We start from the raw sequence: 144,179 nt of genomic DNA, 5'->3' as shown, positions 1-144,179 counted from the left end.
TGCGAAGACCGACCGTCATTGGCGCCGCAAGGCGTTGAATTGGGAAGACGGAGGCGAAATCTCCTGCGTCGAACGTGTCGGTGATGTCGGTGATTTTTTCGGCTTCTGTAGAGGCCATGATTTTAAAGCGCACGCGCGTCACCACGGATGAAAGTCCACCGGGATCTCCGAGCCGAAGTATAGCCCCAGACGCGAGGCCCGCCATACAAACGAGCTAAGCGTAGACAGCTGGGATAGTTGGTTGTGAATAGCGTTATGAAACATCGTTCCAGCGCACAAATAAACACGGAAGAGCAAAGAAAAACAACAAGAACGCCGGTGTTTGAAACCGACGTTGTACTCAAGTAGAGAGGGAAATAACATCAGTTCGCCTAACAATATGGAGACGAAACTCCGTAGTAGTATATTCCAAAGAACGCCGTTGCTCTCTACTAAGTGACACTTTTAAAAATGCAGTGCTTCGGCCGTATTAAAAGAGAGGCACTGCATTTCAAGATCAGATCGACAAGATCCTGCAGACGAAGATGACTAAGAATGAGGAGAAGTCGAAGGTAGAGAACGAAATGGTCGAACGTCATTACGAAGGCAACTGACTTAGTGACGTACGCGAAACAATGAAGACAGATAGACGCGTGTTTTTGTGAAATAAAGTCGCCGCACGTCACGCACGACTGAGTCTCTAAACAGCAACGGCAGCAAAGAGCGACGAGATCCACAGCGTAGGACGTTCTCGGCACAAGACAAGTAGAATCAGTGACACGTTTAACAATCAGGTATTAAACGTGACCAACCATAGGGAATTCCGCTAGTGTGTATGACCCTCTTATGCCCCCCCCCCCCCCCCCCCCATGTGCGTGTATCCGGAGCGAGCTTTGGAGAACCACAGGCATTATACATTTTTTATCATTAAAGCCGTGCACTTATCCAGAGAAGAGGAATCAAAATGCGCAGTGCAAAATTTTGTGGCGTTTGTCGTTGTTCCAACTGCTCATGTACAATAGAAGTCCCGCTCAAATTTAAGTTATGCGCAAGTGTCGCGAAATATACAAATCTGAAGGGTCAGCAAGCGAAATAGCGAGGTGGTCAGCGCCCGAGCACCACCTTAAAACCACCTTCTTCATTAAATCGTTCTTCTCAAGTACCCACAATAGTCTGAGAACAGAAAGCATAACGTATTTTAAGATACCGCAACTGGGGTTGGAGTGCTAGGGACCCGCTCACGCGTTGTTTAACCAGTCGACTTGGACTGGAAAGCTGACGTAGGCTGATTTTACATCCAACTCTTTAACGACCCGGTATTTCATATTTAGCCTGAATCAGTTCAGCCTCATTTATAGTATACATACACCAATGCACAATGTTCAGTTAATGTGCGTCGATGTTGCCGATTTCTGACGAGAGAGAGAGAAACGTTTATTAGTGAAACAGTGTCCGGAGCGAGGCCCGGTATCACCCTGAGGTGGGAAGATTCCTTAGTCCAGGAACCCTCTGGCTTCGGCTGCCCTCTTGGCCCTGGCGACGAGTTGTCGTTGGTCTTCCAGGTCCCCGAGGGCGAGCTTGGCCTCCCACGTTTCGAATAGGTGGTCTTCGTTTGTTTGTGGTGGTCGGTTAGCGTCCATTTCCAGCTGCATTTCGCTATCTTCAGAAAATTAAATTTTCAACATTGCCATATATTTAGCTTAGGAGGTCTACCACCGGGACTGCCTTACTTGCTGTTTTCTCCCGACATTCAAAATCAGTAGAAGCCAGAAGAGTACGCGTGCAGCTACTTCAAGCACATTTTCTACAGCGGGAATATTTGCACGTCACTATTTTATTGCGATAGCAATTGTATGGATACTCAAAGCGGATTGCCGCCGTCACCGTCGCCGTGAGGTTCCGTATGACGTCTAACAGCGATTAAATCGTCGCCGCGCACCGTATGCTTTATGTGCGAGTGAAAGCGCGCGAGGGACGCGCGCTTTCACAGGGAGCGAACGCACGGCGGAGAACAAACGCACGTTCTGCGCCGTGCTCCCTGCAGGGCTGCAGAATTAAGCGTCTCTTTGCTCCTTTACAATCACCATATATATACAGCAAACGCGACTTTTTCCGTCGTGCGAAAGCCCATTGGGGGGGGGGGGGGGCGAGAGGGTGGGAGGGGAGGCGACGTTTAGCTGCGGAACCAAATGCGTATTTATATCAAAATAGCAGTGGCCTAGCTCGGCTATGCCAGGATATACGTAGCGTGAGCTAAGTCGGCCACATCGTTCACAACCGGTAGACCTGGTGGCATGGCCGGGTAACGATACACATTGGTAACGCTAAAGAGTGGAATCTTCTGCTTAACGAGAAAGTTCTTGCACGTTGCACAAACCCGCGCCACGGTTTCACCCAACTCTGGCGGCGCCGCTAAACTCAACGTTTCACGCATGGCACTACTTACCGGCGTCAAGTCTTTCATGTGCCACAGTCTTTCACACAAGTCGCACACATATCCAAACGTATTGTTTACCAAGTCCGTCTCGAAGGTCCCAGAGTCGCACTGGCGTTTTCGCTAAGTTTCACCGCATAGTAAGTGAATTAGCGAGCCTTGACGTCATCGACGGCGTCTTGTTACTGCTGCTGATATGGTCGAGCACGTCGCTCAGCCTCCTGGCGACGCCGCTTTGCTAGACGTTCCTCCCTTTGCCCAGGTGTCTCCGCAGCACGTTTAGCCTTCTTCTGTTCCTTCTTCCTACGCTCAACCGGTAATTTCCAGGCAGCTACTTCGGGATCTGATGAGTTAAGCTTCTCCGCTCTTCTGCGCCGCTGAGCAGGACTTTCGCTCTTCTTCTCCATGGCTATAGCACACTGGCAAACACCCAGCGCAAACGCCGAGTGTTTGCGCGGTTGACGTCATACGGAACCTCATGGCGACGGCGACGCCGACGGTATAAATACGCTTTGGAGTGTCCATATAATTGCTATCGCAATAAAACGTTGCCAGGCGAGAAGATGGTAAAGACTGCCGACGCTGCTCGACGAGTGTCCCGTTCTGATCTCGTCCAAAACCTCCGAGCCGTCCCCACAGGCACCGGCAACAGTCACCAACTATCCAAAAACACCCGTGTACTTAGATTTAGGTGCACGTTAAAGAACCCCAGGTGGTCCAAATTTCAGGAGTCCCCCACTACGGCGTGCCTCATAATCAGATCGTGGTTTTGGCACGTAAAACCCCATAATTCGTTCATTCAACAGTCACCAACGCCGCGCACGTTCGGAGCGAACGCGGGCAAAATGCCGACGGCGTCGACAACAGTTCTGCGCGTTGCTGGTGCTGCTGCATGTCCAAGTTTATACAGCTGATAAGACTACTATCCTTACTCCGTATGGCTCTCTAATAATTTGCTATCGAAATCGATGCTCCGGCTTTAGGGTGAAACTGCGAAATTTTTTGTGCGGTTCATTGGTTTTGCGGGTGATGGCGATATTAAAACCATCTGCCAGAAGCACGGTCTAAATTAATTAAGAAGAAAGATTGCTTTCCCCACCTGCGATGTGTGCGTTTGCCGGAAATCTCGCGATGTCCTCGATCTACGATGATCCGAGAAAGAATCACATCTGCAATGCTGACGAAAAGGCTAAATGGCTAGCAAAATGTTACCGAGACTACAAAAAGGCTGACCTTTAATGAAATGTGACGAAAAACTCCATAACTTTAGAGCGACTTTCTTGCTATGTGAACAGCACTTCTTATTTATCTTGAAATGCATCAGTTGTCGATGCGTTACACCTTATGCATGGCGAAAAACAGGGTTCGATAATGGGGCTGGTCGTTGACGTTCTCGTCAGGGTGAACACCACAAAAACAACTTTTGATTCGGAGCCGTGCGCACGATTACTACAAGACGTGTGATCGGGTTCGTTTCTAATCCATCATATATGAAGAGCCCACCAGCTTACGGAAGACTGGCAGGGGAGACTGACACAAGCGTTTTGGTCATGCTCATGACTATCACTTCTACCATCATCCGTTAGTGTTTCCTTCACTTAGTACCCATGTCAGAAGCCATATCGGTGGTTTTTGAGTGTGATTCTTTTTTCGCTCAGTCATTGTCATTTTTTCAGAGTGATGCTCATGACTATGACTTCTACCATCGTCATTTTGTGTTTCCTTCCCTTAGTGCCCACGTCCGAACCCATTTCAGTGGTTTTTGAGTGTTAATATTTCTTTCGTTGAGTCATTGTAATTATAGGCGGCTGTTTCATGCCCTACATGACAAGCATGTCATAAAATTCATGTCATGACCTATCATTTATATTCGTCATACACTGTTGTCATACTATGCCAATTTTGGTACCTACCAAGTTAACGAAACGACCATGAGAGAGAGAAAAGTCATAAGGGAAAGGCAGGGAGGTTAACCAGGCTGAGCCCGGTAGGCTACCCTGCACTGGGGAAGGGGGAGAAGGGATTGAAAGAGGAGAAGGAATAGAGAAGTTCACAGTTCACACCTTGCACATTTACAGTCAAGCGTTCATCGCTAAGTTTCGTCAGAGGCGGTCATGCAGGCTTGTGTACTTCAAAAAGCGCAGCAGCGCCTTTGCAGCCGTGTACATAGAAGACGCACGAGGCCACGGGCTCAAGATCTTCTCCTCCGTAAAATGCCTGTCGTCTAAGTGCCCCAAAGCCGTCCGAAGAGCAATCCTCTCTTCTTTGTATCTAGGGCAGTCACATAAGAGATGCCTGGTGGTTTCCTCAACACCACATGTGCTGCAGTTGGCACTGTCCACCATTCGAATTAGGGATGAATAGGAGTTCGTAAACGAAACTCCTAATCGCAGGCGGCACAGTAAGGTTTCTTCATGTCGTTTAAAACCGGGTAAAAGTCGTAATTGCATCTGTGGGTCCATGGCATATAGGCGCCGGTTGGTAAACTCTGGCGTATGCCATTTCCTTAGAGTCATAGTATGGGCAAGACTGCTGAGGTGCCGCGCTGCATATACCATTGTCAAGAATGGTTTTGACAATGGTATTGGGATTCTTTCATATTCGTGATGTGCTTCACGGGCAGCTTTGTCGGCACATTCATTGCCAGTGATGTTGCAGTGCCCAGGTAGCCACTGAAATACGATGTCGTTGCTCTGACTACCACTTGATGGTAGCGTACTCGTATCTCTGCTACCAGTTGTTCATGTGGGCTGCGGCGCAGAGCTGATAAAAGTGACTGTAGGGATGCCTTTGAGTCACAGAATATAGCCCAATTATTTGGTGATTGTTCGTGCACATAAAGTACTGCGCTACGGAGGGCGGCAAGTTCAGACCCTGTCGATGTTGTGACGTGGCTGATCTTGAACTTGCTGCAGAATGATGCCGACGGAATAACTACCGCACCAGTAGAGCTGGTCAGAGCCGAAGAGCCATCTGTAGAAATGTGAATTCGATCAGAGTAGGAATCATGCAGCATATGTAGAGCAGCTTGATTCAGGGCACAAGTTAGCAAGTCTGTCTTCTTTGTAACTCCTGGAACAGATAGCCGCACTTGTGGCTGCCAGAGACACCACAAAGGACAAGGTGTGCTTGCTGCAGGCGTGAAGTCTGATGGAAGACAAGATCGATAGGAGGTTACCACGCCCGAAAAAGTTGCATGTGGCCTACTTTCCGAGAGAGAAGCAAGGCGTTGAGGCTGTAGTCGGGAAAGGTGTCGAAGATGATTTCGAAGGGTGTCTGTGGCGACATACGTTCTGATGGTATGTTCCCTGGCGATGGCAATTGTTGCAGCTGTTGAGGCGCATCGCGGTAGGCTGTTATGATCGGCTTGGAACTGCACCTGTGAAGTGTGGGAATCAAGCTCGAGCGCCTTTCCCGTGACGAGATAATCCTCTTTCAGCCCCGAGAGAGCGTCTGACCTCTACGGAGCAGACGAAAACAGCGAGCTACCAAGAAGGAAGACCCGAGGGAGAGGAGGTCACCAACTTGACCGCCCGACAGAGGTCTGACACTTCCACAAGTTCCCCGAAGGAGTCATCGGCAGGTTATGCCTGGAATCTGTATCTCTCCAATGTGGGAAGCAAGCCCCAGCGCTTTTCCCGTGACGAGATAATCCCCTTCAGCCCCGAGAGAGCTCTCACCTCTACGGAGCAGACGAAAACGGCGAGCTACCAAGGAGGACCCGAGGGCGAGGAGGTCGTCAACTTGACCACCGGAGAGAGGACTTCCCCGAAGGAAACGCCGGCCACCACGAGGGGATTTAAGGCCGTCCTGGCCCCCGTGTTAATCAGAACCGCTCGAGACTCGGATAGAGTCAAAACCATGTACCAATGAAGTGAATACAATCTTTTCTATTTTTTCATCACGATGCCCGCCTTCATCGTCGTTTCCTGATTCCTGCGGTGACAACCCACCTCACCCGGTCGAGATTATATCAGCTGGTTGGCAGCAATGGGATACTCCACCCTTCGTCCTGGCTTCAGCAGAATGGTGAGCGCTTGACTTTCTTTGAGAATTTGCCAGGTTTTAGCTTGTGTGTTTTCTAAAACGGCGAATTAGTTACTGTACGTGCAGGCTCCTGTTGAAAGCTTCCTCACGTCACAGCAGAGTAAGAAAGTCCTCGTTCGAGATTGACCATGGATTTGGGCAAACGGAAAAAGCCAGAGTTGTTATTACTTTGTGAAGAGCTGGGAATTGAGGTCGGGAAAAGTCAGAGAAAGCCGCAGCTTGTTGAGGCGATTGAGAAGTGCGGGGCTCTTGAGGACGAAATTTTATAAGCATGGGAAGAGATAGAGAAACGAGCTCAGAAAGCTGAGCAAAACGCTGCAGAGGAGAGGGAAAGGCAAAGAGCTGAGAAAGCTGAACAAAACGCTGCAGAGGAGAGGGAAAGGCAAAGAGCTGAGAAAGCTGAACAAAAGGAAGCTGCAGAAAGAAAGGAACGCGAGGAACAGAGAGCTCACGAACTAAAGCTAAAAGAACTAGACGTGCAGCGGGATCTGGCCAGGCAATCAGCAAATAACCTCTCAATAGATGAAAGGCATTCGGGTGAAGCAAGAGTGAAAATAAGGGATCTCATGCCGTCGTACAAGGTTAACGATGACATGGGATTGTTTCTCGTTATTTTTGAACGAACCTGCGAGAGAAACGGGTTGGCACTAGAGAGTTGGCCGCAACAGATTCTGACCGTTCTTCCTGGCGAAGCAACCGAAATAATTGCAAGGCTAACGAAGGACGAGTCAGAAGATTATCAGAAAGTAAAAGCTGCGTTGCTAAGGAAATATCGGCTCTCAGCGGAGGCTTTCCGCCGCCGTTTTCGGGAGGCAGCTAGGACACCGGGCGAGTCTTTTCAAGATTTCACTTACAAACTGAAAGCCAATTTAATTGAGTGGCTAAAAGGGGAAGATGCATTCGGTTGTCACGACAAGGTTGTTGAGCTAATCTGCATGGAGCAGTTCTATGGGTCCTTGAGCGAAGAGATGCGCCTGTGGATTCAAGATAGGTCGGGCGAGAAGGGCTTAGAACGTGCTGCAGTGCTAGCAGATGAATTCGCCGCACGTCGCGAATCCGAGAAAACGCGCGTCAGGCCGTTGACTAAATTCGGCAAAGAGGAAAACGGGCGCCCCTTTCACAAAGAGAAAGCTGGAAGTGAGACCAAAGACATGCAGACAGATAATTTAGGCCAGAATAACAGTGCAGCGAAAGACGAAAGAAAAACAGAAAGGGCGTTTGAGGCTAGAAAACCGGTCGTCTGTTTCCGTTGCCAGGAGCCTGGACACCTTGCGATCGGCTGTCGGAAGCCTAGGATTGTTTTTTCTTTCGTAAATGACGACGGCAACTTGGAGCTCTTAGAACCCTACATTCGCGACCTCGCAGTGAACGGAACGCCATGTAGGGTACTTAGGGACTCGGCTGCGACAATGGACATCGTCCACCCTGCGTATGTGCAACCTGAGGATTTTACCGGGGAACATGCGTGGATCCGGCAGGTAGTTGAGGAGGATAGTGTTTGCTTGCCCATAGCCAGCGTAAAGATCGAGGGGCCGTTCGGACTATTGATGACTGAAGCCGCGGTATCGCAGAATCTGTCCAAACAATACCCCTACTTATTTTCAAATCGCTCGGAAATGCTGCTAAAGAAAAAGGGTCTGAGTTTTGGCGACTATACGGCCCAAGCTCTCCCGCGTCCCCAGGCTCATGAGATCGCGGCGGAGATAAGGCAAGGCAATGAAGAAAGGAAAAGGCCTCATGACATAGGCACTCGGGAAGCGCAGCACATAACTAATGAAAGCGGGGAAAAAGGTGCTAGCGAGGAGGCATTCGGCTCAGAGGGCATACCGCAGCAGAGGCTGGTAGAGGAATTAGAAACTAATTTGGAGCTGTCACATTCGGAGGGCTATTTAGACCATTTGAAGGTTGTTAAAGAAGGAATCGCGGCAGAAGAGAGCAATTACGTCGCGAAGGTAGAAACAGTGGCTATTCCGGAGCACGTTCCTAGCGGAGACAAGGCTTGTTTTAGCAGCCCTAAAAAGGTCAAGGAGGCGCTGAAAACCTCCCTTGTACCTCCGCCTTTGAGCGGGGTTCCGGAATCGTCCAAAGGAGAGGAGACTGATATGGCGGCCAAACAGGGCAGGACCCGGACGATCGAGGATTGCACATGCACATTCGGTGACCGCCTGGCGAGGCAAACATTTTTCAGACAGCGCAAACGAGCGAAGTATTTAGCACAGCGCAAATTCGAGACAGACACACCGCAGCCCGTAAGCGAAGGGAACAGGCCACCACGCAGAACTTCAAAGGGCTCGTTACGGTGGGTGAGAAAACGGAGACGTCGCCAAAGGCGGCTGACAACAGAACAGGGCGCGTCTGCGCGAGTAGGAATGCGGCTGAAAGGTGCAACCTGGATGAGGTACGCGCGCAAGCACAGGGCCAGTCAAAAAGTCAATGAGGGGGACTGCGCCGCGAGAGCGAAGACAAAGGAAGAATGGCGATTCTCCTCGCGTTTACGGCCTCCCTCCCTGAGACGCAAAAGAAAGCTGCGGCCACACGAATTGACAGGTGACGGGAGGGGGCAGTGTGTGTCTGGCACCCTTTATTGCCCATGGCTAGGCCCAATGACTTTCAGATTGCGACCTAGTCGAGTGCGCATTAGGAGGTAGTAATTGTCGAATTGGGCGCCTCCATAAGGTTCCCGTTTGTGAATTTGTAAATAGAGCACGTTGCATTTTTTTTTCATTTGTTAGTTATTAAGACCTTATTTCTTTTAATTTCAAAGGTTCCGCGTTAATCTCGGTGATTCATTGTGATGATTGTTATGCGCGCCAGTTACGCAAATAAAACTGCGAAGCAGGTTTTGCAACGGTGGTGGCTCGTGAACGCGCTGTTTTTGTAGATAGGCATTGACATTGGAGGTTTGTAGAAACAAACCATTTTGGGTAATTCAATGCTTACAGGGTAGGTGCGTTTATCGGCTACCATTGCAGATAGAGTATGGCTTTTGGTTTTCTGGCTTTAAATGCCACTTTATGAATCAGCTTAATTAGGAGTTCAAGCGGTCATCAGAGCGCAGTACATTTTGCCTTAGAAGCGCTGGTACTGGCAGATACTATTGACCCAACGAGTAACTAACTCACTGCGCAGCATTTATCCGTCTGATCATTTTCAATGCACTCTGGGTCTCTCAATAAATGTGGCTTTCCCGGGCAGGAGAAACAAAAACGTTAGGTATTAGGTTAATTGAAATATGCACTTAAGTCTAGTTTTTCCTTTTGTTAATTTTCGGGAAGCTCGAACGAGGGCTGCAGGTTTAATTCTGATAAGGTTTTGTGTGAAGAATGTGTGAACCTGGCAGTTCTCATGGTTAGTTGGGTGCTCTCTGTTTGTTGTGCCTTGGGCTTGGCGTGGTCTATTTCCAGAGGGTGTCACCTGGCCTGCCTTGGAACGAACGGCGAAACAAAGCAGAGGCACAGGGTCTATGGTCTCTTCGAGGTGCTTGGATGCTGCAACCCCTTCGAGATCTCCTGTGGCGGTGGACGGGCTGTTATGATCGGCTTGGAACTGCACCTGTGAAGTGTGGGAATCAAGCTCGAGCGCCTTTCCCGTGACGAGATAATCCTCTTTCATCCCCGAGAGAGCGTCTGACCTCTACGGAGCAGACGAAAACAGCGAGCTACCAAGAAGGAAGACCGAGGGAGAGGAGGTCGCCAACTGACCGCCCGACAGAGGTCTGACACTTCCACAAGTTCCCCGAAGGAGTCATCGGCAGGTTATGCCTGGAATCTGTATCTCTCCAATGTGGGAAGCAAGCCCCAGCGCTTTTCCCGTGACGAGATAATCCCCTTCAGCCCCGAGAGAGCTCTCACCTCTACGGAGCAGACGAAAACGGCGAGCTACCAAGAAGGAGGACCCGAGGGCGAGGAGGTCGTCAACTTGACCACCGGAGAGAGGACTTTCCCGAAGGAAACGCCGGCCACCACGAGGGGATTTAAGGCCGTCCTGGCCCCCGTGTTAATCAGAACCGCTCGAGACTCGGATAGAGTCAAAACCATGTACCAATGAAGTGAATACAATCTTTTCTATTTTTCATCATCATGATGCCCGCCGTCATCGCAGTCTCCTGATTCTTGCGGTGACGACCCACCTCACCCGGTCGAGATTGTATCAAGGCCAAGACAAGTTCGAAGTGCTTGAGCTTGCATGCTCTCAAGCACTCTGAGGTTAGTCCTCCGGGCGCTTGACAACACCGGGGTGCTGTAACGCAAGAAACCCATAAAAAGCGCTTTTGCAGCATAGAACGCACCGACGGTCCCCATGCTTTTCCGGCGATGCCTTTGAAGAGGTGACTGATCGAGAGGAGTCTTTTCCTTAGGTAGGATACATGGGGGCTCCAGGAGAGGTCGCGGTCAACAGTGATCCCTAAAAACCGATGGTTATTTTGTACAAAATAGGCTGGCCATTAATAGACACAGGATATTCGGCCATCTATTTTCGCGTGAAGTCGACTAACGCGCATTTTTTTGTTGAAACGCCGAGACCTTGTCTCTGAAGATAAGTAGACGTCATCGTTGCAGCCTTTTGTAACTTGCGCGAACTTGCTGGCGAGTTACTACGGAAGCCCAGATGCAGATGTCATCTGCGGAAAATGATAGACTGACAGGCTGTGGCAAGGATTCCTCCACCCCAATCAGAGCCAGGTTGAACAAAACTGGGCTCAAAACGCCACCTTGTGGAACCCCACGGTTGGTATAGTGGTCGGTAGTTTGACCATCTTCAGTGACTACAAAGAAGCTCCTTTGGGTCAGGTAGCTACGAATCCACCGAAAAGTACGGCCTCCGATTTCAGTAGCCACGAGTGCGTCAAGAATTGCTTCATGGGAGACATTATCATAAGCAGCCCTCACGTCTAAAAATAGCGCTACCGAGATGCGTTTGGATGATTTTTGTTGTTGAATCGATGACACGAGATCAATGACGTTGTCAACCGACGAACGACCACGTCGAAAACCTGTCATCGCGTCTGGATAAACATTGTAATGTTCAAGAAACCACTCGAGGCACGTGAGGATCATCCTTTCCATCAACTTGCCAACGCAGCTGGCGAGAGCAATACGCCGATAGGACTTCAGTTCAAGGGGAGACTTTCCTTGCTTTAAGATGGGTAGAAGACGGCTACGCTTCCACTCAGGGGGAACAACACCGTCACTCCATGAGACATTGAGATGATGCAGCAGGATATCTCGTGCTACATGATCAAGGTGGCGGAGAGCAGCATATGCTACGTTGTCGGGTCCGGGCGAAGAGGAACGCCTGCAAATGGCTAAAGCAGCCTCCATTTCTTCCATGGAGAAAAGTTCGTCCATTGCCGAAACTTGCATGAGGGGAACTTCGTACAATTCAAGATCCTTTTGTAGCATTCTGTCGCTTGCAATTTCCGCACAAAAGTCTTCTCCAACATCCACTTCTCGATCGCCTTGGTGGAGCGCCAGTGCCTTAAAGGGGTGGCGTTGCTGAGGAGAAGAACGAAGGCCCTGGAGGGTTCGCCATACGCGAGAGAGTGCTTTGCGGGGGTCCAACGAGTTACAGAATGAATGCCATCGTTCGTTGTCTAATTTGTCCATACGACGACGTATTTTCTTCTGCGTGCGCCTTAGAGCACCAAGACGTAGGCAGCTGTTTAATGACCTACATATGACACACATGTCATGATATTCATGTCGTAACCTATCATTTATGTTCGTCATACACTCTTGTCATACTATATATATATATAGGCCAGTTTTGGTAAATACCAAGTTAACGATACGACCATGAGTTCACCAATACGTAGGTGGCTAGATAGATATATATATATATATATATATATATATATATATATATATATATATATAGATAGATAGATAGATAGATAGATAGATACTGTCAGAGTGGTAAATGTTCGCCAAGAAATGATTCGCATTGGCAAGATTGGAGGAGTGAACGCGGCAGTTGCCTTCTCACTTTTCTTCTCGACTGTAATGTGATATGATGTCAGCGTTTACACGCACCACGTAAGACGAGTTAATTAAAAATGTAATTAAATTATTGGGTTTTAAGTGCCAAAACCACGATCTCATTATGAGACACGCCGTTGTGGGGGACTCCGGAATAATTTGGACCACCTGGGGTGCTATGCAGGATGCGCCGAGTTTGGCGAAACTCGGGATCTTCACGAGCTCTGGCGACGCCCCAAGATGAAAGAACTAATGGTAACAAGACAAAGTTTGTCCGTTGGCACGCCTCCAGTTTCATTGGTTTATCTAGATTCACTCTGGGTGGCTATCATCTCTTGGGCGTTGCCATATGGGCGGTCGACAAACTGGGGCTCACGTGATCATACGGTCGGTGCATGGTCGTACCTTCATTCACTTGTCTGTCGTTCCACCGAGTGCATTATAGGCACAAGCATGTTATCAAATAAATGCATTTAGTACGATAATATTAGTCACATTAATGTGGGTTATAAGCATTTTAAAATTTACATATGTGCACTGAACGTGTATTAGACTAATTAGCCGTTTAATACGTTTCGCGTTATACCACGAGGGGACGCTCGCCCTCCTCTTTCTTCCTCTGGATTGGATTGGCGCGGCTCGCTAAGTGCTTGCGCTAGCATTTCTGATCACAGATCGGTGTGCGCTGGTTTTCGCACTAGGCTTTTAAGAGATCGCTCGTTGCTGCTTCTCTTTCCTCTGGATTGAATTGGTGCGGCTCGCTGCCTGCTTTCGCTCCCATTTCTGAGCACAGATTGGTGTGCGCCTGGTTTTCACATTGGGCTTTTAACAGATCTCTCGTTGCTCGCGCTAAAGTAAGGCTGCGAAACGAATGAGCGTCTGCTAGCGCAGTAGTGGTTTGCCACGGGCTTACCGTGTAAGCACTCACGAATGCAGGGAAGCACTCATACAAGGGTCAGAAAACTACGCTTTATTTTCTTTTACTTTGTGATGCACCTTCAGACGGGCTAGCACCGAGCGATGGTTTCGAACAACCGCAGGAAAGAGTCTTTCTACTGGGTTGCCCGAGCGATCCGTGGCTTCTAACAAACGCAAGAAATGATCTTCGCAGCGTACGTGGCGGTTAATTGATTACCACGACATCTATGCCAGGAATTACTCCAGCAGCGGTGCAGTTACCCTGTCACCACCACTGACGAGGTGGCGATTCACATTTTGACAATAAATTTCTATTGTTTTGCGTTTGAACGCTCGTGATGGGGTCCACAAACTTCACGCTGTGGTTGACTGTCTCCCAGTGCAGATAGAGGCTCGCCTCGCTAACATCCACTAAATTTGGAATACAGTTCTATGCGACCCATACCTTACTGCGAATAAAGGCCCCTGCTTGAACATTGGCTGCAATAATGGCTTCGTCTCGTCGGTCGACCTTGAAAAGTCGCAGCACTCCTGTGGTAGCGCCGACCATGCCGAAGACCCATGGTGCACGATCGTTTAACATCGCCGTAATTTTGGCGGCTCGGTGGAACGTTGTCGCCCTTCATCAAGCGGCCTCGGTTGTACTTTCGCTTGCCGCGAAGAAGGCACTCGTGAAATTTCACTATCTTCCCGGGGCCCCCGAGTGGAGGTCGCGCCAGCAGCTCATCCATCATGACCTCATGGTAGTAGTTCTTCCAGTCGGCGATGGCATGCTTCGATAAAGGAAACAAGTAGCTGGCCATCTCCTTCAACAGCCACACATCTACGCTATTGCTCACGTAGTACGTGAGCCAAATCACTTGCCGCCTAAAGAGGTGGAGGTTCGGACGGCCGAGGCGGTCCGTGTTGGCGAAGTAACTTCCTTCGCCTCTCTGCCCGTACAGTGCAGCGGCACCGTGTAACTGCAAAGACTGCTTTCGGCACCTGTTGCATCGGAAGGCAGCCTGGCGTCCATTCTGAGTCTTCCTGTACAATGTGATCGCTACAATGGACCAACCAACCACAGGTTGGCTGGTCCGGTTGGAACCCTAGGTGCTTGCAGGTGCCCCAGTACTCCAATGACGCCGCCGGACCTGGCCTGGCGCTGGGACACGGTGGACGCACGGCGCTTGAAGACGGAGAGAGCCGAAGCGATCGCACGAACTCTTCCTCTGCAACCTAGTCACACCAATCTGTGCTCCGAAAGCATAATTTGCCCACCACGCTGTCTCCGCAGACGAGAGCTTTCGCCTAACTCGCTACACAGCCAGCGCACTGACGTATTGGAAAGGCGAAAATGACGTTGAAACTCTACGTCCGTCATGTAGGTGAACGGGTCCAGACGGTCTATTGACGCTTTCTGTCGCTGGATGCGATGACACAGGCTGCTGCTGCTGCCACTGCCATGTTCCCGAGTTCAACTCGGGGAGGGTTTCGCGATGTACGAGTTTGGCGCGAGTTCGCCTGTCAATCAAAATCATAGATCACGCCCCACGCGAAGCATGTAACTCTTGTGCGCGCACCCACCACAGTCGAGTCACGCCCAACCTATTGTTCGGCAACAGCAACCCGGTGCTGAGCAGAGAGGCATCAACAATCTTGACATGTCTTGACCGCCGAGATAAAAGACGCACAACGCACTGTCATCGGTGATGTACTGAGCGCCCACTATCGCTGGCTTATACATACGGGTATATCTTCTCAGGCTGTGATGGCCCCACAACATGGTTTCATTGCCCGCACTGTGGCGACGTAGCACACAGCAAATAATTATAGGCACGTCACTGTAGCTACTTTCAAGGTGTCGATGCGCTGTGGTGAACGACGATGCTGAGGAGTGCGTAGTGTTTTCCAACGACAACGTATCGCAACTGTCATTTGAGATGACTGATCTGTCATCTCTATCGTCATGTATCGGAGCGGTCGTGTCGCTAACACGGTCAGCATCGCCCGCTTTTCTAGACCCATTACGATGACATTTCTTCATCACAAGCACTGCACACTAAACAGTTGCAACACCTTCCTGCGTTCGAAGTCTCATTTCATAACTGCACACTAGAGCCCTCACATGCCAAAATGCAATTGCTGCGGTGTCGTTACGATATCCATCTGCGATCGCTGTTAGCTCCAGCACAAACAATCGGCAAGCACTTTGGTGTGCACAACACACTCAAAATACTGCGTATATGCGCACAGAGCCACCTTCACTGGGCAAGCAATGAATAGCAATTAATTGTGACTCCCTGGGCAGCTCGCTCTTCACAATGCATCACGGAGGCTTCGCGCACAGAAATAAACATGGTACCGTACAGCCACTTTGCAGCGCCAGCCGTTGCTCTCCTCTCTATGGCTCGTTTTTCGTTGGTAAAGCGGCGGCCTTAATAGCTTCAGTGGAGCGCCTGCGGTGAACAGCCATGCCGCGGCGATGCGCTTCCCTTCCCCTAATAGACGGGGAATGGTCAGATCATTGTCATGACTGACTTTATGCGTCATTATCGCATCGATTTTATCGACAATAGCACTGCAACGCCCCTGGCGACTTGTCACCGTATGAACTCCCTCGTGTGTGCGACCCTCTAGAATGTATCCGCTTGTAAGCTGTCGCCTCACTGTCGCCACTCACGGCAAAAAAGTGCAAAATCTAATAATTCGTTCGATCTCCGTTTGCCATCAGAAATTTATAGCATTCAAAACGAAAAACCGATACGTTAAGAGATAAATTGTTCGTTATTTTATTTGTTGTATTTTAAAGTATTCGATCGAAGGAAAGTGTAGGTGCAAGAATACACAGCATGTGCCCTGTTCGCATTCGACGGAGGATAGAAAGATAATGCCCGAAAGAGGAGACACGCCCTTGAAGCGCCCGAGAAAGGTGTGGCAAGCGGCTCACGGCAAGTGTGCAGATAGACAGCAGGACAGTCACGGTATTGCTAAATTGCGATAATACGTTGATAACAATACGCGGCGCTGGCGCGTTTCGTTGCGCAGCCTTTTGTGCTTGAAACGCCGCGCAGGGTGCGCTCATGTTGTCATACGCGGCTTTATCTCGCCATTTTTTTAGCCCGTTGTTCTTGCGCTTTCCTTGCTATCTCCGTTCACTGACTGCCATCGAGCAAACTCGGGCAAAACTCGTGCGAACGAGAAACTCGGCACATCCTGCATAGCACCCCTGGTGTTCTTTTCGTATTATAACCCTAAGCAATGGCAGCGGCTCAATAAGTGTCGGTGTCCCTTACACAGTCATTTATATCACATTTTGCATTGCCCGCCTTTCAAATCAGTGCTGAAATAAGCCTTGGTGAAGACGACTCCCAACAAAATCCTGCAGAGAAAGGATGTGTCACGTCATGGCAGTCCGGGCGAAGGTCGGAGTTGCAGCGGGGAGTTAAGCTTGTGCAGTCTACTGCATGTTTTTTTTTCTTGTATTCCACTGGGCTAACGAAAATGTGCGTGCCAGATGGTGACGCTGCCTCGAGACGCTTGTCCCAGAAAGTGCAATTGGGACACAGCGTTATTTCCCACGTTACGTTCGAGCCGCCTCATTTGCGTCATCGTTTCCAATGATGCCGCCATAGCCTCTGAAAAATAAAAGTGAATTTCGTAGTCTTTATCAATTGTTTATTGATGATTTTTCATGATTTCAGCGTGTTGGTAACTCCACGCAAGAGAGGACTGTAAACAGTGTAACGCCGCCTTTCAGTCGCAAAAGATGGCGTATTTTTCACGGCCCTCTGTGTCGGTCAACTGACGTGGACCGTTATGGCATACATAACCTTAAACTATAGTGTGATTACTCGTGCCATGCAAAAGCATCAAAGGAAGATGTGCGCTTTCGGAACCGCGAGGCAATATTTAGGGAACAATGAAAATTTGGGCAGGCCACGTGTAGCACACCGTTAGGATGTGAGAACGTTTTGTTGTACGTATGCTGTTGCTGTGTATTGCTGTATAATTTTGAACATAATTGAATGTAATGGCAACAGACATTTTTACCATGATTTTTCGCTGCAATCAACGCTGCTTTAACGTGAAAAAGTGTGCATATGTATATAATCTGTTGTCAAACCTGTCGATTGCGGGGTGGAGACCTTTGTCAAGCTTTATGCCTTTAGTCTCAACTTACCCTCGTTTGAATGGACAAGAAATAAAATTGAAATTCAAAGTTAAAAGCAATACAAATTCAAATTTTGACCACAGGGGGGTCTTTAAACCTGCACCCAAAGGACGATATATATACACGAGCGTATATCACTCTCCCTTCGTCGGAATGCGACAGCCACGGCCACGAGTATAAACCGCGATTTTGTGCCCAGCAAGAACACCACAGCCAATGAGTCACCTTGGTATGTATACCGCCTTATGGCTTCATCGGTGTTCGGGTGAACGGAATTCGAGCTGTTGTTTTAGCGTGTCGCGAGATTGGGCTTAACAAACTGCCACGACTACTCAACCGATGGTAGCACGTTTTCCACAATATTAACGCCATAGCGTTAAGTGCCCCGCGTCGCGGAAAAGCCGGTGTCGGTGTCGGTTTCGGCTTCGGCTTCGGCGTTAAGCATCGACGTCTGGTGGAAATAATCATGCCGAACAACATCATCCCGAACCACCCCCACCACACAGGCCCTCCGCGTGGCGCAAGGCGTTAGTGAACAAAAAATTGAATTTGTCAAAGCAAAATGCGTCAGCAAAATCGTAAAGTACGACTTAACCACAACCTACAAACGTGATAACGTCGGATTGTAATGTGAATATACACGAAAAAAGCGTGATTAGCAGCCAGTGATCTGTGAATGCTATCGCGTTCCACTCTGAAAGGCGGAGCTTAATCGTCCTCCAATTCTGATGGTGTTTCGCTGTACTTTGGTTCTAGGTTACATTGAGGGAGAATAAACTTTATTACAATATCGAGGAGACCAGTCGTGCCTCGAAGGTGGAGCCTTTAGTCCGGGGCACCATAGGTAGCAGCCACCGCCTCGGCACGGTCGACCAGCCATTGCTGGCCAGTCACCGTCGCGCCGGTCAGCCGCTCCTCCCAGGAGGTGAGGGTGGGGTTTGGAACGGGAGGGACGTGTGGAATGTCTTGACAAAGCCAGACCATATGCAGTAGGGTGGGGCGGTCACCGCAGTGCGGGCATTGAGCGGGAATGTTGAAAACCGAGCCTTTCTAAATTTTGATCGGGCTCCATGTCGCTGAATATACGGTGTCGGTGTCGGCGTCAACGGCGTCCAATAACGCTATCGCGCTCCACTCTGAAAGGCGAAGCTTAAGCGTACTCCAAGTATTTTTTTCGCAAACTGGCCTTCAGAAAGGACGGGGAATTGAGCGATATAACCGAAGCATATATTATTATCTTTCTTTCCATTTGCACGAGGATAAATCAATTTTAATTATCAGCCAGCTGCATCACAAGTTTGTATGAAAATGGTGCCATCTGCTTCAATACAAGATAGCGCCACAAAGGTAACCAACACTGTTTCGCCAAACAAAAAAGTCTTTACAGTTCAAGGAAGTATTATTTGATATAATGTGTGTGAGCATTCAGCCATATCTGAGCAGTTGCATTCATAAATCCACATACATCCTTATGAATCTCCACTGATATTGTATGCTTAAAGGCCAAACCACATATGCGCAAAAATGCACGCGACAGCGACGAGCGACGCGACGTAGATCGCCTTCGCGCAAGCTGCCGCTTGCACGGGCAAACCTCATTCAGGCGACTGCTTCAGCGAGCCATGGAGGAAGGAAACAAAACAGGAGAGGCCCTGACGTCACTTTTTTGAAGCCGGAAGTGCAGCCATGTTGGTGTGCCACCTCTCTTTGCGCCTCCAATCAGGGGTTCTGCAGCGAACTTTGAACTTGCATTGTTACGAGCGGCCGGAAGTGTGTGCTGCCGACGCGCGTCAAAACAAAGCTTACGACACTTCTGTAGCAGGTTTAGTGAAGCAGACGCGCTCCTGTGTTTTTCCGTGTCACGTTGAAGAAGACGACGAAGACCCGCGCCGTGATTGCTTGAGTGTATCTATTGCTGGCCGCCACTCACACTCACAGACCCAAAACACAACTTTCAAGCTTACACACCAAACCCCAAAGTCAGCTTTTCTCGCGAACAAAAGGTGCTGCGGGAAAGACACCGGCGGAAAAATCTTATCTCACTTTTCAGAGACCGAGAGCAGCAGCGAAGCTTCAGGAGCGCGGTTGTCATGGCAACGTTGACATTTGGGGTACCCATCCCAGTGCTCCTTTGCGAAAAACAACACGTGACTTCCGCCACACCTTCTCCAATACGCTCGTGCTGGCCAGGGCCTCTCCTGGGGTTTCCTTCCTCCATGAGCGAGCGATCTCCATTGTTGGTGGCATGAGGGCGTCTACTCGTACCAAATGTGGCGCGTTGTCAGCGGTATGCAGTGTAAAATGAGATGTTTTGTTGCACAATAATACATAAAAATTGTTTATCACTGTCCTGCAGTATTTTTTTTATATGCACGTGCATAAACATTACCTTATGTGCTCGCTGTGTGCACGTTGCTGCGAGTCGAAAGCACGTAGAGACATCCGGCAGTACGTCACTGATGTACATCCCGTTCCGGTGTTTTACTATTGGCTGCTTGAGCACAGCACTTCCGGGCGACGGGCGACGGGCGACAGATTTCAAATTTGAAAAACCGAGCGATCGCGCGATTTCGACCTCGCGACACGTCGCGCGAACGGCCCGTTTCGTCGCTCATACCATCGCTTGTTGCTCTCGCGTGCATTTTCGCGCGCATGGGGTTTGGCCTTAACGCACGGCTTCAAAGATAGGGAGCGCGCAGTCCATGGTTATGAACACACACACTCACACACACTGGTTTTCGTTTTCCTCCACTGTAGTTTCGCAACAAAAGCCGGGGAATTATCCGCTCCGTAATTACTCGTACATTTCCGAAAATGGACAGCAAACAATGCTTCACTTGTCGTCTGCACAAAAGTCTGCGTCTGCGACCCTACAATGTGCAACCTTACTGTATAGAGGCCACGGCTGAAACACGTACAATGCGGCTATTTTTAGCCTCGGTGTGGGAAATTGGATTGTTTCGCGAATCTAAAAGCAACGCTAGCAAAGAAAATCATAACGACTCCATAGGAAAATTGCCTATGCTTATTTCTTTTTCCTTCGCGTCTTCTGCTTTGCTTCTTGCGCCGTACCACACGCTGCCGCTGTATCGCATGTTTCGGCATTGCGCCAGGTACGTTCCCTGCAGGTGTTGACGATAACAGCGCGACTATATGGAGCAGTGAAAGAGCGAACATAAACGTTTACGGCAGGTGCGTTCCGCGAGCTATGCGACACAAATGCCTGTTGCGCGCCACCCACCGGATGCGCTCGCTGAAGTCTCTTATCGTTTTCCATGAAGCTTCGTCGTACGCCTCACGTCATCTTGGTGCGATTTACCAAAGGAAACCAATGTGAGATTACTAAATATTAGAAAAGTACCAGCTTCTTTGAATACGCATGCAGTGAGACCCAATGTGCGGAGTTCTGAGTCAACAGGAGGACACCAGCGTCCGTACAAGAATTCAGGTGGTCGCAATTGATAGAAGGCATTATTGGAAATTTTTCTATGTCGCATGGGAGTCTTCTGATACTTTGTACCGAGAACATTTATCGCAGCCTAAGAGCTTGGATATCGATTACTAACGAGAAAGTGGGCCGCGAGCTTTTCCTGGACCTTCTGCGGAACACGTATCATGGAAGGATGATTAGAAGAGCAGTCCTGCATACATGCTGAAGAGAGCCCGCTCCTGCACCTCACTGTAGTGCCGCATGCCTTCATCTTCGAGTTTTGCTTGTCACGTGGTACGCCATGTCGCCTCTTTCTGGACGTTCCGAAGGTTCCAAGACGACGGCGACTCCTCCCCAGGACAGCTGCTGGAGCATTCCGGCGGTGGCTATGTGCGCGTCCTTCCTCCTCTGCATGACGCAGTCCAGCACGGGCTATTTGTACGTGCTGTTCATGGAGAAGTTTCAGGTCAATCGAGAGATGGCTTCCTGGCCGGAGAGCATCATCATGCTCACGCAGAACCTGGGCGGTAAGGAAAAGACAGCTTATGTTTCATTATTGCTCAGCTTTCCGCGACTTATTACCTGAAAGATCTGCTGAATGACTTGAGTCGTGCGTTCGCTCGAATTAACAACACACGCTGGCAAATGTTCGTAACAGTTCTAATTAAAACATGAGCGAGTTGACGAAAACTTGACTGGTGCATGAGGGTAGGTTAAAATATTTGCATCAAATATAGGCTTTTTAGTATCGTGTCACAGCATTTCATCTGAATCGTGGTGACCGCAGCCGCATTACGAATGGGGCGGGAAGCAAAAAAATTCGCGTAAATGCAATTCCGTGCATTTTAAAGTATTGCCTTCGCAGCCATACATTTCCGTGTTCAAAGGCTGCAGTGTAGCCCTGAACTGTCAAAGCCCAACAGTTATCTTATTTTTAAGTAACGCCTAAACTCTCGAGCTACAAATCCCGCGTTCACTCTTCTCTGCACCGTTTAGTTGAGTTTTAATGCTGAAGAATAGCAGCTGCAATAAGTGCATTGTACATTTGATTTGTGTTCCCCGTAGGCAAACAAAAACAATCTGCCCTCTCTTGCATAAGCTGTCGGAGTAACGTAGGGGGCACACGTGTTCCATGCTAGGATGCAAAGAGTACGTTTATTAAAAATAAATCCGACGCGAAATATACTTTTATTTTTTTCATGACTTGTGCACTTTGGTAAAAGAATCAGCTAAGAATCAAGAATATATGTGTTCCCCGGAAAGGCATTCGCTAAGCTTGCGAGGCCAGTCCGAAATGTTTATGCAGTGAGTCAGCAAGAAAATTCGGAGAGATTGTAGCGGCACGGCTATTTCGCTCTTCCCACTCGAAAAGAACAGCTTGATCTCTTGCACGAGCCGGGCTGCTGTAGGACAAGGCCAGGAGGAACAAACTTTTATTTAAACCAGCAGTTTAGCTGGCTGGGCCTAGGCCTCCCACGTGGGGACATCGAGGTCTTGCCTCTTCGCCGCCTCGCAGGCTTGCTGGGTAGCCCAGAGTTGGTCGTCGAGTTGGGAGCTGCGCAGGGCGGCGTGCCATCTCGACGAGAGGGTCACGGTATTATTTGTCGGGTATTGGTTTTTACATTCCCATAGCATGTGGGGAAGCGATGCTGCCTCAGTCTTACAGATCTTGCAAATGTTACTAGGGTAGGTGTCCGGGTAGATCCTGTGGTAACGTGTTAGTGAGGGGTACGTGTTTGTCTGTAACAGGCGAAGGGTGGTTGCCTGTGCTCTGTTTAGCTTGTGATGAGGGATGGGGAAGGTTCTTCTGTTAAGATAGAATGATTTCGTGAGGTCGTTGTAGCTGGTGAGGCGATCGCGTTCCGCGGGTGCACCTGCGCTGTCTCCGGCACGGTTGACAAGGCCTCGTGCTACGGAGTGAGCGACCTCGTTGAGGTTGGTGAGGTGCGGATGTACGTCGCCAAATCTTATGCTTTTACTTTCGGGGCAGCGTCCCCTTGATTGCACTGGCATTTTTTCAATGCCAGTGCAATCGCTCGCTCCGCAATGGAAGCCGTTCGTGCGCCTTAGTTCAGAGAGTTACCGCGATATGACACTACCCAGAGGGCATGACTGCTGGCGTCACGCATGCGTGTGAGCGCGCGCCGCTGTTATTACGAAGGAGATGGCGGTAGACGCTTCACGCGTCTGTCAGGATTACTTCCTCCGACTTCCGCCGTGAAGGCGCCATCGAGAGGGTACTCTCCTCCACGACCGTACAGCAGGCGCGAACGCTAGCCGACGGGGGAGAGTAGGAAATGGTGACCGGAGAGGGTGGTGAACGGTTGGATCGGTCGCATCTGTCTGGCATTGAAAAAATAGAGGAGGCGCTGTTCGCTGTAATTAATTTTTAGTATTTATCGAAATGGCGGTCGACGCCAGACGAACCAAAGGGTCACTGTCAAATTTCTTGTGAAATTAGGCAGGAATGCAGAAATTTATCAAATGTTGCAAAGGGTTCATGGAAGGATGTCCTAAACGAAATAACTGTGTTCCAGTGGCTCCAATGTTTTCGGGAAGGTCGTGACCCAAGGACGACGCAATATTAGGACGCCCCTCCACCTCGCGTGAAGATGAAAACATGAGTCGTGCGTGTTCTCATGGGCTCTGTGACTACGTAATGACTATGAGAATCATAACACAAGCGCTTGATTTGAGATAGTCCGTTTAAGGGTATATGACCAAGAAATAGAAATTAACAATGCGTCTAGATGGTGCTGAAACTACGGTCTCATGAGCAAAATTTCTGATGAACAGATTCTGTACGTTGAATCGAATCAAAAACCTCACATGACAGAAATTAATTCTCGATAAAGGTCGCCACCGGCGACAAAACTTGTATTTGTGGAATCCACAAAGAGCTCCCCAATAAAAATCAGGAAATATAAAACCAAAATTGAAGTCATGTTGATCGTGTTGTTAGACTGCCAGGGAAATGTGCACCACAAAATTGTACTTGAAGAACACACTGTGCAGCTTCCTACTTGGATGTCCTGATGCGTCTGAGAGATCGTGTGTGCCGCGTAACACCAAATTTGTCGAAAAACAGGCGCTGGTAGCTGCACCATAATAATGCCACAGCGCACTCTGCATTCATGATGCATAATGTTTGTGCACGCGATTTCATCACTGTGCGGGAACACCCTCCCTACTCGTCGGATTTGGCCTCCAGCGACCTTTCTTGCTCTTGGTGCTTCGGGGGCGGCATTTCGGGGATCTGATAATTGGAAAGGAAACGACATCGCTGCTGAAGCGCTTAGCAGAAAGGGTCTTCCAAGGGTGGTTCCCGCAATGGAAAAAGAGGAGGAGCCAGTGTTTCGTGCGTAATGCGGGGTATTTGGAAGGTGACCCGTACGATACATCAGACAATTTGTGAAATCAATTTTTTGTAAAGGTACGTACGAGTCCTTTGGCATAGCGTGTTGTGCCTCCTTGTCGCTCCCACAATCACTAATCACGCCGAGCTCAAGCTGCAACAAGCACTAGTACTGAATCGAATGAAGCCGTTTTTCTTTAAAAAAAATGAAGCTGGCTTCAGTCATGAAGGCGCACTCTCACTTACGACTCACAGAGGTAGCGCGATTCTTTGGCTCGTGAAACGACAGTCGTAAAGGGTCAATCTTGTTGGAAAGCGACATTTCGGCCTGGCCGTTGGCTGACTGCAGAATTATCTAGTTCTGTGGCTGGAGGTGAAGAGCTGCCGAACCACTCAGCGGCACATTAGAAAAGCACCTCGCAATAACTTCGAAAAGTACTGTTTGTGGGATATAATGCTGCAAGGACGCTCAAATCTCCTGTGTATTTTATTCTGTCTTCGCTATAAGAACATATAACGGTTGCATTTGCTTTGTTTTCGCATAGAATTATCGACGAGGTTTCCTTATTCCCCCGTCGCTCAATGAATCCCTGGTCATCTTTGAAAGATGAAAGTTCCCGTAAATTACGCTGGGCGTAACTGTATCTCACACGTCGCGCTACCTTGTGCCAGCATTGGTAGTCGCGCCCCGCTCAGTGTTTGTTAGTCGCGACCGATCGCACGACCACTGCCAGTCGTCTCTATAAATACAAGTTCAGCCTTATGCCGTTTCGTGGCAGTTATAACGGGAGCGGATCTAGAAGTTGTTTGTTAATGCTGCCTCTGACAGAGGCCGCGCGTTACCTGAGCCTGGAAATCACGACTGATTTAGCTGTACTCAAACTGCTGGGGTGCATGTCCCTTTAAACTTTTGAACTAGCGCTGCTCAGTCATAAATCTCCAGCATACCATCCTAGCTGATGATGTCCGTTGCAAGTCCCTCAACAAATAAATTAAGCAAGCCGGTCAAGCTCTATCGAAGCTTAGAAAGATCACTTGTATTTTATGTATTAATGAGCCACGTGGTTTGTGTCATATAAGCTATCTGCGGCCGATATTTGGGTCACAGAAGCTGAAAAGCCTGCAAATTTTCCGATTGCGTTCCGCGCAGCTCCATTGACTCAGTGTATGATTGCATGCGAGGGCCGTTGAAGCTGCCTGTGTAGCAGCGTACTACTGCGCCGCTGGGTACGTAGACAATTATCAGTTCGAGGGTCTTTTAAGTTTCCATCTAACAACAGTCTTACTTCTTTTTAATAGAGCTAAAGTTACCAACAGCCCTGTCGTCACAGAAATTTTCTCAAAAACAATTGCGTAAAAGAATGTAGTCAAGAGTTTAACGGAGCACCGTCTGGCCAGGTAAAATCATAGTGCAGTAACAGCAGATCTTGTCATTGACAAATAAACGTGAAATGTAAGTTCGCTGCCTGCATCTCGTTCCGAAAACAGAAAATTATTGTTTCTTGTTTTCTGGGCAAGGTTTCCCTACGGGCACCGAAATGTCAATTTCACCATTTGTTAGTCGGTGAGAAGATATATAATTGCTATACGATCACACAAACTTCGAGTGCTGTTCATTATAAAAAATTATAAAGAAACAATTTCGGTTGCTATCCAATAATGCGTTTAGCATGCTTGGAGAGGTGCTTATTTGTGGCCCTATGTTGAACTATGAATTGAGGGTGGTGCTTCCCTTTCCAGCCAACCGGTACTTCGAGCGCCATTCCTCAAGTGTTCGGAACCCCGTGCAGCGTCTGTGACAACCTTTGCTAGTAGACTCTGCGACCAGAGGCGCAGTCTCCCAAATGACAACTATTGTCATTTTCGCTCAGTCATGGTCATGACTATGACTTCTACCATTATCCTTTAGTGTTTCCTTCACTTAGTACCTACGTCCAAACCCATTCCAGTGGTTTTTGAGTGTTAATCGTTTTCCTCTGAGTCATTGTAATTTCTGATGAGTCATGCTCATGACTATATGACTTCTACCAGCATCCTTTAGGGTTTCATTCACTTTGTAGCCTTGTACCAACCCATTTCAGTGGTTTTTGAGTGTTTGTCCTTTTCACTGGGTCATTGTCATGACCTACATAACACGCATGTCATGACCTATCACTTACGTTTGTCATACACTCCTGTCGTACTATGCCAATTTTGGTACCTACCAAGTTAGCGAAACGACCATGTGAGCGCTAAGAAGTAGGTGGCTGTTTCATGACCGACATGACGCCCATGTCATGACATTCGTGTCATGACATATGATTTATGTTCGTCATATACTCTTGTCATAGTATGCCAATTTTGGTACATACCAAGTTAACGAAGCGACCATGAGAGCACAAAGACGTAGGCGGCTGGATAGATAGATAGATAGATAGATAGATAGATAGATAGATAGATAGATAGATAGATACTCTCAAAGTGGCAACTGTTCGCCAAGAAATGCTTCGCATTTAAAATGGTATAGCATAAAGTTCTAAATAAACACTTATAGCCTTGACTGCTAGTTGGATGCTCAGCGCTGTCCCAACAATTGCGACGGGGGTGAAAAAATTCTGAGCCCTTCCACTATGTGAAGATGGAAGACCAGCGAAGTTGTTGGTTTAGTTTAATTATATTTAATTTTTTTAATTAGGTTGTTATGTTAAATGGTTGAAAAGACACAACACATAACTTCGTTGCGTCGCCGCGCGTCGTATGCTGTATGTGCGAGGGAAAGCGAGATTAGGCGATTATATTCACACCACCTTGCACCATAGGCCGCAGCACGATGGGCCGCTGCGCGTTCGGCCTCTCGTCGCTTTCGCATCCATTCGCATCCATTCGCGCTGTTGAGCGCGCCGGCGCCCCTTGAAGGAGCGCTCTCCCTCTTCGGAGCGAGCGACATGGGTCTTCCCCATACCCAGTCCAAGGGGCAACTATGACTTCGCTAATGAAATGGCTATGTCTAGAGAGATTGAGACACAGCTACTGGTTGGTAGACTTTCGTTTTATCACTGACTTTTCTACACGCATCGTCATAGACTAGCATTTGGGCAACAGCGTTCATCGCTTTGGCGCATTGTTTTTGTCTCTTTGGGTCCCACGTGTGACAAGGGTAGTTCATTGGCGCGTTACAGGTCCCTGAGCACACAGGGGTATGTGCCATTAAGCTTGGACCCTTTCAGCACTATCACCAGGATCGGCCCACATGTCAGGGGTGCATGCCACTGCGCTTGGACCCTTTCTGCACGACCACCAGGATCGGCCCATTTCTTTCGAATTGTTCTACGCGTCGTTTTGTCCGCGGACGCGATCCGCCAGAGCCTAGCCATTATACATCTTCGTTGTAATAATGTGTCCCTCACTATCGTAACCTGAGCTTATGCAGTGGACATAAAACAAAATGCTTCAAGTGTCCACTCCTCATCATCATGTGCACTGAGCAAGAGTTCAAGCCGCGCGACTTCGCTGCTCTCGGTTTCAAAGGAAGAATTGTGCTATGATACGAAAGAGTGGTATAAAATAAAGGAGAGAGAGAGAGAAAAAGACGTTTATAAATTAAAAAAAATTAAAATTGTACATGTATGAAAAGGCAACCCCAGTGGTTTTTCCTGTGAGGTGCCTAGACCAGGTTAATGGTTTTGCTTCTTATAAGGTAGATGAACAAGGTAAGGAAGCTGTACTAGGTCTGTGCAATTGCTGCCTAAGGGAGTAAACATTAACCAGCTCAGCTGTTTCTCCAGCCTTGCTCAACTTGGTGCAACCTGCGCAATTTTAACAGCTAAGCTGTTTAAGCCATCCGTAATTTGTGGTTCGTATTCAGAAACTATCATCATCAGTTATGAAGAAATAAATAATACAAAATGAACTTTCTTCCCTAGGCGGGATTAGCACCCGCGTACCCACGGTCTCTAGGCAAGCCTCGTAACCACTATGCTAACCGCCACGCTTGCAGAACATGCATTTATGCGAACCATGTGATTGCGTTCGAGCGTCGTCGTGTTCGTCCACAGCTGGCGCGCTCGCACGCGATCGTGCCAATGCTCTGCGAGGTGAAGAAGAGGTTTTGCGCGCTATGCTCTGGAGAGAGATAAAGAAAATGGAATGAGAGAGAGAGAGAGAGAAAGAGAGAGACGCATTCACGGAGCGGGTCTGCTGGAACACGTTGTCGGCATTGCAACATGGTGGAACGCGGTGTAGGGGCTGCAAGCTGCGCTATGCAACGCGCAGTGACGGCCGTAAGTCCGAGAGAGAGAGAGAGAGAGATACGCACTCACGGAGCGGAGCGGGTCTGCTCGAACGCGTTGTCGGCATTGCAACGCCGTGGAACGCGGTGTCGCCATTTCGGCCAGCTTCGGTGTGTCTTGAGCTTTGCGCGGCCTAGTGCAAACTTTCGCCTTTTTTCTTACTTTAAAGTATTTAAGGAGAGGTTGGTGCCTATGTGTGGCGCTGGCTACTCCTCTCCTCTTACATGATTGTTGTCGTCGGAAAGTTGTCAACAGTCACAAAACTGGACTAATAAACACATGGAAGAACATTCACGTACTAAGTCTTAGTACTGCAATATAAATAAAAGTTAGCGCAACGGAAGAGTTCACATAGCATAAATACTCACAAAACCGAAGAGTTCACAAGCAACACATGAGTTCACACAGCACAAATGTTCACAGAACCAAGATATTCACACAGAAGATGTTGGGCACTTCGAATCAGGTCCCTCTTGAATGCCGCACTCTAAATACAACAGTCTTGTACGCAGGCACTAATGCTAGATGAATACGAAAGCACAATAAACATGTAATCAAGAGCGCCTGTTAATAATAACAATGCCAGTAATAACTGTTATCTGACTTAGTATTTTTGTGATATTTTTGTTTCCTCAAAACATTCTACAAAGGCGTACGTGTGCAGCGATGTTCAGAAAATTTTCTGTTTGCCATGGACCCAAAAATTTTTCCTAAGGGTTGTGGCTGTCCATCCAAGCCATGCAGTTTTTCCGAAAGCCTCTTACGGGGAGCATAATGTTTTTACAGTGTAAAAGAAGGTGTTAGATCTTCTTCAACCTCTTCACATGAGCATAAAGCACAGTTAGTTTTTCTTATCCTCTACAGGAAGCTCTTAGTGTAGGCAGTGCCTAGCCGAAGCCTATGAACTGTAGTTTCAACACATCGGATAATTTTAAACGGAATATTGACTTCTGTTCCACAATCAATATTATATAATTGAGAGTTCAGCACATCATTTATGAACCAAGTTTCCTTGGACAATCTACCCTATAGATTGTACAATAAACATCGCGCTAGGGGAAATAGTGATAATTCATTCTCTTGATGCGCTGCACGTGCCATGTGATCACGCCTTCTCTAGCGTAGAAAGAAGTCGACTGTCATGTATTCTACCGGTCGTGTGGAACAAGCGAAGTAGGCACTGTGATGACGACGTGTAGAAGAGCGTGTTGGGCCCCTATATCAGTGTAAGTTGTAATCTTAAATGGCAGACGGCAGAAATATTTAGTCTTATGTCGCTACCGCTGCCCGTAAGGGTTCGACGCGGACGTCGTACGTCTTGGCAGTTCCAATGAAAACTTGTACGGTTTTCATAGCAGTTTCGCTATTCTCTCGTTAAAAAATAGTCGAATGCGCTGATATATGCTCTATCCAGCATAAATCGCCGGTTAAAAGAGAGAAATAATCGCCCAACTCTGACTCCCAACCAACATCGGCTTCGGGTCCTCGACGTCCGAATCGATCGCAATGCCACAACGCGTGAACCTGCAAGGAAATAAAACAACAGGTCGAAAGGGCGCTGTACATGTCAAGGTAAACATTTCGCCGCCACCTGTGCTCTCTGGCAAGGGCCTTGCTCCGCGCTCGCCGAAGGGCACACTAGTGCGTTCCCTCATATGTGGAATCCAGGACAATGTCACTCCCATGCAACAGGTGTTCCTGTGCATCTATAAAACAGGAGCATGATACGCTGACTTTACATGAAGAAAAAATTAGTGAAAAGCGACACAAATGGTGCGCATAGGGATTCTGAATCTGCCGCTGTTTTAACAGCAGAGCTGTTTAAGCTCTTCGTTGCGCCGCGTAGCATAGACAAGAAATGCGGGCCGATCCTGGAGGTAGTGGAGAAAGGGTCCAAGCGCAATGGCACATACCCCTGTGAAATAGCGAAGCTGTTTAAGCTCGAGGATTGTCCATCGAATGTACGCCGCAAATCCTCCGCCTCACGATTACGTCACCATGCGTCACCTAGCAACGCTTCGCCCCAGCTGCGCCGACCACGACGAGCATCGCCACAGCTGCGTGAGCCGTGATATTATCACGTGCGCCGCATCGCTTCGCCTTAGCTTTGCCGAGCCTTGACGTCACCACGCCGTGCGGAGTGGTTGCCGCGACTGCGCAGACGCGGAGCTAAGCCGTGACGTCACTGCGCCGCCGCACGGGATATATCAGCTTCGCGTAGCCGCCGCGGCGACACAAAAGCCCCGCCGTCTCCACGCCGAGCACATCGCCGGCAAGATGGGGTGGCTGAAAAAGCGTCACTCCCGAAGAAGACGAAGCGTAGCGCGAAAGCCGCCGCGCCGCTACTTGAGAGCGCGTGAGACGACTTCGGTCGGATCCCGAGTATCGCGCCACCGAAGCGGCGGCGAAACGTCGGCCATTCGCAGAAGACCCGGAGTTACGAGCCCGCGGAACCGAGAAAAAGCTTTTCAGCGTCCAGATACTTTAATGACAGAGTGTTCGTTGCTCCTAGGGCTATCGATGATTCCGGGGGTGATCTTGCGTAAAAAGTGGCCGAATCTCGAAGCACAACCGAGATAAAGCTAGGTAGGGTCGCCAGCTTCGCTGTTTGCCCAGTCTTCGCGCCACTAATATGAAGCTGCCCCTAATTTTGGTAGGAGTGGATAAGACGGAACACGCGCGCGCGCGCGCGTGTGTGTGTGTTAGTGTGTGCGTGTGTATAGCTCGAGTAGTGCATTAACGCACGTTTTTATGCCATCGTCTGCAGGCATAAAAAAGGCACGGAGGCACTTGAGTCTCCTTACCTGCATTAAATGCGAACGCATTCTGGGCGTGCCGACTATATCGACGTCCATGTCACGTGACAATGTCACATGACTTTATCACTTGGTCTGTGACCTTGCAACTGAAAACCCTTGTTCACGTGACTACGTGAAATGGAGTGATGTCTTGGCCATGTGCTCGAATTGGGCCAATCAATTTTGGGAGTTGGCCAGGTCGGTTTTGAACATGGGTCAACTGAATTTTCGAATTGGCCAAAGCAAATGTTTTGGGTGTGGGCAACGGCGTCCGTCCGACGCCGTGGCTGTTCACCTTGGGATTTAGCAGTGCGAGCAGCAGCAGGTCCAGCGCCGGGAACGTGACGTCATCAGTTGGTCGCGTGTTTTTTTTTTTTTTTCCGTGGGATGTTAACGCCCGATGCTTGCCTGATTTTCCACCTTTGGGGACATAGAGGCATTCGCCGTATAACCGATCAGGGCTCACCAGGGCTATTTTTCTGTTTTTAGAACACAGCTGTTAGGTGCCTGTTCTTGCATTGCGCGTCGGCGTCGCACCTCGGCGTAAACGAGCGAACGAGCACAGCGAAGGATGAAAGAGGTAATGCGGAGCGCAGCGGGGGATGAAGGACGGCGATAGCGAAGATAGCACGAAGAGGAAGGTGGAGGAGGAGGTACAGCGAAAGTGTGAGAAGAAAAGCGTAGTACCGCGCAAAACAGGCTCTGCGGCGACGGCCGCAACGAGATGGCGCCAGAGTAGCGCGCCGTCGTTTGCTCACCGATGACATGCGGCGAGTGCGTCATGGTCGGACAGTCTGTCGGCGGCGCCTGCTGTGAATCGTACCCTCGCGTCCCCAACGCGCTGACTCTCTCGATCTCCCTATTAGCGAGTCAGTCGCGCCACACTTCGCTCCGTTTGCGTTGTGCCGCACGAGAAACATTGTCCGCTCCAGCCAATATATCGCGAAATGAAAACACGTATAGAGGTGCGCTGAAATTTCTCATTAGCGAGTACCGTAATCGCCGGTAATTTTTTTTCCTTTGAAAACCATTCTTGTCTTTTCCTACGCAGGATTCGTGGTCACGGTGCTCCACAGTAGACTCCCCATCTTCTACGTGACGCTCCTGTCGGCTTCTCTCTGCAGCGCTGGGCTCGTCGGCGCCGCATTCGCACCAGACATGAAATGGATGAGCGTCATGCTCGGAGGAATTTACGGTAAGTGTGGTCCAAAATTACTTTGATGATTTCCTCTCTTATTGGCTATACCGAAAATGCGGAGAAATGACTCGATATGTACTATTTTTAGTGTTTTCCAGTCTGACCTTTTTAATTGACATGAAAATTTATTACTGTCACTCTCTGTGACGTTGAATAAGACGGTGGCATAATTGGTAGTCGTGAAACTAAGTAATTATTAGTTATTACCTGTCGCTTATCCTTCCATGCGGGCTTGTTGGACCTTACTACGCATTTCTGCGAGTGACGTCAAAAAGTTTCGAGAGGTAAAATACATCGGAAAGTCTTGTAGCTTGCTGTACGCGACTGGCCAACCCTGGTTTGGCAAGATTTGAGAAGGGTTGACGTGAAACACGAGCAATACACCTTTTTATAAATTCGAGTGGCAGAACAAAACGGTATTAGAGGCTTATTGCCTCTTGCCTCAAATACCAAGCAAGCATTGCTTGAAGAGAAATTCAACTCAAGGCCTAGAAACCTAATGTGTTGTTATGCAAAGAGATCATGGGTAGTTTCTAAATCACCAAGGCATGCGATAAATAGCAAGAGTATGGGAATTGAACGTGATACTACAACAGTGAATAAATACTCAAGAGTCATTAACAGTTTCTGACTTGTTACTACTTACTTACTATACCACGCAAGAAAAAACGATTTGTTAGCAACGTTTTAGTATTCCACTGCTGGAAGCAGCCATCAATATTTTGATTGTTTATAACTGCAATGACGTCCAGCGCATAACAGTGTCAGTGTTACGTCAAGCCTAGCTAAGAATCCTCCTAAAAGACAGTTGCTATCTTGTAAAAAATGTTTTTTGCATACGTCGATTTCCTCACTATATTCAATGAAGTCAATAATGCTAAGAATAAATAAGCTTCGAATATTCTCTGATGGATAACTTTGCATGTTACAGGCACAGGCTCTGGAGCATCGATCATTTCTTTCACCGTGTTCACAATGTTGTACTTTGACAAGTACAGAGCTACAGCTACGTCCTGCAAGTACATCGGCTGGGCCGCATCAGGATTAGCTGGGCCCCTGGTTTTTTCGGCTACAGCCGCAAATTACGGCTTGGGAGGAAGTTTGCTTGTCGGTGCAGCAATCGCACTGAATGCCCTGCCACTAGAGATGTTCCTCCGCTATCCTCGCCCTGTCGTATTTAGATTCTTCCGGTGCACTATGCGCAACCAACCGGCCAAAGACGGCGTAACCAGAAATGTTAAGACAGGCAACAGCAAGGATGCCCAGGGATCTCCGAAAGATTTCAAGACCTCACCGTCAGTTTATGCTGTGCCGATGTGTGAAGTGAACTTGAATTTGCAGGCACGAAATGGAGCATTTAGTGAGACGTGCTGTGACGAAAAAGAGTGCAGTGACGCGAAGTGCGAAAAACTGACTTCCCAAGCACCACGCCAGCTGTTCGACACAATCAGCCGCCGGCGAATGTCTGCCAGCAATAGCCAATCTCACAAAGGGAACAGCCGGCGAGAATCAGCATGCGTTTCTTACGGAACGCAGCCATCTACCATATTGAAGTCGGTGCCTTCTGATTCAAGTAAGAGCATTCTGGAACAAATGGCTCTGTTCCGTCAGCTTGCTTTCTATGTATTGCTCATCGTGTACGCCTTCTGCGATTGTGCAATATCGATGCACACCACCACGATTGTGGACTACGGCCGTGACAAGGGATCTCCGCTAGAGAAGGCGAAGTTAGTGGTCACGTACAATGCAGCGGGTCAGTTTGCCGGAAGGACGCTTTTGCCGTTCGCCTCGGACAACGTGGCTCACAGCCGGTGTCCGCTGGCCGTTTTGTGCTTCGTCGGCGCCGGCACCTGGCTGCTGCTTATGCCGGTGGTGCAGTCCTTGCCTGCCTTCATGGCTCTCAACGTGGTACTCGGAGTGTGCCAGGGTTTTGTGACCTGTATCCGGTGCGTCTTGGTCAACGACTACTGTGGAGTCGAGCGGCTGCCTACCTTCTTCGGGATTCTCGGACTAACGCTGGTTCCGCTGTCGTTCAGTGGACCAACTATCATAGGTGAGTAACAGAGCTCAATGCAAAGGCTTCTAGTTTTTTGATATTCATTAGCCCAATTATTGTAACCAGCAGGCTCAAACTCGCAGTAAGTATGTCAACTATATGAGCACAGTTTTCGAACGTGCCTTGATTCTCCAAGCTGCGAAAGACTTATTCCAACTTTAAGAATGCTTCTCCAAGCAGACACGCCCAACCCATTTGCTGAGCTATAGCTGCCGTCTCCTTTCGAAAAGAGACAGGAAAGAGTTCTTTAGAAAGATTGAGATATTTGCCGGCTTGCATAGGCAGCTTACATGCTACTCGGCTCAGGGAAGGGTAAGCTCCTACAACAGGGAAAAAAGAGCAAAAGATAGTAAAAGAATATGTGAGTGAAGCTAAGACCGCTATTTACAATGAGATCACCGATGTTGGCAGCGGACACAATTACCTTTTTGTAGTTGGTGTCTTGAAAAAGTCAGACATATATGCTCCCAGAAAAGAAGGACTATTCGAACCACAATCCAGAGCAAATTCACCACCAGCGTATAGCTCAAAGCAGTGGCGTTCGCGGGGGGGGGGGGGGGGGGGGGGGGGGGCGTTCTGTGCTAGTCCGCTTACAGCACAGAACTGTGTTAGTTTTGAGGAGGGGTGTTCCCGGTGTGCCACCCCCTGGCTACGTCACTGGCTCAAAGGGACACTAAAACGAACGATTATTTGACCTGTATTAGTAAATTACCCTTGTTCAATACCAACAAGAGCACTCTTATCGTGCAATGAAACTTTGTAATCAAGAAAAGATGCAAAAACGGAAGAGAGGTATCGACACCACCTTGAAGTTCCGCGCTACCTCAGCAGCGGCGTCGTGAATGTTAACAGCGCCGTCTAGTTCATATTTATTAGGTAAAAATGACACTACATTGTATTCTAAAAGGCTGACGGACTCAACTTTCTCTTTCAAGAACCTTTAGTGAGCCACAGTGGTTCAAACGCGAGAAAATACTTTCGCATCTGTGAAGCCGCACTGATTAACCAGCAGTGAGGTTTCCGGGCAACATTTAAAACTTTGACCTTCATTTTTGACGTCTAATAACCAACGTATTACTCTTAAATGAGCTAATATAAAGTTGCAAAGTAATTATTGGCCAGTCGGCACAGATTTAGAGTTTCTCTGCAATGTCCCTTTAACATGCATACGTCACACAAACAATTGTCCAACTTGCGCCTTCTACTTTAAATTAGTCGAGTTCCCTTGCTTATTACAATAAAATCTCAACGACGTAAATATCGTTTCTTGGAGAAAGGCGCGTAGAGCTAAAAAAACAGATGCGGGTGGCATTCGTGTAACCCGTGCACAACAATCAGCGTAAGCTGCACGAGACCGCAACGATGGCTGCTAGAAAATTTTATGCATGCGTTCATTTCATTCCTTAGATACAACAAGGCAGGGAATCTATTTTCTGCTTTTTTAAGGGCTGTATGTCGGAACCATGAGTTCTGCGTAACATGGCGCTTTTCACTGGAGCTACCGCGAGCCGATAAATTGCCACACAAGGAGCCCTGTCAGTGCTACCACGCTACATAGTGCACACTCATCGTTATTAGCAAGTTTAATTTTCGTGTGAAAAGCAGGCTATCGGGTGGACCTGTTTCACAAGAGATGCAAAGGTGTCATTTCGTCTATTGTTAATATCTTTGGCAACAGCCTGCAGATCAGAACTATATGAGATCTTGTCATTATGTTCTGTAGTTTTCTCTATTTGAGTCATCTTCGTTTATCGTATTGTCTATCATGTCATTTTCTTTTTGTATTTCTAATTAATCCCTTTCCTGGACACACCAATCTGTTATACCACTGCACAATTGCCATGTAGGTTATTATTATATGTAGAATCAATTACCATTGTGACTGCAGACGAAGCAAACGGCCCCCGATGACGTCTACAGTTTCCCATTTCACGTGCATCTTGTAGACAAAGTTCAATTCGAAGAAGCAAGTTGCTTCACTGTGAAGGTTTATCTGAAATAAGACAGGCCTCAAAGGGGGGGGGGGGGGGGGTGTCTATACTGTGGCTTGTTGCCGTTGGTGCCAAAGCCCCTACTCTACCTACGCCCTGTACAAATAATGTAGCCTTTGTAAGGAATCCAACCCTTAGGAAAAAAACTTGTAACACAAAGGTATTAACAGCGTGGAAAGTATGCGTACAATGCAATACGGTGAAGACCGTGTGTGATTCCACATGCCGCACGCCTACCACACGCCTGTTAGCTAATCGATAATCCGTTCGAATCGGGTTTGTTAAAAACTGAACCATGTTACTGGTGACTTTAGAAGTTTCGCGTGTAATTAACCTTAGTTCATCATCTATGTTTTTTTGCATGATTGTAGGTGTCTTCTATGCCTTATCGGCCTTTCTGTGAGGATTCTTGGCTTATATGTAAAGGCCACTTGTTTCGCAACAGCTGCGTTTAAGTAACACTTGCATTCATCCCTCGTTTCTCTCAATGACGTGCCCATTTCGTGCCACAGGCAAAATATAGCAGGTAGGATTAAGAAATAATATGTATATTTAGTTAAAAAAGACGCGTATGCCCTATATGATCAAACGAGGTTATAGATACGGGTGAGAAGAAGCAATTTTTTAATGCATTAGAGCTGGAGTGTCTAAGTGAAAAAAAAAAGTATGCGCGTGAAGTGTGGGGAGCCGGTCACGTGGTAGAGGTAGAGAGGGGATGAGATAGTTTAGAAGAGCGCGTATGTGTGCACGTGCATGTGTTAGTTGTGTTCACTGCGTTATTCTGTTATATTGTACAAAAGACAAAACATAAAGGTACACACATGTGTGCACACTTTCGACTGTTTATTATTCGCGAGCGCACGTCAAATATATTCAGAATAGGGGGAATGAAAGTGAATAAAAACATTAAATGAAAGACGAAAGTGCAAGTCATTTGCGCATATATTTTTTCACAATGACACGTATGCCTTGATCTAATGCTCGTGTATGAACTTTTAAATCTGTTTCTCCCAGCACCGCAGGAGGTGTCTGAACGTGGTTTCCTGAGTCTTATTTTAGCATAAATAAGCTTCCAATATTTCACATGCTTCTTTAGAGCTGATAAAGTTTTTCACATGCTAAAAAAGACTCGGGAAACCAGGCTAGCACATCTTCTGTGACGCGGGGAGAAACAGCGTTTGAATTCACAGGCGTAGATCAAGCCATACTTGTCATTGTGAAATCGGATGTGCGTAAATGACACATTTTCGACTTACATTTCTTGTTTTCTATTCACTTTGAGAACGTAATATTTAAAACTTTACCAAGGAGAGGAAAGGAAAAAACTGAACGAGCAGAAATCAGTGAACAAACTCACCAGTGCGAATGTTCCGGATTGTGTGCGCGCGGTATTAGACAAGGGACCAAAGTTTGCGGTTTAGCCACAGCCAAAGCCTGCAGAACTGGAGAAAATGATATATAATATAGCAAAAAGTGGGCCAGGTAACGAGAACGAAGTTTGCATCTCTGAAGGCATTGCGTGCGCAAATATTGGCATTGTAAAAAATGACGAAACGACATCGCACCAGCTGTTAAATTTGTAAAAAAATAACACTTAAGACTGCTGATGTCGGACGAAACCGGCACATTCATCATATTTGATAATGTAGATTACGCGAGGAAAGCCCAAGAAGCAATCAATAAAAATATTCCAGAACTACACCAGCCTGACCAAAAAAGACTTGTAGCAACAAATAAAATGCCGAGCGACAATGAAGAAGTAGTCCACTTCATCAGCAGAGCACAACCAGTCCAGTGCCTTTCCACAGATGTCAAAAGAACGTTTTTACAATGATTCACAAGAAGCAGCCCTGGAAGATGTTGAAGAATCCATCGATACCTATGGGGCAGTGAAGTTCCAAAATCGCAGTGGATTGAGTGTCGATTCCTCTTTGAATCTGCTGAGACTATGCCTTGAATCGCTGTTCGTTATGTTTCAGGAACCAGTGTTTCTACGGAAACGCGGGATTTGTACAGGGTAATGTTTAGTTTCATTACTGTGCGACATATGTCTAGCTAAAGGGGGGCAGGATCTTGCAGGAAGAACTGCATAGCTTTCTAGCTCTCAGATGTTTCCGTTACCCTGATGATTTTCTAATTTGTTTTCCATACGACCAGTCCGCAGAAGTTGTTGAAACAGCAAGCGTGGAAATGTTCACACGTGCACACCAGGGGCTGCAGGCTTTACGGTCTAAATGCTAGTTAATGGTAACCTCAAATCTTCAGACATGAAGTGGACATTCAGTCCAGCTCATACATGTTGGGAGTACTAAACGCGGAGTAAAAAAAAGTCATTCCCTTACGATTCAGGGCATGACAAGTTAGTTAAAAGATTAACTGCCACATCAAGCTCGAACAAAGCCTTCAGAAAATCATGTGACCATAGTATCAATAACAGCATGCAGTGGCAGGTCACGAAGCTTAAGGACAGTGGTTACCCAACCAAACATATAACGTCCATAGCCGAAAAAGTTTTGAGAGGTTTACGTAACAAAAGGCGTTTACGCGATCCCTCCCTCGCTGCTGATGTCTCCTCATAACTGCGGCCGAAATTTTATTGTCTACTTCGTGTCATACGTCAGACGTCCCCTGTCAGCTATGTTATCGAGCCAATCGAGTCATTTACAGATCAACCGCACCGCGGCTGCAAAGCCGTTCACGCCGAGCAACTGAAGCTGCTGTAAGAAGCGCCAGTATCATCCTTTCCCTTGATCACCAGGGTTGTTCCTTTTTCGCCGGAGAGTGATTGTATTGACAAAGATGGGTTCCTGCAAAGATGTGAAATAATACGACGACTTCAGATTTTGATGCTCGTGTTCGGCCGATTTAAACACTGACCGCATATACAACTGCCGCGGCGTTGTTTTTTTTTTATTCACCTTCTCAAGCGGCATTTACGTCTGTCTACACTGGAGCTAACAGTATATGTCCACAAATATATCGACCCAGCAGTAGGCAGGGCGAAACCGTGTGGGATAGGCAATGTAAACTTCGCGTTTGAAATAATGAAATAGGCACAAAGATCTGCCATTCTTCGATGGCGTTGAGTGACGGACGTGGAGGGGCTGTCGAAGCGGCATGTTGCACTTTCGACATCACTTGCATGCACGCACTGACAAAGCGCGCCAACGGGCACGGTAGAGTTAAAAAAAAAGGATGCGCGTGGGCAGTAGGCAGGTCTCAAACCCAGGCGCGCCACTCGCAGCCACGCAGTTATGCCTTGTTTGGGCGCCACTCTCGTGGTCTCTAGACGTTTACTCTCGACAGTACCTCGCCGATCTCCGCTGTACTCCACGGCGTGAAGGGCTCCGTCAGGCACTTCAGCTATTGTGTTAAGCCGCATGCTGCTGCATATATCTGTCAGCTGCGAGTCTCAAAATGTACAAGGAATAGCAATTTAATTGATTTGTACAAATGAATAATTTTTGAACTAATTCACGAATTGTTATATATTTATTAATACATCGCAGATCTTTCCAAAGTAGTTATCCAGGTTAAAGGAAATAGTGTAGGCTCGATCACACCACATTCGTCTCTTACTACTGGCTCTAGCTTCGCTGTCCTTCGATTCTTATTTTGTAATATTTATTTCTTTACCTACTTTCCTCGAGAGTGTTAAAAATATAATTATTGTATGGCTCATCGCATGTCCTTTTTCGCACCATTGCGCTGTTTACAATGGCGGTTAAGGACAGTCTTTCATCAAACGTGGAAGCTATTGCTGCTGTGTTTTTGCTGCGAGAATAGAGCTTTATCTAGCCTTTCTAAAATGTTGTTTTTGGGGGGCAAAAAAAAGAGAGCGTGTTTATAAGGACTTTGTACTAAGTTTCCTCTTTGTTTGGTCATTTACTGCCACCAACCTGTTTCTGACGCACCTCCGCAAGTGAAATATTATACAACGCACAAGAGAGATAACTCCAAATGTCCATCACCTCATGTGGGAATGTGAAGGACTCAAAACCTTCCCGGATGTGTACCTGCCTAAGGAGGTGTCATCTTTTGAAGCTTGAGTCTGACCACGGGTTAACGTCAAAGAGACACTTAACTCACCATGGACGTTCGCGTGTAAGGCTACCATAGTGAACCATAATTAGCTCCCATCCCCATTACCAACTTCCTCAAGTACACCTAGGGCGTTCATTTAAATAAATTATTCTGCCTCTCTTTTTGACACAGGTTTCTTCCGCGACACCCTCGGCTCGTACGATAACTTCTACCGGATGCTGGGAGCAGTGAATATTTGCATCGCGGCCCTGCTGTTCGTTCTCGTGTGGCGCGACAAGATGCGGAGAAAATCTTCTGACTTGCCTAGGGCAGCCATGGGTCGCTGAACTTCGCTGGTACAGATTACTGACAAAACGTCTTTAATGTGTCGGCATTCTTAAGGTTCTTCACGAACTTTCCGGTGGCTAACTATCTACCTATCTATGTATGTGTCTAACCATTTGCTGGCCTACCTGGGTCATTGGGTAGTCCATGGTCAAATGGGTAGCGCATCGATCTGCTGTGCTAAGGTTAGAGGGTTAAAAACCAACCAACGGACCAACTTGGGTCACTGAGTATGCTGCAGTGTGTATTGACCCTTTTCGCGGCGATTCCGTGGGCGCTGCCATGTTTGATCACGTGGTGACGCGTCCATTGCTTGCCTCAACTGCCTCCGTTGCCTCCTTGTTTGCAATGGAAGTGTATGACGCCGGCGCGGCTAAGAAAACCTCTGTTTTGGGAGATATCGTAAACGGTGACTGGGTGAACGACACGAAGCTTTGATCACAGCTTCAGAGGACCTGCAAAAGCGCTTTCGGAGCTGATTAACCTATGTCGAAACGGCGCAAGCAGCGTGTATTGTGCTTGTTCTAAAAGCGGGGCTAAATATGTATTTCAAGCTATCCAAACATTCCGCTCATGAATTGAATCAGGATTAGTGTGTTTTGCTCTTTGTACTTTATTTTTCAAATATTTTAAAGCAGCGGCTTGTCAGTTTCTGACACAGTGAAGTTTCTTGGTGCGGCCACTATCTGATTATTTTCTGCCTAATCGCTCGCGGGTGCACTGAGTTCCGAGATTTGTTCTTGCTGCGCAAAGGCTTGAATCGTAGCTGTTCTGAACATTGCAATACCCTGTAGAAAATGCGTATTATCGCGAGTAACTCGCTTACTGTTGTGGACCGTCACGAAACATTCTACTTCGACCATTCGTGCGCTATTGATGTAGTATCGTCAATTATTGTGCGTATATAGTGCGCATATATTCAAGTGAGCGCCCATTCACTTGGCGAAAAAGTGAATGTAAGTTTCCGTGCTGGTTGGGGTATATATGCGTAAATGCTGTGCGCGAAACCTACTATGACAGGAGGCGGCGCTACTCCCGTTATCATTGTTTAAAGAGCAGTACTCACTCTTGCCGACGTACCGGGGCGGAAGCCCTTTCTTTGAAGGTTAGCAATACAACGCAGGCGGATGAGCAAATTTGTGTATCCTCGAGGAGATCCGTACATCTCGAAGTGCCGGAAATACGTACGGACAATTGCAGCAGCGGTCCGCGAACTTGGCCCCACATATTCATTACATTCCTTAATATGCCAGTCACTATTTTTGCAGCCAACTAGTGTATACGTCTTCAATACACAGGATTCAAACCAGAGTGAATACAGCCCAGTGCATTAGCGAAAACTCAGTAGCATTTGCGACAGCTGATCGCACAGACGCAAGGTAGAAGCTGTAATGGTTTCGTATTCGTTCGCGGTCGCTGAGGAGAGGTATGGCGCGCCGCCGTAAGCGCCATCTCGTTTCTCTAAAACAAACTGCTCCTCTAAAAGGGTCAATAAGCGCGGCCACTGTTAATTCACGGCGCGCGTGGCCGCACGCCTGGGCCCACCAAGCGGGCGCCGCGCGAAGCATAGGTGGATAGCAAAATGACGATGTCGTCAGCTAGCGACTTCCGGTTCGCGGGTTAGCGCTTCTGTTGCTTCGTTCAGCCTTGTCAGCAGTTTCTATACAGTGCGATTTCCCGCTGTTCGAGAAGAACACACGCTTCAGCAACGTGATTATGGTTGGCTGCTCAGCATTAGGGTGCGCGAACTCTTCCGTGAAAGGAAAAAAAAGTGTTTCGTTTTCCATGGAATGAAGCGCACAAACGTAAATGGGCAGTTGCCGTCAAACGAGCGACCGTGAACGGCGAGCTGTGGGTACCGAACGTAGGTGCCAGAATATGTGAAGATCATTTCGCCACAGGCAAGTGTTTTGGCGAATAATTTCGTCTACTGACGTTCTAGTACAAATACCCCCTTTTTAACAATCAGGTAAATACACACAGGTGCACCCAGCAAGGATCCTCAGCACATTGATTATGTGCCGTCCTCATAACAGTACAAAGAAAAGGCAACTGAGGCTGCACGAAAGAGCGAGGAGAGGTAACGTCAAAATAATTCGTGCACTTTTGAGATACTTAAATCAGTGCTTTCTCTCTGCAGTTATACACGACATGCGCTTCTTGACAAAAAACGGGAGACTGAGAAGGCACAGCAGCCGACGACATGGCGTGCGCTGTGCACCGCTGCAGACAAAACAGCGGACGAAGCGATTGACTGTACCGTTTGTTATGGGAAGCGTTACTAACAGCCACTGATTAGGTTGACTTACCACTTATTAAAAACTACTTCTAAGTTAACGAACGTTTATATCCGCTCAACAAACGATTGCGCTTGATAAACGTTATGACTATTTGACGCGAGACAAGCACGTTAGGGCATGAAATGCCTGCCACATAAAAATACACGAGTCTAGCGACAAGCGACGCGATCGAGATGGCTGTCGCGTTCACACGTCGCCTACAAGTCGTACCGCATGCGAGTGACGAGACGAGAGCGACGACTTTGAGCTACGTCTCCCCGGTGTTGCCGCGTCTCCCCGGTATGAAGGCAGCAAATACTCGCCGAAACTGGCGTTACGCGTACTTTATTAATTTAAGTTGATGTGTTTTAGTGTAAAGAGTAGCATTGATATTTCTAAAGGTCTTGCACTACGTTATTATCTTTACACGTATCAAAATCTAGTCGTTTGCTCGTTCCGTGCGACAATCGGTAGTACTTGACTGATGTATATCCAGTTCCGACTTCGCGCTATTGGCTAGTCGCTCATAGCATTTCCGAGTGACGAATTCTATATTTCCAGAACCGATCGAGCGATCGAGCGACAATAACAAGCGAACTGTTCGCGCGACGGCCCGTTTCGTCGCTCGTCGCCGTCGCGCACAAAATTGCTCTCATGCGGTTTGGGCTTAACGGCGCGAACATAAGTACGAAGGAGCGATAGCTCACACCTAGTTTTGGAACTTCCCAGCGGTGGTTATATCGTGGTTTTTCACCAAAGTTCCGCAGTATATAAAAGACAAAGCGCGTGAAGCATGGGCATGAAGTGACGGCGGCATAGACGGCGTCGTGGTCTCGAACCGGAAGTTGTAGCAGAATACGCCGTGCCCCACAATCCCTTGCGACAACCGAGATTTTGCTATCCACCTATTGCGGCGCAAGCGCAATCAACGCCAGAAGGCCGTTTCACATGGTGCGATATTGCAGTGCGATTTTCGCACCGGAAGTGAGATTTCCGTCGCATGCGACGAAAATCGCAGTCGCAGGGCCGATTCTGCGATTTTCGGCTGCGAACGACCGGTTGGTCGCAACCGAAAACCCAACCGGTTGGTCGCAGTGTCGCAACGTCGCAGCAATCGCTGCGATTTTCCGTCGAAATTGCGCCGAGAGGTATTTCGCGGTCTGTTTTGGAAAATGGCGGCGGTCGCTCAATGCAACGTTCATAGACACTTTTTTGTCTATAAGTATTGGCTCAACAAGCCTCGAACAATGCAGCTAATTGAGTGGACCCTTGGATTGCGCAATCGGTACGTAACATAAGCACCGGCACGCGAACAGTGCAGATAAAAATCGTAGGTCAGATTCGGTTCTGTGATTTCTATGCGTTTGTTGACACGCTACGTTGCTAATATGGCGACGCTGTTTTTTACGTTGGCTTCGGGTGCTGATAGTACGTACTTCTGCGTGATTTTCCGTTATTCACACGCACTGCGAGTTGGTAAATACTACAGGTGTCCCTCACGGGAAGGCATGGCCTTCGGATGTGGTCCCAATTTTCTAGTTCTGGAGACAACAACTCGCGATATACGAAAACGCCAGTTTTATCGCGGTATGCTGCTTTTACGGACGGAACAATTTAAAGAATATGCAACTACGTACAAATGCTATGGTCAATAGGTCACGCTATACACGCGACCACTTAGTTGCAGTCGGTTGGTTGGGGCTTTCATGCGCATTTTCCCCAATGAATTATCGAATTTCATGGTTCTGTTACTTCCGCTGCGAGACGCAAAGCGAACGTGCAAACTGCATATCGTAATGAATGTTCTACAATAGCATATTTAACGCTTTGACTGGGAATAAACAGTATTGCCAAAGTGTTTTCGAAGCAATATTTAAACAGTTTTTTTTTCTCATTTTTCTGATGCATAATTTTTCTCCTGAATAAAAAAAAACCAATAAACCTTCAGTGTGTTGCAGACTTTGTATCCTTACTGCATCTGTATTAACCCTCACATTCAAAGGTCATTGCACATTTCACTTACTTGAGTGCGTCGAATTACTTTTGTTTATGCTGGTTGTAACATATCGCAGTACTCTAAGAAACTACTTAGCCATAAACATCCTTGCCTTTTCTTGCTTCTCTGTCTCTACTTCCTGTAAAACACATGCAATAAAGCGAAAAGCAGACAGACATCTGGTTTTTATAAGTCGTAGATAACACATTAAACAAAAGCAGATCAAAATTGTGCAGTGAAGTCAGCCGGTTGCATTCCTTCGTGTGAACGATAGTATCTTTTCAAGTGTAGGTGGGTCTTGCATGTCCACAGCTCATAAAGTGTGCACACTCATCACGAGGCGTAGTTATTGCCCATCAAGATGGAGGCAATGTTGCGAATGAGTCTGCACTTACATGTATTACTGCATAAACTCGTATAACCATATCCCATCATTACTCAGTCGAGCTTGCTCAGAGTCATATTCACCAAAATTCTACTTATCCGAGCTTGCTCTGACTCATATTCACCAAAATTATACTCGGCCGAGCTTGATCTCACTAATATTCACAAAGATTCTACTCAGCGAAGCTTGCACCGAGTCATATTCACCAAATATCTACTTAGCCAAGCTTGCTCTGACTTATATTAATCAAAATTCTACTCAGGTGAGCTTGCACTGAGTCATATTCACCAAAAATCTACTTGCCGAGCTTGCTTTGACTCATATTCAATAAAATTATACTCGGATGAGCTTTCACTGACTACCACATGACAATACTCACAAAAGTTTACTCAACTGAGCTTGCTCTTACTCATATTCACCAAAGTTCTACTCAGTCAGGCTCAAACGAACTCAGACTCATGGTTAGTTCGAAGTCTTAGTGAGCCGACGTTTGAGTGAGTTCACCGTGCTATGTATACATTACATTATGTGACCTGTGCGGTAAATAAGCAAACATTGCCTATGAGTACGTGTTGCATCGGGTGAAATAACAACTGTAAACACTGCAGTTAGTTTTCTAGAATTTAACTGACCGTTGCGTGAAAGCTTCGCCTCATGTCGATTCAAGCAAGTGCATTGGATCTGCATCATATTTTTTGCGAATCCTGCTGACTGTCCTGGCCATTACTGGGTGGCCACATTTTGTACATTCCAACACAAAGTTGAATGAATCACTGTAGTGCAATGTATTAAAAAAAAGATGCATCACTGCACGTATAACAATCAGAACATGATACAAACACATGCACAATGATGCACACAAATGATAAATACATAAACAGATGGAATCAGCTAGCCACCACCTATTGAAAAAAAAAAGCACAGGACTACGTATAACCATTCTCCTTGCCAGGTACATGGGCTATAGGAGAACCACACGTGCAACCTAGCAGTTACCTCGAGGTAGCAGCTATGGACGCTTTTGCATTCGCAGCTGGCAACTCAACCACTCAAGTATGTTCACTGTGCACTTGTACTTAGGGACACTTTTTATTGTCTATATCTCAAAAATTTAATGTGGCTCCTCAAAATTTTGAGAATGTTTGGATTCTGAGGCTTGCAAAGGTAAATATTTTTATTCCATTTTCGTTCAAGGTGAAGGCTCATACAAAAGATTAGAGATATTGTCAGAGCCCCTCACTTTCTCTCAGAGCATAAGTAGTCTGTTATTGAGATTGTAGCAGCTTTTCAACAGCAAGAAAGGGAATCAGCTTCCCTTGTTTTCAGCATTGGGTTAATGCAGGCAATTCAGGGAGGCATAAAGTTTTGCTAATACAATCGGTTCAGGAATACCAGATTAGACTGTACCTTGACGCTTTCCTTGCACGTTCTTATTTTGGTCAAATAACCTACTTTGAAATGGCTCCAGTTAGCATGCTCTAACATTGGTCTAATATAGGTAAAGTACATGACAAGCTTAACAGACTGGGATGCTGGCTTTCATTTCCAGGAAAGGAACCATAGTGCCTGCTCTAGTTGCGTATGTTTTGGTTATCTGGGATTTTCAGCCTCTTTTAAGATAATGTGCTCAAGCAGGTAGAAGCACATGTATGCTATTAGCGGATAGTTTCGATAGCTTCTTACTTTACACTTGCCACTATGAATACAAAATTTTATCGTTCGATTTTGTTATTAAACAAACAAACGTACTCCTAAAAAGGTATTTTAATGTTAGCCGTGGGGCTACGCGGCTGCGCTACGTACTGCGGCATATTAACTTAAGCTTCTTGATACAGATTCACAGCACACTAACAGCTCAAGAAACAGGACGAGAAAATAGACGACGCCAATGTCTGTCAGAATGATACGATACTACGTACACAAGTGACTGCAGCTCCTAAAAAATGTGGTGTCGGCTTTTACGCCTTTCGAAATATTCAGAGAGCACTTGTATGAATAATTACAGCACACGCGCCGAGATGGGCGAACCAGGCTGGCGCTAAGATAAACGTTCACAACACAAATTCCATTGCACTGTGAGCTTCAGCTCTAAACACAGCTTTATTCAGAAACGAGGTCAAGCAACCCTGAGAGCCGTCGGACGTTTTGCGAGAGAAGAGCGGGGAGCCGGAGTTTTTTCAGCCTCAGACAATGAACGCAGTTTGTAATTCTGCCAATTCAAAGTTTTCCACCCTTTCTGCCCGCTTCCTCCGCTTACACATGGCGCAGTCGACATCCGCAACCTGCCACAGCCACTTCGCCCACCGAGTAAGCCGCCGTGCCCTCGACTGAGCGCTGTTGAACGCCAAACCATTCCTAAGCCTACCCAGCCCGGCGTGTCAACAACAATGTCGTTCATCAACTGGCGTGTTGCCACCGCATAAGACCTCGCCACTTTGAATGCACAGTTGATTAAAACTGAGCTGCAACGCGGGAACCTCTCTACGACCGGCAACAAGGAGGAACTAATCGACCGACTTTTGGTTGATACCGCGAAAGACCCACCGCCAAACCACGATCCAGTGCCATGCGTTCCCGCAATTTCAACGTCGTTCCCGATCATGCCAGTGCCTACGACGTCATTCCCAGCCATGCCAACCTTCACGTCAGACCCCGCAGAGAACATGCAGCGCATGGCAGCTTTTCTTCACCAGAACATGGCCATTATGATGACCACGATAGCAAGTCAAGCGAACCCAGTGCACGTGACAACGCTACCAGACCTCTCAGCTTCGCTGCCTACCTTCAACGGAAGTAGCACCCCTAGTTTCAAGCACTGGATAGAAGAGCTCGAGCGCATTCAACAACTTGCACGATGGGAAGACCCAACTCTCCTCGCCATTGCGCAAGGAAAGCTACGTGGAGTCGCAGCAGACTGGCATGCCTCAACAGGGCGACAGCTTACCACATGGACCATCTGGAAGGCCGGACTCCAAGAACAATTCGGCGAGCAACTTTCCATGATACAGTGGCAACAGAAGGTCACAGCACACACACAAAAAGCCGCAGAGAGCCTGCAGCAGTACACCTTTGCAAAGCTCAACATCATGTCACGTTGTCCAGTTCCCAGTACTGACAAGGAACGCATCGAATACCTCGTTCAAGGCATTCGTGACGACCAGGTAGCCACATCCATCGCCGTTCAGCGACCTCGTACCGTGGACGACTTCCTCAGCATTGTATTCGAAGTTGATAGAGCATTGGACCACGCCTGCCTGATCCGATCTCCACAGCCAGCAGAGCAATTCGCAAGACAGCCGGGACGCCCCCAGCTCCAGAGTGCTACTGCCAGAACTGACAGTACTGTGAACTCCTCGCAGACTGCTCGACCATCTACGTTCCAGCACACCACACGCATGACACAGCCTCCTCGTACTAACAGCCTACCACCTGCGGACCAAGAGTCGAGGTACGAAGCCATTTCAGCTAAGTATGGTGCCCCAGCATACAGAAGAGGACAAGACTTCAAAGATGCGGTGAGCTACAACTGTCAAGAGAAGGGTCACCTAGCAAGTAAAGGTACTACACCAAAGCAACCTTCTGGTTACAACAAGCCGACATTCTCCAAAGCACTAACAGCCTGTGTTGGCCGTGTCGATGACACCCTGTATGGATCCAAGTTCAGATGTGCCGTTGCTACTGCTCACATCAAAGGACCGGGAGAGATCAGTGCTTTCCCAGACAGCGGTTAAAACGTACCAATCTTGCAGCAAGCTTAGCATCAAACCTCAACATCCAACCCTGCACTAAGCCACCTTTGCTTGTCGTCGGCGGAAGCTCCTTCATGCCGGAAGGATCTGTCTTTTTGAGGATCATTATTGGACCTCTATCCGCAGTTGTCGAAGCAGCCATCCTTGAATGGAACGCCCTTCCCTTCATTCTAGAAGAGGATTGGTTTTACGCACCTAAGCCGGAGCTCCACTTCAAACCTCCGAAGCTACCTGTGATCTGCCAGCCATCTACCAATGTTGTCGTGCACTGCAAAGAGGAACTATTGCCAAGAATGTAAATGCAGTAATTTTAACAACATCTGCATTGTGACGTTTTGATCCCTCGCAGCCCACGGCAGAGCCACTTCAATTCGAGTACGAGCTAGACGAGAATGAACCGTTGTGGAGCCAGCTCAACAAGGCGGCCCTAGTTCAACTGGAAACAACATGCCCCACAAGCCCACTCCAGACAAGCTCTTCCAGCCCGTCACCTTTCAGACCCACTTGCTAACGTCCCTGACGATCGCCTGACTGACATCTGCCTCGGAGCTCAGCTCCATCTCGAAGAAGAAGCAGCCGTAAAGCGCATTGTACAACGTCATGCAGGTCTTTTCAGCACAAGCCCCGAAGACATCGGTCTCTATGAAGGCATCGAACACGAGATCAAGCTGGTGCCTGACGCCAAGCTCTACAGTCGACAGCCGTACCGTTACACAGCCAGTGATAGACAATTTCTCGAGCGTCAGACAGCGACTCTGCTTGAGAGTGACATCATCCAACCATCCTATGGCTCATTGGGCTTTGCAGCAGTGGTAGTGACGCAAAACGACAAAAAGAGGCTATGCGTGAATTATATACCTCTGAACCATATGACAGTGAATGTCCTGCAGCCACTTCCCCGGGCTGACGACATTTTTGATGACCTAGCTGGCAGCTCCCTGTTTGCGGTCTTGGATTTGTGCTGTGAATACTGGTAAATCAGAGTGAAATAGGAAGACCAGGAGAAAACCACCTTCATCACACACAGTGGGACATACATGTGGACACGTATGCCCTTTGAACTCAGGAATGCTTCTTCAACATTTCAACGTGCCATGCAGCTCGTCCTGCAAGACCTTGAACCTCCTATAAGGTTGGGCATCAGGATCTACTTGGAGGACATCCTCGTGTTTGCGTCCACCTTTGAAAACTTCGCGCCCGGCGTCACGTAGTTCAGAAACTGCATCGGCTTTGCCGCTGAACGATCAGTGCCAAGTCAGACAGCCCAGAATGCCCACCCATCTACAAGACTATGACCTGTCAATGCAAGAGTAGCTTTTCTTTTCCAAGTGGACTTGGACTTCTAGGTGGGGTGGGATATGAGCTTCAGCTCTAAACATAGCTTTATTCAGAAACGAGGTCAAGCAACCCTGAGAGCCGTCAGACGTTTTGCGAGAGAAGAGCGGGGAGCTGGAGTTTTTTCAGCCTCAGACAATGAACGCAGTTTGTAATTCTGCCAATTCAAAGTTTTCCACTCTTTCTGCCCGCTTCCTCCGCTCACAGCACGTTCAGTAATTACACACAGATCATTTGAGGCTTCCTTCAGGGGCAGACGTGAGCTTTTGGGTGGGTGCTTGCTGCTAAGTTTGGTGCAAGGATATTGCTAGGAGCAGGAACCGCTTATGCGCAATCACGATCAATACACACACATCCGTTTTTCAGAAGCTGACGTTAAGCACGGGTAGCGCGAGGGCCTCTGCGTTGACATGACGACTTCGCTGCAGCCGAATTCCGAATACTGCATATGCGATGACAACCGCTATAGGGGCGTGTTGATATGTCCTCTTGTAATTCGTTTAACCGCAGGAAGAACGACACAGGCATAAAACACACACGAGACAGCACACAGCGCTGAACGTCCACCTGCGAAGAGCTGTTTAAGTCCGCCATTTCTCCTCGTATTGAACTTCACAAACCGCTGTTGCGCATTCCAAAACAAATCAAACTTTGAAGCGTTTTTAACTTACAAAACGCACGTATTACTTGGTCCTAATAGAGAGAAGTCAATTATATTATAACGTGCATGTCTTTTTCATTACATTAAAGGAATTTATGCGGCATGTGCGACAAAATCTGGCAGCAAGCAACCCTGGGCGTGTTGCATTGTTGATATCGCACCATGTGAAACGCCCGTTGCGAATTTCGCATCTGCGGAAATCGCAGCTGGGAAAATCGCACTGAAAAATCGCACCATGTGAAACAGCCTAGAAGCGGTGTTAGCTGCGCGTCGTCTGCTACGGCAATGATTGCGCTTGCGGCGCAATACTTCGCGCGGCGCCCGCTTGGTGGTCCGAGGAGCGCGGCCACGCGCGCCGTGAAACCTCTAAGAGTGACCGCGCCTTTACATATGTGCCGATCTTCAATGATCTTCAATGAGCTTTTTCGCGACGACATGGGTCACCGTAGATGCGGGGCTGGGTAGGTACCGCTGTTCAGTGAAACTCCGTTGTATTATATGGACACTTCAACCGGATTTCTGCCGTCGGCGTCGCCGTCGTCATCGCCGTCGCCGTCGCCGTGAGGTTCCGTATAGATTCCAAGGGCAATAAAATCGTCGCGCGCGCCGTATGCGCGAGCGAAAGCGCGCGGGGGACGCGTGCTATCACGGAGGGCGAACGCTCGGCGCAAAGCAAACGCGAAAGACCGTGGGGGTATGGGAGGGGGGAGGCGGGGCGGCGCTGTGCTCCGGCACCAAAGGCGTATCTTGCCACTGAATCTCCCATGCGAAAGCAAGAAACGGGACGAGGGGGGGGAGGGGGGGAGGGGGGGCAGCTTCTCCTCTTCCAACAACTTCTTCTCTACCCGGCGGTCGCCCGCACCGTCTCTTATCTCCACACTGCTCTGACCTTTGTATGCCCTGCGCATTCGCCGCTCAGTTTCCGTTGAAGCAATAGACCGCGCGAACCTGCGCTTGCTGCCAGCGTTTTGACAGTCGTTGGCTGCGGTCATTCAGTGTGATCTATTCATGTTTGCTTGTGTGCGCTGACACCACGATTGTTAATTCAGTTAGTAAGCCAATGTGTGCAAGTTTATGCAGCCGATAAAACTACTATCCCTACTTCGAATAGCTCTCTACTAATTTGCTATCGCAATCGATGCTTTGCCTTTCGGTCGATTACTGCGACATTTTTTTATTCAAGTACCCTAAAAGCCCGAAAGGCATTACATAGGGGGGACACAACCATGAATAAAACACGGTAGCAAACCTAACATACCCAACTAAGCATAAAAACTAACTAAACAATGCAGCAAGATAGTGTTGCAACATAACTAATGTGACATATGATCATTAAATGTTGAAATATTAATTAAAACAGCAATTACAAACACTTCAGACATAATTTACAAATGCGTCGTAACCAGATTTACCTGCAGTGCCGCAACCAAAAACACAACTACAAAAAAAGAAAACCTTAAACAATACAGCGACAATGACGTATTGCAATCGATCTGCGATTTGTCAGGAAGATGATAAAACTTTTGCAAGTATTATTAACCGACACAGCTTATAGGTTGAAAAAGCGTTTCAGACTGCTCACAAATCCGTTATGATCAGTAATAGCTGCGATGCTAGCCGGAAGCTGATTACACTGACGGATGAAAAGAAGTAGCGGTGAGTGACAAAAGAGATTAGTTCGTAGCGGTGAGTGAAAAAACAGATTAGTTCGTGCGAAGATAGGTGATGATCAAATCGTGAGGACACACGATGAGCTGGTCTGTTGTGAAGGGTATCGTGTGATGACTGATTGTGGTAAAGCTTGTGAAAACATGACAGACGCGATACCAGTCTACGTTTTTCCAGAAGAGATAGCTTAATTGAAGATTTTATTTTGGTTATGCTTGATGTTCCCAGGTAGTTTTTTATGATGAATCGAGCAGCTTTATTCTGTAGAGACTCCAGTTTCTTTATGAGGTAGGCCTGATGCGAGTTCCAAATTAGGGATGCGTATTCGATTTTGGAGCGTACCAAAGTAGTGTAAGCAAGATGCTTAGTGGTGGGGTTAGCTAAACGCAAGTTGCGCCGAACGAAGCCAAGTGTCTTGGATGATTCGCTAACTATATGACTTCTATATGAATGTTCCATGACAAATATGATTGCAATTGGACGCCGAAATACTTTATAGAGCATGCTGAGGATATAGCCAAATTGTTTAATGTTTATTTGCATAACACATGGTTAACTTTTGCCGCAAATATGATGGCTTTGGTTTCATTGACGTTACTTTCCATTTGCCATTCCTTACGCCATTTACTGAGCTTGTCTAAATCAGATTATAAGTAGCAAGTATCTGTAGGGTTAGTATTTTGACTATAAATCACCCAATCATCAGAAAATAGTCTTACTGTGGAACACAGAGCACTACTCATATCGTTAATATTGTGGGCATTTCTCAGTCACTTCTTCGTTGGCTGCACATGTTCATCTTCAGATCGGCTTCTTCGTCTTCATCGCTTGTGGGGACTCCTCATGAGATTAATCTGTGCCTTGAGTATGATTGGTCCGCTGCGTCTTCGGGGCGTAATAAAGGTCCTGTTAACGTTACGTCACAATATAAACCAATAATATAAACTTTGAGGCCAACTTGGGTCAGTGGGTATGTGCCAGTAGGTGTGTGTGCCAGTATGTATCTGAGTAGTACGCCAGTAGTATAGTAGTAGGCAAGTGCCAATAGGGGTCCTCAACGTGCACCTAAATCTACGCACACGAGCGGTTATTTTCTTTTGATTTCGCCCCCTCATCGCAAAACAACGCCGGGAACATCAATCCCGGCCGCGGCTGCCAGAATAGAATCCCCAACCTCTCCTTCCGCAGCGCCATGTCATAGCCACTGAGCTACGGTAGCGAGTAGTTGGCCTGTTCATACCGGCCCTATTGCCATTCACTACCCCGTCGGGGAGGCATGCGCGATTCAAGCCTCCCCCCCCCCCTCTCTGACTTCACAGCCGCCACCCGTCGATGAGCGATCGCACACCTAGCGGCAGCTGGTGTCCTTAAGCCCAACTTCAGCGAGAGCTTTATGACTAGTAAAAAAGTGTCGAAATGGCAGTGGTTATAATGATCGATTATATTCTCATTCCAAAATATAGGGAGAATGCGCGTACGCTGCAGCCTATACTCTAAATGCGCGCACTATTTAGGCGCTAAGCGGTTCGGCGCTAGATATTGGGATATATACCTGTAATACCACGCGCGAAGCGTCTTGAACGAACTCAGAAGGAAGGAAAAGGTGCCCAAATTTACGTAGGTTGGCAGCAAGAACGTCATTGCTCTTGAGCGGGTTCTTACCACTGCTCAAGATATATCGCCGACGGCTACGATGCTTCCTAATGCGAAATTTGATTGATTTCATTTCCCGATATAGTGGCTGGCGCAGACAATCTGTCTCGTGCGGCACGCTGAAACGGAGCGAAGTGTGTGGCGCGAATGCCTCGCTAATCGGGAGATCGCGAGAGGCAGCGCGTGGGTGACGCGTGGGTGCCATTCACAGTAGCTGCCCCAGATAGACATCTGCTCATGCAGCGCTTTGTTTCCATACAAACGACGTGCGCTACTTTGGCGCCACCTTGTAGCAATTGTCACAGCAAAGCCGGTTTTGGGCGGCACGACGCAATTCTTCTCACGCTTTCGCCAACCGTCTTCCTCGGCTTTCTGCCTTATGGTTCCCCTGCACCCTCCTCCTGCGCTGTCCTCCTCGCGCTCTTTTCGCTATCGCCATCTTTCATCTGCCGCGGCGCTCCTCGTTCGCTTTCATCCCTCGCTGTGTTCGTTCGCTCTGTTACGAGTGACAACGTCGACGCCGACGCTCGCCACCGGATTGGTGCCTAACAGCTGTGCTCTAAAAAAAAAGGTTGCTTCATTGACTTGCTCTACGAGTTTACAAAACTACACTGTAGAAAAAATTTCTTCAGTTTACGGTGAAAGTTGAAGGTAAAACGTTGCCGGACACTTTTCCGTAAATGAAAAACAGCGTTTCCGTCAAACGGATAGTCTGTAAATTTTTTTTCGTTGAATGCAAAACGGAGAGTTCCGTCAAATGGAAAACTGTGATTTCCGTCGAATGGAAAACGGAGAGTTCCGTCGAATGGAAAACGGTGATTTCCGTCGAATGAAAAATGGTTATTTCCGTAATTGTGATCACGGAATTGTCTGTATTTTCCAAATACAAAATGGTGAGCTCCGTAGAACGGAAATTCTGTAAATTGAGCACCGTACTTTCCTAATTAAAAACGGACAGACCGTAGTGAGGAAAGGTATGCACATAAAACACACAAAAAGGACAGAAAGCAAGACAGAAACACCTTTTTTTTGTTCTTCTTGTGTCCATGTCTTCTATGCTTGCGTGCCTGTACCATGAATCCGTATGAACTTGTTCAGCTTTATCTTGCTTCTTATCAACAGGTGCAAAATTTGTTTTGTAAATGATGATGCGGGTGTATATCACCAGCAAATGAGAAGATTGTTTGTTTTATTGAAATAAGTTATACCAAGTTGTACATTACAACATGGCTAACTCACATCAGATATAGCTTGAAATGGGGCAGAAATCAATGCACATAAGTGGACATACACCACACTGAACATGCTGTGTGTGCACGTTTCCTCCTTGTGTAACTGTCTTCTACACCGCTTCATCTTCGTGTCAGTGTTGCCATGTTGCATTTGAGTTCTGTACATGACGTGTACAAAGCATACATACAAATTCGTGCCCAAAAAGCAACAAGCCACCTGAATCTGAACGAAACTGCGTGTTTATTGTGCTTTACTGAAAATAACTTGCAAGATAAGACACTAGAAATGGGCTGACTAGAAGGATTGGTTGAGAATCGGAATGATTGGTTGCTTGCAGATGCCTCCTGCCTTTGCCTGAAAAGGAAAAAAAAACAATCAATTAAGACTCTTTATTAGTAGTAAAATCTCGTTACAAGAGACACTCGGTTATGAGAGACATTTCAAAATGATTTGGTTGGTTTTCCTATGTTAGCCATGTTAACAACATTGCATACAAGAGACATGGTTACAAGAGACACTCGGTTACTAAGGACAACTTTTTTTATGTACCTAGAGCAAATTCTTCACTATTTATAAGAGACACAACCCAGACACGCTCACGTAATGCGGCTAACGTCGTACTAACCGGTATGCGCTGCAATTTTAACTCCCTTGGCTCTATTTTGTTTCGTTCCGCAGCCGGCTGTCATTCCTCACATGGTTGAGACTACCAATTTCACTGAATTTTCTGCCATTATGCTTCTATAATCGTCGCGCTCCCACACCGACTCTGTGACAGAGTACCATTGAGTTGGATTTCTGTCACAGCGTATACAGTGCTGGTCGCTTTGTGTGCCGGCAATCAAACTCCGGAGCCATAGCCATGTTTCCATGAGACAGCTCTGTTCGCATCAAAGATGAGTTTAAACACACTTTGGTGCTCATGTATAATAAAGTGGTCTAGTCCGACTCCTCAGTGTTTTTAGAATTTTGGTTACAAGAGACCTTGGTTACAAGAGACATGTTTCCCGAGTCCCTTGGGTGCCTCTTGTAACAAGGTTTACTGCACCACCATCATCACCGTTTTTAGTTAGATACCTCAACAATAAATGATTTCCAAGTCACAAATGTAACTACCAGTGCTCTAAAAAATGTGATACTCTGCCTTGTTGGTATATGTTCCTAGCCTTATAACATGAAAAACTTCAGATGAAATCTACCCAAGTTATTTGTTGGCTCACTTGGAACAGGCAAAACTCTCACGTGCACATTGACAGTCAGAGATTACATTTTATGCATGTAGGTAGAGCTACCACGACCCCCACCATACTGCGGACCATGGCTTTCAACTTTCACTGCTCTAATAGAAAACCTTGCAGATTCCACTGTTTTCCCAAAACAATGAAGCACTCTTAAAACGAGCTCAAACCACTCATGTTCTACAAATCCGATGCAAAACAACCAAGCCAGAGGTACTGTCCAGATGACCAGCTTATAAATTAGCAACAATATGAAGAAAGCATGCCTTGCAATACAACATGTGTGCCTTTCAGCCTCTTTCAGATTTGGTTGGTTTTTGTCATGAAAGTATCAATGTGCAATATACTTTTTACTTAAGCAACGATAATTGAAAGTTATGGTCGTCAGTGCGTCAACATACTATCTCCACCCCCTTAAAAAGATATAATTATAGACACACCACCCAAGGTCAATCCACGTAAGTCGCTGTGTTCCCCCAAAAATTTGCCGTTTTGTCAGTCTGTGCTTTTCGAAGTAACCTGTAGCACTTTCGCGACGTAAATGAACCTGCAACAAGTACACATGGACCCCATATGTGGCAGCTACAGGCAGTACCGTTTATTCTGTCCATTCCTTGACTGGCAACCCCAGAACCAAACAAATAATGCAACATGTCGTTCCAGACAGCATTACTTGGGTGACGTGCTTAATTTGGGAATTCCGCCTCTCCTAAAGAAATTTTAAAGTAAAGCTCAAACTAAAGCAATGTCCAAATATGAGCGCTTCTTGTGGATTTTGAGAGTCAACGAGGGCAGAGCTATTTGCCCAAATGTCTGCGACTTCAATGGCAACAGGATGGCCAAATTCCGTGCTGTTAATAGATGCAGAGAAAAACACACTGAACTTAAAACATGTGCAATGATGTGTTTTCAAAGTTTTACTTTATATCGTAGCAGGGATACTCCGTGGTAATTAGTTGGAATTCATGCTATTTGCCTGCAGTCTGTGCCAAAATATTCTTAGAGCCATAGCCACAACACTTTTTCTTTGGGATTAATCAAAATACGGATTTGGCAGAATCCAGAAAAAAATGCTTCCAACTGATCAGGTGCTTCTATATTTTATTTTCAAAGACAATTCTTTTTCTGGCGAAACTAACAATGAGGGTAGCTATAGGGGCTTGTTTGTATGGCATTTTTTATTTTATTGCAGCGCAAGGCTGAACAACAGGTACAACAGAAAGGCACATTTGACATGCACACAGTGTTAACTTCCAACATCAGATTTATTTCCTGTTCTCGTCACTATATATACCCTCAAAACGTCAAAGAACACGTGTGAAGGCACGGTAAACATGAACTAAAGAAAACCAGGAACCACACGCATGCAGTTTTTTTAGCCACACAGATTGACACATGTACACGTTTAACGTGAACAAAGATAATCAAGCTCTTTTGAGGATAATGAAATTGAAGGCTTACTGATGCATGCGTCACCAAATGTTGATATGTTTCGAGTGTCTATAGTTCAGCGCATTATCTTGCACCTGCTTCTATTCATGATGACTGCTTTTTTGAATCTAGGTTTGCACTTATCTTTGGCAATGAAGGGCAAGAAAACCGTCAGCAGCCAGGGTATTTAATTTGTTATTGTGTTCTCATAGCCTGTCATTTATACATCTAACAGTTTGGCCAATGTAGGACCCTCCACACTCAAGAGGAATGCGGTATACAACACACGCGATATAATCAATGAATTTGCTTTTATGTTCCTTCTCGCATGCAGTATCCAAAATTCTTTCTGGCCTTGACTTCCCACACAGGCTCATTAATTTAGTAGGCGTCGAAAAAACAACATTGATGTCACTCCTTCCAGCAATCTTTAATCTGTGGGAGAAACTATGTATGTAGGGCATGGCAGCAATCTTTTTCTTTATATCGGTACTTGTACCATATACCTGCTCAGAACCTTTTTGCTGTGCCTTTTTAAGCAGTCTGCTGCGACTGACATGAGCACGTGGCTCGGGTAAACAAAGCCGCTTAAACGTGAGACTTGCCGTTCGAAGCAATCGTGCATTAGGTGCAGGATAGCCATGTGACGGGAAGTTTGGATTCCTTCACATTAATTTTGTGCTCACCGATAACAAAACCTGCTGGGGTTAAGAACCTAGGGCAAGTAAGCCACTTTTACCATTTCATTCCGTGCATACAAAACTTGAAGAGGGGGAATCATGAAGGTGTGTTTCAGTGAAGCGCTCAAGAAGCCATGCCGGCACCTAATGCACAATAGCTTCAGATGGCAAGTCTCACGTTTAAGCGGCGCTGGTTACCTGAGCCAAGTGAAAAAAGGTTCCGATCAAGTGAATGGTACAAACACCGACATAAAGAAAAGAAAGGTTGCTGTCATCCCCTACATACATAGTTTCTCCCACAGAATAAAGATTGTTGGAAGGTCTGATATCAACATAGTTTTTTCAGCTCCTAATAAATTGGAGAGCCTGTGTAGGAAGACAAAGCCAGAAAGAATTGCGGATACTGCATGCGAAAATGAACATAAAAACAAATTCATTGATTGCATCACGTGTGTTTTATACGACATTCCTTTGAGTGTGGACGGTCCTACATTGGTCAAACTGGTAGATGTATAAATCACAGGCTACGAGAACACAATAACAAAGTAAATACCTGGCTGCTGATGGTTTTCTTTCCCTTCATTGCCAAAGATGCAAGCGCAAACCTAGATAAAAAAAACAGTTATCATGAGTAGAAGCAGGTGGAAGATGATGCGATCTTTGTTCGCGTTAAACGTCTACATGTCTGTCAATCTATGTGGCTAAAAAACTGCATGCGTGTGGTTCCCGTTTTTTTTAGTTCATGTTTACCGAGCTTTTACACGTGTTGTATGACGTTTTCAGGGTATATAATGATGAGAACTGGAAACGAATCTGTTGTTGAACGTTAACGCTGGCTGTGCGTCAAATTTGCCTTTCTGTTGTCCTTGTCGTTCAGCTTGCGCTACAACAAAATAGAAGATATCATTGATTTCATTGTCATCAGGCTCGGGCACAAAATAAAATTTGTTCACCAAAATTAAGTGGTCACCAGGCATGTCTAGTTGAATTTATCTGAACATGCTCTACTGTCGGTGGTGAAGATGTTGCCAGTTTAAAGGGCTGCAAGAAGGCACTAGTTATGTTTTCTAGGGCAAGAAGGCAACAGAGTATGTTACCTAAGGAAAGTAGTCACAGGAATCCTGGATGAGTAGAAGAAAATTTAGAAAATAATAATTGGTTGGAACATATATGTCACACACTTCTGAGTCACCAAGCGCTTGTGTTTGTCTCCCTTTCTTGTGCCTGTGTATTTTTATTGCACTAAGTTACTTCTTCATTTATGCACTATGATGATGAACTTGTTTTGGAAAACTTCAAATGGGTACCTGACGTTTGACTCCCTTTTGCATGCAAGTAAACATTATGAACTTGTCGCTGTGAACAGTCATCTCCATTTGCTGTACACTTGTGATATAGGGTTAACAGTATTTGAAGGTTTGTGCATTAAGGCAGGAGAGCAGCACTTGCTGGATGGCTCATCAATTAATTTGCAGAAAAATGCAGCAGTGTGCAACGATTGCATCACTAATGACCTTGAAAATCTTGTTAGTTATTCATTTGTAAACACCTGTTAAACAGCCTGCTGACTAAAGGTCTGAACACGTTATACAGAATTATAGCAGGTACTACTACACGAAAGAAAACCTGTAATAGAACCTACCAAATACTGTATCAGTGTAGTGGCAGGTCAAATGGATCCTCAATGCTTGTGTACTTCCTGGGAGAAGGAAAGAAATGTTAAGCTTACACTGACAGCACCAAACCACACAAACGTAACTGCCACAGGACATGAGGAGTTGTAACTAGATAGTCAACCTGCTTAACCATCTCATAGACATTCAACGACAGAATGTACCTTCATGGAGCCTCTAATCTATGAAATTCATGCGGTAATACAAACATGCTAGCAGACAGAATCAAAATTGCATGCATGGAAATTCTCAGGAAAACTATATTTCCTAGCTACCACAGTCCACTCCTTGTGAAGTACAAGTGACGGTCTAAGCTACAATCAGAAGGTGGAAAATTCGGGATCCTTTCTAGTAAACAACTAACCATATCTCTACCGGTACTCAGCAATACAAAGGTGAATCACAAGTACTATACTGATAAAGAAAAGTTCAGAACTGCTGCTAAGTGAGTGCTATAAATAAATGATTTCGAATTTATCTTCATGTAAGACTAGGCGTGTTAACTTTCTTTACATTACATGAAAGACTGGTCAGAAAAATATTGCATTCAGTCAATATTGTGATTTGCAAAACAGTAGTAAGAGGTTAAGGTTGGAGACCCTCAGGTGGTATGTTGCGATGTTTCGAGAAATTGTTTCAAGGAGCCTCTTTCCTTAACCCTTTCACATGCCAATTAGTTGTGTTGATTGAAAACTTAGATTCACCGCATTTCTTACATCTTCATATTCATAAAATGCTTACAGAAGTACAATAGATTAGGAGTTTTCAGTTCTTTAGTGAGTTTGTCAAGTTTATGAAATGTGCACTCCATGCAAAAACTCAGTGCAAGTACATCAGATTTGCAAACATCAACTATTTCATGTCTACCAGGCTTGAATAGCACCTATCCAGCCATTCGAAAATTATGACTGGTGCAACACACTGTGAAAAACGATGAAAGAAGTGACATACATACAATTACATACACCAAGCAAAGTACCCAACCATCTACCTTTATACTTCCTTTACTAAAACAATTTGCCTGTGTAATTCAAACATGCAGCACTATTTCAATTAGAAGAGTTTGAAGATGTACGGGACACATTTTAAATATCCTTACTTTAATCAATGCCATTGCTATTAATGCACTATCTTGGTGTATTGAATTGTGTGCATAGCGTCGGAAAGGATTAATCATATTCATGTAATATTTACTGAAACTCAAGGCATAATACTCATATTTGTTTACAGTTTTGTGATGAGACAACACGACAGATGCGGGAGTTAAAAAAGCATCTTTATAAAATTCTGTAGAAAGCAAGTTGAAGCAAGTTTCTACAACCTCTCGCAATACCGAGCTATTTCCCATGAGTGTTCTAACAGTTCCTTGTAACATGATGCACTGTTTTCACAGACATAGCTTGAATCTTTGTATCTCAAGTTTTGGAAGCAACTTATGAATTGCTATAACAAGCAGATTTGAAGCCCCTACCCAGACTGCACAGCCACTTTAACACCACGTGTAATGAATTATGTCATCCATATGGCACAGTTTCCGATTATATTCCCAAGCATGAATCTTATAATTGCAAGTTATGTAAGAGTGTACCTATGCGATTACTTGGGGACAGCACGAAAAGACGGGAGAAGGCTAGACAACATGAATGCAGGCAAAGAATTTTGTTTACAGACAAACATATATATACTAGGCTTGTTGTCCTGCGTAGTTGCAGCTGCTGGATAGCAGGATAATGTAAACAACCACCGCACAGTTGAACTGCTGTTCTGCCTTTTGCTACACTTTGCGTCAAGGCTCGGTCCGAGTCACCCTTTTCGCACAATGTACCCAGATTGCTCGACGTGAAAAATAAAAGGAAAGTTCCAGCTTTCCCAACAGTTTCTTTGACACTATGACTGACCTTGTGAATATGATATAACAGTGGCCACCACACTTTAAGGAAATGTTAGACATTGGTTCAGAAGCTCTCCTCCACTTGGTGATGCCTCGATTTTTTGAGGACGCCTTTTGGTGTTCCTGTGATGAGCTTCACAGCGAAAGAGTGTGCCGATGCGGAAGGCAGAATACCCTCCTCCAAACAATGGGCATAGCTCCAGCATACATAACACTAACCAAAGAAAACCCTGCGGTCCAGAAATGGAAGATCACTGTCTAGTGGTAGTTTTTCCCTGTACGTGAACTCATCTAGCACTGCAGAGAAGACAGGAAGAAAATCACTCTACCCATTTGGTAGCCTTACTTCACCTAATATAGAGGAGAAAGTTGCCAATGAAGCAAAATAACTTTACTACACTGGTGCCCACAATAGCTAGTGTTTTACGGTTACCTGACAGTGTTTTTGTCTGTGAGAAGTTGCCAAGCAAGGCTACTCAAGAAGTTCAGCCATTTTTTAATGTCTCCTCCACAGTGCCAGGTGTGCTCATGGAAGTAAAACTGCTAGAAGGCAAGCTCCAATATCTGGCTTGAAGGTTTTCTGTGGTGAGCATCGTGCTGGATCTATGCCCCACACTCAAAAGTGTCTTGGCCTTTCCTATTAGCGCACTTGAACACTGAAGCGTGTTGTTGCTACAGGAACACAAGGGCACTACCACGAAGTGGAGGGGAGCTTCAAGACCCAAGTATGGTTGCTTTTAACAGTGTGTTCGCACTGCCTTTCGCCATGCGTTGCCAAGAAGCATTTAATGGAGCTGAACATAGGTGAAGTCTTCAGTCGGAGTACTTCAAGGAAGCCAAGGCCTATCACTGCTATACAATACAAAGGAAGCTGTCAATTCAAGCAAATTGCTAGGGTGAGTTGGAACTACCTTTTTATTTTCAGGGCCAACAAACTGGTCAGGTACGAAAATGTCAACCGGACCAGGTCAAGACGAGAAGTTTGCATCAAGAAGTATGTGCTGGAGATCATAGGAAGTGCAGTTGGTGCTGTTTACAACATCCTACTGCCCTGCAGCAGCAATTATGTAGGACAAACAGGACGACGACACAAGGACTATCTTAGGAAACACGCACAGACCCTCGACACAAGATGGGGAAGCAACGTAGCTATTGATGCTGCTTTGTGCAGTTGTATATCAAGTTTTGAGCAATGAAGAATCCTCATGGCACATGTTCAAAACATACAAAACTGCCAGAATAGCCCCCACAGTGTATACACTAGTGTGTATACACTTAATCTTCTAGACAAATTAAGGTATTTCAGATGAACTGCTAGAGCGTTCTGAACTGGGCTGGTTGGTTCATGTATAGGAAGGAACTGAATGGTGCCATAGACAGGATAAAGGGAATGTGTTGCTGTGCCCTTCACCTTCACTTCATTCTGGCAGTAGTGCTGTTCATTCCCTTCAAAATATTCATATATTTTGGTCATCTGACCACGTGACACAGCTGTGTGCTAAAGCTATATTTTACCTTGTTATGATACCTTCCAATGTCACACGCAAATCCGTCGAGGCATCTTCACCTATTATAGTAAGCTGAGCAGTGGCTAACAGTGAGCTTAACTGTGGCTACACTTAGTTACCATGGAGCCCATGCATGACAGTGTTAGAGGTCAGTATGCAGGTGTTTTTGCATACTCATAGAGGCAAACTAAACGAAGAATTTTTATTGGTGCATGTTTTATCTGTTGCCTCATATCCCGAAATCTGGTGCTATTAGCGTTTTTTGAACACAACTCATGTGCAACCGAGACAAGTATGAAACAATCCCACTTTCAAGTCGACGTCCTCATGCTGAACCAATTGGTTGCCCCAGGAAGAACAAAACATCATTTATCTTTTGGATGCATCTGCAACAATTATTATACTTGTATAGGCATTGTCATTCAACCAACATTTGCAATCAATGTCCATTAGGACTGCATATGCATGACTGATATACGATAGAAAGGCACAGCTTACTCGAACAAATAGCACAATGCAAGATTGCTTTGCCACTGGTGTTGCAAGCAGGCCCCCATGACTGAGAAACTGAATGCAAGGCGGCACACAGACATCCTTCACTGGTGCAACAGCTGCAAATGAAATACTGATATCGGTTACTTTCTGACCGGTCATCCAAAGCAAAGCACAAACATCTGTATATACAATTACACTATTGCATATAAGCTCGTCACTCAGTTACTGTTATTGCAGTGAGATAGCTCACAGCATTTTATAAAGTGCTAATGGCCTCGTTTAACTTTTTGCAAAAAGAACTTTATGAAGCACTTTCTATTAGAAAAATGAGCTGACAAAAATTTTGCCCTGCATAACTTACAACACATGCACGCATTTTAGAATTATTGCAGTGATGCGTGTAAGCTGAAAATTAGGCTATGCAACTCGAGACAGTAAGTGTGAACCTCCCTTCAACATCAGTGTTGACATATAGTTTGGTTTGTTTTTACACTTGTTAGGAATATATATAACTTTGGAACGTCCATAATGCACGTTTGGCCACCACTATTCTATGTCAAGGTTAAGTTAAAAATTACTTTTCGCGTGCATTTGTTTTACAATTACGGCCGCATATGGGCAGAACTTAAGCGGCAATCCTCCCTCCCAGAATACGTGATATGCTGACGTACGGCGTCAGAACGTTAATCGTCAGCCTGGTAGCTGTAAAAAAAAAAACGAATACAGATTGCCAGGTAGAAAATAATCTGTTTCCTTTGCAATGACTCTTAACGGGTATCACGCGGACAACTTTCAATTGCGATCGTGCACGATTGCTCGGGCTCTACTACAAACGAAAGGGCACCGTGTGACACCCGTGTTCCCTACCACTGCAGGTGGCACAAGGTTATGGCAGTAAGCACGCTCCACCGTCATTTGATTGTAATGAAGGGGCATGCACATCGAACATGCTCAATGAGGTCTTCATACATGAGCAATCTTCCAATCTCGGGCGTGAACACTGCGATTATGCACGCCCAGCCAAGGCACTGCGTCCGAAGCTTATAATAATGGCTAAAAATTTCACTGTGATGCAATGCGTCACCGAATATTGGTAACATAACGTTGCACCGCGTCGAGAGAGATACTAAGGGGTACAACGCCTTCACTTAATTTTGGAACGCCGAGCACACAGCACAACACAGTACTAACTGGAATGCTAACGTCCGTAAACCAGCGGCCACATTAGACGACAAAGGAGCTACTAGAGGCGTCAACGCCGCTAATATTGCCTACACGTCTCAGTTGTAGTGAGTATGCATTCAACACAACAAATGAAACACCCCTTTATCACAGACTCGCAATGTCGCTTTGTCAATCCTCATGGCCAAGGAACCTCGTTAAAAGCGTGCTCACACAACACAATTGAGCCCATCACCGGCCATCGCGGAGCATTTCGCACGCGCGACGTGCACCAACAACGAAAAAAGGACACTTAAACCACTTACTTGTGTAACAATCCAGCGCCGATTCCTCCCTATTTAGTGTGAAATCACAAATGCGACAGGAACACCACCTCCACCATCCGCCATTAGCGAGTACTCGTACAGTTGTTTGTGCTGGAGGAATCCAACGCAGCGTGTAGGCGCGACGAAGGGGTGGTAAGCAGCGCCACCGCTCAAACCCTACCTGCTTCTTTTTGTGTGTTTACTATGCTCGCACGCGAATAATGTTCAAACAGCGTTATCTATGGTGATATATGTAACTGGCAGTGAGAGTAGACAGTGTCTTTTCGTTATATTCTTTGCGTGTTCATTTTTCACTAGTAACATGTTCAGTTGCCCTCCTCATGAAATTACGGACGGCTCTCCGTATTTCAAAAACGGAGCTCACGTCCGTCTTTTTTACGTAGAATCCCGCCGTTTTTCATAAACGGAACTCACGTCCGTCTTTTTTACGTAGAATCCCGCCGTTTTTCATAAAACAGAATGGTCTACGTAAATTTTACATAGGTTTTTGCTGTAAAATTACGGAAATTTTTTACAGTGTAATGATATCATCTACAAATATAAAATCCCTTTATCCATGCATGAAACTAAGTCTAAGGTCCCACCCAAGAACGAAATAACGGACACCGACAACACAATTGAAAGTTGTAAATGAACACGAACGATGTTTCGACTCCCGACCTTGTTCACAATCATTGCGGACAACGCTACAAGATTGTGAACCCTTGTTAACAAACTAACCGACAAAGCAACACCGTTTGCATCGTCTTCTCGCATCCCGAAAAAAAAAAAACGCTTTAGAGTTGTAGCGCCCACCGACGCTGCTAAGCGCGAACGCTAAGGTCAGCGCTCTCGGCCGGCGCCTTGGGGCCGGCTGCGACTGACGAGAAAAATAAAGTGGGGCGGCGCAAGCACGGCACGCGCTAGTCCGTTCTGAAAGCCTGCAGAGCTGGTCCTCTTGTTCTGGCGCTCCGCTGCGACCCCTCGGTTCCCGACAGTGGTGACTCCGGCCTAAGAGATGACCGACCCCAGCAACATCCCGCCCTCAGGTAACCTTCCGCCTGACGCTACCGCGCGCCCACGGGACGTCGCAGCTCTACAGCTCCGCCTGCCCACGTTCTGGCGCCACAACCCGCAGGTTTGGTTCGCCCAGGTCGAAGCCACCTTCGATCTGCACCACATCACCTCGGAGACTTCGCGGTTTCGCCACTTACTTTGCAACCTGTCTCCTGAGGTGGCTCAGGAAGTGGCGGACGTTATCGCTGCACCTTTGAGTGATTCCCCATACCAGCAACTGAAGCAGAGCATTTTAGAACGTACCACGGCGTCTGAGAGCGCGCGCATCCAGCAGCTGCTTACCTCCGAGGACCTTGGAGATCGCCGCCCTTCCCAGCTGCTCAACAGCATGCGACAGATCCTGCGCACAAGCATCTTCGACTCGAACAGTGCGCTGTTGAGGGAGCTCTTCCTGCAGCGCTTACCACAGTCCACCCGCCTTGTCTTGGCCGCTACAGAGGACTTGACCCTCGACCGCCTCGCCCAGCTCGCTGATCGAATCCACGACGCGACTTCTCCTTCAGTCGCCGCCCTCTCTTCAACGCCACAGTCCTCAACCATGGCCCGCTTAGAGTCCCGGATCGACCAGCTCGCCGTTTCTATCGACGCCCTTCGGACGTCCTCCCATGACGAGCGCGGCTCCACCTCATGTCCCAGCCGCCGTCCTTCTTCCCCGACCAGTCGCCGCTCGCGCAGTCCTCGACGCTCGCCTATGTGCTGGTACCATCGCACTTTCCAGCACCGCGCCCGTCAGTGCAAGTCCCCATGCGAATGGTCGGGAAACGCACCGCGAGATCACTGACGGCGGCATGTGACCTCGCCTTACAACCCGGCCGCCTTTTCATAGCCATGGATCGCATTTCCGGCCTGCAGTTCCTTGTAGACACGGGTGCCGAGGTCAGTGTACTGCCGTCCTCCAAGCGTGACCGCGCTTATAAGTCACCTGGACCTACACTCCGCGCGGCAAACTCCACTTCCATCGCCACGTATGGTCTGCGGTCCCTCACTCTCGACCTAGGCCTGCGGCGCACATTCCGGTGGGTCTTCATCGTAGCCGACGTCCATCAGCCTATTCTCGGTTCCGACTTCCTGACTCATTTCGACCTTGACGTCAGCATGCGCCACCATCGCCTGATTGACAGCAAGACGCGCCCCTCGATCCCTGGCGTTCTGTCGGCTGTCGCTCCCACCGGCATCCGCACGCTGATCCCAACATGCCCGTATGCTCGTATCCTCGAAGACTTCCCTGAGGTGACAAGGCCCTGCGATTTAAATCAGCCTCCCAAGCACAGCGTCACCCACCACATTGTTACGCGTGGTCCACCTGTCGCAGCCCGTCCGCTCCGCCTCTTCGGTGAGCGTCTGGACATTGCTAAACGGGAATTCGAGCACATGCTCCAGCTAGGTATTATTCGCCCGTCGTCCACCAGTTGGGCCTCCCCGCTTCATCTGGTGCCCAAGAAAGAACCGTTTGACTGGCGTCCGTGCGGTGACTACCGGGCGCTAACGCTCACACGGTCCATGATAGCTACCCCCTTCCACACATCCAAGATTTTACAGGCCATTTGGAGGGATGCAAACTCTTTAGTAAGGTGGACCTTGTCAAGGCCTATCACCAAATCCCCGTTGAGCCGGCCGATATCCCGAAGACAGCCATTAGTACACCCTTCGGCCTGTTTGAGTATGTGCGCATGCCCTTTGGGTTACGCAACGCAGCTCAAACGTTCCAACGATTCATTGCCGAGGTAACGCGCGGCCTCCCGACTGTATTTGCCTACATGGACGACATCCTCGTCGCGAGTCCCAATCCACAAGATCATGAGCGTCACCTCCGGGAACTCTTTCAACGCCTTCAACAACTTGGCCTGGTTGTCAACCCCCAGAAATGCGTATTTGGATCTTCCGAGCTCGAGTTTCTGGGCCACCACATCTCGGAGCTGGGAATTCGTCCGTTGCCCTCTCACGTCCAGGCCGTGAAAGACTTCCCAGCACCCACTACCCTACGCCAGCTGCGTGAGTTCCTCGGCCTAGTGAATTTATCCCGACGTTTCATTCCGCACTGCGCTGAGCTTCTACACCCACTGACTAACCTTCTTCGCATGACCAAGGGCTCCTCATCTGCGATTTCCTGGTCTCCCGAAGCTGACGCTGCTTTCAGGGCTGCTAAACAAGCCGTTGCCGATGCGGTACTTCTCGTACACCCGAGAACTAACGTGCCAACCCGCATCATGGTGGATGCTTCCAAGTGTGGCCATCGGCGCTGTTATCCAGCAGAAAATCAACTCCGAGTGGCGCCCACTGGGTTTCTTCTCTCGGAAGCTCCAACCTGCCGAGACTCGCTCAGCGTTTTTGGCCGCGAGCTGCTCGCCATCTACTCCACCATCCAGCACTTTCGGCACTTCTTGGAGGGCCAGCCATTTTATATTCTAACCGATCATAAGCCTCTGGTGTATGTCTTCCGTACAAACTCTTCCAAGTACGTCGCACGTGAAGTTCGTCAACTGGCCTATATATCGGAGTTCACCACGGATATCCGGCACATCAAAGGCACCGACAACGAGGCAGCTGACGCACTTTCACGCATCACCTCCCTCGGCACTTCTACATCGACTGTGGATTGGGAGGTTCTAGCTAGCTCGTGCGCAGATGGAAGACCCAGAGCTGCAAGCGCTGCGTGACCATCCCCGTTCCCTCCGTCTACAACTCGTTCCTCACCCGTTTGTGCCTGGCTCCCTCTGGTGCGACATGTCAGCGGCTACACCTCGCCCCTTCATTCCGACTGCCTTCCGTCGTGCGGTGTTCCAATCACTTCATGACATCTGCCATCCCAGCGTCCGAGCCACGCAGCGCCTTGTTACACAGCGGTATGTCTGGCCAAGCATCAACACCGATGTTCGCCAGTGGGCCCGCTCGTGCCTCGCATGCCAGACCGCCAAAGTGACCCGCCACACGAAGACTCCCACACAGTCGTTCTTGCCCCCTGGCTGCCGTTTTGACCACGTCCATCTTGATTTGGTGGGACCACTTCCTCACTCTCACGACTGTCGCTACATTCTCACAATGATCGACCGCTTCACCCGTTGGCCCGAAGCCGTGCCCATTCCGGACATCATTGCGGAAACGGTCGCCAAAGCCTTCGTTTCAGCATGGGTTTCCCGCTTCGGCTGCCCCAGCATCGTGACAACTGATCGCGGCCGGCAATTTGACTGCACACTTTTCACTTCACTCAACCGCCTGCTTGGCACTAAGCACTGCCGTACCACTGCATATCATCCCTGTGCCAACGGCATGGTTGAGCGGCTCCATCGCCAGCTCAAGGCTGCACTCACTGCGTGCCTGGATCGAGAGCACTGGGTCGACCACCTTCCTATGGTGCTTCTCGGCCTACGTACCGTCCTTCGTCGCGACCTTGGCTGTTCAGCGGCCGAACTCGTCTACGGTGCACCCCTGCGGCTTCCTGGAGACTTGTTCGTTTCTTCGGCCCCCTCGCCCCAGCCGCTACAGTACCTCCAACTCCTACAGGACTGCATTCAGCACCTGCGCCCCGTACCACCTCGGTCATCGGACCACAGCATCTTTGTGCACCCGGACCTTGAGTCCTCGTCCCACGCCTTCCTCCGACGAGACGTTATCAAGGCGCCGCTTACACCCTCCTACGACGGACCATACCGTGTCCTCCACAAGACGCAGAAGTCCGCCACCCTCCTATTGAATGGCCGCGAAGAAGTCGTTTCGCTGGACCGCCTCAAACCAGCCTACGTCGAAGCGCCTCCCAAGGAGCTCCCCGTGGATGTCGCTGGCGCATTCGTCGATATGCTCGACACCAAGACAGCCCCATCTCTGCCTCGTCGACGAGTACATTTCGTCGTTCCGTCTAGGCGGGGGGCCCTGTAGCGCCCACCGACGCTGCTAAGCGCGAACGCTAAGGTCAGCGCTCTCGGCCGGCGCCTTGGGGCCGGCTGCGACTGACGAGAAAAATAAAGTGGGGCAGCGCGTGCCAGCGGCGCAAGCACGGCACGCGCTAGTCCGTTCTGAAAGCCTGCTGAGCTGGTCCTCTTGTTCTGGCGCTCCGCTGCGACCCCTCGGTTCCCGACAGAGTGTTACTGCGTGCTAAAAATGTTTGTAACGGGTCGCAATAATGGTAACCCCAATATATATAAAAATTCGTTCTTTATTTCTTTACAGCGTACTTTAGAAATACAAAAGGGCAGATTAGGTAACGAAGAAAGCACTCCTCGTCATCTTCAACTGTCCAGTCATCCCTGGCCCAAGATCGCGTGCATGACAGGTCAGCGAAGCAGATGAAAGAAAGCGCACCGCACATGGAATCTAATCCTACTCAGAAATATTCATTGTGTTACATATCTTTTTATAGCCAAAAATTTGCTTTGCACTTACGCGCGATGGTTGCCATGGCTTCCATGGCAACTATGGCTACCCATGGCTACCATGGCTACCCATGGTAACCATGGCTACCATGGCAATCATGGCTTCCATGGCTACCCATGGCTACGCCATGGTTACCAGCCATGGTCTTTACAGAAACAGGCACAGCTTCGCCGGCTTTTATCTAGGCATCGCCTCGACTTCGTTGCCGTGCAGGAGACGAAGATTGAGAGTGCTGACGAAACAGAAAGGGCCTTGCGACCTTTTCTGTCTCAGTATAATGTCTGCGTTTCACACGCCCTTCGTTTATCCGCAGGCTGCTTCCTGTTTCTGAAAAAGAGCCTACTTTGTTCAGCATTTAGTTACCATGTGGACGCTGGAGGTCGATACATATACTGCGATTTTGTGTTGCAGGGTGGGCCATGGGCAATAGTTAACCTCTACGCATTTAATGACGCTGCCAAACGGATTCTTTTATTTGATACTGTGTCTCATCTACTGGACTGTGAACGCTGCATTGTGTTAATGGGAGATTTCAATTGTGTGTGTGATCCGAGTGATCGAAGACTGATTAACATTCCGCGAGACAGGAGTGGTGAAGTTTTGTCTAACGTGATAGAGAATGCAGGGTTCATAGATATAGGAGCGTCGGGACAGGGTTCTTGCTCTTATACACGAATTGAAGGTCACTCTTAAGCCCGCCTTGATCGAATTTATGTATCTTCATCACTCCTCTCCCGAGGACTGTGTTGTAGTACTATCCCAGTTTCGTTATCTGATCATTGTATGGTTATCGCAAAAATTGGTGAGATATCGGTAACCAATTTCCGACCACAGGGGGCACTCTGGAAACTTAACTCTTAGCTCCTAGATGATCAGGAATTTATCAATCGTGTGCGTATGGCCCTAACAACTTGTTTTTCTACAGACTTGCCATTATTTGCTGCTTGGGAACTCTTTAAGCAAGAGGTTCGCACAGTGGCTATAGAAATTGGGTCGGTGAAATCATTTTATAGAAAGAATGAAGAAAAAATGCTTCTCAAGAGCCTAAGTAGCATTTACGAAATGGAATGCGAAATGCCAGGCACTTACATAGAAGATATGGAAAATATTAAATGTGAGTTACCAAAGTATGTCGCACTGCGTTACCGAGGTGCGCGAGTTCGATCTCGAAACAGCCGTGCTTTGCACTCTGTACAGCCAACACGTCAAGCTTTACTTGATGAGCGACGTCACGGTATTTCAAAAGTAAATTCGGAAATCTACTCCAAAGGTAGTCTTGTAAGAAATACGAATGACATAATTTCACAATTTGTAAGTTACTACAGTGCTTTGTTTAGTGCACCTCCCGAAGATCATGATGCAAAAGTCTTAGAGAGTTTTGTGTCTCTAGTAAAACCTTTACAGAATGAGGCGTGTGCATTCATCAGTGGTACTGTTACCATTCAAGAAATTGAGCTAGCTATTGATGAGCTGCCTTTATCGAAAACCCCCGGCCCTGATGGACTTTCAAGCGAATTTTACAAAGCGTTCAAAGGGATTATCAGTTCCATATTATTGGATATATTTAGTACAAGTTTAGAGGTGGACGCCATTCCACAATCTTTTTGCAAAAACCACACAGTTTCAATCCCAAAAAGCTCAGATAAGGAAAAACTGCGTTCTGTTGAAAGCTACAGACCAATCGCGTTGTCAAACGTTGATTATAAAATCTTTGCAAAAGTTTTATCTAATAGATTACAATTTGCGATGTCGATTCTCATTGGTTCCCATCAGACGTGCGGATTTAGAGGTCGATCAATTCAGACCAACATACATGTCGCCCGTACACTTCTTGAGTACTGTTACGGTTCCACTGAGCAGCTTGCAATGCTCCAAGTAGACCTTGCTAAAGCTTTTCATCAAGTCAGTCATTCCTATTTATTTTCTCTTCTGGAACACGCCAATGTTGGCTCCATTGTGCTTAAAGGCGTTAGGCTTTGCTACGCCCATTGTTCTACTCGTTTAGTTATTAATGGCCATCTACCCAAACCCGTTGCTATCTGCTCTTCGGTAAAACAAGGATGCCCGATGTTCCCACTACTATTCGCCCTTTACCTGGAACCACTATGCTTAAGTGTAATTCAGTCAAGTTCCATCCATGGCTTCAACATACTGGGTAATGAGGTTAAGGTGTTAGCTTACGCAGATGATCTAGCGTTTTTCTGCACAGATAAGCACAGTGTCGAAAAGGTTGTAGCTAGAATAGAGAAATTTAGCAGCGTATCAGGAGCACAAATGAACTCCTCGAAAAGCTTAGGCTTATGGTTCGGCTCCTGGTGTTATAAGCCAGAACAGTTTGCAGGCATTAAGTGAACTCATGTTCCGCCAACGCATCTTGGCGTGTCACTAGACGTATATAAATTAAGCGCGCACTATTGGAGAGAACGGGTTTCAGCCTTGCAAAGTTACGCTCAGACATTCGTTCCATACCGACTTTCTATTTTCGGAAGGGCTGAAGCCTGCAATAAGTTTTGAGCAACTAAAATTTACTACGTATTGCAAGTTATTCACTGTGCCAGGCTCTACATCCAACGCTTTCACCGAATTTTTGCTACTTTCATTTGGTCCTCCACTTTTGAGCCCACGAGGCGAGACAATGTTTTTAGACCAGTTAGTGACGGTGGGCTCGGCTTAGTGCATCTTTACGTGCGGCAAATAGCGTCTCGTTTCTTCTTTTTTCGCGATACTTCGCATCCTATAATTCGGTCATTCATGCAGGTCACACTTGTTGATGCTTTACCTGATTTAGTTGTTTCTTCAAATTTTTCTTCGCCTTTATGCTTGTTGGGGTTCATGCAGGAGGTTTATTTGGCGGTTCGTTTCCTGACAGTTCGGTTTTCCACTGAATACTTGTACTCCGTGTCGCGTAAAAGGTTATACAAAGATTTACTGTCCATGCTTTTTCCGCCTCCATTTTACCGATCACTATACATTGAATGGCCAGGCCACGATGTACTAAAGCGAGTTCGTAAAATGTATATATCCCCATGCAGCAAAACATTCTTTTACAAACTTCATAGTGAAACTTTACCGGTAAAAACATGGCTACAGAAAAAGGGTATATTTATGACTGCTGGTAATTGTCGTCTTTGTGATGTGCCAGAGACAATTGAACACTGTTTTATTGGCTGCAAAGATGCCATTCTATTTTGGGACATCCTCCAACGAACTCTAAAAAAAGACTGTGAAATCAACCCCCCTACAGTGCGATATCTGCTGCCGACCCCTGATGACAGTGTACCTTTCGACGTGTTGATTTAATGTCGACCGGGTGAGGTGGGTCGCCACCGCAAGAATCAGGAGACGACGATGAAGGCGGGCATCGTGATGATGAAAAATAGAAACGATTGTATTCACTTCATTGGTACATGGTTTTGACTCTATCCGAGTCTCGAGCAGTTCTCTTAACACGGGGGTCAGGACGGCCTTTAATAACCCCTCGTGGTCTTGTGGTAGCCGATGTCTCCTTCGGGAAACTTGTGGAAGTGTCAGTCCTCTGTCAGGTGGTCAAGTTGACGACCTCCTCCCCCTCGGGTCCTCTCCTTTGGTAGCTCGCCTTTTGCGTCTGCTCAGGTCGTAGAGGTGTGACGCTTTCTCGGCGATGAAGGTGATTATCTCGTCACTTGAAAGGCGCTCGGGCTTGTTTCCCACATTTGAGAGGTACAGTTTCCAGGAAGATCATAACCGCCTCTTGGGGATGAAGATAATTGCCCCGACACGGGAACGTGCGCGGGTTTGGTTTCCCACAACTGAGATGCAGAGTTCCAAGCCGATCATAACAGTGTTCTTTCTCATGGGAATGCACAGTCTGTGGAAGACGCGAATGATGGACCGCAACGCCGAACCGGTTGTACCCACAAGAGTAAATTTCATCCAGATGACTGTGCACGTAAAGCATGTTTATGATGGACTTGATGTTCAACCGGACTGTTACCCCATTTTGGTGAGGTGCTTAGCCTTACCACCCTTTTAAAGCGGAACAGTGCCTCTTCTGTTTTTCTGTGTGTGACTCATTGTACCCACCATTCTATGACTATGCACAATTAGTGAATGTTTTATTGGATGACATGTTAATGTATTAAATACCATGAAAGAAAAAAAGCCACGGTTGCTCAGAGGCTATGGCGTTGGGCTGCTGAGCACGGGGTAGTGGGATCGAATCCCGGCCCCCGCGGCCGTATTTCGATGGGGGCGAAATGCGAAAACACCAGTTTACTTAGATATAGGTGCACATTAAAGTACCCCAGGTGGTCCAAATTTCTGGAGTCCCCTACTACGGCGTGCCTCATAATCAGATCGTGGTTATGGCACGCAAAACTCCATATTTTTTTTTGCTTTGTACTTGCAAACCATACGTTTAAACGTATGGTTAATGATACATTTAAAATAATTATGATAATATTGCAATTGCATCATTATTATTATTTTCTTTAGCGAGCCAGATAATATGCATAATCACCTATTGGCGATGCCGCCGATGTCACCCAGAAATATGCACGAGCAGGAGGACTTACGTGCGCAGCTCAAAAGTCAGAACTGCTTATAGTAAAAAAACTCCAAAGGAAACATCACCTACCACCTGACATCACGGTGACTATAGAGGGTGAACCTGTAAATAAGGTTAACAAATTACGCTTACTAGGACTCCACGTTCAAGCCAATGCGAAAGCGACATATACCCTGACGCTACTGAAAAAACAGATTAATCAAGTAGTGCACTTGATCCGGCGGGTCACGAACCCCCGCCACGGCCTAAAGGAATCCGACGTCATGTACAGCATACACGCTTTAATTGTAAGCCACAAGCGTACCCCGGCCTGGCGTTCGGCTTCCTTCAGGGGTGATACGCTTGGGAAAGGAGCCTGCGCCCTGAATTCCCGTCGAAACCAACGTGAGCACGGAAATAAAGTGGTGTCTGGGCCGCTCCCATGGCGGTCATTTCCCATGTGGCGCCCCAAGCACCTATTGAGGTGGGGGCACCTTCGGGTTGAGGTCAAACACGCCTTTCCAAGCGTTGAGGTCCCATAATGGCCGAGCACCAGGCCGGGGGCGCGCTTGTACCTATTTTACCGGTAGGTACCCGGCGGCAGCACTTGCCTCCCACAGCTGCGGCGGATGCTCGTCTACAAGGCCGTCTGTGGTTGGACAAGAGGCGCCCAGAGACAACAGCTGAAATCTCTATTGGGCCCTCTTTCGAGATGTGGACCCCCACGACAGCCGAGCACCAGGCCAGGGGACTTCTCTACCCATTAGAAAAACCGGTGGGTTCCCGGCGGCATCGGGATTTGAACTCGGTACCTCCCGCATACGAGGCGGATGCTCTACCGCTAGGCCAACCGCAGCGATGGCCTAGCGGTAGAGCATCCGCCTCGTATGCGGGAGGTACCGAGTTCAAATCCCGGTGCCGCCGGGAACCCACTGGTTTTTCTCATGGGTAGAGATGTCCCCTGGCCTGGTGCTCGGCCATTATGGGACCTGAACGCTTGGAAAGGGGTGTTTGACCTCAACCCGAAGGTGCCCCCACCTCAGTAGGTGCTTGGGGCGCCACATGGGAAATGACCGCCATGGGAGCGGCCCAGACACCACTTGATTTCCGTGCTCACGTTGGTTTCGACGGGAATTCAGGGCGCAGGCTCCTTTCCCAAGCGTATCACCCCTGAAGGAAGCCGAACGCCAGGCCGGGGTACGCTTGTACCCTTTTGAACCAGTGGGTGCCCGGCGGCGGTCACGCACCTTACCACCGACTCACCCAAAACCAAACAAACCAGCTAATACACTCATACGAACAGCGGTGAAAACGGCGACCGGCCTTCCTATCTACACCTCAACAGCCAGACTATTACAGCTTGGTTTGCATAACATCATGGTCGAATTAATCGAAGCCCAGAAAGTCGGTCAGATCGAACGACTGAAACGTACATCGACAGGAAGGCACGTGCTCAGACAATTACGTTACCCAACATCAGAGTTTGCCCCATGAGAGCCCCTGTCATCAGCCCCAAAAATCAAAGAAATCATTACAGTGGCCCCCATACATCGGAATATGCACCCCGAACACCATAAAGGCAGGCGCGCTGCACGTGCAATGACACTGCACCGAGCATACGGTAACGACCTCAACACCTTCTATACAGACGCCGCGTGCTACCCCGACATTACAGCCAAAGTGGTAGCGGTGGCCGACTGGAGGGGCGAAGCACTATTATCAGCCACAATACGCACTGACAACTGCACGGAAGCCGAAGAATGTGCCATAGCCCTCGCCATCAGCGCTCCACCCCCAGATAAGATCATACATATTCTTACAGATTCCCAGCAAGCATGTCGAAACTACGCACAAGGACGGATTTCACCGATCGCTCATAAAATTCTACACAAGAAGCAAAAAAAAAAATGGCCGCGTATTTGCGTGCTTCGCTGCAAATGTCGTCGAAAGACGATAGTCTTCTGCCGGCCGTACTACATGAGTGCCGGTCTGATCCTGGTCTGGCCTGTTGCCTCCGGGTGCGCCTCGACTCACGATCTCGCGCTAGCCGCTCGGCTCGTTGCTCGGACGTTTCCTGGGCACGCTTGAGACGACGAGCGTCGGCACGCCGGCGCTTCTCCGCTGCAATTTGGTCGTCGGTCTTTTCCCTGCGTTGTCTGGGCATGTCTTGTAGAGTGGGTTGTATTTCATCAAGCAGCCATTTATGTTTTGCCCTGCCTCAGACAGCGCTTCCTTTATGCTGAATCGGCCGCATCTGGCTGGCATTGATAAAATTGAGGAGGCGGAATCGGCCGCATCTGGCTGGCATTGATAAAATTGAGGAGGCGCTGCGTGAGACATGGACGCCATCTGGCAATACATCGGGAAACATGAGCTTGTGCAGAGGGTTTCCTTCCTCCATGGCAGAGGGCGCTCGTCGGCGCGCAGTCGGGGAAAGACGAGCTTGTGCAGAGGGTTCCCTCCCTTCGTGGCAGACGTCGTTCGTCGGCGCGCATAGCATGGCATTTTCAGCGCAGCTTAAGTAACTGGGGTCTTTAGAGTTACGTATCTATGTATTTTCTATTAAAGGAACACACCTCTTAATACTTACCTAGTGATGTTGCGCCTCAGATATGCGTAATATTTACTTTTTGATCGATAACGTTCACAAGTATGAACAGCCGTACCAGTTTAAGTAGTGTGGGCGGTAAGCAAGTGGCCCAACTTTGGCCGGGTGGCTGAATCGGTTGACAGACAGACAAACAGACAGACAGACAGACAGACAGACAGACAGACAGACAGACAGACCAAATTTTCAGCGTTCAAGTTCCCGAAGAAAGACTATCGTCTTTAATATTCCACTAGTTCACCTAGTCTGGACACCTGGGCATGCGTCTCTCCCTGGCAATGAGCGCGTTCATGCGACAGCCCGAGGCCTAACCCTCCAGGCACCGGTGGAAGACCAGTCCAACCCAGACAAGGTGAAAACGATACCGCTTACATACACGCATATACTACAACACCACAGACTAACCCCATAGAACATTCCCTCCACCACACGTGAAGCTAAATCGTGCAGATGCAGCCGTTTGGCGCCAGCTCCAAACTAATACGTTCTCCAGCCTTGCTCTCCGCCACACTTTTTACCCTAGCCAGTACCCCGACAAATGTCCTATCTGTGGTGGTCACCTAAACCTCTACCATTCTACGTGGGAATGCTCCAAACCACCCGGCTTACCTAGAATACCCAACCCCTCCCCATCCCAGTGGGAAGCCGCTCTTTCCAACACAGCCTTCGACGACCAGCGATACCTGATCGACCGGGCCAGCCGGATAGCAGCAGCAAATGGGGCCCTGGACTGAGGGCTCCACCCTCTGGGACTTCGTTTCAAAACATCAAATAAAGTTTTCTACTAGTACTACTACTCTCACAGCACGAAGCCTCGGAGCGTCGTGAACAACGCAATATGATATAAATTGCCTAGAAGTTGCTCAGTTGTATGTAGGACGCCGTAATGGGAGAAGCGTGACTAATTTTGATCAGCTGCGGCTTTTTAACGGGCATACAAGGCACAATACCCGAGTGTTTGGCAGGTACTACTTTTTGAGTCGCACCTAGAAAAGCACGCGTACAAAATGGTTAGCAGTGCTTACCCACTTTACCCCGAGCATTTCTTTTTATGTTCTAATACGGTAGTAAAGTTCGTATCTTCGGGGGTGTACATCAAAGCAACGTAAGTAAAACAGTGCGCATTCCCTCTCTGTACTGTAACTGATGCGTGTAATAATGTGCTTCGTGCACCGCGACCAATGTAACACTTTAAAGGGTCGCATGCGCTGCAGTCGGTGATGGCTCAATGTAAATGGCGTTTAGGAATTAACCATAATGTGTATGCACAACAAACCAGGAGGAGGAACAGAATTAAACAAAATTGAGGCACATTATACACACCAACAGAGACACCACCTATGCTTTCCCCAGGGTCCTTCAATAGAAAGTATTGAAGGACCCTGCTTTCACATTCCCCTCCCTCATCGGCATAACGTGCGGGATGTAAGATCAGGGACGTTTAGGACAGTTCGTGAATCGCGGTGGCCATGGCTAAACATAATACTAAAAGGAAAACGGCATTTTGTTTTTTTTTCGGCTGGAAAAAGATGTACAACAGATCTGAATAATTCACTTAGTATTAATCAGAATAATTCACTTAGTCTTAAGTGTTACATTGGTCGCACTGCACAAAGTACATCGTTACACGCATCAGTTACATCAGTTACAGTACAGAGAGGGAATGCGCACTGTTTTACTTACGTTGCTTTGATGTACACCCCCGAAGATACGAACATTACTTCCGTATTAGAAAAGAAAAAAAAAATGTCACAGTTTCGCCCGAAAGGCGAAGCATCAATTGCGATAGAGAGCTATTCGGAGTAGGGATAGTAGTTTTATCGGCTGCATAAACTTGGACACATTTGGACTAAATGAATTAACAAGCGTGGTGTCAGCGCGCACAAGCAAACATGAATAGATCACACCGAATGACCGCAGACAACGACTGTGAAAACGCTGGCAGCAAGCGCAGCCGCCGCAGCGGGCGAATCATTCGCGCGGTCAATCCCTTCAACGGAAACAGAGCGGCGAATGCACAGGGCATACAAAGATCAGATGCGTGTGGAGATAAGAGACGGTGCGTGCGACCGCCAGCGCCGGGCAAAGTGCAGAGGAGTTGTGCTGAGGAGCAGTTGTTGGCAGAGGAGAAGCTGCCCCCCCCCCCCCCCCCGCCCTCTTGCGCTGACTTCCCGCTTTGTTGTTTTCGCGTTGTTTTCGGCGACGGTGACGGCGACACCGACGGCATAAATTCGGTTGACGTGCCCATATAATTGCTATCGCAATAAAAGAAATGCTCGGGGTAAATCGGGGGAGCATTGCTATAAATTTTGTACGCGTGCTTTTCTAGGTGCGAATCAAAAAGTAGTGCTCTCAAAAATAATTGTTAGGAATGTAGGGAGAACTATCAATAATTGACTTCATAACACGGTCTATTCTGGCGTGTGTGTGTGTGTGTGTGTGTGTGTGTGTGTGTGTGTGTGTGTGTGTGTGTGTGTGTGTGTGTGTGTGTGTGTGTGTGTGTGTGTGTGTGTGCGTGTGTGCGTGTGTGCGTGTGTGTGTGCGTGTGTGTGTGTGTGCGTGTGCGTGTGCGTGTGCGTGTGCGTGTGCGTGTGTGTGTGTGTGTGTGTGTGTGTGTGTGTGTGTGTGTGTGTTTGTGACGTACTGCGCGAAGCCTTCTTTTCGCACGTGTCGGCAGCGCACCGGATGCTATCGATGGTGCTGATAGTACAACTGCCTCGACCGCTGCGAAAGGGGTCGTACAGCTGCTCGGGAAATGCACAAACAGCTGCGCGGGAAATGCACCAGCAAAGCTACGAGTGCGCTTCCTGCTATTAAGTGGATGGATAAACAGACACTGATGCTCTCGCCAGTCTCTTATCGTGCGCTATGAAACTTCCGTGTCGGCCTTACGTCATTTTCCTGCACTTCATGAAGACAGCCATGTCATATTGCTAAGTGTTTAGAATTGAGAAGTTTCACTATGCAACAAGGCCCGCGCCGTGCAAAGTTCTGAGTCAACAAGACGACACCACCATCAGTACAGCACTGGATCTCAGGCGATGGCTTGATATGATGTATTACTGAAAATCCTCAATGTCCCATTGGACTTCGCCGATACCTCGAAGCGAAAAGCTTTACGGCTGCCTACCACCTCGTACCTCGCATCATAAAGTGAGTGCCGGACGTCACAGTTTGATGGATTTTCCCCAGTGTACGTATCGTTGACGGAAGACCAGGGGAGCAGTCTTATCTCTCAGAAGCGCAGTCTGTCTCCGCTCCTTGTTACAGCATCGCATGCATTGATCTTCCTCGTCACTACTGCAAGCCGGTGGCACTTCGCTATGCCGCCTATTTCTGGACGTTCAAGAGGCCCCGAAACGATGACGACACCTCCCCAGGACAGCTGCTGGGGTATACCAGTGGTGGCTATGTTTGCGACATTCCTCCTTTGTATGACACAGTCCAGCACGGGCTACTTGTACGTGCTCTTCATGGAAACATTTCAGGTCAATCGCGAGATGGCTTCCTGGCCAGAGAGCATCATCTTGCTCACACAGCACCTCGGTGGTAAGGGAAGAAATCTTTTCTTGTGTTGCTCCTTGCTTAGAAGCCACTGTTTTCTTGATAAGAACGCCGGGAGACGTGTCTCGTGCTTTCACTCAAATTAACGGCTGACTAAGAAAGAAGACTTGTTACAGGTGCTGTATATTGAATATGTGCGAAGTAATAGACAGTTTTAGAACAGAGTTCGTCGCTATATGTACAGTCGCGATCAAAAGTTTGGGGACCACGGCACCACCAAAATATTAAAATATATTCAAGCGCAGCTTCGCGGCGTGAAATTGGTGTAGTACATTGTATTGGTCAAACACGCGCGCGTACACGTGCGCTCCTGATTTCAGCCGGAATGCCCAGGCTGCGAAACAAAAATTAAAAATCGTGGCACCTTTGGTCCCCAAACATTTGATCGCGACTTTACGTTAAACGCAAGCACCTTGTCAGGGCCTTACGGTGTGCGCCCACCTTCAATACTTTCTTAAACACACGGAAACGTAAAGGTAGGAAAGACAACAGAATACAGTGCACCATCTGGTGCCTCGTGCCAAACATATGCAAAGATGAATAATTAGGCGCCAGCCTGTTGTTTCTATGCCAGCGCGTGTCGTTAGGCCTACGGACGCACGAATTGCCAAATTACCCACTTTAAATATAAAAGATCCGGCATGCAGCACTGGAGCAAGCGCCCTCGCCAACCTGTGTCTCAGGGCCAGTTTGGCCATCCAGCAGACCGCTCGTTGCTGCCGGGGTGTTTCTACCGGCTGCTCGATGCCTCCAGTAAGCCTCGCCGCAATATATATATATATATATATATATATATATATATATATATATATTGGTATGTGGAAGTCACATATAAAGATGCATTTGCACGATTTGCAAGGGAGACAACCATGCACAAACAAGATGGCTGTCGAGACTGAGTCCACCTTTACACGTCAAATCGTCTTATTTGGTCTGGCGCCGCTCTTGGCTGCGCCGTAACATAACCCCCACCTGTAAAGGCGCCGTCTCGGCGCTGACTAGAAGGCACGATAACCCGCGCCAAAGTAAGGCTACAGCCGGGACACATGTACAGCGTCAGTGGTTACCGATCATCACGCCCTTTAAACTCGCGTTCAGTAAATGAAAAATTCCTCTCGGTGGGTAACAGGAGGCGGCTGGCCTATGCAGTTGCGCACTCTTCGTTACGCTGCCATTGAACGAGTACAGCCCCAATTCCATGGCCACTGGCATCCGTGGGAAGTCAAGTGGAAGACGATGGATCATAATGAGTCAGTAATGGGGGAGCCGTTAGCAAGCCTACGAGGGCGGTGAAGGCTTTGGTCTGAGCAAGGCCTCATGGGAAAGCAACGTACTTCTTAAGTAAGTCGGTGAGTGGGCGAGCGGTGTTGGCGAAATTCTTGATGAAACGACGGAAGTAGGAGCATAGTCCAACAAATCTTCTTACGCCTGCAGTAGAAGACGGACCAGGAAAGTTCTGGACAGCGCGAAACTTGTCAGGGTCGGATCGAACGCCTGCAGCACAGTACAGCACAGCAGTACGTCTGCGGTGGGACATAGCACATACACGCCGTAAAGAACAGATGTAAACGACATTACAGTGACGTACGTAGTGGCTTGAGGCGACAGGAGGACGTCCTCGGGAGAGCATAACCCTGGTGTGTCACTGGCGGACTATAACAGCCGTGGGGCAGCTCAAGTTGATGACACTAGACGCGCAGTCAAAGAGGGCTGAATGGGACGATAAAAAGTCTAAGCCGAGTATAACGTCGTAGGGACATTGTTCCAAAACGGTAAACAATACAGTGGTTAGGCGCCCCGCGATGCCAATGCGAGCAGTGCACATACCCAGCACGGTAGGCGTTCCTCCGTCGGCGACGCTGAGGGTGCGTGATGCAGCGGGTGTGCGATCTTTGTTCAGGCGTCGGCGCAATTGGCCGCTCATCGCGGATATGTGTGCGCCAGTGTCAATGAGTGCTGGGACACTGACGCCATCGACTACAACGTCCATCTAGTTCTGTTTGGTCGGCAAATTGATCAGGGGGTATTGCGGTCGAGTCGTCAATGCAGCGTCACCTCCGGGAGCTACATCGCTTAGTTTTCAAGAGACCGGCGTCGAGGCTGCATCAGGGACGGTGGACGACGAGTCTGCGGCGATGGGGACGATGGTCGACGTGCTGTTGGCGAACGGGACTGGTGACGTCGGAATGACGATGAGGGACTGTTCCAAGGGCACAAGCGTCAATGTTTGGCTGTTCCGGTTGAAATTGCGGCTGGTAACGACGCTGGCTTTGTGCGGGGCGATAACTGGCGAATGGCGGTCGTCGAGGGAAGGAACCAGTGTGGTTATTACAATGGCAAGCAATGTGGCCGATACGCTGGCAGGAAAAACATACAGTGAGAGAGACGATACATAAACAAGATGGCTGTCCTGATCGAGTCCACATTTACACGTCAAATCGTCTTCTGACTGCCGTCACCCTTGGTTGCTCCGTAACAGTATAGACGAGGTCGCAGAATACCCCTGTGACCTCGTTCGTCCCTACTACTATGAACAATTGGTGAAGGTGCAGGGTACCCCACCAGTCATGAAACTTGGTCGTAACACTTTGGCCTCAGTGCTCATGATTGCCGGAAAACCCATCTCCACTCCCAGAAACCTCGTGGCCTTCTGTCCCGTGCTCTGCTTTATCACGGCAGCGGGGTTCGCCATTTTAGCGAAAGAAAACCAAATGACGTGCAGTATAAGCTCACCTCCTACGAAAGAATGAACATCCGCAACAAATGGAACAATTCTATCAAGCTAAACAGCGTCATTTTCAATCCCAGTGATGTTTGAAGTGCGAAGAGTCATCAGATGAGGGAAGAGTCATCAAAGATGAGGGAAAGGGTTTGCACGGGGTTTCGGAAGCTGCTACTTGTACATCCTTGCTACTGATTCTTGTACCAGTGGATCACGCAGAATTATGGCAAAATTCATAAAACGTTAATTTGTACGTGGTCTTCACCATTGGTCGGTCATCTATGCTAATAAGGTGTGCAATATGACGATTACTTCTTACGAACACTTTTAGCTAAGAACATTTTCTTCCACCTTCCCGAGTATTTCTTCCATTCTTCGTGGTTCAATTCCGAAATGTATTATTCGTATTGCCTGAGTTATTGGACGCAAGTGAGCAAGGATGCGCGGTAACTCTTAAACTGAGACAACTAAATTAGCTCTGGCAGTGCAGTAAAGCGATTATTTCTGAGCACTGTCATCTGCGGGCGTAAAAACACACGATCAGGGCTCTTCTTTCTTTTATTGCGATAGCAATTATATGGACACTTCAAGCTGATTTCTGCCGTCGTCGTCGCTGTCGTCGTCGCCGTCGCCGTGAGGTTCCATATAAAGTCCAAGGGCGATAAAATCGATGCCGCGCGCCGTATACTGTGTGTACGAGTGGAAGCGCGCGAGGGAGGCGTGCTTTCACGGAGAACGAACGCATGGCGGAGAGCAAACGGGACGTCTTCTGCCGCGCGAAAGGCTGTGGGAGGATGAAAGGGAGGGGGGCGACATTGTGCTGCGGTACCAACTGCGTATCCTGCGACTGGGCGCAAGGGGAACTAGCGAATCAAGCTCGCACGCGAAAGGAGGAAAGCGGGAAGGCATCGCGGGAGACAGAGGGTGCGGCTTCTACTCTGCCAGCAACAGCCTACTTGTACATTGCGCGGCTGCGGGTGGTCGCGCGCACCGTGTCTTGAAAGCGATCTGCACACGGCTCCTACCTTTGTATGCGCGGTGCTTTTGCCACTCAGTTTCCGTTGAACGATAGACCGCACGAACTTTCGCTGGCTGCTGCAGCCGCGCTTCCTAACGCCAGCGTTTTGACAGCGGTTACCTGCGGTCATCGAGTGTGATCTATTCATGTTTGTTTGTGCACGCTGACACCATGCTTGTTAATTCAGTTAGTAAGTGAATGTGTACAAGTTTACACAGCCGATAAAACTACTATCCTTACTCCATGTAGCTCTCTACTAATTTGCTGTCGCAATTGATGCTTCGCCTTTCGGGCGAAACTGCGACTTTTTTGCAAACCGTTGTGGTCTTTGCCTCAGGATTTGTGGTCACTGTGCTCCACAGCAGACTCCCCATCTTCTACGTGACACTCACGTCGGCTTCCCTCTGCTGCGCTGGCCTCCTGGGCGCCGCATTCGCACCAGACATGAAATGGATGAGCGTCACGCTCGGCGCAATCTACGGTGAGTAGGATCCAGAATTCCCCCCCCCCCCCCTTTCTCCCGTCCCCAACTTGTCTTATAGCTTACAGAACACCAAAAAGTACGACGTGAAATAAGTGCTAATCTCACTGCCTGTCTACGTTTTTTGTGTGTGTGTGTGTGTTCACTTTACCCAAGTACGTAGAGGCTTGATATGAGAGACGGATAGAATGGGGGGGGGGGGGGGAGCTTTGGACGAGTCGAAAGGGTTTCATGAAATACATATAAATTCTTGACTTTTATGTGCCAAAACGATGGTAGGATTATGGCGTGATGGCTACGGTAGGTGGCGTCACGACGACGGTGGTATGACACAGCAGGGCCGGTATTTTGTAGCGTTGCCTTTAATGTCATAATTGCTTTTCGCGCTTATCGCGCTTTGTCAGTGGTCGGAGCGACGGTCCGCTCGCATTATCCACGGGATCAGCCGGCCGTGAGCGGTGGATGATAAGCCTAGAGTATAATAAGTCATAATGCCTTGCTACAAAATCGCGGCCCTGGAATGATGGTGATGTAACGACCATGATGGCATTACGACGGCGGTATGACAACGATGCAATGACGACGATGGCATGACAACGGCGGCATAATCACGATTGAATGCTGACAGCCTGTTACGATGCAAAAACGGAAGAAATGACGTCATGGACCGACGAAGGTGGTATGAGAACGACAGCGTGACGACAGTGGGATGACAGTTGCGAAATAATGACGATGGCATAACGACTAGAGCGTTACGGCAATAGCATGAGGGCAATGGGATGACGACGAGTGTATGGCGATGACTGTATGACGACAATGACGTGACAACGATGGCGGACATGACGGCAATCGGATGATGAAACTGGACAGACGACGATGGAACGAACGCCGACGACAGCATCACGAAGATGGTATCGCAATGACGGCGACTGCATGACGACCACATAATGATGGCGATGGCATGAACACGGTAGCTTAGTCACGATTAAATGACGACAGCGATGATTTCGATGGAACGGCGAATAAGGAATGACGTCGATAAAACGATGAAGCCGGTCTGAGGAGGCCGGCATGACGATTACGAGATGACGTTTTTCAAGTGATCACTATGGTATAACGACGACAGCGGGACGACAACGGCTTGAGGACAATGGCATGGACGAAAGGTGCACGATGAAGCTAAAATAGCGACGATTGAACGGCCACGACGGTATTACGGCCCAAGCTAGTAGGGAACTTAGGTCACTGGGCCTGCATAAAAGGCTAGATAGATGGACTCAAAGTGCCTGAAGTAGGTAAAGAATGTCAATCGCGTATAAAAATTAAGGTTCGGCATTTACAGCGCAAGCGAACATGCAATAATGTTATATCTGCGTTAGCGTTCTTGTGTTGTCTATAACCGTGTTGCAGGCTATTAGAAGTCCTCGTCGATAATGAATGATCAATATATGCTCTTTTCACAATGTCTCTGAAGATTATCTGTCTTATCAAGAATGATGTAGCCCAGCCAGCTCTCCTAATCTGACATCTTACGCTTTCGGACTTCGCCATTCGCACGCATTCTACATCGACAGCTGTAAATGCAGACTTGAGCATTCCGTAAGGTATGTGCGCAGCTACCCTATAATGTTAGAGCAGCGATGAGGTGGAAAAGTGCAATACACAGAGATCTTTTTGTCAGAATGCCACGTAACGACGCGAAACCTCGTTAGTGCAGAACAGATCGCTGCGAGGAAATCAAGGAAGGCTGAAGCATAGACGGATGGCTGAGCCGTAATAATTGCGAACGAGAAGGCTAAACATTCAGCTGCACAACGCATGCACGAGGGAGCACCAGAAGTCAAGAGGATAAGCGATGTAATGAAGGTTGAATATAAGTCAGGCAGACAGGTATGTCGCATAGCTCTCGCTGCATATAAAATGCGATCACCAAGCGTTCACCAAGAGGTATTGTTTGAAAGCAAAGCTTTGTTTGCCTGTTCCTCCCACTTTTTGGGTGCTGGTTGCCGCTATCTTGCACGATTGGCCAGTACCGGATACACTTCCAGCCGGCACCAGATATAGAGCAAAATGAGGCAGCTCGGGGTGGCAGGTGATCTATATACGGAATCGCGAAAGCGAGCCCCTGCAAAAAGCACGCCGTCCTCATGATGCCGTCATTGTCCTGCAGCGTCATCTTCATTTTATCGCATTCATTCAATTGTGATAATTTTTTCCGCTGTCATAACATCATGATTGGTTCACCCTGTTCACTCCTTTGTCGTCATTGCCTTGTCATTTCGCCCTCATCACACCATCGTTGTCGCACCGTCGTGTTCATTTCGTCGTTGTCACTATGTCAGCTTTTTGCTCGAACAAAAAAATACACCACCAACTACTGCAATCAGCCACTTCATTCCGTCATCGTCATTCTATCACCATTGTTTCGTCATCGTCATGACGTGAGGATCATACAGTCGTCGTCCTTCCATAGTCATCCTACCCTCGTCGTCATGCCCTCGTTGTTATACAGTCGCCATGCCTTCGGGGTTATACTGTCGTTCTAACATTCTAACAACATAATTCTGCCATGGTCATTTCATCTTCGTCATCCATTCTCGTCAAGCCGCCGTTGTCACGCCGTCATCGTCATACAGTCATCGTCATGGCTGCGTCGTCACCTCATTGCCTTCATTGCGTCGTCATCATTCCAGCATTGTCACCCTAGTGCCGTCATGCCGTGGTCATCCCACCGTCCGAGTGATACCGCCGTCACCTTGATTTCCAGCATCGTTATTCCATTGTCGTCACGCCATCTTAGTCGTATCCGCCATCATCGTTCGAGCGTCGTCATTTTTTTTCCGTCATGTCATCATCGTCATGCGTGGTATCGCCGGGTTATAGAGCGACTTGTTTATTCTGAGTCAGGCGTTTCCCGGGTAAAAATCTGCCCAACTTAGTCGCGGTCTCCAAGACGTTTTTGTCGAGCGAGGAAGAAAGGGCGCACCGGGAGCCTTTCCTGCTCTCTGGTTCTTGCGAGCCGGCGAGGCGCTTCTTGAAGGCGTTGCCGTCGCGTGCTGCGGAACAATTTGGAGATGGCTTAGCTCGTTCTCCGAAAAATGTACAGCATTTCAGTTTATATAAGGTCGTCGGGCAACCGTTGTGCAGCCTTTCTGTTCAGCAGTTATTACAGCATGCGGAATTTTCGCTCGGCAGCACAAACATGGGACGTGCATCGTCAGCCGCTTTGTGTGTACGTGTTGTCATCGTATCTGTTTTGGCTGTATCCGTTTTCACTCGACGAAGTGTAAACTGCAATACGACCATGCATGGTCGTGCCGAATGTTCGGGATCTGTCGTGAAGAAGAAGCATGGGCTAATTATTATTATTATTTGGTATGTACGCATATACACAGACGGGCGCGAAGGAAATAGGGAGGGAGCAAGCTGACAACTGCCACCGAGAGGGGCACAACGCCTGCCTACTCTTCAGGAGGAGGGAATAGATGAAATGGAAATGTGAGGACAGAAAAAATGAAATAAAGAAATGACGGAGACACAGACAGAACATAGCAAAAACACAAGTAATGTCTATAAACGGGAGGCCAAGTCAGTATCCTTCAGAAATGCTAGCAGGGCTCGATGGGCCTGGTCATGGGCTAATGCTTCAATAAAACCAGGCGTGGGACATCGTGCTGCATGCTCGAGCAATGCGCTATATAGAGGAAACAGGTATATATATATAAGCCAGCAATGTACCATTGCTTCGGATGTTCGCGCAGTACGCTGCCGGCAGCTCGATAAGTATACGATTCACACTGCACAGTATGCTGTTATTACTACCCAAAAGGTATTTTATTCGGTGGGCGGAAACCACGTTCAACAAATGCAAAGTATCTACAGATAACAATTTGAATGCTGATCAGTTAAGAGAGCGAAAAGAAAGAGAGAAGGCAGCGATGTTAACCAGAAAAGTGTCTTGTTGACTACCCCACAGTGAGGAAATGAAAGAGGAGAGTGTATAGAAGGGAGAGAGAGAGATAAAAAAGCGGTGAAAGGTGTGCACATGCATGGACAGCACTACGCAGTCAAACGCACTCGCACGCCAGTCGTTTTCAGAAAGCGCCAAAGTGCCGTCACTGCCTTCTGGGCTGAAGGTCGGTGGGGATTGTTTTCTATTATATAGTATCTGTTCGCTCAGGCGATGATCATCTGGCCGCCTGAAATGTGTGTCCCTTGCCGAAGTGAACAACAGAACTTATTCCGTAGCAGAACGGTACGGCATAGTCGCTTATGTTCTTTATTTCCTCATTGCAGCTAACCCACAGCTTAGAACTACAGTGAGAATGTTTCAGTAAGGTCACACTCGTGTAGCGAATACTTAGAAATACACAGTTGAACTCCGAGCCACACTCTAGTCTCAAAAACGCGCGCACACATCGCGCTGAGTGCTCCGTCCGCCACAAAGCCAGCAGACATTCCGGCCATGTCGACTTACACCACTTCAGTGCGTCTGGCAGCACCGTTTCCCGCATAAAAGGCACCACATCATACCACGTAGACCTCGCGAACGCGAAAACTAACACTAAACAGTGCCGCCGAGTGTATAGCTGGCATACAGCACGGAGCACTGGTCCAAGACAAGCGTGCCCACTGTTCATAGATGGTGACACTGCCTATGGAATGTGCCCGCACTCGTGAAAAAAATATATGTACTTGCATACGATCGCTAAACAAGAACAGCTTTGCAAACACCACTTAGAGAGACAGAAAGGTCTTTTTTTTTATTTAAACGTCAGGTTTGCTACATACCTGCATGGGAAAGACAGGGGGTAGCGAAGAATAGGGATGAAAAGAGAAGAAAGAAATAGAGAGAGCACACTCAGTAGAGAATACACATCACGTTTCGCGCACAAAGTTCTGATGTATAACACTACAGACATTTAACATCAAGTTGTCAGTCACTCAGTAGAGAATACACATTCACAATTTCTGCAGATACCTATGAATTTTCAGTCTGATGTATAAACACTACAGACGATCGCCAAGACAGTACATCACAATTTCTGCAGATAACTTATGCAGATTTTCACCTTATATGTCGACTTGAGATAGTGCAACAAGGCTTTCGTGGCTTATATAGATGTATGCTGTGCCATCGACGCATACGGCCATGGTCCAATTCTTCATTTCAGAAAGACAAGCGCACACCGCGACACAACCTGCGCTGTCAAACGTTGAGCACCGAGGAGGGATCCGATACTTGACCAACTCATCTGCAGTGCACTGCGACATACGGTGCTCGGTGAACCCGCTCAGCTATGCAGATATCGCACTCGACAGCGCCGCGAATATCACCGTATATTTTCTTATTTGTGTGAAATTATTGTGAGCATATGGTAAAGTGGCAACAACGGTAACAGAATATTTCAGGTGCTGCCTGTCGGTAGTTCGTTGCGAAGCGCCGTGAGCTTCGAGCTACGAAGGTAAGGGGAGAAGGCCTAGCGACGATGTCGGCGACCCCGAGCGATCAGTGGTGGTGATCAAGGCTGCCGGCGATAGGACACAGCGACCGCTCTTCTGTCGTTGACTGACCAAGTCGCTGTACGGCTGCCGCAGAAATTCAGGACTCATCCTCTGCCGTCGCGAGCATAACAGCCATCGAACGGCGGCCCGCGAACGACAAACGGCGCGCGGCAAGCTACCGTGGACGCGCCTGTACACCGCGAGCCGGCTCGGACACGTACGGCTTCGTTTACGCACGCTGCCGCATAACAGCCGCTTTTTCATTTCGGTGCGAAATTAGGCAAGAACATTTTCGAGCAATCTCATCAGTATGTAATTTGCAAACGCTAGCGGTCGTTTTGTGAAGCGCCATCCATCCGCAACTGCTTAGAAGCGAGAGCTGTTAGAGAGGCTTAAGTCATCGACGCGTCCATGCTAATTAGTGGTCGCTAGTTGAAACGCGTGTTTATATATTGCGGTTTTATATTAACAGGTACGTGTGCTGTTAACGTGCCTATTAGCTCACTCTATTGTTACAAGTATTATGTTGAGATTTAATGCTTAATTTCGTTGACAAGAGGCGCTCCTACTGGCACCGACTAGTGGTGAAAACTTCATGGGTATATATAGAGCAACGCAGATGTCGTTAGTGTGCACTACAAGCAGTGTGTGTATGTTGGTTTAGTTGTATGTGGAGTATGTGATGATTGAGGTGCCATGATGTGTGATTCAGTTGTTCGTAGGAGTATTGAGGTGCCATGACGTGATTTCCGTTGTCTCGCACTAAAAAAAAAGGGGGACAAAAAATAGGCTCGAAAAAAAAGAGAAAATTTTTTTGCTTTTTTTGTTTTTGAGCGCCATCTATCGGTTTATGCAGTAACTACTGTGTTTAGTGATCTAAGCCTTTTCTGAAATGTGGTAATCAAGAATGCACCACAAATGCAGTAATCATGCATGGAATGGGACGCACGTAAGCAGGCTGGATGGGTGAGCGGAAGAATAGAAAGAAACAATGATAAAGAGGTGCATCTTTGGTGACTTTATCAGCAGCAGAGTAAGTGTCCTACGCGATAAAGGCAGGTAGCTTTAGTAAACATTAGCGGTTAATGCGAAAAAAAAATCTTGATGAGATTAAGTGGGTCACAGTTTCAAGAAGCCAACCTAATGAGTCAAATATGGAAATAAATGTTTGGGGCTCTGCGCTGTTTGTATTGGCAAAGCCAGGGACTCGGCATGCGCTTCAAATGGACCTTGAGTGAGCTTATCCACGTTCGTCTGATATCATTGTCCCTTGTCTCTGTAAGCTGGGCACTAAAGTAAGATGTGCGATTCAGACTCCACGGCGCCGCCGTTTCGCAACCTGGTCTTGCAGTCTGGCCATTGCAAAAGACTATAATTGTGCACGCAATTTTTTTCTCAAAGCCGATGATAGAGAATTTTGAGATGCCGCGGTAGACATTATGGCGCTGTATACCACGTGTTCCAGCTAACGTTAGCCAAGCTAGCTGTTCAACCCCCGAGCAGCTGCGACCAACCGGCTGGTCACAAGTCGCAGCGATTGGTGAGATGTTTTGGACACTCCCATAAAGTAAAAAAGAAAAAAAGGAAGCATCGGTAAAATTGCACGGAAAGCTATTTCGCGGTTTGTTTTTGTTGAGAAGGTCGTTGGCAAATGTCTGCCATTTAACAAATACGGAAAACTTCAACAAAACAGAGGGGAGCCGTGGATTGCGAAAGCGGCATGTACCATCGGCACCGACACGCGAACAAGTCAGATAAAAAGTCGTAGGTAAGATTCGGTTCTGTGATTTCAATGCATTTGTTGACACGATACACTGCTAATCAAGCGACTTTTATTCCTTCATGTTGGCTTCGGGAACTGTTAGTGCGTACTTTTGCGTGCCTTTCGGTTATTTACACGCGCTCCGAGTTGTAAATACTACGAGGTGTCCCTCACGAGAAGACATGGCCTTCGGATGTCGTACCAATTTTCTGGCGTGTTGTGTACATGCTACTCGCGATATACCAAAACGCCACAGTTTTAGCGCGGTATGCTTTTACGACGGAGCAATTCAAAGAATGCGCAACTACGGCCACATTCCTTTTGGAGGAGATGTGACATGACAGCATAGTACCCGACGTTTCAACGGCGCGCTATGCGCCCCGCCATTCTCGCAGTCTGTTGTATCGGCTTTCACACGCAGTTTTCCCGGTGAATTAAGAGCTTCATTGCAAGAGAGAGAAGAAGGAGAACGCAAACTTTATTATCAAATCAATCAGATTTGAGTCCGGCGTCTGGGCACCCGCCGCCACCGCGGTTCCGGAAGAGACCTTGTCTCGAAGCGGCTTCCTCGGCTCGCTGGATGGCCCAGAGTTGTGTACTGTCAGCTTCGAGCTGAGCAGTGCGGTCTTCCAACGCGAGCGGAGGCTGACGGTGGAAGAGACGGAGGTGTCGGCACTGCTCGAATCGTTTGTTATGTCCTGACATTCCCACAACATGTGATGGAGTGTGGTAACCTCGCCACAGGATGTGCATCTGTTTGTAGTGTACATGTCTGGATACATGGCGTGCATGACTCTGGGGTTTATGTAAGAATCGGGTTGTAATTGCCTGTAGTGTACTGCTTGCGCCCTGTCTAACCTAGCGTGAGGGAATGGGTATACGCGTCTCTGTAACAGGTAGTGTGTCGTGATGTCGTGGAACCTGGTCAAATGATCCTCCCACGCCCAGACGTTTGCTGTACCCCGCGGGGGCTCTTCCTCCGATGATCCTCGGTGAGTGAGGCCTCGAGCAACGCGGTGAGCCGCTTCGTTGGGGGTGCTTAGTCCAGTGTGTGCCGGGATCCATAGCAAGTGCCTTCGGTTGTCGACGTCGGCCCCTCCCTGGTATATGGGACGTCGCTTGAGTATGCGGGCGCATACCGCCTCTTGCGATATGCGCCCATTTGCAACATTGCGAATTGCCGTTTGCGAATCGCAGATCACGTATGTAGCCTTGGTTTGTGTGAGGGCCAGTGCTATGGCTGCTTCCTCTGCCGCTTCGGCATATGCCGTGTTCACGGTGACGCTCGTGAGGTGGTTACCTCGGTGGCTAGTAACAGCCGCCACGAAACTCTTCCTGTCTCGATAATCGGCTGCGTCGGTGAAGTACTGCCTCTTTGTCGTTGGAGTAACCTTGGTTCATGTGTTGCGCCCTGGCTTTACGTCTCCCCATGTGTTGTTGGGGGTAAATGTCGCGAGGCAATGGGGGAACGTATAGTTGCTCGCGTATGGTTCTTGGAATTTCCACTTTGATGCCGTGCAGCGAGTGGTATGTGATGCCGAGCTTTTCGAGCACGTGCCTGCCCGGGCGGGTCTTGGATAGGCGCTCGAGTTGGGACACTTGTTGCGCCTCCACGAGTGCCTCGAGCGTGTTGTGCGAGCGTAGTTCTAGGAGCTTGGTGGTGGTCACTCCGGGTGCAAGTCCCAACGGACATTTGTACGCCTTGCGTATGAGGGCGTTGAGCTTGTTTCTTTCCGCAACCGTCCAGTTGTGAAACGCTGCCGTGTACGTTATTTGAGAAATGACGAAGGCTTGTATCAGTCGTATGACTTTGCCTTCGCGCATGCCCGCGTGTTAGTTGGTGATGCGTCGGATGAGCTGCATAGTGCTGGTGGCGTTTGCCGTTATCTTGTGAAGTGCTTCACCATTGCCACCCTTGTGTTCAATCATCATTCCTAGTACCCCGGATCTTGTCTACCATGGGGATGGGTAGGCCGTTTGATGCCGTTAGTTGGATCTCTTCCTTTTCCGGGGGGGGGGGGGGGGGGGGCGTGTAGCCTTTAGGTGGGCGCCCATTTCTCACCGGTCTATATAGCGACGTATTTTTTGGCCGAGCAGGCGAGTCCCGTGCCCACCAGGTAGTTTTCCACGCACTGGATGGCCTGCTGTAAACGTTGCTCGATCGCTCCGTCGCTGCCCGTTGCCGTCCAGAAAGTAGTATCATCCGCGTATAGCGTGTGGTGATCCCGCCAACACCAAAATGCATGTGTGTGATCTTAGTGTTGGCGGGATCTATCAGGTACCACGTGCCACGCGTGGTGAGATCTGCCACGTGCCACGCGTGGTGAGTTGACTGTCCATCTCCGCGCATTTCTCTTCCCATTGTTGTTGTTGCAGGGTAAGCGCGTGCTTTTATATTTCTTTGTTGAGCTGCGCTATCCGTTTACGCAGTCTCCATATTGTGTCTTTGTTGTTGCCATCGGTGGTGCAGGTGGGTTTTGGCTTTCCACATGTGCAGTAACCGGGAGTCTATTGTACCGAGCCCAGCTTTCGACGGGATCGTTTGCGTCACGCGCTCGATGTCCCGCCGCAGTTGATCGGTCCATTGGTTTATGTCTTTGATGTCTGCCACCTGTTGCTTGTCACGATGTTTGCGTAGTTGATTCCAGTTGGTGATCTTCATTTGGCGACCGGTATTGTGTTCCTGCGGGCCGTCTTCTGCCGTTATGCAAATGATGTAGTGATTGCTTCCCAATTCTTGCTTGGTGTTTGTCAAAGTGACTGCGTGTGTTGCACGTAAAAGTAAGGTCCGGCATCGTGTCGGTGCTGACGCTGTTGCCCTGCCTTGTTGGTGCCGCGGGGTCGGTGACGAGCTCGAGTCCGCCGTATTGCGCCGTTGCCCACAGATGCGTGCCTTTGGGCTGATCGTGCTTGTAACCCCATGCCGTGTGCACCGATCTGGGACTGCTGTAGACGTTTAGTACGAAGATGCTGTTGCGCGTCTTGCGTGGTGGAATTAGTTCTACGAGGATGTTTTCCATGTCTCTGACTTTAGTGTCGTGTTCGATAGCTGCGTGCGCTCGCTTGACCAGCGTGGTGACGTTTGGTTCCTCCGCCTTGCCTGTTGTAGACTGGTACCCCGTGAGTTTGGCGGGGCCGCTCGTTTCTTGCAATATGATGACATCTGGGCGTTCGGGGATAGTTTTCAGGTAGTGTTGCAAGAGAGAGAGAAATAATATTTATTAGTACCAAAGGAACTAAAGCCCAAGTTCGGGCCTCCTGGTAGGCCGATGCCACCTGACTCATTGCAAGATTTTATTACTTCTGCTGCGACACACGATTGCTTAAGCTCGCAAAGTGAACGTGCAAACTATATGTCGCAATGAATTTTCTACAATAGCATATTTAACGCTTTCAATGGGGATAAAAAGCATCGTCAATTTGCTTTCACGATCACCATTTGGTCACCAATCACGATCACCATTTGGACAGTTTCATCGCTTTTTTTCAACTTGTACAAGGCACAGATTTCAGTGGCCTCCGTGTACGCAAAAAACTATCAGAATCAGCACTGGCTCGAGCGTCGTCGTCTCCTTCCGTAGGTGGCTCGTCGGCGCCACTCGGTTTTCGCGCGGGCTTGTGCTCGGCACTCGCTCGTGCCACTGCTCCCGCGTTCGTCGTCGTCATCTGCTTCGACAGCTGGCTGCGTCACCGCTAATCATTCCAGCGTAGAATTTCACTTCTCTTCTGTCGTCTTAATGGGGAGGCCGTGTTTACGGGAATATGAGCCATTCATTGTTTTACGCAACGGACAGTTTTTTTTTTCTTTGAGCAATTTAATTTCGAAGAATCGCAAGCGGCAATGGCGGTCGAACGCTGCTAACCACGTCGCCGAGCAAACATGAGATATCTAACGCAATCACAACAGCGGACTGCGGGCGCACCTTAAGTGACGTCGTTCCATCCGTCGCAGCCGTCGCATCATGGTTAGTTTAGGAGCAGCCAGGACAAGCTTCGCTTACCCCCATTTTCCAGTAAGGGAGTTTGTTTATTGCGATAGCGATTATATGGACACTCCAAGCGGATTTTTGCCGTCGGCGTCGTCGTCGCCGTGAAGTTCTGTATAAAGTCTAACGGCAATGAAATCGTCACCGCGCGCCGTATGCTGTATGTGCAAGTGAAAGCGCGCGAGGGCCGCGCGCTTTCACGGGGAGCGAGCGCACGGCGGAGAGCAAAGGCGACTTCTTCCGTCGCGCGAAAGTTCGTGGGGAACAGGAGGTAGGAAGGTGAGGTGACGTTTAGCTGCGGCACCAAATACGTATTTATATAAAAAAAGTTGTCGCAGTTTCACCTGAAAGGCGAAGCATCAATTGCGATAGCAAATTTGTAGAGAGCTATACGGAGTAATGATATTAGCTTTATAAGCTGTATAAACTTGGACATGCAGCAGCACCGGCAGCACGCAGAACTGTTGTCGACGCCGTCGGCGTTTTGCCCGCGTTCGCTCAAAATGCGTGCGGCGTTGGTGACTGTTGCCGGAGCCTCTGATATAAATAGGCACTTGGTGCCGCAGCTAAACGTCGCCTCCCTTCCCTCCCCCTCCCCCCCTCCCCCACGGCCTCTCGCGCGTTGGAAGAAGGCGCGTTTGCTCTACATATATGGTGATTGTAAAGGAGGAAAGAGACGCCTACTTCAGCAGCCCTTCAGCGACCACGGCACAGAACGCGCGTTTGTTCTCCGCCGTGCGTTCACTACCCGTGAAAGCGCGCGCCCCTCGCGCCCTTTCACTCGCACATACAGCGTTCGGCGCGCGCTGAGCCGTGCTCCCTCAAGGGCTGCAGAAGATAGCGCCAACCTTTCCCTTTCCCTCAAGAACCACTTACCGGCGACGATTTCATCTCCATTGACGTCATACGGAACCTCACGGCGACGGCGACGGCGACGGCGACGCCGACGGCAGAAATCTGCTTTTGAGTGTCCATATAATTGCTATCGCAATAAAATTGTTACAGTTTCACCCTAAAGGCGAAGCATCAATTGCGATAGCAAATTCGTAGAGAGCTATACGAAGCAAGGATAGTAGTTTTGTCAGCTGTGTAAACTTGCAAATGCAGCAGCACCAGCAACACGCAGAACTGTTGTCGACATCGTCGGAGTTTTGACCGCGTTCGCACCGAACGCGCGTGGCGTTGGTGACTTTTGCCGGTGCCTTTGGGGGCGGCTCGGAAGTTTTCGACGAGATCAGAACGGGACACTAGTCGAGCAGCCTCGGAAGTCTTTACCACCTTCTCGCCTCGCAACGTTTTTACATAAATAGGCATTTGATGCCGCAGCTAAACTTCGCCTGCCCTCGCTCCCTCCAGTCCCCCCACGGCCTTTCGCACGACGGAAGAAGTCGCGTTTGCTCTATATGTATTTCCGCTGAACTATTACGTCATATTATGGGATGTAAAGGAGGAAAGAGATCCTTAAATATGCAGCCCTTCAGGGAGCACGGTGCAGAACACGCGTTTGCTCTCCGCCGTGCGTTGGCTCCCCGTGAAAGCGCGCGTCCCTCGTGCGCTTTCACTCGCATATACTATAGTGCCTAAATATACGTAAGTTTATTCTAGGCACTGTACATATGGATCATATGGCGCGCGGCGACGATTTTGTCGCCGCTGACGTCATACGGAACCTCACGGTGACGGCGACGCCGACGGCAGAAATCCGCTTTGAAGTGTCCATATAATTGCTATCGCAATAAAACGTTGCGAAGCGAGATGGTAGTAAAGACTTCCGACACTGCTCGACGAGTGTCCCGTTTTGATCTCGTCGAAAACCTCCGAGTCGCCGCCAGAGGCACCGGCCAGAGTCACCAACGCCGCGAGCGTTTGGTGCGAACGCGGGCAAAACGCCGATGGCGTCGACAACAGTTCTGCGCGTTGCTGATGCCGCTACATGTCCAAGTTTACACAGCTCATAAAACTACCATCCTCACCCCGTATAGCTCTCTACTAATTTGCTATCGCAATTCATGCTTCGCCTTTCGAGAGAAACTGCGACATTTTTATATACATCATTTTTTTCCGTGGACAGAAACTAATAAACCTTCCATATGTTCCATACTTAGTATACTTTCTGCACACGTATACTTTCCATACTTTCTGCACATGTATTACCCCTCACATTAAAAGGTAATTGCATATTGTACATACTTAAGTGCATCAAATTCTTTTGTTTATGCTGGTCGCAACATCTCGCCATATTCTAAGCAACTACGTCAACGTAAGCATCACACCTCTCCGTGCTCTCTATCTACCACCTGTAAAGTACATGCAACAATGTGGAAGGCAGGCAAACACCTTGTTTTTATAAATAGTAGATAACACATTAAACATAAGCAGATCAAAATCGTGCAGTGAAGTCAGCCAATTGCATCCCTTCCTGCGAATCATTGCATCCTTTCAATTGCATGCGGACGATTTTTGCACGCCCACCACTAATCAAGTGTACTCGTACAGACGTGTCACGAAGCATAAGCCATGACCAACAAGACTGAAGCAAGGTTGCTTGAGTTTGCAATTACATGTATTGCTGCATAAACTGATAATCATATCCAGTCATTACTGCTTTCATAACTAAAGTATCGTGCAACTTGCAAGATATACAAAAACAGCATAACATTTGTGTATCTGAATCTTCTTTTTGTTTGATTTGTAAGGTGAAGCTGCTTACTGATTTATTCCACGATGTGATTTAAACGCATGTGTGTGAAGGCTTCCCAAAATTATCTCAGCCTGCTTTCGCGTAGACTCAGACTCTGCGAAAGTTCTACTCAGGTGAGCTCACTCGGACTCGGGCTCAGCCAACATTCTACTCAGCCGAACTTGCTCCGACTCGGACAAAATTCTAACCAGTCGGACTTGCTCAGACTCGTAATCACCAAAATTCTACTCAGCCATGACTCACACGAACTCAGCCTCATTGGTCGGTCCCAGTCTGAGTAAGTTGATTCTTCAGTGAGCTCACCGACCTATGTTTACAATACACAGCATTAAATTTGTGACCTGTGAGGTACTTAAGCAGACATTGTACAGGAGTCGGTGTTGCATCGGATGAAAATGAGGAAAATTGTACACATTGCAGTTTTATGAAATTTAATTGACTTCCATGAAAGCTTCGTCTCATATAGATTACAAGTGCATTGAATCTGCATGTGATGCCAGTTCGGGTTATGTAATGCCCGGCTACATTTGAACGTATGATGGACGCTATCCTTCACGGTTTTAAGTGGTCAATCTACCTGTTCAACCACGATGATGTTATTGTCTTTTCACCAACTTTTGCCACGAACCTCGAGTGTCTTTCGACAATTCTTTCCGGTTTTCCGCAAGGCTGGGCTTCTGCTCAATTCATCAAAATGCCACTTCGGCCGCCAGCAACTTACTTTGCTCGGACACCTCGTCGATTCTTCCAGTGTCCGCCCCGATCCTGAGAAAATTGGCGCCGTCAAAGAATTTCACCGTGTCGACCTGTGCCAACGACGTTCGAAGCTTTGTGGGCCTCTGCTCATACTTCTGCCGGGACGTACGCAATTTCACTTAACGTTGTGCGTCCTATCACAGAACTTCTCAAGAAAGATGCCGGTTTTGTCTGGGGTCCGGAGCAAGCTATTGCTTACGCTGAGCTTACCATGCGGCTCACTTCACCACCAGTTCTAGCCCATTTTGACGTGACCGCTCCAACGGAAGTTTGAACCGATGCCAGCGGTTATGGAATTGGCACTGTTTTAGCTCAGCGCCAGCAAGGTTGCGACCATGTTATTGCGTACGCTAGCCGTCTTCTGTCCCAAGCGAAGCGTAATTACTCCATTACTGAACGCGAGCGCCTTGCCCTCGTTTAGGCAATCGGTAAATTTCACCATACTTTTCCCGCTCTGAGGCGACAGTCTTGTGCCGCCTCTGGCTCGGGGTGGCATTTACAAAGGCCTACTCATTACGCATTGGAATTGGGGATACGCCCATGTGCGACTCTTGTGGAACTACAGAAACAATTGAACATGTCTTATGTCTCTGTCCCCAGTTCGACGTCGAGCGTGGAGCTCTCCGGACAGTATTGAACCGGCTGGACTCTCGACCATTTTCTGAAATGAAGATCCTTGGACCATGGCCGTATGCGTCGATGGCACAGAAAGCCACGAAAGCCTTGTTGCACTATCTCAAGTCGACAGGTCTTGGCGACCGTCTGTAGACTTCGTGCGAAGTTTCTTTGTGCGCGAAACTGTGCTCTCTCTATTTCTTTCTCTCTCTTTTCATCCCTATACCCCCTTTCCCCAGTGCAGGGTAGCAAACCGGACGTGCGTCGGGTTAACCTCCCTGCCTTTCCTCTCTTCTATTTCTCTCTCTCTTCACCCTACTTGTACGGCCGGCCGTTCACAGTTATCACCGAACATCGTGCTTTATGCTGGCTTTTATCCCTAAAGGATCCTACTGGACGTCTCAGTCGGTGGGCGCTACGACTCTAAAATTACTCATACACCGTTGTGCATAAGAGCGGCCGATTGCATGAAGATGCAGATTGCTTGTCGCGCCATCCAGTAGACACAGCGGTGCTTCCCGACAGCTGCGAGTATACCTGCGTCCTGCGTGCTGTGGCTTACTGCGTTTCAGAACATCGGAGATGAGCAACACCGTGACCCCTACTTGCGAGACGTCATTCCTCGGCTGACTTCAGAGACACCTTCCCCTTCTCTGCGTATGTTTGGGCTGCAGGATGGCGTCTTGTACTGCTACAACATGCTCCCTGACGGTCCTGAAGTGCTCTTGGTTATTCCTACACAAATGCGTCAAACTGTCCTCACACGTCTACATGACATGATGTGCCAACCGCGGGTCACCTCGAAGCCTCTAGGACGTATGACCCTGTTCGACATCGTTTCTTTCTGCCCGGTATTTACCGTTCAGTCTGCCGTTACGTCGCTTCCCGTGAAAAGTGCCAGTGCCATAGAAAACCAGCCGTACTCCTAACTGGCCGCCTTCAACCCTTGACGTCCCATCGGAGCCATTCTTTAGGGTTGGTCTTGACCTTCTTGGCCCCTTCCCGCTATCTACCTGCGGAAATAAGTGGATAGCAGTCGCCACCGACTACACGACCGCGTACGCGATCACTCGGGCGCTTCCAACCAGCTGTGCAACCGACGTCGCCGACGTCTTGCTCGAAGACATTATACTTCACCACGGCGCTCCTCGACAGCTCCTCACAGACCGGGGCCGCTATTCCATTTAGAAGGTTGTCCAGGACCTTTTGCACTCCTGCGCCACAAAGGACAAGTTGACAACGGCGTACTACCCCCAGACTAACGGCCTCACAGAGCGTCTTAATAGAACTATCAAAGACATGCTTGTTATGTATGTTTCCGCCGACCATCATGACTGGGACGCCGCTCTGCCCTTCGTAACATTTGCTTATAATTCCTCCCGACATGACTCTGCTGGTTTTTCTCCGTTTTACCTCTTGTAAGGAAGAAATCCCACTCTGCCAATTGACACGCTCCTTCCCGCCGTTCTCGACTCGTCGTCAGAATACGGCCGTGACGCCATCTTCAGAGCTGTAGAGGCACGCCAGTTTGCACGCCTGCGCCTTACCGCTTCGCAGTACAAGCAACGACTCTTCTATGATGACCGCCACCGCGATGCCCCTTCAACCCTGGTGATCGGGTCCTTTTTTGGACACCGTCACGACGAGTTGGCCTTTGCGAAAAGTGGATTTCGCCTTACTCTGGCCCGTACCGGGTGTTGCGCCGAGTGACCGAGGTACATATGAAATCACGCCCCTCGATTCCACCACGTCTCGACCTTCCACCGATGTTGTACACGTCACCCGCCTCAAGCGATACAACTCGGACGATCTAGCCAGCACCGCGACGGTGTCTTCGCCGCCTGGGGTCATGTTACCAAGCGCTGCTTGAGACAAAGCTGAGGAAGACGACGACGCTCTCTGATGTCGCACGGATTGGTTTTGCCATCTTGTATGTTTTGTATGCCAGTGGCCGCATTGTAAATATCATCCCTGTAAATATATTTTAAACCTCTTTCCTCGTAACAATATTTTTTTGCAGATTTGTACCACCGTTTGTACATTTCAACACAAAGTTCAATAAATGACTGTGCTACAATATGTTTTGAAAACGCTCTTTCATCACTGCTACTACAACATTCAGAACGTGATACAAGCACAAGCGCATAACAAGATGCATATGAATGCTAAATACATGTACACACGGAATCGCACTTCAACCGAGTTGGCCACCGGCTCTCCCACAAAATAAAATGCCTGTGGTTTAGCTCTGGTTAAACCTAGTCGAGTAGCGATAGCTACAGACCCCCGGCTGCGCTTAGGCTTCGCTTGCAGTTAGACATGTTTCGGCACGCTCCTCTTGAGTCTCTTCAGCGCGCCGTCTCCTCTTCCCTTCATTTATACGGCGATCCCTGGCCTCCTTCAGGCTGGCCGACTACTCACCCTCCATACTGCGGCCTCAACTATGGCTGCGGCGACGCGAGCTCTCCACTGCGGAGCGCGGGGTGTGACGTCATACACAGGGCGCCCAACGGCAGGGGGCTTTAGGAGCGGTTAGGGTGCCTCGATGCCAGCGCCGCCGTTCAGGGTGGTGCCATCCTTTGACCGCCCCCGCACCGCCGCTTTCTCGCTGCGACGCCATCTTGAGTCACAGCGAGCGGTTGCGAGTGCTTGGTGCCGGTGCTTAGTTCGAGACACAGTGCGCGCGGATGCTTCGCTGACGCTTCTACTTGCTGGACAGTGTTCAGCCGCATGAATGACAAGCTTGTCAAGTGCATCGAGTCGACATGACGGGCTGTTGTGTTCCCAAGTGCACCGGATCGACGCGTAAAGGGCTTCGTTGTTTACGCTTCCCCCGGGACCCAGAGCGAAGGAAGAGATGGGAAGCCCAAGTAAGCGGTATCACTGGAAGGCAACGGATAGCTCCTACATTTGCGAGGTAAGTGTCAAGAAAGTTTAGACTATCGCACCGTGTTTTTCATTTAAATAAAAAGTATTCTCTGATCCTCGCTCACGTACCTACGTTCGCTCACGAACTAAGCACTGCACCGATGCTGTCTGAGTAGCCTATGGTTTGCGAGCGCGCGTCGCATAGGCTTTTGCCGTTTTGATCGGCACAGTCTATGCGAGTAGTACCCTTATTTTAAGGACTGACGAAAATGCTTCGCCGCGAAATGGTCTTACATTAGCTACAAATCGTCATGTAAACCACCTATTTTACTTTTTCACGGGAAGCACACATCGTGTGTCTCATGTTTCTTTTTTTTTTCCTCAGTTTTTTTTTTCGCTACTGGTTATTTGGGACTAAAGAACGCAGTGCTTCTTCTGGGGAGAGCGGCTGTTGTGTAGGTGGCAAGCGAAGCATTGTGATTTTCTCGGATTTCTCAGCAGGTATCTTGCGGATTTCAGGTTGTTACGTTATATAGCTGATTTTTTTAGACGAATATATTTGTAACGTGGTGCTCGTAAGCGGATGGTCATTCGTGCTCATTCCCGATCATAGTGGGTACTGTGACGGTCTTTAAATGCCTGTGCACGGTATGCCCAAGTGTAGTAGAGTTAAGGGACATCATGGGACCAAAATGTTTCGGCGCTTGCTGGCATGGTGTCTGTTGTAGCCTGTGCATTTCTTCGAAACCTGTGAAGCGAGGTAATACAGCATTACTTTTGCGAAAATTTATTTTTAAGCACTATAATGGGTTCTCTGCTATTTGCAAGGCAACTTTTCATATCAATAATCACTTTTGTTGTTTTACTTGTACTTAGAAACACTTTGAAGAGGACTAGTACGAGGGAAATCGACAGGATGGGCGCCGTCTGTTAAAGTCAACAGCCTTACATCATCATGGACTATATTTTCGAAGTGAAAAACATTGCTAATCTGTATTTGATTGTCTTAGTTTCATTTACGGTTTTTGTACGCGATATGTATGCAGTGTTGTTTATTTTTTCAATGTAGTTATCAGTGTTCTAATGGTTATTTATAAAATGTTCTGTACTCGCCATCGATGTGTTTGGCTGATGCGACGTATTTGATGGTAGCTGATGTATTCTGGCTGGATATCTTGATTAATATTACCCGCGGTTGCGTTTTCTTGTTTGTATTTTTGTTTTCGATTGATATTGTGTGTAATAAGGTTGATGTACTCACTTGAAGTCCCCCCATGTAATAAATAAATTTAAAAAAAACTTTCCCTATCCCGCATTGTGTGTGTCGAGCCTACCTTGCGAATTTTTTTTTATCTTGTCTTTCAACACAACCTTCAGGCGCCACACAGTACATATAATTTTTTATGTACATATCTCTTTCATGATTGACTGTTCTAGACATTACTAAGTAAATGTATTTTGTGCATCGTTTGGTTTCTTCTGTGTACTACGCAAGATTGACACAGACAAGTTACGTTACATGTTTCTCTACAGCACTAACTAAACCTTATTTTCACATCGCAGTTATTTTTACACCAGGTTAATCCTGTCAGCACACAGTTTTGTGGGCAAGATTAGCAAAATTGCGCGTAGATATCGTCAAATAATTGCAACGAACGCGAAGAGCACGCGCAACGCAAGGGAAACTAACCGCCGTGCGCGAGTGGCTGGCTACGGTAAAGGAGGCGTGACGTGTAAACCAAAATACAACAGCGAAAAAGAAAAACTTCCACACACAGGGGGTCGCAAACCTTATATACCAAGCATCGAAGCGCAAAAACAAAAAGAAATAGTGCGTATTTCAAACATACACACGGCATATTAAATGTGATTGAATTAGGCAACTTGGGGCATGTTCCCGGCGCCATACATTTACGTCTTCGACCTTCGACGAGTTAACGGCTATTGGTTGTAAAGATGTGCAGATGGGATACCGATAAAAAAAATCCTCATCAAGGCAAAGCACTTGGAAGCGCGCCGCGAGTAACACTTTATGAACGCAAGCGTAGCTGAGTCCGAGCTCGTGTGATTCAATATGGCGGCGCCAGCGGGGTTGTCTCCACCCTGAACGGCGGCGCTGGCCTCGAGGCACCCTAGGAGCGGTTAAAATCCCTATACAGGGTGTTTCACTTTAGCTGCACCAAAATTTTAAAAATTGCCTGTGGCAGATAGCACAATTGTAATCCTTGATCTAAACTAATCGATGAGGCGGCCATTACTTCCACGAGAAATAAAAATGCCGAATTGAGTAATTAACATAATTACGCTAATTAACTTTTTAATTATTTGTTTTACGGCACATCTTTCAATCTACGAATTATAGCCGCTGAGTTCGCAAGGCGTATCCACTTGGAACGAATTCTCGGGACTGAACCAGTTTCGAGATATTAATTTTCAAAGTGTCCGACGAAATACATGGGAGTTCCAGTTAACTTTGTGCTTCAATGCATAAAACAGCGCTTTCCTCAAAAAGTTAACTGGAACGCCCATACATTTCGTCGGACACTTTAAAAATTAATATCTCGAAACTGGTTCAGTCCCGAGAATTCGTTCCAAGTGGATACGCCTTGCGAACTCAGCGGCTATAATTCGTAGATTGAAAGCTGTGCCGTAAAACAAATAATTAAAAAGTTAATTAGCGTAATTATGTTAATTACTCAATTAGGCGTTTTGATTTCTCGTGGAAGTAATGGCCGCCTCATCGATTAGTTTAGATCAAGGATTACAATTGTGCTATCTGCCACAGGCAATGTTTAAAAATTTGGTGCAGCTAAAATGAAACACCCGGTATAGTAAAAGTACCGCCATCTACTGTTTCCTCCGCCGTCTCCTCTCCGAAAGCGCTTGTTTTTTTCTTTACTTTTTGCTCGCGAAAGCAAGTCGATGGTGGCGCCCCTAAAAAGTCCTCGTTGAAGCTTTCAGGCCGGGCGCGCGCCGCGGCTGCCGCCGGCGACTGCGGCTGCGCAGAGTGACTTTCAACATGGCTCTGAGGCGAAAAAAAATATGTATAAATAAGCGAAAGCGCGCACTATTATCGTCCAATCGGAGATAGAGGAGAGAGAGAGAAGCGGCGTTGATCAAAGGATGGCGGTACTTTTCCTTTATAGAGACTTGACCAACGACAGGAGCGGTGGTCGCACGGCGACCGCGACGAGCCGAGTTTCTGGGGAATCGAGGGCCCTGGTGTGACGTCACAGTACGGCCATGGCTCAAAGTGGGGCGACGGCGAAGAGGCGAAAACCTGGCGTAATGTAGCTATCGCTACAAAAAAAAAAAAAAAAAAAAGCACAGGCCGACACTGCAGCGAGACCATGCATTGTGATGCCGCTTGCCGGGTCCATGGTCTATAGGAGAAACATACGTGCAGCCTACCAGTCACCGTGAGGTAGCTGCTAAGGACATGGGCGCAGTGCGCAGCCAGCCACTCGTGTTGTGCAGTTGCAATAACGACGGGTACAAATAAAGTCATATTCACTTCTTTAGCTGCACATGTAGGGAGCGCGAAGTACCGTAACAAACTCCTCCACCGCGACACTCACTGACGCGGTTTGTCATTGATATGGGCAGATATGCAAGGACGAACTGCTAGGGTAACGTCTTGTTCATTCTCAGTGTAAGGCTAGTTGTGTTGATTGTTTTGAATTATATATCTGTTGAGTCACGACGCTGTCATGCAAACAAAGATAACTTGCTGAATGTAGTGCTGGCATCGACACATTGCTGAGAAAGAGCGCGCTCCTCTAAATTGGTGCGTTAGCGGATGGTTCTCTCTCCTATTAATATTTGGAAGGCATTAAAATATTTGCGCCATTAGTACAATGGGCAAGTGGCAGCTATCGAACTCCATACAACTCGTACCATCACTACGCAGTAATACTTTGTCAAAGCGGGACACGTGTTTTTTTAACAATAATACCACGTCATAGTACACAATTTATGTGTTATTTATTATACCAGATCAGCTAGTTGTATAGATGTCAAGTTAACTTCTATTGTTCATGCTGTAACCAGTGCCGTCCTGTGTTTCAGCTTTATCCAATGCCATACCATTGAAACCAGTGGCTATCCTAGCGTATCACCGCATAATGCAGTGTGGACAGCTCCCAGTATGATCGCCGCCAGCGTCCACTCAGCGCATCAGAATTTTGCACCTGAGCTGCCAGTGCTCCCAGTAAAAAGCAGTACGCCGGAAGATGCTGAAATACACTTCCCAGTGTTCCCCGTAGGGGCCAGTGCGCTGGAAGGCATTAGAACACACTGGCGTTTCCAATAAGAGGGCTATTCTTGTACAAAACGTTGTAGTTGTTTGACGATTGGGACCAGCTTCTGTGTATTCAGCGAGCACACAGCGCTTCGCCAGAGCTGGAGCCTCACTTTTAGTGAAAAACACTTTTATGAATCTTGAACGATCGGGACCTTACGAGCTACCTAATTCGCCTTTTCATTACATGCAATGCCGCAGTGTCATGGAAGCCAGTGAAACGCAACCACATTGTCAGCGTTAGATGCCAAGTGGTGTAGGTACGCTATGTCATGGACCAAAATACAACTGCTTGATCTTGTGCTTTTCGTGCAAAGGCATTGCAGTGCTGCTTTGGGTCTGTGGTAAGTGTCGGTTGTTGTTAAAGTTGCCGTAGTGCGTATTACATCGCCTCTTTCATCGCATTGTCGCTCAGCTTATGTTGATCGCTTCGCTCTTTCTAAACGCCATGAAAACGGCAGGCATGTAGAAGAAATGAGAAGACCTTAGGAAGAGCTATGCTACCTGAACAAGCAACCCCATGTAACACAAACATTAGGTTGGAGGTCGTACCATATCCTGTGTTTCTTTGCTTGTACCTAATGTGTGTGGCGCCTTCTATAAATGAATCGCTATCGACCTGCCCTATTTTCAATCCTAATAAGTTTGATTGCCATTCCACTCCCTGAAGAATTTCATTTTTTATGTTTATGCTTCAAAATAATCACTCGACATCCAATTTTGTACCTTAACTTACCGAATGCAACATAGCATAGTAAGTGTCAGTCATCTTCGAAGCCGCTGCGTGCGCTTTCCGCAACGTTAGCGAGAGGTTCCCCGTCGTGCGCATATTTTTAAGTACATTTTCATGCTATATAGGTGAATGAACGTGCCTGCGGAACACAACCAACGCGCGCGCTTGTAAACAGAGTAGTCACGGCAGTAGCAGCAGCACTAGTCTGAACTGGAGGAAAAAGAAGAATAGTACCGTTAGCGTCAATAGTAGCAGAACTGTAATTACAGTATTCGCAATTATAATAATCCGGCAGATGTACGTTCGCGTTGTCATGTTTAAAGACATTATTCTATGCCAGTACTACGGGACACGTTGATGCGAATGCTTCGAAAAAACAGCTGTGCCAACTAATTGCTAAAAAATGTATTTGGTACGTAATGCAATCACCCTTTAGGTATTTTGAAGAGTGCTGTTCTTGTTGCGAATAATTCAGTCTAGGATCATTAACTTTGCATTTTGCAGGTACAGGCACGGGAGCATCTATTATTTCTTTCACCGTGTACACGATGTTGTACTTCGACAAGTACAGAGCCACAGCCACCGCCGCCAAGTACATCGGCATGGCCGCATCGGGAATAGTTGGGCCCCTGGTGTTTTCGGCCGCCGCATCATATTACGGCTTGGGAGGAAGCTTGCTTCTCGGCGCAGCAATAGCTATGAATGCCTTGCCACTCGAGATCTTTCTTCGCCTGCCACGTCCTCTCATATTTAGGTTTCAAGGGTGCATTATGCGGAACCTATTGGTCACAGACAACGAAACCAGAAATGTTATGAAAGAAAGCAGGAAGGATGTAGGTGGAACTCAGAAAGATTCAAACAGTGCAAGGCCAGCTTATACAACACAACAGTGCGGAGCGAATTTAATTGTACCGGCCCGAAATATAGATCTTACTGAGGCGTTCTGTGACCGCAAAATCTGTAGCGATGGGAAGCCTTTCCAAGTGCTACCGCTACAACTCGCCAAAATCTCTGCCGGCAATAGCCAATCTCATAAATGCGGATCAAAATGTCATTACCACGACGCGCGCGTTTCTTACGGAACGCAGACAACTGCCATCTCGAAGTCAGTGCCTTCTGATTCAAGTAAGAGCATCTTGGAACAACTGGCTCTGTTCCGTCAGCTTGGCTTCTATGTACTGCTCGTCGTTTATGTCCTCTGCGATTGGGCAGTCTCGATGTACGCAACCACGATTGTGGACTACGGCCGTGACAAGGGATCTCCCCTCGAGAAGGCGAAGTTAGCGCTCAGCTACAATGCAGCGGGTCAGTTCGCCGGAAGAACGCTTTTGCCGTTCGCCTCGGACAACGTGGCTCACAGCCGGTGTCCGCTGACCGTTTTGTGCTTCGTCGGCGCTGGTACCTGGTTGGTGCTTATGCCGGTGGTGCACTCCTTGCCTGCCTTCGTGACGTTAAACGTGGTGCTGGGAGTGTGCCAGGGTTTTGTGACCTGTATCCGAAGCGTCTTGGTCAACGACTACTGTGGAGTCGAGCGGCTGCCTACGTTCTTCGGCATTCTCGGACTGGTGCTGGTGCCGCTGTCGTTCAGCGGTCCAACAATCATAGGTGAGTGGCAGAGCACAATGCAAATATTTCCAGACTCCTCATTTACTGTGAACAGCCCTCTCATACTCGCAACCGCAGTAGCGGCTATGGAGTCCTGTTGCTGAGCACGAAGTCACGTGCTCATCTTCCGGCTGTGGCGGACGCTTTTTGATTAGAACTAAATGCAAAAAAAGAAGAATGCTGGCGTATGTAGAATTGTGTGTTCATTAAAAAACGTCGGGTGGTCATGCTTAAACCGAAGCCCACCATTACGGTGTCCCTCATAGTCCCGGAGTTGACTCGGGGCGTTAAATCCATAAATCAACTACCACGTCAGAGCTGCCCTAAATATTTACTGTGCGCGGTAATTCCAGAGCATTGCCGTGTAAGGTGTTCAGCCATAGCCACATGAAGGCCACTTTATGCGCTCTCATCATTAGCCGCAGACAGACAGACAACGAACGCAAGTTTTCTTTTCTTCTAAAGCATCGGCGACCGGGCGTTCTTTCGCCACAGGTGCAAAAGTGTTGCTTGTTTTCATGTGAATGTTTTAAGCATGAAATGCTTTTAGCTCCCATTGTCGGCGACCTTCAAGTGACCTTCAGCCAAAAGCCACAGCCAACATCAGCGCATTGTGGTGAGAACAAGACGAGATCATGCGGGAAACCAGTGAAAAGTTAGGAAAATGCGGTCTCTGGCCCCCAACCCTTTGTACAAGACCACATTATACATACGCTAGATACTTCCCAAATAACTTACAAAAATATTGCTACCGATTGCTTCCTAATGTTCGTTCACAATATCACTGAAGTTGTAACTTATAGTACGCTGAAGCGTTATTTGTAATTTCCAATAGCGACAGTTCAAAGGCAGATAGAGAGGTTGTCTGTGCTCTTTTGAACGCCCGAAGGCCGTGAGTCATGAGTGGCCCGCGACAAGAAGAAATACTTAGCGACAGACGCTGAGCGCACTGCACTGTTAGAAGAAGAAAAGCGGTTGAAGGGGCCGGCACCGCAGGCAGAAAAAGACGACATATGGTGTATAGTCCTTTCATGTTTACATCTACTCTAGATTACGGGAAAGCCAGCATTTTTCGGCAAGCGTTTATGCATTATCCTAACGGCAGCAGACGACGATTTATAAATATTGTCCGCGTTCTTTGTGTGTTCTCTGTTTTGGGGTTCACTCATGCTATCACCTCATCATTTCTCTTTTTCTGCCGATACAATCCCTTGCAATGTTAGGTTAACCAGCGTACGCACTAAAGAACTGTCATTTACACTATCATGTTGAACCCTAAATTCAACAACGTTCATTGCATAGTTCAAGCAGGCAGTGTGCGATGCCGTCTACAATTTGACAATTTCATGAGCATTCTTAGAAGAAAGTTGCATGTAAGTGACTCGTTAGGTGAAAAATTAAGGGATGTAGTACCGACCCGAATTTGTTGTGTATGCTGTTGACGTCTGAGTTTTGTGCTGAGGCACTTACCTGTGTTCTGTACAAAGCCTCGTGTGGCGCGAAAAAAATAACATAGTTATGAGAAGCAAAGCGTGAACGCAAGTGTTTTTCAGCTATCGCTTACTGCGGGAGCACGCAGAATTTTTAAGGCAACAACCCTCACTAAATAGCGAAAAACGCTAAGGTAGAAACTGCATGAGAAAAAGGTACGTGTATAAAATTCGGCGAATCCCACAAGGATGTTACGCCAACCTTCTAGGTATCGGAACTGATCCTTTATGATCAGTGCTGATGAATTCTGATCACTGCCGCAGGTGATTGAACAGCTTTTGCGTATCGTTCGCCATAGTTCCGACTTCTATTGTTTTAAGGCAGCTTGTACCTCTGTGTTTTGATTTTACTGTGAGGATTCGTTGTCTCTATAAGAGAGCAGCTTTCTCCGCAATACATTTTAATTGAAAGCAGTTCTTGTGTTCTTATGTCTCTTTTGCGCGCTGCAGATATATTAAGTATATTTACATGTCGGTAAGTAAACCGCATATTGATGAATAACTAGACTAGGCATGGGTACAAAAAATTAAACGTTAAACCTTTCTTGCGAGGCTCAACTGTTGCACCACCGGCACCATTGCAGGCCATTAAAACAATCGTTCCATTGCCTCAGGATACACTCCCGGATGGTGTTGCAATACTGGAGTACTATTCTCAGAGAGCATGGAAGGCGGGTATCGCTTCACCTTAGCTATGTACCGCCAACAAGCCCCACAGGAAGTGCTCTCTGAGCACTCGTCCAGAGCAGCAGTGTTTCGGCGATATGCTGTGGCGTTACTTTATCGAAAGACTGATGCTGTGACAGCGTCGCCATGAGAGGAATATTTGCCTGCGATCAACGACAGACATAGCTGAACTGATAACGAGACATAACTGCAGCTGTAACAACGGGAAGCACGGGACATTACCACAATATCACCGCGCATTGTTAGAGACAAAATATGCCTTGCAGCACGGCTTCGAAGCTTCATCGGCTGCTTCGCTGATATGAGATGCTTTGCAGGGGTCACTTCCGTATGTCACTGCAGCGGCTTATGACTTTCTCCGAATATTCTAAACGCCGAATCGGGCCGAATACGCCGTATGCTCGTCCAATGAGTCATCAAATTTTGAGGAAATAGAGCTATCCCGCGCCCAACGCCTTACGATCTTTCTACCAACTCTTGCTCATAACTTATTTTTTTTACATACCTGTGCCTCTCGTTGATTACAAGACAAGTAGAAGTTAATGTAGCTCTTGCCATGCCCTTGTTTGGCGCCTTAGCATTGCTCGGATAGGAACGGGACGACAGTGTTTTGTCAAAGGTGGTACTAACCTCTCGTGTTTGTTTTTCCTCCGGGAATGCGGCCCTGTTGAGTATTTCCTAGTGATGCTTATTTGTAAGTAGACGAGCGCCTTTTGCGTTATTATTTGTATACAGTTTGCTCGCTTTCTTTTTTTATTTAGTGTCGCAACTGCGTTTTCGATGCAGGTTTCTTCCGCGACACCCTGGGATCGTACGACAACTTCTACCGGATGCTGGGAGCAGTGAATATTTTCATTGCGGTTCTGATGTTCGTTCTCGTGTGGCGTGACAAGATGCGGAGAAAATCGCTGCGACCTACCTACAGCAGCAACGGGACACGGAAACCAATTAGGTTGTAAAGATAACTGACAAAATGTTTATTCTCCACAGAAGACCTATAGACATTTTGTGGGAAGTATACAGACTTTTTTTTGGACACCCTGTACACTGCTGGTCGTAATATTTTTTCTTCGATCATGTCTTCGAGCTTTCCACAAGTAAACCGCTGACATTTATATGTGAAGCGCAGCAGGCCAATCGAAATAGATTTTTTGGAAAATATTGTCTTTAGATTGTGGCTGTTCTTGACGTCTCTGTGACAGCGTATGCACTTTATATACATAGGAAAGGCAAGTATATAGGAATGAAATGTTATGTACAAGAACTGTGCAGGAAATTTACAGACTATCTGGAATAAATATTTTAAGTATCCCGCGGCAAAATAAAACACAGTGCTAACAAGAACACGCTTGCAAGTAGTACCTGCACTTCTGTGCATGCTGGAATGGGCAGAGTGAGTGAATCGGTAACAATAAAGTAGAAGGAAAATCAGGCCAAGCAGAACTACCCAGAACTGTATAACAACTGACAACATATGAGCGTGAAACGAGAAAAGAAGCATCGCAGGATGAATAATCACTTTAAGTTCGAGGCTTGCTTTACAGTTAAGGCAACGATCTGCACAAAGACAAAATGCGTTACGAGAACGCGTAAGAGTCATCTGCTTGTAAAGGGTGCCTATATCGATGCAATCTGCCACGTTTGTGAATAAGAGTACTAAACAAACAAATTAAGAATGTAGGCAACAAGCAGTGCTCCGCCGGCGTTAATCCCAAACCATAACCTGCAAACACAGCACGCCAGCTGCTCATTTGTTCCAATAGTTTTCGCATTCCTTCGCAGACATCAACACACTATATAAAGGTGAACTCCCTTCTACAATAGAAGTGTTCGATTCTAATTTCTATTTAGGAATAGGCTGCACTTGAAAAAAAAAACCCCGTAATTTCTTATTGGCTCCTATACTGTAAAGTTGTGAAATCAATGAAACGTTGGCTGGCATTGTACACTGAGTGCCTGATACTTTTTATTGCATTCGAAATTACTTTGAGCTCTTATTCTCTGCATCTCTGCAAGAAAGTGAAACGTGAGCGGCGATACTGTAACATATTTTATTTGCTTTGAATGTGAGTGCCTTGCCCCACTTCATTCGTATTCTACGTAAAAATAAATCCGGCTTCCTAAGTTAAATAAAGCACCCCAGAGAGGACATCCTTTATAAACGATTCTAAAGTTGAACTTTGGCATAGAATTGTTTTTGACCATTTGATTAAAGGAACAAGAGCAGAAATCGCTTTGTGTCTAAACAACGACTAATGTGTTCTTAATCAGTTCTTGTTCACGGCAAATCAAACCTGAAAGCTGACAACTGTTTTGTACGCTAGAAAAAAAAGTGAAACGTATATGTTCCACTATCCACCTAGATCATTTCTATCGAAGAGGGCACTGCATGGCCTAAGTGCCCGCTTATACTTTCTCAGGGCTGCCTGTCAGATAATCAGAAGCAGCCCGTGCACACTAGTTCACTATGTAGTGAACGTCATCCGCGGGTGAAGAGCAATGAGACCGTGAGTGATGAGTTCCAAATGAAGACTAAACTTTATTATTCTCTCGCGGGACAGGGGGCGCGTCCGCCAACAGACTTGACTGTCAGATGCATAACACGGTGTCACAGAGTGGCGCTACAAACTAGCCATTTAAACTCGCGCCAGTTATAGCGGCACGTAGATGGCGTTCACTACAACTATAAAGCAGCATGTGCATATTTTGCTTGTTTTCGTTAAATTTATTGTGCCCCCCTTTGTACGAGCACTGTATTTAAGGGCTTCCCAGTATGCAAACAGTTCTTTGAAAACCATTGTGCGCACTTCACACATTTAGCGCTGCGATACGCGTGTGCGGCAAATAGATGGATAATCTATTACTGGTGCGTGTGGGTGCAACTTATTGAGATGCCCAAATGCACCAAAATCATAAAAGCGCACAGCGGTCATGAGCACATATCCAAGAATTTTCAAATAACGAATGTGGAGGAAAATGGGCTAGAGCTTTTCCTCTGTTTACTCTATAATACAGAGCTGCGCCGCGTACACGGCCCGTCGACAAGTCTACACTTCTACGGTGTGCTGTTGCTGCAATCAGAGTATGGCCGTGTGATAAGAAAATTGACAATTTTGTCGCCAAAAACATACACTACGCGAACTGTTGACAGTGTCAGAGACGTTAAAATAAAAAAGTATCACATTTCTACCATAATCAATGCAACCTTTGTCCCCCTCACTGCCGCCGCGCTCTCTCCGACTCCAGACACGCCGCGCGTGTCTTACTGTGCTGGCATATTCGTTAATTGAAAATTCTTGGATATGTCTTCATGACGGCTGTGTGCTTTTATGATTTTGGTGAATTTGGGCAGCACCGTAAGGGCGGCGCAATGAATGCTATAGCAACATCTTAGAACAGACTCGCCGCTGTAGTGGTAGTATGAAGTAAACGTATACAAGCTAAATTAAAACGAGCTGTTGTGCTAGGGTTCCTCTGTTTGAATCCTGTCATAGGACAATTTCTTATATGTTTACTAATTAAAGCCAACGCCTTCCTTAGTGGCTTTATCATCACTTTTCTGTATCGCGAATGTTTCAAACCACTTTCCTTTCTTGGGCCGATCCTTGAGGTAGTGCACATCCGCGCCAATAAAATTACATCGTTTTCAGGTTTGAGCTCTGTTAGTGTTGCGCACTTTTAATATCTATGTGTGAGAAGATTTAGGATAAAAAAAGGCATGTGCTGTTCGGTGTTTTGTTTCATTACATTTGTTTGTGGGCTGCCAGTTTGAAAATTCTGAGGAGTAATATTGTTACCGCGCAACCAAGAGTGGCGACAAAGTGAGAAGACAACGATTTGGCGTGTCGAGGTGTAATCGGTCACGACAGACATCTTGTTTGTATATCGTTGCCTTTCTAGTAAATAGCGTAAATCCATCCTTATATGTGACTTCCGCAACGTAACAAATTGGTGGAGGTGCTGGGTGCCCACGAGAAACAACAACGGAGCTCCGCAGTGGTCGTCACTTCGGACAGGACGACATGATGGATGAATTAGGACCCGAAATGGCACGGCCTACATCAACGCCTACAACGCCGGCTGTTGTCCTGGCTCAGCCGCGGGATCCGGAACATTCTGCCGCACCGGCCACCTCGACGTGGAAGACTGGATCGCCACGTATGAGCGTGTAAGTGCCCACAACAAATGGGATCCGACGATTATGGTAGCTAACCTGATGTTCTACCTACAAGGTACGGCGAAGGTGTGGCATGATAACGACGAGGAAGAACTTAACGACTGGGACACGTACAAGGAGAAGCTGAGGGACTTGTTCGGCCGTCCCGCCGGGCGGAAGAGTGCCGCAAAGAAATAACTAGCGACCTGCGTCCAAACGTCCACAGAATCACATGTCTCTTACACGCAGGAAGTGTTGCCTCTGTGCAGCAAGGCCGACAGTGATATGGCCGAGTCCGACAAAGTTGGACATGTACTGAAGGCGACCGCTGATGATGCTTTCGACCTGCTCATGTGCAAACATTGTGAGACAGTACTGGACATCATAAAAGAGTGTCAACGCTTTGAGCAGGCAAGGAGCCGCCGCATCGCAACGCCGTTCGCAGGTCTGCCGAACCCAGCTGCAATATCCTATTGTGACGACAAGCTAGGAATGCTGCGACCATCATCATCGGACGACCTGACGCGGATAGTACGGAGAGAATTTACAGCCATGGCTCCTGCAGCCCTTCTTTCGTGCCCCAGTGAGCCGAACAACATGTCTACAGTACCATTTGTGCTGGCAGTAGTCCGCGAAGAACTCGCTAATCATGGAGTACATTCTGTATGCGCCGTTGGCGCTTCACAGCTGGTCTAGTGCTCCTCTCCCATCCAATGGTCAGCGTTATCCTGCACGCTACCGAAATCGGGCCGAGTGGCGAACCGCAGACGATCGGCTAATCTGTTTTGCCTGCCGGCGTATCGGTCACGTTGCTCGCCATTGTAACAAACTCCCCTCAGCGATCGCCACTCAGCAGTTATTATCGCCCCGAAGAGAGCCCGCATCGTTACCAGCCTGCATTTGACGCTCAACAGCCAAACAATGACGTTCGTGCCACTTGGAACAGTCCCTCGTCGTCATTCCGACGCCACCAGTTCAATTTGCCACCAGTTCGTCGACCATCGTTCCTGTCGCCGCATGCTCATTGTCCACCGTCCCCGATACAGCCCCGACGGTGGTCTCCGGAAAACTAAACCATGCAGCTCCCGGAGGTGACGCTGCATTGACAACTCGACCGCGGCACTTTCTGATCACTTTGCCGACCAACCAGAACTTGATGGACGTTGTAGTCGACGGCGTCAGTGTCCCAGCGCTCATTGATACTGGCGCGCACATATCCGTGATGAATGCCCAATTGCACCAACGCCTCATATCTGTCCTCACATCAAATGTTGCTCACACCAGCTTCATCATGCACCCTTCGCGTTGCCAACGGAGGAGTGCCTACTGTGCTTGGTATGTGTACTGCTAGCATTGGCATCGCAGGGCGCCTAACCACTGTGTTGTTTGCCGTTTTTGAACAATGCCCTTACGAGGCTATAAAGCATGGGAGGAGACTTCTATACGCGGCTCACACTTTTCATCGTCTCATTTAGCTCTCTTTGACTGCACGTCTAGTGTAATTCAGCTTGAGCTACCCCATGGCTGATATAGTCCACCTGTTGCACCACCATGGTTATGCTCTGCCGAAGACATCCGCCTGTCCCCCGAAGCCACTACATACGTCACTCTACTGTCGTTTCCGTCTGTTCCTGACGGCGTCTACGTGCTATGTATCACCACTGACATACTGGTTGAAAATAATTTGGCTGTTCCCCCACACCGTGCTCACTGTGTGAGAACACGACCCGGACAAGATTTGCGCTGTCCAGAACTTTCTTATGCCCTCTTCTACCGCAGACGTAAGAAGCTTTGTTGGACTATGCTCCTATTTTCGTCGTTTCCTCAAGAATATTTCGTCGACGCAGCTCGCCCACTCAACGACTTACTTAAGAAAGACGTCGCATTCATGTGGGGCCCTGCTCAAACCAAAGCCTTCTATGCCTTCGTACGCTTGCTAACAGCTCCCCCATCGCTGGCTCATTATGACCCATCTGCCGCCACTGAACTTCACACAGATGCCAGTGGCTATGCCATTGGGGCTGTATTCGTTCAATCGCAGCCACATATTTCCGGTGGTTACCGATCACCATGCGCTGTGCTGGCTGTCGTCACTTAAGTACCCCACTGGACTATTGGGTAGATGGGCGCTGCGGCTCCAAGAATATTCATTTGTTGTCTTGTCAAGTTAGGCCGCTTGCACAAGGATTCCGACTGCCTCTCCCATCAACCTGTCGACCTCCTTGAATATCATGCGTATGACAACGACCCTTGCGTCCTGGCCATTTCCGATTTGAGTGACATCCGCACTGAACAACGGCCTGATGACTGCTTACGTGTTCTCATCGATCGTCTCAATTATGGACATTCGGAGCTCACTCTGCGCATGTTCGTACTCCATAACAACGTTCTCTACCGTCGAAGCTTACGCCCTGCAGAACCAGAATTTTAAAGCGAAGCTTTCTATCTCTCGCTGATTCGTCCGTGAGCGCCGAAAACGCACTGCAGGGAAGGGAACTTGCACAGTAGAACTACCACACAAGAGAACAACGGCGCACGACACACATATCGTAGAACACTGCAGTTCACATTCGCAGTTGTACCGATAAGAACAATGAGAACTGCAACACCATGCTACCCAGAGGAACTGTATATATCTGCATTGCATTATGCCCGTCACGGAATACATTCCCGGCCGTCACAATGGGTAGGCTGCGGGTGCACAGCACGGCAGAAAAGGCTGCCGTACGCGAACGTAAGCGCGAGCGTGCTCCTGCCCGTAAGGCTGATCCCGTGTATCGGCAACGGCAGAGCCTCTGACTGTCTACCACAGCGATCACGAGGCAATACTGTGCAAGTGTAGAGTTGTCCGTGAAAGTATGAGTGTGTGCGTGTAATCAACGGCTACATGACCTAAAATAAAGGCTATGCAACTTAACGAAATGTGTATTCATTTAATTTCAACGTTCAGAAAATACAATCCTAAACGAGCAACCAAATCACGTATGCATCACATCGGGTCGCTCAGCATTTCTCGGGTTCGTTACGTGGTCGTTGGCTTTGGATTTTGATTCAGTTTGCATGGAGAAAGCTTCGGGTTAAACCATCTTCTTTATGAAAGGGGCTTTGATTTTTTACTCGTTGTGCCACGCCATCTCCGGACATCAATTCATGAGGAGTTGCATGACGTACCTACTGCAGGCCACCTCGGAGTTTCTCGTACTTACGACCGCGTGCGGCGCCGCTTCTACTGGCCGGGCCTGTACCGGTCCGTGCGCTGCTACGTTGCAGCCTCTTCGTTCTGCCAGCGTCACAGAAAACCTACTGTGCTGTCCGCTGGCCGCCTTCACCCCATCGATATGCCCTCATCGATGTGCCCTCAGCGTCAGTCTCTATCTTCTTCGGCCTTTTCCGACGTCGAAATCTGGTAATAAGTGGGTCGTTGTCGCGACTGACTACGCGACCCGTTACGCGATCACGCGAGCTTTGCCCACAAGCTGTGGAACTGAGGTGGCGGATTTCCTTTTAGAGCACGTCATCCTCGATCAAGGCGGTGCGCCTTGATACCAGCAGCACCTCACTGATCGTGGCCACACCTTCTTGTCCCACGTCGTTCAAGACTTCGTTCCTGCTCTGATGAGCCCAAGCTTTCCACCGTACACCACCCGCAGACAAACGGACTTACGGAGCGGCACAATCGCACGTTGACAGAAAAGCTGCCTATGTACGTTTCTGACGACCTAAGTGATTGGCACAACGCGTAACCCTTCGTGACTTTCGCTTACAATTCGGCCCGTCACGAGACCGCTGGCTTTTCGCCCTTTTACCTTCTGTTCGGCCGCCACCCTACTTTGCCCCTTTGACACCACTGCTTCCTTCCTCGACGAACACTCCCACTGAATATGCTCAAGACATCTTCGCCTGTGCTCCCACGGCGCGCCAGATTGCCGGCTTGACAGTATTGTCAAGCATGTAAGATCTGGTATGGGCAACTTTAGTGATAGACTGGTGTGGCAATATAACCCACATATACCGCATGGCATGGTATATAGCGTGCATGTACCTGAAGACATGCGGAGCTTCACGGCTATGCCGGCGGCGACAACGACAGAAACATTTGCTTGGAGTGTACGCGTATAATTGCTATCGCAATAAAGTTGAGCAGAAATCATCAAAAACGATCATTAACGCAAGCGAATAGCGGAACCCTTCTAGAAACTATTTGGTTTATTAAAGGAACGATGCGCTTACAGGTGTGCATTTGTTACATTGAAAATGTTGAGGTATCATTCATTGTTTGATTTCGTAATTATGTTGAGAAGTGAGCCGTGGACCAGGGCTTCTCTAGCGGTGGTATAAGTGGTCATAATTAGAAGCGGATTCGTACTTCGTGTGTTGACTCCAGCGGCGCACATGCCAGCGTGATGGCAACTGCCATCCTCATCTCCTGCCGCCGCAGCCCTCTCCCACAGGCACCCCAGGGAGAGAAAGTGGCTGGAGAATAGGGAGGCTGTCCATACCGAGCGCGCCGCCACCACAGCATCTAAACCATCAGACACCCCAAAGCTCTCGCACGACAGAGCGTGCGTCTCAAAGAGCTATAATGTTTGACATTCGGTGACGAACACACCGTGCAACTCGTTAGCACGGGAGTACGCGCACCGACTGCACCGGCATATTTGTCTCGGTGGCGAAAGTCCGACCAGCGCCGGCCACCACAGATGAAAGAGCCAAAGAGAGCTTTTCGCTTTAAGAATTCCTAGCAGCAGATAAGAAAGCCGCCGGACCACCAAACGTATCAGGTTATCAACGGCAAGACCGAATTGCTTGCGCAGCGTTCATAACTGAATCAAACACACGTTGTTCATATGTTTCCATTTATTAATCCCGAATGGTATTGCGTGCGAACAGATGCTATCGCCGGGTGTGATCGTCTTGCTTGCTTCAGTCCTTGGTGAATTCCCAAGACTTCATTACCCTTTCGACCTTGCCATACAACTTGTACTCGGTTGTCTCTATCTGTATAAGACCCCTCAGCAGCTCCACGAAATTGTCATCTATGCTTTCGGGCTTAAGAATATCCCATAACTATTCTCTGTACGTTGTCATATGCTCCTTTAATATCTAGAAATGCTATTGATAAAGGTCTATTCTCAGCTATGATTATGATGATAATGATGATTTATTGACATCTCCTTTGAAACGGGGCAGTGACAGAGTCACCTAGCCTGCTTTATTTATGAGGTTTGCTATACATGTTTGTTTATCTAGCATTTTTGCATGCATTTATCTTTTTTTTCAATCTCTCGCTTGTACCTTTGCCAATGGCTAAGAGATCAAATCAGGTCGTATCAATCTCTTCCCTGCTTTTTTTTTTCTCCACCAATACTTCACACGTCTCTTGCTTATCTCGACTGCTGACCGGTTGATGCTTCCGTCCACTTTAAACCCAAGAGCGTTACCTACTGTTCTCACTGGGTGAATCCCTTCACGTTCCATTAGGACTGTGTTCAGTGGTCGCCGGATCTTTGCTGCAGCATACACATGCCTCATCTAGTTCCGAATATTTGCTCCGGTATGTTTTGGTTAGCTAGTTACCTGCTAGTAGGCCGCAGTTGAACGCCCCTAGCAGAAAAAACGCAAATCACAAAAGCCAAGCACTTAAAAGAGGAATCAGTTATACTGTATGCGCTTCATGCTGGAATGCGTCGTGTTTGACTTTTGCGCTTTCTGTGGCGATCCCCGGAAATTGACAGCCTGCGCTGCCACGAGGCCGGGTTTTACCGGCGAGAGGGCTCGACGCCCCGACCATGGCGTGGTGGTCGCGGCACCTACGCAGCTACGGCGGGAGGCACACTGCCTTGCTACTGCACCGATCTAAACTGTACCTTCACTTTTTTTTATTGCGATAGCAATTATATGGACACTTCTAACCGGATTTCTGCCGTCGCCGTCGCCGTCGCCGTGAGGTTCCCTATAGATAAATTCTTCGCCGCGCGCCGTATGCCCGAGCGGAAGCGTGCGGGGACGCGCGCTATCACGGAGAGCGAACGCACTCAATCACCCACGCGCAAGCAAGGAAGCGGGATGCCAGCGCCGGAGGGAGCGCGGAGGGGGGTGGGGGGGGGGGGGGGGGGCGCACTTCTACTCTGCCAACAACCGCGCTCGTCGCTCGCTCGGCCGCACCGTCTCTTATCTCCACATGGCTCTGACCTTTATGCGCCGTGCATCCGCCGCTCAGTTTCCGTTGAAGCGATAGACCGCACGTACCTTCGCCCGCTGCGGCGTATATACGCTCGCTGCCAGCGTTTTGACCGTCGTTGTCTGCAGTCATTCAGTGTGATCTATTCATGTTTGTTTGTGCGCGCTCACACCACGCTAGTTCATTCAGTTAGTAATAGTCGGGCAACATTTTCCTACGCACGCTACAGATGCAATGCTGCCCGGATCGGCTGTGCAGCACTGCAGGTGTGTCCCTTCGCACGCGCTGCCCACGGGAAGCGCTTCTCATCAACACCACCGTTTCACACGCGCCTTCTCGTGGTCATCGAGTCTCTCTTCATGTCGGTCTACTTACGCCGCAGCACACCGGCTTACTTAATCAGCTCATGTTTACTACAATTCATATTGCTACCAAAGCCGCTCACCTTACTTCGTATGACATTGCTGTGTTGCTGTCGCATTCATTGCTTCGCCCTTAGGGCGAAACTGTGCCATTTTTTTACGCTGATTGTGTTACTAAAAAAAAACAAATGAATACGTTGAACTGGTTTGATAAACATTGAGAAGCGCTATAGACTAAGCGCAATACGAAACGACGCCCCACAAGGAGCCTGGCACGTTAGTGCGCGCTTGTGCGCGTACTTTGTAGGTGCTGACCGCCATTTGCCGCGAGGCGTGGCAGGCACATAGGCGCGTAGGACCGAGCTGGAAAGCATTGCAACCTGCTCTATAAACTTTCGACCTCCTCACTGACGCCACCCCTACGGCGGCGCGCGAACCTAAAAACTGTTGCGTAGAGACCGAAAGTGCCACCAGGTGCCGCCTGAACTAATACGACGTATAGCGGACGTTGAGCGCACGGCGGTCCTGGCGCACTGCTGTGCACGTTATTCTGTTTGTTTTTCATGTTTTTAACGCGCAGATTGACAGATTCACGGAGTTTAACGTCTCAAAGCAACTGTTTGGCCATGCACCGTAGTGGAGGGCTCCGAAATAATGTTGACTACCTGACCCATTTGCACGAGTGATTGTGCAGCGGGAACGCGTAGGTAACAAAAACAAGCAAACAAAAATGGTATACAGCGCATGGCATGGAGAATGCAATCCTTATATTCCTTTCCTTGCCAGCGCCGTTTCGTTGGCTGCTGCCAACGTCCATGAACTAGCCCATGGGGTAATTCGTCCATGGGCTAGTTGGTACATTGATATAGAAATCCGAGTTTCTGCAGCGCGAATAAACAGAACGTATATATATAAACGACGTACACGGTCATTCGCCTAAGTCGTTTACCTTTATGACCCATTAATTCCCGCTGCATGAGCTCGAGTTTCAAGATTATTCCTTCATAATCCAGTTCACACGGGAAAATAAAAGCGAGCGGAAGGAACGGTCGTGCTTTACGCGTCGGGGCCTAGTAACAGCCACCTTCTAAGGAAGTAAGTGTGCAACACAACCGTCGGCGTACCGCTACGTTGCTACAGCGACTATTCGCGGCCTAGAATATTTTCAAAATGTCTCTAACACCGTTAATTCTCGCGGTTACGGCCACCGCTCGAGCTTCGCTGGCATTGCCGCGTATGTCGCATCGGCACTGCTCCCGCGCTTTCATCACTGCTTCTGCTGCATCGTCTTAAGAATGCTTCAGATAAAAGCGTGAGGAGAGAAAGTGAACTCAATTCAGCAACTCTTGCGAGCACTATACTGATCCATGGGAATATTGTGTAGGAGCAGCCAAGCTTAAATGATTTAGTACGACGAATTTTGATACTCTACCCATGAAAATCTTGCGCAGAGGAACTTTTTCTTTTCATCGGATTTCCATTTTGAAAAGGACATGCATTTTGGCTCTCTGTCCGCCACATTGCACCATCATGTTATTTTTTGTTGTTGTTGTTCCACTAATTTTTAGATGTCACAGGGAAACTCGTGGAACGATATCCCTGTCGCGACTCTTGACCGCCGCCCGCTCGACTAGCAGAAAGGGACGCAATAGTACACCATTTCCGGGAAACGGTGTTACTGCTACCGTACCCTAATGTTGTTGTTGACTGTGCAGTCGCTAAGTGACACACGATCAACTCCGAATGTCACAAAGGCAAGCGCCTACCGCACAAACCGAAGAAACAGACCACGAGGAGCACATGCGGCCACAGCACTGGGTGCGAAGCGATAGGGGTAAGTGGTGGCGCCACGGCATGCGGCGGCAGTTTGACGAAAAAAAAAAAAAAACTAGACAAGCAAAAACAAATCTGGCGTCAGGGGGAGCGTCGGCATGAGCAGGTCGGAAGTTTATAGAGGAGGTCGTGGAAAGCATACGTGTAGTGTGGGTTCTAAGGTCACCAGGAAAGCCGCACAGTTAACGGTGAAACTCTGGGCACGAATCATTAGAATTAAACCCATAAGCAATGCATGCAAGATTTGCCAACGAGCGGAACATCTATTACGCGGACGCCTTTCCGCAAGGTTGTAACGTCGCAGTAAGCGTTATTACACAAAACCTTAGAGCTTTCTACAAGGTTACAACTATGCCGAAAATCGTTAAAGTGAGCAGCCTAATTAACTAGGTTTGTCGTCCACTCATTCCGCCGCCTTCGGTCTAAGAAAGAAAGAAGTCCGAACAGGCCACCGACGAAGCAGTGGATTCCAGCTTGAAACCGGTAAAGTCCATCGTAGCTTCCTGTTGCATCTCGGAAGTAACCTAAAGAGAAAAAAGTAAATTGTTTTGAAGTTATTTTCTACAAACTTATCTTGGTTTCCAACGCTACGGCCGGGCTTATTATACATATCACATTTGCGCCGTATTTCGTTATATCGATTTCACTCGACACATTTTTCAACAGACAAGCACCTCGGTGTTTGTCGTACCCCCCCTGTTGCTATGGCACGCTACTGCTTGGACTCTCTGAAAACGCACAGACAATGTATACCTGGCATTATATCACTCAGCGACGCCCCGACCATTCACATCAAGTTACATGATGTGAAAGTGGTTGCTCTCTACAACCAAGATACATTCCATCTAAACCATACTTTGGCAGTAGCACTCTTTGGCCTAAAAGAGTAAGTGGTTGTGAGATAAACCACAAAAACAACTGATACCTCCGACTGGTGACGGTAAGGCCTCACAATTTCACAATTATGGGCGCCACCGTATATGCGTGCTCCTACGGATTATCAAGAAAATACAATAGGATATCTTGTAGATAAGCCATTTTGTCTTGAAATGCGCACATGGACCGAGAGAGTCCACTGATGTCTATTCTGTTTTGCCTCCGGCCCCCAAAAGTAGCGATCAGCGTGAGAGATAGACTTTCAGACTTTCCTGGTGGTCTAAATAGGCTAGACTTACCTGTAATCTGTGGCTTTAAGGAACTTTTGTTCGCAGCTGTTTGCATAAAGGTTTATGCTAATGTTTTGTTCAAGGTAGCTCAGTATTTTACTGTTTGACTATGTTTGATTCAAGCAATCTTTTTAAACCGTGCTTATTGTCGCATCTTTATGCGTTACCATGGTGACATTCCGTTGCGGTCACTGGTATAGGTTGCAAGAACTTGTGACCATATTCACATCTATTTCTATCATGCAGTAGGACAACGTCCAAGACTATACCGGCCCGGCGCATCGGCAGCATGGCATTCGAGGCGACCTTTAAATATGAAGTGTACTCGTAATATTTCTTAAATTGAGTGTGTGTGAATCAGCGTTTAAGCTGCATGCTGGCGATTAAGAAGTTGCAGTGTTAAAGGCTTCTTGTTTTTCAGGCTACAAGGATCGTTTTGAACACGCATCGCCTCACGCTCCCGCCCCGGGGGATTAATAAACTCAGAGGTCAAAAGTTCAAGTACAGCTTATGTCAGAAGCAAAATTACCGAGCGCCATAAATGAGGGTTGAGCGAATTTGTGTTTCTGCGCATTTGCTGTGCTGCTCAGTAGGGAACTTGGTGATTCTGAGTACTGTGTGCTACTGTGTCAAGTGCGTGACGTTATCGCTGCGATATCCTTCTCGGCATTCACGCCATCGAGGCTTTAGACGTTGTTTTCCGCCAACCACCTGAAACTCAGTGCATCCTCTATTGTATGTATGTAGCATGTTTGAGGCCGATCGTCATCATCGTCCTGCACGCCTCCTTGGGGCTGCTTAGGCTCTTGCACGAGCATGACCACGAATTGCGCGCCAACATACCGCCATCTTGTCAAGAACAATTTATATACGATGCGCAGAATGGCACCCTCGTATAGTATTTCCAAAATACTTGCACAGGCTCCACCACTTTCAGAGTCTCTGTGGAGGCAAAACCTTAAAGTAATTGCCCAGTGCTGTTGCAGCGCTATAGCTCCGTGATTAGCACGCCCGACTCTAAAATGCACAGTGCTCCAGTAGCATGGATAAACTTTGTTTCGCTCTATTGGGATGCTGAAGTTGGGGATGACGAGGCCGTTAGACAACGACAGAAATAGTCTGCAGGGCTCATCAATCACGATAAAGGTACGGATGGACAACGAAAGCCCAATTTCGAGCGCTTAAATGCTGTCGCAATAAAAGGAAAAGAGTACATGGGGAACTTACCGATAATATACGGGCTGCATAGGAGCAGAGGTAACAACGTCACTCCAGCGAATCCCCAGCTGGTTGCGACGCTCTCGATGCCGAAGTAGTCGGCAATCACCACAGGCTTCATGGCGATCAAGCAAGCCGTGAACATTGTCACGCACGCGCACACGAGAATGTAAGCCAGGAAGGAAGGAGTCGCTGGTAGGGCCAGCATAGTAGCGGCAAGCAGGAAGAAGCACGCGGATACCAAAGTTGTCCTGCTCACGATCCTGCAGTCACTGATTAGGGGAAGCACAATATGACCAAACAGCTCGGCTGGCGAGCAGTATGTCACAGAAAGGTCAGCGTCTCTCCGGGAAGACCCTTTGTCAAGCGCGTAGTCCACTATGGTTGCTGGAAAGATGACCATTGTGTAGTCCATCGCTACGACCGCCAACACGCAAGCGTAAAACCTAGGCTTGGATAGCAAGTTGCCGATCTCGGCGAATGACGAACAAGAATGCTTAGGCTTCTGCGTAGTAAACTGGTTTCCTTCATTTGATGCTTTGTCTTCGTTCACAATTGATGCCTTTCGCTTTCCTTTGTTTCCATCTTCCATGTCAGCCATCTGGTTAGTAATTTCTCGCTTCCCCGGAAATTTGAAAATGTGAAGCCTGCGGTTAACAATATGGGCGCTATTTGCATTTTCAGTGGCATACTTATTGCTCCTGCCGCACGAATGGATCGCTAGTACTTCCGATCTTGTTGCCCATTTGTCAATAAAGTCTGCCACATCGGCACCGTTTGGTATAAGAGAGCTCACTGTCTTTATAGATTCCGCAGAGCCAGCGCCCTTACTTCCAGTACCTTCTCGAAACGCTAAATGCATTAATAACTGCGCTATCCAGAGTGGCATTGGTAATCGAGGAAATGCTCTTACTTTCTTCCTTAGATGTTTTGGTCTTACGGTTCCGATCATTTATTTCCCATGGAGGCTCTTTCAAAAGCAGTGTCAGAGCTGTCACATTCATGGTGATTGCAGCGTACACGAGCATAGATCCTCTGAAGCCGTAGGCATCCTTCAGCGATGTGAGTATCATTGGAAACAGCAGTGAAGCCAGCGAGTACCCGGTGTACTTTATGCCGCTGGCTATGCCGCGGTATTTGTCGAAGTACATCATGACTACGATGACCAGCGTCACGCAGACAACGCCCACGCCCACACCTGCGGGGAAGAACAAATAGCACAGTGTAAGTGCACTGCTTCACTCGTTGACTGTTCGCACTGGCTAGAGCAATGGTGTCAACTCTATTTTTTTTGTCCTACGACCCAGCTGCACTACTCTGAGCAGAAGCGTTCTTGTAGTGTCGCACGTGAGGCCTATACAAAGACCGTTGCAGAGTGCTCCAGCTGAGCGATTATTTCGTTAATTGAGTAACGCTCGCCATGAATTTTTCAATGAAAAAGGCATACAACAAACAATTTCGAATTTCGAGAGCTGATCGCTTATTCAAGGCAAGGACATATTCAACAGGTTACACAAGAAAGATATCGCTAACTTTGACGATCATATACCATGGTTTCTGCTGCATCTTTTTCGCACCCAGTAGACTTTCCGATATGGATATAGCTATATAGGTTTTGACGCATACAGCTAAGGTGTATGCCTCAAACCCTAGCTTGCGTAATTATCAAATTGACAAAAAAATTTTATAATGTGAATAAACATTTAAAGAAACGGCAAAGCTTGCACTAGGCCGCGCAAAGCTGGAGACGCAGCGAAGCTGGCCGATCAATTGCGTCATAACCTAAGAGAGATCTGGCATAACCAAGCTCAACTCGGGCATAGCCAAGGCCGAACCTAGCTGCTACCAAGTTCCACCTAGATACAACCAAGTTCAACCTCGACATAGCCAAGTTCAATCTAGCTACTACCAGGAAGCGCAATCGATCGGCCAGCTTCGTTGTGTCTCGAGCTTAGCGCGGCCTATAGTGCAAGCCTTGCCTCCCCATTACGACGACAGAAGAGAAGTGAAATTGCACGCTGGAATGATTAGCGGCCACGCAGCCAACTGTGGAAGGCGACGACGATGAACACGGGAGCAGTTACACGAGCGCGTGCCGAGCACGAGTGTGAGCGCTAACCGAGGGGCGCCAACGATCCAGCTACGGAAGAAGACGACGACGACGCTCGAGCAAATGCTGATGATGATAATTTCGTGAAACACGCACTTTTTACGGCTTGCTTAAACAGCTTTGCAGTGAAAAACGAATCTTTACAGTGCGCACGGATTTCATGGCAGATCCACGAAGTTTCTTCTACAGAGTTAGATAGGAGATTTCATGATAAGGTCACCGGAAATTAGTAATTACAGCGAAGACTGGAGTATGGCAACAGGATGCTGAATTTGGAAATCCTTACGGGACGTTCGAAAACGTAATCAAACATGCACAGAGCAAAGGACTCGCCTCGGTGTGGCATTCACGAGCCCCTTATGCATGCGTCATATGTTCCAGTGACACTAAACCAAACTGGGGGCCATGTCAGATGCTAAAAAAATGCAGCCAGTTCCACGAAGTGAAATCTGTCGAAACGGCGGAGCTGTGGTCGTTCTGTTTCTCCGATTGTCGCGTATGTTTCATTTTTTCGTTTTTTTTCTTTTAAATCGAAAGCTTACTAACCTAGTCGAGCCGAGTTTTGCCGTCGCCAGCAATTTGACCTTCACTTGACCGCAGCTGCGCCGTAGCCTTGGCAAGATATGTCAAGGCAACGGTATGCAAGTCAACTATGAATTCTCACAAACTCGCCTAAGTTTCAGTTCTTGTAGGTGTAATAATTTAATCCCGTTAAGCAAATTTATGTTGCACATATGAGAAGTGTGCCCCTCGCCTTACAAGTGCTACACAAAACGCTAGGTCAAATTAAAGGTAAAATGTTACACTCTTCCATCATCTCCTTTAGGGGCTTTCGACAGCATTTTGCATCCCACAGTATTACAGTTTTTCAGATCTTATAGCTGCTCTGAGAACATTGCCCTCATTTCACAAAATCTTTCCTGAAACACCAAACTATCACTTACTGCTCTTACGCCAGTGAGGCGCCAGCCACACCTTCAATTGGATGTCCTTAGGGCTCACCGATAAGTCCTCTACTCTGGTATATTAGTATTCACAGACTTTTAAATCTCACGTTACCGTCCGGTATATCAACACGGACATGCCCAACCACATGTAGTCGCTTCTGCAACCAACTGCTCGAATAAAAAACAAGGGTACACGAGCCCTCATGTTATCTCCGGCTGACCGCGTCGTGCAAAATTCTTCATCAGCACAGTAAAATCACGCTTCCTATACTTCCTCAACAGACATTACGGTACTTCTACCAAAATTTGCCACCCCACTGTTCCTTTAAATGGTGTCACCCTCAAATGCAGAACAAAAAACAAAAATTATCGGCGTTATTTTTCATTTCCACCTATCCTTCACTGAATATATGTAGTAAACTATCGCTGGTCAAAATCGAAAATTATTCACTCCCGCTTACTAACTTTTTCCAAAATGCATTTTTCTGTATCCCCAGTTAACATGCGCCTTTTATATTATATGCATCACCCTTTTGGTAGCCAACGTTTTCGACCTCTCAGTTGAATTAAAATCTCAGCTTCATACAACGCGAACTCCTGCTCATCATCACAGGTGCACAACTCATGCGGAATGCACCTAGTTGTGAGTCGAGTGCAGTCGTCTCACTCGTGCTGTTTTGTTCTTGGATTTTTAGCTATGTAAGCATTAACCCAGCAGCTTGCTTTTACTATGGTATTACATGTGTCTTAGAATTAGACGCCTTATTAAAATGAAATGGACACGTGATACATGGATAGGTGACAGTAGATATTGTATTCATTTTGCACAGTATGGACTAGAGCGCGGGCTACTTTAAGAATCCAATAAAGAAGCAAATTTGGGAGACTGAGAGAGAGAGACGTCTTTATTAAAAAAATAGATTTTTGCCGGCGCGTATACAACAACTGGCATGCTACTCTGTATAGGGGTGGGGAATGGGATTAAAAGGTTCCAGAGGAGAGTGGGAAAAAACAAAATAAAAATAAATATGAAACGCGCAAGTGGACCTGATACTAATATTTAGAAGTGACATGGCGGCTAAATTTAGGCTTTTGTATCTGAAATGGCCAATCTTTAAAGCTTTCCGACTAGACTCATTTCTGACAGGTTGAACAATAAATACAAAACCCGCTGCGGTAAACCACAGCATAGGCGCACAGGGCGCTACAAAGCTGACTGAATGTAGAAATTCGGACCCCGAGATAAAACGGTGCATCGCGCAACATTTTTGTGATAACATTTTTAAGTTAATGCCCGTGCAAAAAAAAAGGCTGTCTTACACAGCTGATAGCCAAGGGAATTACGTTTCTATAAAAACCATCGTGGATTTTTCAACCAGAAGTACGCGGATGTCTGTTTTCTTCTTAGCACCCGTTTGAACCCAAATAAACCGCTTCAGAATATTCTGAACCTGAACCGATCCCGGACAATTTTAGGTTCGACAGCCCGGCGAACGTAGCAAACAAGTCCTATATTCATGCCAAGTGCATTTTGCGATGAAAGCTGTTATGAGACGTTGGTGCGAAACCTGAGTACAAACAGAGTAACTCTGAACACAATATATGTTTCTGAAGTGTTTAGATGAAGCAGAAAGTCTCTGTATGTAGCTCTTGGCAGATGATGACATAAAGTAACTTGCCATGGATTGCGCCTAGCGTCAGGGTCATCCAGGCCATGTTGGGAGCGAATACGGCTCCCAGGATTCCGGCCCACAGGAAGACGCTGCCAATAAGGCCGATCTGGAAGACGGACAGGTGCCGCTGAGCACACGAAACCAGCAGACCTGCATCGACGGAGACGCACGGAACGAGGAGCAAGTGAGAGTGATCCCTCGAGGGAGTGCAGCTTCGTAGGGCTGCGGCGCAGGCGCGTTGGTTTACTAATGTAACGCAAACAAAACAGCACTTACGAAAAGCACGTGAACTGTGTGGGCTTGTGTGGTCTTGCCGTGCCCATCGGCTTTTACAGCGAAGCTGCTTATGGCTAGGGTTCCATGCATGTTTCGTTTCTGTCAACAGATCTGTGTGCGCAAAAGCTCAGCTCCCGAATTTGATGCAAAATCGCTTCATTCTATGCAAAAGCTTACACGTCTCATCACTTGGATATGCATTTTCAGTCGATTAGTTATCAATAGGCACCATTATGAAAATGTACAGACTCTCAGTTAGATGATAAGGGTTTCTCAAAAAATTGCCGCTTTACGTCCCACGTCGGCTATGTGTATGCTCGCACCGCCCTCTTTTGTCGTCGTTCCAAGCGCTTGCTTGCCTATTTTCCTTCCGCTCTTACGGCGTAGCGGTCCCGTCACGCGTGTCTAGTTTCCTCCGGCTCCCCGAGGTGGCGGTAGTCTTACACGCAAATATATGCCGCCGATCAAAATAAAAGTGTGTGCGCATGTGTCTTTCTTCGGGATGACCGCCGTCACCGCTCAAGAGAAATAAAATGTGGTCATACCTTTTATCTAAATTCAATGTCCCCTCTATATTATATGCTAAACTGCTTCGCTGGTAATCAAGCTTCACAGCAGTGAAATGGCGCGTGATTTTTGGTATTACTCTGGTATTAAAGCAAAGCGTTCCTTGTCTATCTGAAACCAAGGTTTCGCGTGCCCTAGTCAGTACTTCGTAATACGTATATGTATATGCGTCCGACAGGTGCAAGCTTCGGAAAACTGGCCTAATTTGCACGGGATGTTGACCGACAAAGTACTGCCAGTAAGCACACATTTGTTGTGCTTTATTCAAGCGATATATTACGGCATAAAACCTGTACATATATTGTCGCCTCTCAGATATTCCAAAGGTACACGGGTCTCGAAATGCAATACCGCATGATATTGAACAGCATTAATTTTTTTTTACTTTGGGCTATCCGATTCTAGCAGAACTGGGTATTGTTGCACCAGGCGGTCCCTTGGGGAAAAAGGATGCTACATCGACCTACGTGCTGCTGTGGAGTGCTGTTCACGCTTCGTCGTTTTCTCGAGGCTAGGGAGCTGGCGACTAAATCAGCGTCACCTGAGAGTAATGGAAAAGCAATTATGTTGCGTATCTTCGGCGGTTCGACCGCCCAGATCTGACGGGGGAGATGAGTTCCGGGACCCGAGGCTGCAATAGGTCATCGGCCTCATGCGTCGCTAAAGGGCAACGTGACTTTTTGGGTGTTTCCCGAGAAGCACCAGCGTCCGCCTGTACTCGGCGGGGCCCGGCGCCGACTGTGACGCCCAAACAAAGTGAGCGAGCTACGAGATGGCAATAACCCCGCCCTCCAGTCTTCCGAATACCTGACAAGCTAACCGTCATGGGAAGCCCACAGATTCTTGCAAGAGCCAACGTCAACTACTTCCGTGGCAAATGCGTCGACATGACGGCTCCCAAATTGCCACGCGGTTGCCCCGTATGCGGGGGCGATCTCACAAAATAGGAGGCGGAGTCCGGCGGAACGGCGCGACGTCATGGGCGGGATGTTGCACATGTGGTTCGACGATTGTCATTGGCCGAGAAGAAGAACACTTAATTCCCTCGGCGAGTAAAAGGGTGAAATGAAATACACAAAAAATCGAGCTTGAGTGTTGTGAGGAGGTTCGGACATGCAAATACTTTATCATGTAGTTGGCTCCAAGATTCATGGAGCCCTTCGTGTAAACTATAGGGTATATTGGTATATACAACTTCTTTTGTCATCTCTTGCATGGACGTTCTTTCGGACTTCTCATTCTCAAGGCACCTGGCACGGCACCAGCCATGGAACCTTCGTGGCCGATCAAACCCCCGACTTCACAAAAGTATGCGCCACTGGTTGCTATGGCTTATGCAGCATGGGGATTACGATTAACAAAATGATAAATGTTTACGAATAAGCAAAGCAGGTGCAACAGTGTTCAAACGCCTTCGAAACATCAGATACACTTAATGCACATGCTTAAAGGCTAGCAATGGTAAGGCCCAAAGCATCGAATGGAGACGAGATTTGTGTACAAGGACCACCCTTGAACAAAACCACGCTGATGACTGCTTATTTTATGCTTATAGAATGACAACTGATCAAACTTGCCAATTTCACAAATCTCAGCGAGCGGACAGAACAAGGTAACAGGATTATATTTATTCATATTATTCTTGTCCTTTTATTGGATGGCAAAATCACTGACGTTTTCCGTCGAAATGTAAACACATATGCGCACAATGTTAGATCAAAAATCGCAGGATCGAGTGGGACAAATATGGACGAACACTCTGACCTACCCGCCGATTCTCCCGATTTTTTCGTAATGTTTACGAATTGATAGTGATTGGCAGCTAGTAAACAACAAGAAAGGATTCTAAATAAAGGGATCTTCCGCAATACGATGGATCGCTAAATTGCTTGAGTGCTATCGCATTAACGTCGACGGTCATTGTGAGATGGTTTCGGCCAAATTTATGTTTTATGGCGGGAATTTCTTATAAAGCCTTCACATATGGCTGTGATAAATGTCTGATGGCAACCCCTCAGGAGTCTCGCAACAAATCTGAAGTGACCTGAAATAAGTAAGACGGTGCGGTACAGGACTCAAGAATAAGCGGCACCACTTACCTGATGAGTGTGACACGCTCGACAGGATGCTGGTGGGCCATGAGGCCACCTCTCTGGTGACGCCACATTCTTCAATGAAGGACACATAGAAGAACCCAGAGTTCATCATCATCACCGCCGTAAATAAGGCAGTGAGGCTGGCGGCCCCGGCTATGCCCCAACTTCGGTCCATTGATGTTTCACGGGACTTGAAGCATGGACACTGCGGGGAAAATAGTTGTTGCTGCTGTTGGCTTAGTTTATTATTTTAATTATTTTTATTTTTACTAATTTTTATTGCCCAACACAATCCTTATGTTGACCTGAATCGTTGCGGCGCATACCTACAGTGTGGGATTGAACAAGAATCGGGGTGCTACAATAACTGCATAAAAGCGAGACAATTAACGATTTGGACACTGAGACTTAGAAATGAAAATTCCAGTCTGCGGTAAAGTAAAATATGGAAAACAGTCAACACGAAACGGTGAATTAACGAAAAGACTAGCCGATCCATCCCACATGTTCGAATCTTTGAAGCGAAGCTTTCGCGAAGAGAATTTATAAATGTCATGCAGCTGATTATACTCTGCAAAGCATTTTGCACCATAGCGATTGCCTGCCGGCCAGTGTAAACGGCGAGACGCAGATACCCTCAATAAAGGACCCACGTGAACGTGCATTGTACTGTCTCCGTGATTGGCCCCCTTTGCTATGGCACTGTATGTAGGGTCGGCGCGCCGACTAGAGTGGGCCGATCCTTGAAAGAGAGGTACAGTATGCTGCGCTTTTGCTCGGCGAAAGATCGACCGAGTAGATTTGCCAAGCCCTGAATCCTCAAGAAGTACGCATAAAAGGGAATGCTTTAGTAAAGGAACTCTGCCCTCGATGACGCATATATGTTGAAAGTTAAAATATCTAGAGATCAACGGTTTTCTCTCCGAGTGATTGTGCAGAAAACAAAGCCAGCAGCCAGGACACATTCAAGGCTAGTAAAGAAAGTAATTTTATCCGACGTGTCAGCATTCCGGCCAGACCGTATCACCCACTTAGGGTGGGAAAAGTCCAGGAGGGCTAGCACAGAAAAGCAACGTTCTAAAAAGCATGTCTAACATCAGTCTAACATTATCAGTCTAACATGGTAATATATTAGATTCAATGACGTAATTCTGGGCTGCCAAGCAAACGTTTCTGTGGCTGAACCTTGTAATTGGGCATCTGAAAGACAGGAAGTACAGACACAGGTAAGTCTAGGCCGATATTGAGAAGTGGAGTTTGCTGTAATATTTTTCGTATTCCAGAAAAACGCGTACAGCACACGGAGTGATGGTGCGTCTCCGCTTCGCCACAAAATGATCGTTATGGTGGAGGAACCAGATCAGATCTGTTTAGATAGCAGATCAACGTAAGCATGTGGCAGCCGAGCCTCGTGATGGACACTTTTTGTTTAAGTGTTTGGTAAAAATCTCTGTGCCAAGGGTATAGAAGATACCTGTAATCAGCAGCCTCAGTGTTTGCAGAGCCTAGAATTGCCTTCATAATGACATTCCTACAAAAACTAGCAGCAGTGACTTAAGCAAACAAAAGAGAATAAGGGAGAATCCGGCTACTCATGAAAGTCTTGGCTAGGTTTCAATTCATTATAAATTCCATTTACACCTTGTACTTTATGTCTAGGTTCCCGAATTAAATAGACGATTCTCAGGTATCGATATACCAATGCATGAAACGTCACAACATGAAAGTGACAAGAAACAGTAAGGGTTTTGCACAAATATAAGGAATCAGTGGCTATCACGGCTGATATAATTGATGCACCTAGTTTACGTAGAGCCAGTATCACTGTCGTAAATTCAGTCAGAGAGATCGGTATGAAATCTAGCAGCCGAAGTGAAAACGTTCAATCAGGAATGGAGCAATATACGAGTATACCTATATACCTGACTTCCCACTGCGAAGCCTCTGTCGCAATTACTATGTTTGCTTGAAGACTCTGCCGATGAACTTTACACTGTTGGTCTCTTCATTGTTCTTAGGAAAGCGTTTGATTATGTTAACCATCCTGTATTCTTACTGAAACTTCATGATTAAGGCATTCGCGGCATTGATTTAGATATTAAAACAGATTACCTTTCTTACAGAAAACACTATAAAAATTGATGACGGTATATCCACCACTACTACCGTAAAACAAGGAGTGCCTCCGAGGTTGACTCTAGGGCCCTTGTTTTTTTAAACTCGCAATTCTAGATAAAAGCAGCATTTGCACCAAATTTAGCAAGCCTTACACACAATCTCCCGTCTCATTCAAAGAGGATCACGGGTTGGGTTACTCAGCATACGCAAAATACTAATTACACATGTACCTTTTCAAGTAGCATAATCTATGGGTGGGCACCAGTTAAGATAGGTGTATAAATCACTGCAAGTCATTTGATATACTCTAACTGCGGTATGTTGGGTTGGTATTAAGACAATGAGATGTGCACTAAGTCATGTATTGGGAAAACGAGAATGGTACATTTCGTGGAGTCGAGTAAAAGATTGTCATCATCCGGCCACTGCTCTAGGCAAAAATGTAAGTTTGCAGTCCTCGATTAAGATTTGGATCTCGTTTGCAGATGCGAGAACCGCAATATTATCTGCATAAACATAAGTAGCTACTTTTTTCAATGCAGGCAATTGACCTCCTATAAAAAATTTAAAGAACACCGCACAAGCACTCCGGTTAACCAGCGAAGCTGAAATGTTAGGCCGCGGTGTTTAGCAGTGGATTAATCTCGACGCTGTATTGAAGCGTTTCTCAATTATAGGTTACATCTTTGTGTTTCTAGTGGAACGCAAGCGCCAATGGCGGGCGGAAGCTGCTAACCACGACGCCCAGCTATCTCGAGATATCAAATGCACGTGACACCAGCGAGCCGAGAAGGCGGCGTCGTGGGCAGAGCAGCGTCAACATGGCAATGGCGGGAACGCGTTCGTCGGGGCCAACAGCACTTCGGCTTCGGCTGCGACGAAATGTCCACGTAGAAATCGCGAAGTGGAACGCAAGCGCCAATGGCGGCTGGATGCTGCTAACCACGACGCCGAGCTAACTCAAGATATCGAAGGCATGCGACAACGGCGAGCCGAGGAGGAGGCGCTGCGGGCAGAGCAGCGTCAACGTGGCAATGGCGGGAACGCGTTCGCTAACGACGTCGATAACTGCGTTGCCAATGGCGCGCGCGCTTGGGTGCGACGTAGAGAAGACGTAACTGAAGGCGCAGCCAATGGAGAGGTTTAGCGAAACATGGTTGACCGGTTTTTCGTTTCGCCAGGCCATATACAGCTTTCACTGTAAAATCACCAGGGAAAGAACTGAGCCTTCCGGTACTCCTCTCGTTATTTTGTACCTTTAATAGCAATATAATTCTCTTTCACTAAAGAATGAGTAAACCCACGCTACTACTATATACCCAAGAACACCACAGGAGCTCAACCTACATATGAAAACAGTGTTCCACGATGGCGTATGGTTTAGCAATATCGGGTGTCGCTAAAGCAGCGCACTAATTTTGACGTCGGGCGAATTGTGTTCGACTTTCCAAATCGACATGTACATGCCAGATGGAGCAGGTGAGTCCGAAATTGATTTGGTAGTTGTCATTAGCAATTTTATGATACGGAGGCGAAGAATCCTATCAATAAATTTTACTACGTTTGGCGTAAGCGCCATTGGTCTGATGTTCTCCGAAGTATGCGCTTCTCCTTGTTTCTTAAGCAACGTTATTACCTTGGAGAGCTTTGATTGTAAAAGAATTCATGCATTTTCATTGAATAATTTATCCAGTCTAAGAGAACATTTGACAATTCATGTAGCTATATTTTTAACATGGTATTTGGGATTCCGTCAGGGCTAGGCTCTGTTCGGCAAGTAAACTAAAGTTTGATTTAGTTCTGGTAATTCAATCAACGTGAAACCATCCGAAGGATCCAAGGCAAAATAGATAGCGGGAATACGGGCTGCAAAGCGGTTTTGTGAACCTTTGATAGTCTCTTCTAGAGACGCTTTCATTTCTTGCGGTGGAAAAAAATTGGCTTTAATGTCAACGGGGCCGCAATATGTGCGAATAAAGCAAGTTTTAGTTTTTTATTTTATTTTGACAGATACTCGCAATGCCAAAGATCATAGTCATCTTTCACACTGTTGACAGTGTACTTTAGTACACAAGCAAGAAACCAAATTTTTCCAATTTGTCGGGCCTTGAATACGGAGAAGCATTTTTCAAGCGGCTTTTCTTTTTCTGTATTCACGCAGTCACTCGTCGTTCAACCAACGACAAGCGGTGCTTTTAGCCGATTGGATGGCATATTCAGATTCGTTTCGGGAGCCCTCTAGAAGTGATCAAATCGTAGAGGCGATTTTCTTGCCATTGGCACTCGCAAGTGTTGTGACGGCTGAATGCAGGTAAGTCTGAAATTCTGTGTCGTTCACAAATGTGCACGCTTGACAATCTAAAGATGTTATTGGACAGGTAATCGGGAAGGACACAGGAAGATGGTCGTTGTTGGTTTTGGAGTCGACTGTGAACCACGACGAAACAATAAGGCCAGTTCTACAAAACGTTAAATCTAGCACTGAATGAGATTGAACTGGAGGAAATGTTACATCTCCTGCATTCTGACCTCAAAGGTTACGGTTAATAGTGCATTCCCATATTCGCGTACCACACAAGTCTTTCTTTAGGCCCCGCGACACGTGGTGCAAATTGAAGTCCCCTGCAAGCAAAATTTACTTTCTACAAGCAAACACTGCATTATCAAGGTGACGCGTACTTTGCACACAGGTGTACAAATAAGCATTTATGATTGAAAACGCCCGACACCCTGAAATACAGAAACTTAACGCAAAAAATTTGCAGCCGGAATCCATGATTTGAAACGGAATACATGGCCTATGATAGATTTACACAAGTGTCACTAATCCACCTCCTCGCCACTGGCGATTTAATTAAAAAGGCCGAAAATATTTCACATGAAAATTCTCTCTTGTGAGCCGAGTTTGTGACCAGTGCAGTAGAGAGAGAGAAAGCGAAGACAGGAAAGGCAGGGAGGTCAACCAGATGAACGTCCGGTTTGCTACCCTACACAAGGGGTAAGGGAAATAGGGAATAAAAAGAGGAAGAGAGTGAGCATTGTGTGTGCAGCGAAGCACCATGACACCAAAGTCGTCCCATAGCTGGTGATGTGCGTTGAAGACATCTGACATGAACCAAGGGCCAATAGTGTGTGCGTGAATAGGAGACTGCGGGTGAGCCATGGGGTTTACTCGAGACTTGCAAGCACTGGATTAAGAGCATCCAGTACTTGCACTGCGCTTCGCGCTGACGTAGTATGTGGCTTGCTTAAGAGTATACGAAGGGTATTTATAAGGGACCGAAGCATCACAACCACTTGCCGGTCTTCTTCGGGCAATTTATCGTGAGTCGGCATTGTGGACTCTACCGCGGTGCACTGTATCCTTTGATGTGATTGTGGTGCCGGCTGTGGCAATGGTTGAGGCTCCAGCTCTCGCTTCAACTGTGGTGTCGGCTGTGGCGTCGGCTGTGGCATCGGTTGTGGCATCGGCTGTGGCGTCGGCTGTGGCGTCGGCTGTGGCCATGGCTGTGGCTTCGGCTGTGGCTTCAGCTGGGGTATTCGCTGTGGCTTCGGTTGTGGCTTCTGCTGTGGCGGTGGCTGTAGCTTTGGTAGCGCGGGCCAGGCTTCACTATTGGTGTTCTCCGGCACGACCTTGTCAGAGTTAGACTCGACTCCGCGAGGCCTAGGGGGCAGAGGAGGAGGAGTGGTCGGATGTGCCGCGCTCTTCATAGAGGAATCTTCGTTCTTTTAAGTCCGACGGCGTCGGGAGCATCGCTTCATAATGGCCGCAACAGCTTCCCGACGAGGCGAACGGTCTCTTGCCATCTGCTTCAAGACCGCCCTTCCTTTCCTCATTTTAGGGCAGTCCTTTGAGGTAGCATCATGGGACCCAATGCAATTGTGGCTTTTGAGAACCGTGGCTACACAGGAGTCTGCAGCGTGGGGCTGCGCGCAGTGCGAGCAAACTCTTGTGCTCTCGCACACAGCGCTCACGAGTCCCAGCGTCAGTAAGTTGCGGCATTGGAGTGGTCTTTGGATAAATTGACGTACGGGATGTCTAAAGTGGCCCACCTTGACATGTGAGGGAAGAGATTCGCCCTTGAAAACCACCTTCACAAAGCTGGATGTGCCGAGTCGAGACACATGAGTAATGGCGCAGCCATCTACGGCTGGCTTAATTAAAATCGGCAAGAGAGAGAGAGAGTAAACATTTTATTGCAAAAAGAAAAGGTAGTAAGAGTATGGGAGGAACCCCTAGTCCGGGGTCCCTAGAACGATCTCAGCGACAGCACGGGCCCGTTGAACTAGGGCCCGGCGGACCTCGGGAGGCCCGTCGCGGAGGGCTTCCTCCCACAGCTCTTTGGTGCGGAAGGGGTGCAAGATGACTGGCAGAGGAGGGAATAATTTTGCGGTGCACTCCACGGTGACATGGAACGCCGTGGGGGAGCTTCTACAGCCCGGGCAAGAGTCTGCGTAGCGGTCAGGCTAAAATTTATGTACGGAGAGGAGATTGGGAAACGTGTTTGTTTGGAGTTGGCGGAGTGCCACCTCTTCCTCTCGCGAGAACGACAGCGGCGGCGGACCCATGGTGTGTCTAGCTCGTGTATAGTATTTTAATACGTCTCTGTATGTGAGTGGGGAGCCCGCCTGATCTGGACTCCGATCCTCGTCATGCCGGGAAGCTCGGAGGGTAATTTCTCGAGCGACCGCGTGTGCGCGGTCATTACCTGGCAGTGAGGCATGGCCAGGAGTCCAGAGCAAGTGGATGCGCTGTGGGGCAGATGTGTCTGTTTGGTGACTGGTGTAGGATGTGGAGAGCCGCCTTGGAGAAGCCCCGTCTCGTCAAAAAGGCGCGGCATGCCTGCTGGGTATCGGTTAGGATATACACCTCCCAAGGAATCTGGAGAGCCTGTCGCACAGCAAGCGCTACTCCAAGGACTTCTCCGTGTCCAGGTGTAGAATTCCGTAAGAAGGCGGCCGTAATAAATGTTTCAGCGCCATCCAGCACTACCGCGGAATACCCGTTGTGGCACCGAGCAGCATCCGTGTATAGGCTATTTGTCTCAGGGATGTCACCGAGCATGCGCACCAGGTACCGTACACGGGCGCGCCGGCGTCCCGCGTCATGCTCAGGATGCATGTTTCGTGGTAGTGGGTGCACCTTTAAGGCTGTACGGACCCAAGTCGGAATAGTGATGGCGATGTCTTCATCATAATTGTGCTAAACTGGATGTCCCCATCCCGAGAGCAGGTGCCGCCCAGTGGGTGTGAGCAAAAGACGTTGTCTTTGACTGGCCCACTGAGCTTCCAATAACTCACCGAGAGTGTTATGCGTCCCTAGGGCTAGCAGACGTTTCGTGGCGGTGTAGTGTGGGAGGCAGTGGGCGAGCTTGGTCGCCTTTCGCAGCATTGTGTCGACCCGTATCTGCTCCGACTGCGTAAGTCTGTGGAAGGGAAGGTGGTAAGTAATGCGACTGATCACACAGGCCTCCACCAGGCGCAGTAGGTCCCGTTCCCGTAGACCTGAACGCCTGTTGGAGACCCGCCGAATCATGGCCAAAGTCTGTTTGGTCTGCCGGGACAAGAGAGATATAGTGTAGTTCGCCTTCCCGTTCGCCTGAACGTGTAGTCCAAGAATGCGAGCACGGTCTACCTGGGGGACAGGAACGCCATCCACGTGCACCGTGATTTCGGGTGGAGGGGTAATGCTACGTGCGCGAATGAGAACAAGCTTGGACTTTTGTGGGGCACAGGACAAGCTTGCCCTGTCGTGCGTAAGCGGTGACGA

General features: G+C 47.8%; 3 protein-coding genes across 3 annotated transcripts; 2 read left to right on the top strand and 1 right to left on the bottom strand.

Moving 5' to 3' along the window:
• The first annotated feature begins 20,933 nt into the window (after positions 1–20,933).
• On the top strand, positions 20,934–41,214 carry LOC119445760 (monocarboxylate transporter 9). Its single transcript, XM_037710040.2, has 4 exons — positions 20,934–21,466; positions 32,412–32,555; positions 33,490–34,611; positions 40,821–41,214. Exons 1-4 carry the CDS (start codon positions 21,241–21,243, stop codon positions 40,973–40,975), a joined length of 1,647 nt encoding a protein of 548 aa, XP_037565968.2. The 5' UTR covers positions 20,934–21,240; the 3' UTR covers positions 40,976–41,214.
• A 40,535-nt stretch (positions 41,215–81,749) lies between these two features.
• On the top strand, positions 81,750–114,665 carry LOC125944341 (uncharacterized). Its single transcript, XM_049664730.1, has 4 exons — positions 81,750–82,462; positions 86,555–86,698; positions 110,429–111,529; positions 114,493–114,665. The coding sequence occupies exons 1-4, from the start codon at positions 82,237–82,239 to the stop codon at positions 114,663–114,665; spliced, it is 1,644 nt and encodes a 547-aa protein (XP_049520687.1). The 5' UTR covers positions 81,750–82,236.
• A 14,212-nt stretch (positions 114,666–128,877) lies between these two features.
• LOC119444755 (monocarboxylate transporter 9-like) lies at positions 128,878–136,406 on the bottom strand. The gene is made up of 4 exons (XM_037709105.1): positions 136,295–136,406; positions 133,359–133,502; positions 129,536–129,820; positions 128,878–128,885 (listed from the first exon to the last, which is right to left on the bottom strand). The coding sequence occupies exons 1-4, from the start codon at positions 136,404–136,406 to the stop codon at positions 128,878–128,880; spliced, it is 549 nt and encodes a 182-aa protein (XP_037565033.1).
• Positions 136,407–144,179: the final 7,773 nt, after the last annotated feature.

Source organism: Dermacentor silvarum, chromosome 3, assembly GCF_013339745.2.
Source record: "Dermacentor silvarum isolate Dsil-2018 chromosome 3, BIME_Dsil_1.4, whole genome shotgun sequence".
Classification (NCBI taxonomy): domain Eukaryota; kingdom Metazoa; phylum Arthropoda; class Arachnida; order Ixodida; family Ixodidae; genus Dermacentor; species Dermacentor silvarum.
The sequence above is the reverse complement of the archived record's forward strand: the minus strand, read 5'-3'. Positions and strand labels throughout refer to the sequence as shown.

Bases quoted from the DNA above. Each gene is read 5' to 3' on its own strand.
- LOC119445760 (XM_037710040.2), top strand. From the start codon at position 21,241: ATGTCGCCTCTTTCTGGACGTTCCGAAGGTTCCAAGACGACGGCGACT. The intron at 32,556-33,489 runs GTAAGTGTGGTC...TGCATGTTACAG, and splicing joins CATGCTCGGAGGAATTTACG to GCACAGGCTCTGGAGCATCG. The intron at 34,612-40,820 runs GTGAGTAACAGA...TTTTTGACACAG, and splicing joins CAGTGGACCAACTATCATAG to GTTTCTTCCGCGACACCCTC.
- LOC125944341 (XM_049664730.1), top strand. From the start codon at position 82,237: ATGCCGCCTATTTCTGGACGTTCAAGAGGCCCCGAAACGATGACGACA. The intron at 82,463-86,554 runs GTAAGGGAAGAA...TCTTTGCCTCAG, and splicing joins GCTCACACAGCACCTCGGTG to GATTTGTGGTCACTGTGCTC. The intron at 111,530-114,492 runs GTGAGTGGCAGA...TTTTCGATGCAG, and splicing joins CAGCGGTCCAACAATCATAG to GTTTCTTCCGCGACACCCTG.
- LOC119444755 (XM_037709105.1), bottom strand. From the start codon at position 136,406: ATGATGATGAACTCTGGGTTCTTCTATGTGTCCTTCATTGAAGAATGT. The intron at 133,503-136,294 runs GTAAGTGGTGCC...CCGTCGATGCAG, and splicing joins GAGCGTGTCACACTCATCAG to GTCTGCTGGTTTCGTGTGCT. The intron at 129,821-133,358 runs GCAAGTTACTTT...TCTTCCCCGCAG, and splicing joins GACGCTAGGCGCAATCCATG to GTGTGGGCGTGGGCGTTGTC.